At 55.5% G+C, this 120,050-nt stretch overlaps 1 protein-coding gene across 7 annotated transcripts; it reads left to right on the top strand.

The window, feature by feature from the left end:
• Nucleotides 1–35,724: 35,724 nt before the first annotated feature.
• SCN5A (sodium voltage-gated channel alpha subunit 5) lies at nt 35,725–113,335 on the top strand (the record flags this gene model as incomplete). Of its 7 annotated transcripts, none has more annotated exons than XM_079795527.1 (27): nt 35,725–35,997; nt 38,291–38,436; nt 46,569–46,649; nt 48,001–48,129; nt 54,345–54,436; nt 57,886–58,116; nt 59,496–59,559; nt 60,842–60,983; nt 61,492–61,689; nt 62,631–62,810; nt 63,439–63,810; nt 68,846–68,978; nt 69,805–70,043; nt 77,477–77,650; nt 79,386–79,742; nt 83,587–84,024; nt 85,644–85,802; nt 88,392–88,512; nt 89,522–89,676; nt 98,539–98,712; nt 102,449–102,571; nt 103,048–103,329; nt 105,614–105,667; nt 106,238–106,379; nt 107,230–107,330; nt 108,452–108,722; nt 110,236–113,335. In XM_079795527.1, 27 exons carry the CDS (start codon nt 35,725–35,727, stop codon nt 111,474–111,476), a joined length of 6,072 nt encoding a protein of 2,023 aa, XP_079651653.1. In that variant the 3' UTR covers nt 111,477–113,335. The 7 variants fall into 7 exon arrangements, with proteins under 7 accessions (XP_079651653.1, XP_079651652.1, XP_079651657.1 ...); XM_079795526.1 differs by having other exon boundaries at nt 85,641–85,802; XM_079795531.1 differs by lacking the exon at nt 54,345–54,436 and adding an exon at nt 54,120–54,211 and having other exon boundaries at nt 108,452–108,632.
• Nucleotides 113,336–120,050: the final 6,715 nt, after the last annotated feature.

The raw sequence follows: 120,050 nt of genomic DNA, 5'->3' as shown, positions 1-120,050 counted from the left end.
ACCTGTGGTCTATGTCATGAAAGGCCTTTGAGATAGCCATTAAAATTAATATTTTTAAAGGTAGGTCAAGACTAATGTTGTATCTTAAAGCATCATTTTAAAAAAATTATGTGATATTGATATGTCATAAATCACTTCCAGGGTTCCTGATATTCTGCACTTTGAGCTTGAGGCTCAGGTGGGAGGGGGGAGAAGGAGCACTGGCCTGGGAACTGGTTCTAATCCTGACTCCTCCATTGATTGATTGCCTGGCTGACCTGACCAACCTCTTTCACCTCTGAACTTCAACTTCCCCACTTGTAAAATTGGTGGGAGGGGGCACAGACTGGACACTCTCTATAGCCCTCGCATTTTATGTTGTAGAATGCAGTGGTGGCCTGTCAATTTAGATGAGGTAAACGCTCTCTCTTCTGAAGCCGCAATGGCCAGACCTCTCTGCTATATAGCTAAAGAGGCAGCTTTTGGATATATATTCCAGAGCCTGTTCCACATCTCACAGTCAGACTTTAAGGAGGAAGGTTTTCACATTCCCCTTGGGCCAGGACTTCATAATTACTATAATCAAAAGAAAAGAGATGTTTTGAGAAAGATGATCTGGGAGATAAAAGGTACGGCCAATATTTTCTTTAATTCATCCTACAAATGTTACTAAGTACCTATTATATGACAGGCACCGCTCTAAGCACAAGAGATAATGGTGGTTAAGTCCCAAAAGATTAATTGGAATGGAGTAAGGGTCATCGGAGAGAATATTCAGTCCACAGGCATGTGGCAGGTCTTAAGATGAAAGATAGCAAGGAGTTCATATGACAACATAGAACATAAAGGGTCTTTTTTTATTTTAATCAATCTTTATTGTTCAGATTATTACAGTTGTTCCTTTCCCTCCCGCCCCCCATAGCTCCCCTCCACCCGGTTCCTACCCCACCCTCTGCCCTTACCCACACCCCACTGTCTTCATCCATAGGTGTACGATTTTTGTCCAGTCTCTTCCCGCACCCCCCACACCACTCTCCCCCCGAGAATTGTCAGTCCACTCCCTTTCTATGCCCCTGGTTCTATTATATTCACCAGTTTATTCTGTTCATCAGCTTATTTATTCACTTGATTTTTAGATTCACTTGTTGATAGATATGTATTTGTTGTTCATAATTTTTATCTTTACCTTTTCTTCTTCTTCCTCTTCTTAAAGAATACCTTTCAACATTTCATATAATACTGGTTTGGTGTTGATGAACTCCTTTAGCTTTTTCTTATCTGTGAAGTTCTTTATCTGATCTTCAATTCTGAATGATAGCTTTGCTGGGTAGAGTAATCTTGGTTGTAGGTTCTTGCATCACTTTGAATATTTCTTGCCACTCCCGTCTGGCCTGCATAGTTCCTGTTGAGAAATCAGCTGATAATTGTATGGGTGCTCCCTTGTAGGTAACTAACTGTTTTTCTCTTGCTGCTTGTAAAATTCTCTCTTTGTCTTTTGCCCTTGGCATTTTAATTATGATGTGTCTTGGTGTGGTCCTCTTTGGATTCCTTTTGTTTGGGGTTCTGTGCACTTCCTGGACTTGTAAGTCTATTTCTTTCACCAGGTGGGGGAAGTTTTCAGTCATTATTTCTTCAAATAGGTTTTCAGTATCTTGCTCTCTCTCTTCTTCTGGCACCCCCATAATTTTGATGTTGGTATGCTTGAAGTTGTCCCAGAGGCTCCTTACACTATCTTCATATTTTTGGATTCTTTTTTCTTTTTGCTTTTCCAGTTGAGTGTTTTTTGCTTCTTCATATTTCAAATCTTTGATTTGATTCTTGTGATCCTCTAGTCTGCTGTTGGATCTCTGTATATTATTCTTTATTTCAGTCAGTGTGTGCTAATTTCTAGTTGGTCCTTTTTCATATCCTCAAGGGTCTCACTAAATTTATCGGCGGTTTCTAGAAGATTCTTGAAAAACCTTATAACTGTGGTTTTGAATTCTATATCCAGTAGTTTGCTTTCCTCCCATTTCTGTCATTTGTGACCTATTTCTTTGTCTCCGCATTTTGGCTGCTTCCCTGTGTTGATAGAGTGGCTTTGTGTGCTAGGTGTCCTATAGGGCCCAGTGGCTCAGCCTCCCAAATTACCTGAGGTGGACACTCTTGGTGCACCCCTTTGTGGGCTGTGTGCACAGTCTTGTTGTAGTTAAGCCTTGATTATTGTTGGTATCACTGGGAGGAATTGACCTCCAGGCCAATTGGCTGTGGGGATCAGCTGTGTCTATGATGGGAGAACTTCTGTGCTGGAGACACCCTTATGGGGCAAGACTTGCTTCAGTGGGGCTTTGGTGCTCACTGAGTCTGCCCTCTGAGTGTGTACCTTATGGATATGAGGAGTTGTAATCTGGATGGTCCCACTCTGACCACTGGGTACACTGGCTCTTGGATCTCCAAGGAGGTACAAATCTAGCCTCTGCCTGAGGCCACCCAGCAGGAGCTACAGAGAGATCTGCAGATTCCTCTTCTTTGTTTGGGGTTTGGAGGTGCCCAGATGAGAGCCAGCTGTGAAGCAATGCAAGCTGCTGTGGGGCCTTGGGCCTTCTTTTGGATGTTCTGGGGCTCTCTGACCCAGCTGCAGTTTGTTAGGTAATTTAGATTGCAAAGGGCCAGGCCATTCATATGCAAAAGCCTCTGCACACAGCTTGGGTGGGGTGGGGTCTCAGGGAATCAACAGGGGGAGCAAACAGCTATGGCTGATCCTTAGCCCTGCCCTAAGAGGCCCCCGGGTCTCAGTATCCCTCGGTAATCGCTGCAAGCACTTCTGAGAGAAAGCTGCCCTTGAGTTCCGCCCGATGCCAGACAGTCCAGTTTCTCCTCGTATGAGTCTGGATCCCCAGAGTCTCTCCTGGAACTAGAGTTCAGAAAAGTTGGGAGTGTGTCTCCCTCCCGATTGAGAAAGACAACTGCGTACTCAGTTGCCAGTCCTTTCCTCTGCGTGCACCTCCATACCTCCGCACTTTACTTCCGCACATCCTCTGAGTCTCAGTGTGCTTTTCTCTTTCCTTCTAGTTGTAGAATTTCCACTCAGCCAGCCTTCCTGTGGTTCTGGATGATGTCCGTTTTGCCTTTTAGTTGTAGTTTTGAAGTGGTTGTGCAAGGCAGCAATTTCAGATGTTTATCTATGCCGCCATCTTGGTTTCCGAACATAAAGGGTTTTAATGACAGCCATGATCTTTTATTAATTCTTGGGACATTCCCTGCAACAATGACAAGGATCAAATCAATTTGTTGATATACAGTATATTATATTTTATCACTTTGTAAGATTTTCCATTTATACAATTACAAAACTAGAGGCTAGTCCACCTAACATGGTCCACCTTACATCTGAAAAACTCTGAGCATCTAAAAATTATCAAGTGCTGGCAAAGATGTAGAGCAGCAGGAACTCTGGTACAATGCTGGACTGAGTAAACTGGCACAACAGGTTTGGAAAACAGTTTAACCTTTCTAGAATTGTTGAAGACACATACACCCATGACTCAGATTTTCTACTTTTAGGTATGAAACCTAGAGAAATCCATGCATGCATACTCTAGGAGACACGTACAAAGTTTCTTACCAACATTGTTCATAGTGAACCCAAATTAGAACCTAATATCCAACAGCAGTAGGATAGATTAACTTGTGGTACATTTTTTAATGTAATTTGATGTGGCCTATGGAAGTCTATACATCAATCTTAGAAACGTAACATTGAGTGAAAGAATCCAGACATGAGACTTTACATACTATATGATTTTATGAGGTTCAAAGATAGATAAAATTAAATACATTGTTTAGGGCCCTGGCTGGCATGGCTCACTGGTTAGAGCATTGGCCCACACACTAAAGGGTCGTGGGTTTGATCCTGGGTCAGGACACATAGAAGAATCAACCAAAGAATGCGTGGATAGGTGGAACTACAGATAGAAGTTTCTCTCTCAATCAATCAATAAAATGTTTTGTAAAATTTAAAAAGGAAAAAAAAAAGCAGCTCCCTAGGACTCAAATATCTGCAATGCACTGTGTCTCCAGAAAATTACTCAGACGTTCTCTGAAGTGGAAATCCGTTTGAAGTGTGCTCTCCTGAGAAGCCCCAGATGAATCATCAGCCAAGTGAGTTCAGGGGAAGGGAGGCAGGATTTGCCTGTGGGCATCCAATCTGCAGCAAGAAAGTTTATGTCAACTGTTGACCCTTTAAAACACCGGTTCTAATAAAAACCAACAACAACAACAAAACTGGGTCGATACGACTGGTTGCACAAAGATAAAAAATTCTAAAGGAGCATTCATGAAGAGGGCTCTTTTTTTGTTTGTTTTGTTTTGGTTTTTCCCCCTGACCAGAACGGAGTTAACTGATTATTAAAAATGTGGCTGCTCCTGCTTCCAGATTTAATTGTGTTATAAAGCAATATAAAGGCACATGTGCGCGTGCCTGCTGGAGAATGATGCTTCTTGGAGTTAGAACAGGGAGCCCAGAACCGCTTGGAAGCCGAAAATGTCAGTAAATGATCCACACGGAGACACTCAATTCAGAGCCTAAACAATATGCTGCTCCGGACCAAGCTCTGGATGAGAGGGTAGAAGGTTCCATTTGATTCCAGGCCTTCTATCAACTCACCTATCACAACTCCTCTGAACAACTTTCCTTGACTATACAATGAGAATAAAGATCCCAGCCCTGCTGAATTCATCAGGAGGTTGGATGGAGCTAAACATGCTCTCTCTGCCCTCTTAAAGGAGAAAGGTAAAAGGAGAGACAACCCGAGAACCCCTCCTGCCACACTGTGTCCCAGGGCGGTCTTCACAGAGGGCAATGCTGCTGCCCCTCCCCCCTGGAGCACAGAGGTGTCCGGTGATGCACACGGTGCTTCCCGTGCAAAGGAGCATCTAACCACAAAGGAGCCTCCCTGGACGTGGGGGCACTTTGGTAGACAGGACAGAAGGCCGCTCCTCAAAAACCCACTAGGGGCGGCCATGCTTGGGTCCTATGCTTTTGACCCTGTGGCAGACACTGCTGGTGTCTCTTCTGACTTGGAATATAAGGATGCAGCTTTTCTCTCTCACGGTCTTCTCCAAAGCCACTGGGCTCTTCTCCACACAGACACAGCAGCCCAGAAGAGCATGGGGGAGGAGAGATGTTGATACCCTTGAGGCACAAGAGTTAGGAGAGGAATGAATACCCCAGCCTCCCATGCCTTGGAGGAACAATTCTGAGTTAAGGTCTCAGAGCATCCCTACAAAGTCTGAGCCCTAGTTGTAGGGCCAGTTTTTCCCAAACCTGAGAGTAAGTGCCCCTTCACTTTTGTACCTAGGACAGTGATGGCAAACCTATGACACACGTGTCAGCACTGACACGCGTAGCCATTTCTGATGACACGCGGCTGCATGCCGAGGATGAAACATTTGCTGCTCCTGAGGATGAAACATTTGCGACTAGAGTCTTGGAGTTAGTTTTTTCCTCAAAGTGGCACACTACCTGAGTTATGCTCAGATTTTTGGCGAAGTTTGACACACCAAGCTCAAAAGGTTGCCCATCACTGACCTAGGAGACTCTCTCAGCTCCCCCTACGCCCAGTTGCCCAGAGCACTAACCAGCTTTTTTGAGGGGTGGGGGGGAGTTTCTTCCTTCCTTAGCTAACTCTCCCTTCTTCTTCCTTCACTTTCGCCTCCTGGTATCACATTCCAAATAAACTACCTGCCCCAAAGCCTCGTCTCAGCTTCTGATTTAGAACACAAATTAAGATCAACTCCCAGATACCTTTCTGCTCAGAATGAAGAAGCTGTTTTCTTATGCTGTCCACATGCCCATCATCCCAGTCGGAGGCTTGCTATATATGGCTCCTGCATAAAGGTCTGCAAGAAGGGAATCATTTCCCCTGATGTGTGGTGTGCAAAGGGTCCCACCCTGAAGTGGTTGTCATCTCCCGCTCCTAGCTCCCTTCCCATCGCCCACCTGCTGCTGACTGATGAGGCAGGCGAGGCTCATCAAATTATTGAAGAATATTTTATTTTGTTGGCAATTGCCTTGGGACCCAGTGGATCCTTGCCTCCCCCTCAAAACTATTCTGTGATGAGTAGAAGGTTAATTACAAGCTTCTCACTGTATCTTGTAAACTGACAGGATTCCTGACAAGTCTACCACCACCTATGGCCTCCTTTTTCATCAGTGTACTGTATTGAGCTACTTTGGAATTTCCCAGTTTGCAACAAGGTGCTCCAAACTGAGACTTTACCCAGAAGTTGTCATGGTTCCTTTTTCTGGCACACAGGATTATGCTAAGTGGCCACCAGTTACCAAGTAGCTTGGCTTGTGCCACTCTGAGCAGTGGAGGACTATGAGAGAAACCCCTTGGCCTCCCCCTTGTTGTCACCCCATAAAAGAAGTCAATGAGCATCCAAGGCTCTCTCCTGCTCACCAATAAACAAGGGGTCAAACCACCGGTTTCATTCCAGTGGCATCATACGTGTGGACCATGACTTCCACCTGACCCACCCGCTATCTAGTCTTTGGACAGAGCCTGCACCGTATTTTACAAAGTTCTAAATCTCTCTAGACAGAGGACTCCTTGAGGATGATGGAGAGCGCTTCTGGATGTCTTTATCCTGCCAGTTGAAACACTTCCTATTGCAACCAGTTCTCCAAATCCCTCTGTAGATCTGCCCATAGGGAATCTACAGACCAACACAAACCTCCACAATGCCCTGCCATGGTGGGGAGAGGACTGCTGTGTCCATCCTGGTCTTCTAAGAGTGGATGTCAAGTCATACGTAGACGTGCAAGAAATATGCTGGTGGAAACATTTATGAGGAATACAAGGGAGGGAGCAGGAGTCGGCAGGAAGAGCCTCAGGCTGCAATGCAGCTGTGAGAAAGTCTCAGAATAAAAACTGCCCAGTGGAGGACGCTTTGTTGGCCAAGAATGGCTATGTTCTAGTTCTCTCCCTCCCCCCATATCATCTCTAGTCACTGGTGGGAGCAGCACAGGATGACCATGAACATAACCATAGATCCTCAAGGTGCCACGGCTGGAGCTCACCAGAGCAGATACTCAGCAGGATATTGTCTGAGAATCCTTATCCAAAAAAGTTGTTTTCTGGTTGAATTTAGCAACACTTCCCCTCTGAGTGCCCACAGTCATCACGGACTGCCCTCAATACCGTGGAGCCGGGCTTCTGAAGCAGACGCCCCATTCAAGAAGCTCCCACACAATAATTTAGCCCTTTTCCAAATCAGTCCTTGAGGAGAAGGCATACCTCCTCCCTTCTAACAGGGATTGTGCTTTCCTCTCTGGTACTGTCTTCCAGACACAGACAGGAGTGAGGCAAATGAGCTGGGCACAAAATTCAGGGAAGAATTCATTCTCCAGTGCTGATCTTACACTTGCCCAAACCTGAGAGTGAGTGCCTCCTTCAATTTTGCACCCGGGCATATTTCTTAACTCGTCTTAGCTCTGGCCTTGAGAACTACTGCTTTTAATCCACCCACTGAACTCTGGGGTATCATCAGCACTAACAGTATGAGGTTATTCTCCACTATTCATTAGTGCCATGGCCTCTGGCTCTCTGTCCCCACCCCTATTCCTGTCTTCAGTCACAGCGTGATTCATCCAGGACACAGGTTTCTCCAATCCAATGATCATACCCTCTACCCTACATTCACTACCCACTCAGGTGGCCATATCCTGAACCCTGTCAATACTGTTAACAACATCAATCTCATAATTTTGCCAACTATCCAGTACACTTAACGTATGACCTCCACCTAAATAATTCTCCAAATGCTGTAGGTCCCCCATCCTTTGACTTTCCATCACTCCCATTCTCCCCTCGCCCACGTTGATGTCATGGTCTATCTTTATAATCACATGCTTTCAAATACTTTCAGATCTTTTGCCACCTGCTCCCTGCATCCCACATGTCTGGTAAAACCTTGAACTATCCCAGTTAAACCCAAATTTCTACGTTCTCTGCTCCTGCTCCAGACAGGCACTGGTCTCATTCCCATTTCAGGACCACAAACCCTATTCTTTATTATTAAATTTATTGGGGTGACATTAGTTTATAATCATGACCACAAACGTTAGATGAGCTCTAAATGCTGTCCAACGATACAATTGCACTTCTCTAGAAAGTTCATTTTCCTACCCACCAAAATGATATTTTTGTGCCTCTTTCTCTCTTCTCAAATTTCCAAGCCTCCCAACCCTGCCTTCTCCCCTTCCTGCATTCTCAATCTCTGTTCCCAACCCTTACTTTCTTTTCTATTCAATGATGCAACCTCATTTTTGTCATTCATGTCCCTCCAATTTTATTCAGGATAGAACTTGTAACACTTCTGAATGAAATCTTGGATTGTCCGAACTCGTATGTAAGTAAGACTTTAAGACTCAAGACACAGTTGATTTGATCATGAGAACATCACTCCGATGTAGTAGCAGCCAAAGCTTCCAACTTCATTCAGAGGTCTGAGTACTCCCCTCCCTCAAGCTGAGCTGCCAGTGGGCTGCCAGCTCCTGGGAAGGGGGCATCGATTGCTGTCTCACTCACGTGCCTTCTGCCTCTCTCCTAGATGCCTCCCTCTTACTTATGCAGGGTTTGGGGGTTAAAGAGCAAAGGGAACTGGAAAATTCTCCTGCTCTCTGAGCCTGGCCAGCATTTAAAGCTATTATGAGTTCATCCGAAAGCTCTCACTCCTGGAGATCTCTCTCCACAGTTCCTTTATTTGGAGTCATATGCTCTCCTCCAGCTCGACTGCCCACTCACTTCCTTCCACAGCCCTGAGAACCTGAGGTGGTCCACCTCCAGGTTTGTCTGCTGAGGGGCCCTGATAGATGCCTCTCCCTCCCCCACCGCCCACCCCCATATCTCTGTGTCACAGAACCTACATCTGATGCATGACACTCACAGATCTTTTACCTTGACAAATTCTGGGAGGCCATGTGTATCAGTTCCTCTGCTGTTTAATGTCCCAGGCAAGAGTCAAAGACCAGCCACTACATCCCTCATCCACAGAGTCCTAAAGTTAGCCTCTTCAAATCCTCCTCACAAGGTTCAAATGAAAGACAGGCACCCACCCACAGCACTTCCCCAGAGGAGGTAGGGACGGGTCTCTCTCAGAACACTCTAGCACCGCCCATCAAATAGTGAATCTCAAAAATCCTTCCACCTTCTTTCTGATAGCCTTCCTCTGTCCTCAGTGCGCGTGGAGTTTAAGAGTCATATAACTATTCCTTCAAAAATTTGCTTCTTGGTCTAGCACCTCACTATAGCATGTCAGATCTATTGTACTTTGGTGTCTCAATCAACACTTACAATTTAACATCCTGTTACACTCCACTGAAAGAATAAAGTTATCAGACATTCTCCCACCAGCAAAGAAACGGATCTATTTGCTTCTATGAACGTGTTCTCTGTGTTTCCTCCTCTTAAAATGGAAAAGGAGTTTCTGCTCCAATCCAAAGTCAGTCTGCGCCCCAGATCACATCATCCTCATCCCTTCTCCTTCATCATCAGCATCATCATTCCCATCAGCCTTCAAACAGGTTCTATAGTCCCCATCTTAAACACACACACTCCCTTCTCCCTCCTCTCCACGTCTCCCATCCCATCTCCCTGTGCATCTTCACAGCAAAACTTGGCTCAAGATTCATCTAGACTCACTCTCTCCATTCACTTACTCTTCTTTGTTTGTTTGGTTGGTTGATTTGGATGGAATTTCTTTACTTCCAATTTGTATTCTAACTTTAAAATATATCAGAAACTAGAGGCCCGGTGCACGAAATTCCTACAGTGGGGGGGGGGGTCCCTCAGCCCAACCTGAGCCCTTGGGGGATGTCCGACTGATGGCTTAGGCCCACTCCCCACATCTGTGGGACATCCTTCGTGCTGCCATGGAGGTGGGAGAGGCTCGTAACACCGCCGCTGCACTGGTTCTGGCTGAGAGGCACTCCCCCTCTGGGAGCACACTGACCACCAGGGGGCAGCTCCTGCATTGCGTGTCTGCCCTCTGGTGGTCAGTGCGCGTCATAGTGACCGGTCGTTCCGCCGTTTGGTTGACAGAGCAGCTCTGCACTCCCACATGCACATTTGGGAGGCCAGCTCCCCAGACCCCTCTTCCTGGGACCCCGGCAATAGCCACTGTCACTTTCAGGCCCTGGGCAGCTCACTCCTTGTCCCGGGCCTGTCTCCCACACAGGAGCAGTGAGGGGCCGGAGTGGGAGCCGCTCTACCCCACACCCCAGCCGCTCTGAGGCAGGGAGAGTGGGAGGCAGCTCTTCTGTTCCCCTGTCACTGTTCACTTGAGAAGCCTACACTCCAGCCCCTGCCTCTTATCTCTTAGGAGCTGATACACTCGCAGACGAAAGGCAGCTTTTGTCAGTCGCTGCCAGTTCTGAGCATTTCCTGGCCCGAAGCATTGACTCCCAGCGAAGAAACCAATTTCCCTACAGAGTCTTCTAAATTCTCCTGTCAGGGCTGGCACCTGGGCGCATCCCTCCTCTCGGGAGCGTGCAGGTGATGTGGGGCGGGCGGACTGTGTCCATGTTTGGACGCAGAGAGGAGGGAGGCAGCTCTGGGCAGAGGCCCGCCTCGGGGGGCCTGCGGAGCTGTGGGCTTCCTTTGTGCCTGCACATTCTCCAAATGCCACGCGAGGCTTTTCTCCTAGAGATGGGGAAACTGAGGCCCGGAGGAGTCTGCTCACACTAGGGTTTGAGTCTATTGGAGCTGCTGAGCCCACATCCAGTCCCCCTTCTGTACCCCTGAGGATTTCATTTTTAGGAAGCTCTGGGTGCCAGCGTGGGGAGGAGGGCCAGGGGCTGGGGAGGCTCAGAGGTTTCGTGTGTGTGAGCCTGGGGTTCAGCCCCTGCCCCCTCCCCTTCCCTCTCCCACAGCAGCTTGAGGGAGGAGATGTCTCACCAGAAAAACAAAACAGAGCAGAACCAACGAATACACAGTCTCTCGCCTCCAGGTCCACGACCCCTGTTTCTGGGCAACCAGAGCCTCTCGCTGAAGCTCCCGCACAGAGCAGCGCAGAGGCGGTGCCTGGGCCGGGGACTGAGCCCGCTCTCGGGGCTCAGGACAGCGCCCAGCCACCGGCTCTTTGAGAACCACTTGTTTCTCTCCCACCCGCACACCCGCACACCCCGACACCCGCACACCCACACACCCGCACACCCACACACCCGCACACCCACACACCCGCACACCCGCACACCCACACACCCACACACCCGCACACCCGCACACCCCCACACCCGCACACCCCCCACACCCGCACACCCGCACACCCGCACACCCCCACACCCCCACACCCGCACACCCGCACACCCCCCACACCCGCACACCCGCACACCCACACACCCACACACCCGCACACCCGCACACCCGCACACCCCCACACCCGCACACCCCCACACCCACACACCCGCACACCCGCACACCCCCACACCCGCACACCCCCCACACCCGCACACCCGCACACCCGCACACCCCCACACCCCCACACCCGCACACCCGCACACCCCCCACACCCGCACACCCGCACACCCCCCACACCCGCACACCCGCACACCCGCACACCTACACACACACACACACCCGCACACCCCCACACCCGCACACCCGCACACCCGCACACCGGCACATCCTGCACACCCCCACACCCGCACACCCCCACACCCGCACACCCACACACCTGCATACCCCCACACCCCCACACCCGCACACCCCCACACCCGCACACCTGCATACCCCCACACCCCCACACCCGCACACCCGCACACCTGCATACCCCCACACCCACACACCCGCACACCCCCACACCCGCACACCCCCACACCCGCACACCCCCACACCCGCACACCAGCACACCCGCACACCCGCACACCCCCACACCCGCACACCCCCACACCCGCACACCCGCACACCCGCACATCCCTGAAGGAAGTGCCACTTGTGCTCAAAAAGGTAAAGATGCCTTCCTTTTTGTTTTCAAAATGTTCATTTATTTATATTTTAATTTATATTCAGGGAAATGCATCCTTTTTGCTGTACATTTATAGGAGTTTTGACAAATGAGGAGTCACGTAACCACCACTGCGGTCCAGAGGACAGTTCCATCACCCCAAAACCTCGCCTCCCTCACACTGCCCCTTCCTCCTCAGCCGCCCCTCCCTCCACGCCCGTCCCCGATATGTCACCTTCTTTCGCCTAACATAACACATCTGAGATTCCTCCATCCATCTCGTGTGTGTGTGTATATATATATATATGTATATATATATAAATGCTTCTTAGAGGCATAACAATGCAACTGCGGTGGGTACTCCGTGCCCAAGCACAGAGCCCACCTGGCAGGGTCTCCAGCTCCGAGCACAGCTCCCAGCTCCCCTGCAACCAGCATCCTCCTCCCACCAGTTTCCATCCCATTGCTGCCCAGCCTGCCCAGAGCCCAGTGGTCCCAGCCCTCCCATAGCAAGGACCCGCTTGTGATCCTAGCTCACGTGACCACACTGGTGCTCCGGAGGCCTCAGGGGGCTATTGGCCCTAATCCGGGCGAGAAGAACTTAGATGCCTGCAGGGCTGCGCAGGTATTCATAAGCATAAGACAAGGACTGGGGAGACCAGAGGGCTGGAGAGTGCAAGGCCCAGCTAAAGACATTCGCAGTTTATAAACTACTAGATACACCGTTCCTGCCCCTGCACCACCCCTCCCCACCCCTGTGCCACCCTCCCCGCCCCCGTGCCACCCCTCCCTCCAATGAAGACCCATCGCTGGGCTGCACCCAGGTGCCCGGACTCCAGTTGGCAGCCTCCGAATCTCTCGCACTGAACCTCTTCCTCAACCCCACCTCGGCATGGCTATAAAATATGATAGGACACAGGTAACCATGTCGCCATCATCAAGGTGCAGGACTCAGGGTGACCACCTGTCCCCCGTGGGATGCAACCGAGCATGGGAAAACCAGGTTGCCCCGTGTGGAGTTGGGGGACCGCTGTGGAATGTGCTGTGTGCAGGTGAAGGGGTCCGTGGGAGAGATCATGCCAGGGAGACCCCACCCCAGCCGCAGCCGTCTGGTGCTCCTTACTCTGCAAAACCCAAACCCAGGGAGTCCCTCCGTGCGCAGAATCCACCTTTGACTCTTCTTACACCCGCCCTATCATATCCAACAAGAATACACACTCCCCCCACATACACAACCAGGAGTACAGGGGACACCGCGGCGAGCTGCCCAGAGCCCCTCTTAGGATCCACACACTGCTGTTCCTCCAGCTGCCAGGAGTGTGGCTTCTGATGGCTCAGGTGTGGCCCTGTCCGGGCATTCCCCTCGCCCCAAAGGAGCCACCCGGCCCAAGGTTATGCCCACCCCAAAGAGCAGCCCACTGCCAGTGACTGGTCGAAGTGGAGGCAGAAAAGCTTGCTCCCTCGCCTCTGGCCTCAATTTGGCACGCCTCCAGGGGGCCACCCAGCTCCGGAGCTTCCTGTGGGCGTGGCTGAGACCTTCGTCGTCACTGCATGGAAGATCACCCTGTCCCTCCGCCCAAGCCTGCTTCCCTCCCATCCCATCCGCAGGGATGCTGTTCCTGCGTGCACTCCCTGGAAACCTCCCGCATGCAAATCTCCAACTCACAGTCTGTTTCCAGGGAGCCCAAACAAGGCAAAGTGTGGATGGGCTTGAGTTAATACTGCTGCCGGGTTCTGCAAGATATTTCTTCTATCGCAAACCCTTCTCCAGCTGTTATTTCATTTGACCCTCTCCACAGCTCAGTGAGGGGAATATATAGTTATTTCATTTTGTATATGAGTTAAGTAAGGTCCGGAAAGATTCTGTGTCTAATCCAAGGCTACATGAACAATAGTGGTGGATCTGATCTAACCTTCTGACCCTCCACACCCTGCTCCCCAGCTCGCTGCAATGGCCGAGCTGATGGGAGGGGTGGAGGCAGGATCAGGCTGCCCCGTACAGTTCTGCTTCACTTGGGGCCGGCTGCACTTTCCTGGTCATCAGAGATTTATGTCTATTTTCTCTCAGTTCTCCAGCAGATGGCAGTCAAGTGTCTTAAGGACCCAGTGGCTCTTCCTCATTTGCAGGCCAGCATCATTTGGGCTCCCTGGGAGCTGGCGGAGGTGAGGGAGGGGGTGTGTTTGGGACTAAAGCTGAGAGCACATGTAGGAGACAGCAGAGCCATCTGGCAATAGCCCCTCAGGTAAGAGCATTAGCCTGACTATCACCAAGATATAAAGGGGGAATAACTCCCCCCCCCCCCCCCCGCATTGGAAGCAGGTCACGCCCTTGCCCTTCACCATGAATACATTTCTCTTTTTCTCTGCCCCTCATAAGATAGAGGCTCTTGACTGCTCAAGCATTCAAAATAAAGCAAAGTCTCTTCTTAGGAGAACCCTCACCACCCACGAGGGTAACATCGGATTACTTCTCAAAATGATCTGGGGTAGAATCTGAAATGCGGGACTTTCTTCAAAACATAATGAACTTGAAGACATCTCTTGAAGTTTCAGCCGAAGACAGTAAAATAATTTTGAAAGTCATAAACCCTACCAGGACAGAAAAGTATAGAAGAGGAAGCAACAACAGATGTGACGAGAACTTTCTGGAAGTTTGAGCAGTAACTGCCTTAGCAGAGCAGGCAAGACTGGATTCAACATGCCCCGCAGAGGTGCCTCCTCAAAACCCCAGGGATGTCTCCAGGGCTCAGGCTCCAGGTTCCTGAGAGAGAGGGGACGGGGTGCAGCTAAAACAGAAGGGCTGGTCAACAGTTGGTCCTACCAGCACCTGGGCTTGCAGATCCCGCCCCACCCAACACCATCTGGCTGTGAGCACAGGCAGCCGCGTCTCATTTGTTTACAGGAGAGTGGAAGAGAGGATGAAGTGTGGGCTGGATTCACTGTCCTGGGGCCAACATCTGCTGCACATCTGGCCTCACCCTCATGGATGTGCCGTAGCTCCTCAGCTCCAAGCACCTGTCCTTGGGCAGGTTCACAGCAGGAAGGAGAGGGAAGAGAGTCCATCCGACTGCCCCTGTCCTCTTAGACCAGGAGAACGATGCTTTCCCAGCAGCCGCCCTTCCCCTGCAAAGCGTTGCTTATGACTGTGGCCATTATGGAGTCACATGACCAGCACTAAGCACAGGCAGAACTGCAGAGGCAGCTACTTAGCTGGTAGAGCCTCCGTAGGAGAGATGGGCAAGGAGCAAGAGGGTGGGAATGAACGTGGAGTGAGCGGAGCTCCTTGAGCAGCGAGCTTCACAGGGGGGTGGTTGGGTGGTACCCAGGATCCGAGCGCTTTCCTCTTGGGCTGGTCATTTTCTCAATGTGGAATGCCCCAAGCCTTTGCCAGAGTTCTGGCACCTAGCAGAGGACGGGAACCAGGGGTCTCCCTGGACCCCCTCACTCTCAGCAAGGCTCCTCACTCCAGCTAGTTGCCCTCTCCCAGAGCCTGGGGCTGGGGGGGGGGGGGGGAGGGGGAGGAGCATTTCTAGGTCTACGGGCCTTCGTGTGAGCTTTTCCACCAGCTCTTGAGTCCCAACCTGCACTGCCTTCCAAGATGCCTAGTCCCGAGTGTTTATGGGTTCTGAACCCCAAATCAGCTTGCTTCTTCACCTGCCCCTACCTCAGCCATTAACAGCGTGAAGAAAACAAGCATAAGCCAGTTACGACTGGCCCATCCACTCGCCATCTTCAGTCCTCCCTACCACGACCTAGGGGAATGGATAAATAAATGTCGGTGGGCACATACACAGAACACCCTGCAGCTGTCAGAAGCAAAGAACTAGCTGCCTGCCCCACCACATGGACAGAGCTCCAAGGCCGAGTGTTGGGGGAGAAAGATAAGAAAAAGAATGAAAGTAAGAACAACACCCATCTCCATAAATGCAAAGCACCTACACGCAAAAGGCCAATAAACCATGACAGGGTGCTCAGTTCCACCAGTCACCAGGGAGATTGCCAATTAAAGCCACAGTGTGAAACCTCTGCACACCTACTCAAGCGGCTAAAATGAACACGAAAAAAATACCAAGTGCTGGAGGATGCAGACGAACCAGAATTCCCATGCGGTCACTACTGGTGGCGTGTGTGCTGGTAGAACCACTTTGGAAAACTGCTGGGCAGTGCCGACTAAAAGCAAGCACACTCTCTCCCAGGACCCAGCAATTCCACTCCCAGGTGTGTACCTGGCAGAAATGCATATGCACGTTCACCAAAATGCAGGTCGAAGAATGTCCATAGCGGTGCTAGGCCTAGTCACCTCATACTAGAAACTACCAAACACCCCTCAGCAGTAGAATGGATGGGTACACCGTGGTCTATTTGCCCGGAGGAATTCTCCAGAGCAATGCGAACAGAGGAATTAAAACTACAAGCAATATTGATGCATCTCATGAACCTAACGCTGATCCAAAGAAGCCAGATGTGAGAGTTCATACTATGTGTTTCCATTTAAGTAAATACCAAAAAGAGGCAGAACTAACACGGGGAATTCTATGCGAGTATAGTCGTTAACTCTGGGGGATGTGGCGGTGACAGGAAGAGGGCTGAGGAAGGGGGTTTCTGGGGTGCTGGTGATGTTTGGCTTCTTGGCCCGTGTGCTGATTAGTGGGACGTGTTCAACTAGTGGCAACCCTTGAGCTGAACACGTAGGGCCTGTGCACTTTTCCATATGGAGGTTATAATGCAATAGAAGTAAAACAAATAGAAAAGCCTGGGGCAGTGAAAACAGAAAACACAAAGGCACAATCAACATTAGTACACACTTTACAACGATGATGTGTGCAAAGTCAAAGGCCTGCTTTGCCTCTTAGAGGGGGTGCCTGTAGGGGGAGTAGGGGGGACATGGCAGTGAGGTCATGGTAGCAGGGGAAGAAATAAAGTGATACCAGAGAGGCGTGCTGTATGGATGCGCAACAACACTGTGTGTAACGCAGCTTTGAACCTGAGGTAGAGCAAGGGTGGAATAAAGGAAACACCGGTTTGAAAGGCCTTTGATTGCTCTCTGACTGCTGAACGCGTGCCCCCGCTTTAATTAAGTGGGGTCTGGGGAAGAGAGGGGAGTCGTCCAGATCTTGGCAAGAGCTCCTTGTAGGGGGTGCCCCATCTTAGGCCATTGCCCTTCCCTGCCTCCCTGAGGCCTCTCTGACCCCGAGGCTGACTGTCCATGGGGTCAGAACTCTGGTTCCTCCTCATGGGCTTCTCATCTAAACCTCCGGCTGGCACTATCCCAGTGCTCAGCGCTGAAGCCCACCTCTGCTGGCTGAAGATGAAGCAGGGGGCTAACGCCCACCCCCAGCTGACTCCCTTCTACCTCCGTCTCCTGCTTGGCCCAATGTCCGTTGGCAAGTTTGAGTCTTCATCCTGGGGCCCAGAAGCCAGTGGTGGAAGACCTCAGGGAGCACCCCAGTTCTACTCCCCTCTCCTCCCACCTGGGGAGGTGTGAGCTCAGGGAAGACATACCCGCCAGGGTTAAAATTTGACATTGCCTGCACTCCCTGCTTTGGCCGCTAGTGGGAGATGCTGGCCAACCCGAGGCCCGTCACGGGGCTAGGAGCAGGCCACCGGCAGGCGATTCAACTATCCAGCCTCCAGCTACCCCAGACGCCGGGCCAGAGAGGGTTCTGGGTCCTGACCTTTCCTGTGGACGCATTTTCTTCCTGATTCAAGCCTCAGTGTATACGTAAGGCCCCCAGTGGCCCTGGAGCCCCACACAAGGTCCCAAAGGGCGGGTGGCTCCCTGGTGACCTCCAAGATCCCAGCAATGGAGGGCAGGGCAGAGCCTCTGAGCTCCCAAACTCAGCAATGGGCGCCCTCTAGACCTCAATGCCGTTTTACCCTCCAAGAACAACTCTTACTTCCAGGAGCCTTGAAGATGTGTCAGGAGAGAGAGAAATGCTGCTGGGAAAGAGGTGTGTGTGTGTGTGTGTGTGTGTGTGTGTGTGTGTGTGTACACGCGCGTGCACACACACACTCCTGGGACCAGGGTGCAGAGTAATGCATGCCATCCCTTCCGAGGATGTTACTGCTCTGTCAGCAGAAGATGGTGGTGGCCTGTTTTGGTGAGAGAAGGAGCTGTGTTCCCGGGTGTTTCCCTGCCAGTCAGCCTGGGTGTGTGAGCAGTGGTGACTGCCCGTGTCCGGATCGCTGTGTCCCTGTGTGAGAGATGGTGACTGTCCCTCAGGGTCAGCGTGTGAGTGTCTCTCAGGGTTAAGGTGCGGGTTGTATGTAGCTCAACGGGGTGAGTGTGAGTGTGTGTGTGTATGTGTGTGTGTTTCAGTGTGGGTGTCTGTGCGTGTTGGTTGCATCCTTCTTTCTGGTCAGGGTGTGTGTATCCCCCATGCATGTGCACCAGCAGTGTATGTGTCAGCAGAGGTGTCTACCCTTGTGCAGACTGTGCTGTCTGGGGGTGTCTCTCTAGGAGAATGTGGGTCTCTGAGTGTGTGTGTCTGTGTCAGTGTGTCAGTGGATGTGTGTCTCTGAGTCGTGTGGGTGTCCCTGAGTTCGTCAGAGCATCTGCCTCAGTGACACTGTGTCACTGATGTGTCTGCCTGTGTGTCCCTGTGGGTGTCTGTGTCAATGTCAGCGTGCAGGTGTGCCTGTGCCGGGTGTGTCTGCCCCAGTCTGGTTGTCTGTGTGTGTCTGGGTGCCATGTCAGTGTGTGTCCGTGTCTGCGGGGGAGGGTGTCTGGTGTAGGGTCCCCAAGTCAGTGAGGACGTGCGTGTGCGCTCTGGCCAATGTTTGTTGGCGTCCGCGTGGGTGGCTGTCTGTGGCAAAGCGTCACCAGGTCGGTGTGGATGTGCCCCGCTGTGTGTGCCAGTGTCTGCTGTGTCTGTCCGTGTCCGCGTGGGCGGCTGTCTGTGGCAGGGCGCCCCCGGGTCAGTGGGGGTGCGCGCCCCGCCGGGAGCCGCGGTGTTCTCCCTCTGAGCGGGCGGAGCGCCACGTGCGGATCCCCGGGCGCGTCGCTCTGGGGCGGAGCCAGCCCGGGGCCCCGAGCCCCAGGCCGAGCCCGGCGGGGCCCGCCCCCGACCCCGCCCCCAGCCCGAGCCCGCGCCGCCGGCGGAGTCCGGGAGCCCGAGACGAGCGGCGGAGCCGAGACGGCGGCGGCGCCCGTGGGATGCGGGGATCGCGACCCCCACGCCGCTGAGCCTGCGCCCAGTGCCCGGAGCCCCGCACCGAGCCGCGTCCGTGCCGAGCGGCAGCCCCCATCCCGGGGCCCCGGCCGGGGACCCGCAGGTGAGCGAGCGCCCCCGCGCCCGGCAGCCCCGGCCCGGCCCGGGCACCCTTCGCCCGCCGCCACCCAACTTTCCTCCCCGAGGGTCGGAGGCGCCAGCCCTGCGCGCTCCCTGCCCGGCCCCGTCCGCCCGGCGGCTGCCTCCCCCATGCTGCCCCCGAGGGTGGGAAGGGGAGATGGAGGGGCGCAGACCAGCCTGGCCGAAGGGGATCCCCGGGGGGAGGGCGGCTCTGCTCGCCGCGCGCCCCCTCCCCTCCCCTTTCCTTCCGGGTTTCCCGGTGCGCTGTCGGGGGCCGGGGAGGAGGAGCTGCGGCCCCGGCTTCCCTGCCGACCCCGGCGCAGGCTCGGGGAAGGTATGGGATTGGGACCCGGATTCCCGAGGCCGGAGACCCCAAGGTCAGAGCGGCGACTAGGCGCGCAATGAGTGTGCTTCCAGGGAGCGGGGGAGCTGACGGACGGAGCAGGGCTGGGCTGGGGGAGGGGGCCAAGCACCCCCTTTCTCCCGGGGAGTCCACTCTGGGACGAGATCTCCGCCCGGTCTGACCCGGGACGGTTCTCTGTGCGCCCTGAGCGGGGAGAGATATCTGTGTGTGTTCTGTCTCTGCGTGCTGCTACCACGAAGAGATCTCTGTGCCCTCTGGCGCCCTAATGGGGCGGCCGCTGGTCTCCGTGCGCTCTGAAGGCGGAGAGATGTGCGTGTGCTCCCACCAGGGGAGATCTCTGCGCGTGGGGACTGGGGCGCGTCCTCTGCCCTCCTGCCTCTGACCCGGGCAGACCCGCGTGCCCCACGGGAGGCGGCTCCTGTCCTCTGCGTTATTTGACCATCTTGGGTGGCGCCTTGGGAGGAAGCGGAGGTGCCTTGCCTGTGGGGGCTGGAGGTTTGGAGAGCGGTGATGCTGGGGGGGAGTGCTGGGGACAAGGCCCTGGCCCGCGGCCCTGGCCCTAGGCCCGCTGCGTTGAAACACCTGTTGGAGGACAGCGCCGAGCCCAGTCAGGAAGCCATGGCTGAGGTTGTGGTAGGAGCCGATCTTGTCTCCTTACTGCCTTGAGACCAGCCCTGGGTGGTGGGATCCAGCCTCTCCTCTTGGGGTCCCGGGCTGGCATTCCCTTCCCCCAGCGGTCTCCTCGCCTCCTGCTGAGACGCCCAAGCCTCAGGGATCCTAGACAGCACCGTGAAGACAGGCACAACACATGATCCCACCATGCCAGGCACCACAGCCCTCTCCGGAATTCTCCCCATCCCCAATCTCACCATCTAGGGGCCTCGAGTGGCAGGGGTGGGGCCACCGTGGCCCAGGCTCTTGCTGCTGCCTTCAACTCTATCTCCTTGCCCTCAATTCCTCCCAGTTAGCCCAAAGGGGGGAGGGGGGAGGTGTTGGTAATGAAACTAGAAGGTGGAATGAGGGTGGCACAGGCCAGTAGCCCAAGCCAAGCTGCAATCACAGGGGTGTGAGGAGGGGAGGGTCAGCGGACAGCCAGAGTGCGGAACACGGATTTTGTTTTGCTAGAATGTCCAGCCCTGTACTGAAATGAGCTTCAGTGAACTTTTCTTCTAACTCGGTCACCACCCTTTGCGTTGTACAGGGGGACATTGAGGCTGAGAGGGGGTCAAGGACGTATACAAGGTCACCTCGGGAACCAGTGGATTTGGGACACCACTCAAGGTGAAGATTCCTTGAGATCAACTTTCGGGGGCCTAGGACTGACCAAGGGGGGTCTGAGCAGAAGGGAAACTGGCCCCACGGTGCCAAGAACCAGCCTGCAGCCAGCCCAGTTGTGGCATGGGCCGCTGCTGAGCCTCTGGGGTGCTGAGCCCAGTCTCTGTGTGGTGATCAAAGGTCCCCTGGGAAAATTCCAGGATTGACTCTCTCAGCATGAAGACTGAGCTCAGAGGAGAGGCGTGGTAGGAAGCAATAGAGACAGCTGGGAGTGAGGGAGCAGAGGAGGCTGTGTCCAGGCAATGCCAGGAGAAGGGAGCCCTGGGGGCAGCCTGTGGTCGAGGGCATTCTCTGGTCTGTTCACAGGAGGCTAATTCCTGCTGCCCTTGGGAAGGCGATTGGAAACGTGTGCAGTGATAGAAGCGCGTCTCCATGGCCCATTCAAAAGAGGAGTGATTACCTTTGGCCAAGGGAGTCAAGGGTATCTATCTAACAAATATAACCTTTCAACTGGGTTTTGAAGGATGAATAGGAGTTTTCCAGGTGAAGAAGGTACAGTCCACCCGTCAGGACTAGCATGTGCCAGCCGTACACAGAGATGTGAAGCAGCACAGTTGTTAGTTCGGTGACCTGGTAGGTCCCAAGGTAGGAGGGAGAGAAGAGGAGAAGCTAACGCCAAGGTCACAATCCCAGGGGCCTTTGTGAGCTCTGCCCAGGAATTGGGAGTTTATCCTCAGTAATGGTACTAAAAATAGCCAACATTCACCGAGCGCCACTGTCCAACGGCCAGGCGGAGCGGAGCACTGAGCACTCTATGAGGCTCATCTCACTGAACCTTTGCATCAACCCTGGAGGTAGGGACCCTACTATTGGCCATTCTGCAGGTGATGAAACTGAAGGCCCAGGAAGCTTAAGTCACTCGTTCACTGTCGCACATCCCTAAGTAGCAGGGCATGAGTGTGAGCCCAGGTGTCACCATATCTGCTCCGCGGGATCCTCCCTCTCCGGGCAGACCAGCGGTGCCACAAGTCTTACCATTGAAGGAGAGGGACAGGCAGATTTCCACCGCGCTGGAGCCTGCGGTGTCCCAGCTGCCTCCTCTGCTAAGGGATATGCCACCCTCCCACCCCTAACTTAGATTGCTCACTCAGGGAGGCACCTGCCCGCCCTGTCACCCAGGGAAAGGGGGAATGGCCCCGTGGGGTTTGGGTTGGCAAGCCTGATGAAGAATGCTTCAGGGCTCTGATGTGAAGCTGTGGTCCTTCCAGGGGCCATGCCCACACCCAGTGTCAGTTGGAGGGGAGGGCCCAGCATTCAGGAAGGAGACGTGGGCCAGAGGTGGGAACTTGCAGTCATACACAGAGGCTGGTCCTTGGGGCCATGGCAACGAATGAGATTGTCCAGCCAAAGTCAGCTGGTCAGGGCTTCTCAACCCTGGTGACATTAGCATCACCTGGAAAGGTTGAAGAAAACCAAAGCACACCTACGCCTAGGCTCCACCCCGGAGATTCGAATTCATTTGACTCCGGTGAGGGAGGCTTGGGCAGCAGCAGCTTCAAAAGCACCCAGGTGACCCTAATGGGGTGAAGGGGGTGAGAGAGAAGAGGGTGGAGTCCGGAGCCCTCGGGCATTCTAGCCAATGAGGCAGGAGAAGTCGGGCCAGGAGGCTGGCAGGAGCGGTCGGAGGGTGGGAAGAGAGCCAGGAGTGGAGGTGCCGCAGAAAGCAAGGGGGAGCCCGGCCCAGAGGAAGGGTGTCTCGCTCTCTTTCTGCCGAGAGACTAACCAAGTGCGTTCTGTGAGTTCATGGAGAGATGTTTTGTTTTTTTTTAAAGGGAAGGCATAATTTATAAAAGAATGTCCATTAGCAACGGTCATGGTACGGGTGACTTTGACAACAGAAATGTCCCTCTTCACACCCACAAAATGTGGTGCCCAGTACAGATTGTTGAATGAATGAATGAATGAATGAATGAATTGGTGAGAATGGAAGGCAGTTTTGGAGAGGGTTGAGGAGTGAGCGGGAGGTGAGGACGTGGAGACAGCATGTGCAGACAGCTCTTTCAAGGAGTTAGATGGTTGAAGAGGGAGGAGAGAGATAGAGGGGAGCTGGCGCGGGGCGGGGTGGGGGAGTCAGGGAGAGTTGTAGGGAGAGCCTGGAGTGGACCCGGAGGACGTGGGTGCCCATGCAGTGCACCCATGTGCAGGTGTTGGCGGGGAGAATGCCTCTTCCTCACAGCGAGGGGCTGGAGGGCTGGAGGTGGAAGTTGTGCGGGGGGGCGGGGGGTCCCGGTTGCTCTGGTTTGCCCAGGGGGTCGGTCAGGAAGGCCTGGGCTGAACTGGCTCCTGCTGTGAGGCTCTGAGGGAGGTTTTGATGGCAGAGGGTGTTTCCTGCTGGGGTTGGCGGCAGCAAGGGGAGGGAGATCCTGCTCTGAGGGGGAAAAAGTGTCTGGAAAGCGATGTTTGGGGACAAGATGAGGTCGTGGAGAGCAGGTATCCAGGAGTAGGGGGGCTGGGGTCCTGCGGCTAAATCCCCAGCATCAGAGAGAGGAGAAGGCGAAGCCAGCCGGCAGCCTGTGGACAGAGGCCGGACACTGCAGGGAGCATGAGCAGCCTCAGGGGTGGCCGGGGCTGCAGAGGGAGCCTGGGACTGGAAGCCCGCTGCCTCCTTCTGCCAGCCCAGACGGGCCTGAGGCCGAGGTCCGAGGCCGAGTGCAGCCTGGGATGGTGGGGAAGAGCCTGGGTAGGACAGGCAGCACCTACTCTGTGCCATGGAAGGTTCTAGCAGGTTTACACTGCAGATACAATAACTGCTCTCATGAAGTCTCCTAGTCCATACTATTGGGGGAAAGACAGACTGGATACTACTAAACAGGTAGCTACAGAGGTCATTTTAGACAGTGACCCGTGTGATGGAGAGAGGAGGGTCACTCTGGACTGGCTGGCCAAAGGTAGGCCTTCTTGAAGGAGGACAATGAACTGAGACCCAGATAACAAGGAAGAACCAATCCTGAAGAGGCTTGGGGAAAGAATGTCTTGTAGAGCGAGAGCTGCAAGTGCAAAGGCCCTGGGGCAGGGACCAGCTCCCGAGGTAGGGTTGGCTGCTGTAGCCGGAGCAGAGGAGATGGGGGTAGGGATGGCCTGCATTTCCACCCCCACCTCTCGGGCATCTGCCCCTTCAGGCTGCCCCTTTGGTTATTCACACCACTCGACTCAGACTGGCAGCGATTCCTGGGGATGAGACTATATTTAGATACAACCCTCCTCTCTGTGGGCCTAGAACATACCGTGTCTTTTTAGGATGATCAATATGGAATGGGCGCTATTTATAGACACTCCATGTCAATTTCTGGGGCCTGAGACCCTCAGGTGGGGGAGGGAGTCCGGGACCAGGCTTTGCAGGGGTTGGGACAGAAGCTGGCACCATGTTGGAGCCATCTGACTCATGGACTTTTTGAAACTTTTGTCACCTACCCTGCCTGCCTGGCCACCCTCGTCCCTGCAGAGTCCCAGCCCTGGGCTGGGGAGCTGGGTGCCCACAGCCTCCCCACCTCCCACTTCATTTCCTTGAGGGGTATCGGGTGTGCCCCGAGCCCAACAGAAAACTTGGTTGTGATTGTTGAAGCCAGAGCCCAGTGGGACGGTTATCCATCTCTCGTGTTCGGTCCTCGCTCTGTTTACTACTCTGGGTAGGCAGAGAAGGATACCGAGGACCCTCGGGGCCTCTCAGGTTCTCCCCACGCACCAGAGAGAGATCTGCCCAGGACAGAGAAAACGCCAGGTTGGAGTCAAGAGCTCATCCTCCCTGGTGGGAGGTAGTGTGGCCCAGAGCAGCCAGGGGAGGCTGCCTGGAGGAGGTGGGATTGGAGTCCGGACACGGAAAATGCACATAATTTGGAAAGGTGGAAGGGATCAGATGATGTTTGCTATCCTGTTGTGGGAAGTGAATGTTCCTGCGTTGAGGCTAGATTTCTCTCTCTCTCTTGCCTTCGTTTTCTTCTCCTGATTAAATCTCCAGGGAGGCAGTGGAAAGTTGAGTTCCCACAGGGGTAATAACCCCGTGGAAGGACCGAGCTGCTCTCCTGGCATCCGTGTGAAAGTCCCTCACCCACTTGGGGATCCCCCTGTTGTCCTTGATCCCCTCTGACAGCCCTGGGAAGCTGAGGACCAGGGCTGGCCACCCCATAGGCTCAAGGTCACACAAGGATGCAGGTGGCCCTAAACCCAGGGCCCTGTCTGCCTGGCCCCACCCAGGTCCTGCCCAGGCAGCCCCCATGCTTTCTGGGAACGGATTTTGAGCAGTAGAAAGGCTCTTCCTGGCATCGGGAGGGTAGTAAATGCCTTTCTGGCAGGTATCGATTCCTCGAAGGCCTGTTTGAAGGAAGGACCTGGCTCAAGCGGCAGTTTTCAGAGGGACAGCAGGTCAAGGAGGGGTAATGTGGTTGCAGGCACCAAACCAGTTCTCAGGCTACACCCGGGCCAGGCTGGGAGGTGCCCTAAACCGTCTAAGATGAGGGGGAAATCAGACCGTGGGAGGGACCGGCCCAGCTCAATCAATACCTCCTGCGTAGCCATCAACTCCCAGCCTCATGGGCCCGGGCCCATAGCTGGCAAGTGGTCCAAACAAGCCCCTAGGTGCCCAGGGACCCACCCTCTGCTGCCCAGCGCTGCTGCCCGCCGCTCGGCCTATTCCCAGGAAGATCTCAGTCCTGAGTCCATTCCCTCCTGGCCCCGGCCCACCCAAAGGGACACCCAGCTGGTGTGGGGGTGCAGCAGGCCAAGGGACAGAGGCCTGCCCACCGCACCCAGAACTGAGTGGGAGGCAGCCCAGGGCCCACCGGTGCGGGGTCAGACGCAGCACAGACCGCCAGTGAAATAAAGCAGCAGCGAGTGGCTAGCAAAATTGCCAACCCAGGGAAAGCCTCCACTCACTGGCTTGCTGGGCCTGCGTGCCTATTAGCTGTGTAATTGCTGAGCTTCTGTTTCAGGAAATGTCTGAGGGAAGGAGAGAAAAACCTCCCGGAGGATCCCCGGGGGCCGATCATGCCCAGAGATAGCTGGACTTTGGGTCCCTCCCAGCCCTGGGCTCGATGATTGGATTAAGGACTTGGCCCCAGAAGGGTCACTGGTGTCCCCACGGGGCATCGCACAGGGGACTTCGATGGCACTCGCCCACAAACAAGGCACAGCTCTCCAAAGCATTGTGCGGAGCAGGAACAGTTGACACACAAGAGCCCATGCATATGATCCCATGTGTGTGAAGTTCTGGAACAGGCTAGACTAGCCCGTGGTGGTGGGGATCGGAAGAGCTGATTGGAAAGGGACAGCAGGGGGCTTTCTGGGATGATGGGAAGGTTAACCATCTTAATTGGGGTAGGAGTTACATAGGTATACACATGTGTTACAACTCACCCAACGGTACACCTCAAATCTGTACATTTTCTCATATATATATATATATATATATATATATATATATATATCCTACCTAATAAAAATAGTAATATGCAAATTGACCGTACCTTCGCTACGCCCAAGCCATGCCCACCAGCCAAAGCCACGCCCACCAGCCAATCAGGGCGAGTATGCAAATTACCCAACAAAGATGGCGGTTAATGTGCATACGCTGAGGGAGGGAGGAGTGAAGACTGAAGACAACTTAGAAGGAAGAGGGAGGAAAAGTGGAAAGCAAGGTGGCTGCCAGAGGGAAAGCCCGGGTGGGGCGGAGCGGGGCGGGGCGGAGCGGGGCAGGCAGCAGCGGCCCGCAGGTGCAGGCACGGCGGCTGCAATGGCTGCAATGGCAGCGGCCGCTTGCAGGATTCTTCCTGCAAATGGGCTACTAGTATATATATATATATATATATAGAGAGAGAGAGAGAGAGAGAGAGAGAGAGAGACAGAGAGAGAGAGAGAGACAGAGAGAGACAGAGAGAGAGGGAGGGAGTGTTTATATATTGTTAGATTGGCTTATCTCCCTCTGGGGGCAAAGAAACCCTGGAATGTAAGCCTCTCAGGCTTCTCCAGGGGTATTTCTCCCTCTCTCAGTGCACACAGTAGGTGCCCCGTAAACACCTCGGTTGCCATGGCATCAGCACAGTTTCCCTGCGAAGTTTTTTTTCAGCCCAGATATTGAGAAAAGTGAGTTGGAAGAAACTGGGCTAGAGACTCAGGATGCGGATTGCTGTCTCGTGGGCACCCGTGTGCCCGGAAGGGCATTTCCTGAGCCTGCGGTGGGCACCTTTCTGGCCCCACGTGTGTACTGCAGGGGGGGGGGGTTAGATGGCCCGGGGTCCGGAGCAGGAGTGCCCCCGGGTGACTGAGCCGGCTCTCTAACTTTGGGACGTCGTACAGCAGTCCCTCTTATCCACTGTTTCACTCTCTGTGGTTTCAGTTACCTGTGGTCAAACACAGTCTGAAAATATTAAATGGAAAATTCCAGAAATAGGCCATTCATAAGTCTTAAATTGTGCACCAAAATGAGTAGTGTGATGAAACCTCAAGCCGTGCCCTCTGTCCCACCGGGAACGTGCATCAGCCCTTCGGGCAGCCTCTCCACGCTGTGAACGCTGCTCACCCTTCGTCACTTAGCAGCAATCGCCGTGATCAGAGCGAGGGAGTCCACACGGGCATCACTTGTACTGCGGTATATTGTCATAATTGTCCTATTTTAGGATTAGTTCTTGTTGTTAATCTGTTGCTGTGAGTAATTTTTGGGTTAAACTTCATCATAGGTGTGTATGTTTAGGAATAATCATTGTACATACAGGGTTGGGTACTATCTTTGGTTTTAGACACCCACTAGGGGTCTTGGAACGGATCTCCTCTGAGAATAAGGGGGGACTACTGTCCATCACCCGGGCCCACACCCCGGAGACGCAGGGCCCAGGGGCAGTGTTGGGGCTTGACTGACAGCTCAGTGCCGCTCCACATAACATTATAGACCCCCTATGCAGGAAGACTGGAGCTTGGGGAGAAGGGGGTGCTCTGTGCCCTGTGGAGGCCTGGTGAGATGAATGAGTTGCTTTCAAGCCCCCCCACTCCTGTCTTACTGTGGAAAGTGGGGGAGGGGGAATGAGAAAGCAGGGGTTTGGGCTGAATCTGGGGCTCAGGCCAAAGGTGCCCCATTCCACCTTTCTCAACTTTCACTCTGGGGGTGTGGGGGGTCTCAGGGACCCCGTTTCATCCCTGCCTGGGAAATCACTTGGGCAGAGCCAGCAGGCGGGGTTTTCTGTCAGCTGAATTTCCCTGGGCAGCTGGAGTATTGGAATGCATGAGATGCAAATGCATGTATATGAGGGCATTCCCCAGCTTTCCGGGGTGGGCGTGAACCTCGGGCAGGGCTGGGGGTGGGGACAGGGACGAGAGAAGGAAAGCCCCCTCAGGATCCCCCCTTCACGAGGACCCAGCTCCGGCTTGGCTTGCACAGGGTTAATGCCTGTGCCGCCTCAAAGGAGTGGAGCTGCAGGGCGCCGGTTAGCCGAGGCCCCGCACAAGGACGTGCCTTTGATCTGGGAGCAAGGACCTGAATGCACAGGCCACGGGCACCAGCTGGCACCCCCGCCGAGCCTTTGTCCAAACCGTTACCCCGAGAGAGGGCCGGGACTGTGCAGATAATTGCCTGGGCGGGAGGGATGATCTGAAACTTGCTGTCAACCTCAACCCCTTCCCCCACCCCCCACCATCCCAACCTGTGTCTTGAGCCTGCGTGACCATGCACAGCCACTGCCAAAAACCCGGGTGGCCACTTTCTGGTCTGCTGAGGACAAGTCTCCTTCTGCCCATCCCCCGCCCCTCCTCCCCCGGCATTTTTCCGCTCCCTCCCCTGCCCCACCCCCAGGCTAGCCGGCCATCCAGCCACAAAGCAGGTGCAATTTTTTTTTTAATCTTCAGTAGCCATATTTTACAAAGTAAAAAGAACCAGATGAAATGAACTTTAACATATTTTCTTTAATCCAGTATGTCCAAAATATCACCAGTCTAAATGGCAGTCGATATTTAAAAGTTATTCATGAAAGAGTTGACATCCTTTATCATCCTAAGCCTTCAGCGTCCGTGTGGATTTCCAACCACACATCTGGATTGTCTCTAGCCACATCCCAACTGCTCGCCAGCCGCCAGCCATACGTGGACGGGCAGGTCTTCAGCGCCTAAGCTGGAGAGAGAAACTGCTGGGGGATCCCTTCTGTCAGGGAAGCTGCTGACTCTGGGTGCGGGCAGAAATCGGGCACGTCTGTCTCCCTGGGAGCATCTGCCCATTCATGGGCACAGCCAGGCTGCCTAGCGGGAGGACCAGCCTCAGAGGAGGCCCACGGGGCTGCCCCGTAGCTTTGAGCAGGGATCTCAGACACACTTGGTCCAGGTGGGCGGGCCACAGGTAAGCTATGCCCCTCCCTCCCCACTCCGGGTGCCCTCCGAGGTGGAAGGCAGTGTAGTGACTGGTTATTCTCCCAGGCCTGGCTGCAGACCGACGGGGGCTTCCTCCCTTAACCCCTCAGCATCAAACCTGTAAAGTGGGGGTCATAGCACCCCTCCTTCATAGGGTTGTTGCAAGGGTAAAGGAAGTTGATCCACACTTAGTGCAACCCCTGCTGGATCGACCCACCCCCTCGCTCATGGATGAGGAACCTGAGGTCCAGAAAGCGGGGGAGGGGATATGACATTGTCCAAGGTCACAGTGTAGGTTAGTTGGCTGGGCAATCCGGTTAATCTGGCACTCATTCATTCGTTCGTTCATTCCTTAGTTCACCAGTCCCATGTAGGCACTCTGCTTGGTTAGACCATGCTTGGGGAGGTCAGGACACAGCCCAAGGGAGAGGCAGGTGTGGCAGTAAATGACTTGCCCTGTGATGCAGCTTGTGTGGGAATGCAGGGGTGCCAGGAACACCGAGAAGGGAGGGGCCGGCTGGCAGAGAGGGCAGCAAGGAAGGCTCTTCAAAGAAGGGTTCCCCGAGCTGGCTTTCTTAGGAGGAAAATAATGACAATAACCTCAGCAATGATAGCAAGTGGCATTCTTTGAACACTTCCTGTGTGCCCAGCATGTACACGTACTAATACATGTATGCCTCAACACAACCCTGTGAAAGAAGGTCTATTATAAACCGCATTTTACAAATGAGAAAACTGAGGTAGAGAAACATCAATTAACTTGCCCAAGAACGCATGGCAAGCAAGTGGCCAGGAACCGGGTACACAAGCCATCTTGCTTCCAAGCCACAGATCCCACCACTTCCCTATCCCACATAGGAACAGGCATCTTCCAGACAGGGAGCTGTGTGTGAGGGGGCCAGTGGGGGAGGGGGGAGCAGAGCTGGACACAGGGCTGGGCTCTGCGGCCCAGGGCATTTCCTCATGGCCAGTCTCAGCAGACTGAGTGGAAATTTCCTTACAAGCCACACGGAATCCCTTTGCTGATGGCTTTTCCTCATTTCCCTGTCATCACCTGTTGACTCGGGATCCATCACCTGGGGAAGAAAAGTATTCTGTGATGTCATTTGTAAGCACCCTCTCCACAGCGGTGCTGATTACCTGTTGAATGAATCACTCGGTTAATAAGATGAGTCCACAAGTTGAGATGTTAATGAGTTCTAACGTGTTCTCCTCGAGAAAGAAATGAAGTCCCTCCTGGTGCCCTTATGTCCACTTCTGGGGGGTGAGTCCCTGCCTCAAGGGCTCCCGCTCCCTCCTCCCTGAAGGTGAAGTGCAAGGCAGTGCTACAGGGCCAGGCCACAGGCGGGGGGAGTGCCCAGGGTTTTGGGTGCTCCAGCCCGAGGTCACCCCAGACTGCAGGGCAGGAGAGGGGTGCCCACGGAGGAAGCCAGCTGAGATATTCTCGGAAGTCGGCCCAGAGATTTTCTAGGAAGCCTGGGAACCACTTCCACGGGGCGCTTTGCATAAATTTACATGGATTTCCTCTGCGTGCTGTGTTCCTGAGGCTCCGACTCCAAGGAGACCAGAATGCCAGCCGTGACTCAGGATGCAGGCCTTCACCTGCTTTCTGATAGGCAGGAAGGGGCTGCGAGGAGGGGTGAGGCTGGGGTCGCCGTCTCATGCTGAGGACGACCAGGTGTCCTGGTGTGTCCGGGACTGAAGGGTGTCTCTGGAGGCAGGAATTACACTTCCCTTTCCGTGTCAGGGCATGCGACCACCATCGATTGAGCACCAGTCACCAGTGTGCCCCGTGTGTTCTGGAAAATCTCCCTTCAGGAAGAGACAAAAAGAGGAGACAGTATAGGGGAGTCCATTTTCGGGTGTGAACTGTCAACATTCTGCCCCCCCTAGCATCTCTGCCCTGATGGGGATACCCATCCATCCTCAGTGACTCACAGGCTTTCAGGCTGTTTGGGGAGGCCAGACTCACCTGACTACTGTCAGAGGACAGTGGGGACCAGGAAGGGGTCAAGGGCTGCAGGCTGGGCTCAGCCTCCCGGCCCGAGGGCGGGAGGTCAGTGTGGGTGGGCAGTCAGAGAAGGGGTCCCCGAGGCAGTGGGGTACCGTCACACAGGGCAGGGGAAGAGTTTGGGGATGTCTGAGCTGGAGAGTGGTGGGAGGTGCACGGGGTGGGGTTGGGGGGACGGGAGGGAGGAGGAAAGAGGGAGCATGTAGGTAGCAGTGGGATATCCGCATGGTCCCAGCTGGGACCAGGCCTGTCCCTGGGCAGTGGCCCTGGGGGTGGAGACCATGATGTTTGGGGGGGGGGGGGTTGTGGCCAGTGTCAGAGGAAAGGATGGCAGGAGGAACAGTCTGAAAGGGGAGTTCACAGTTTGCTCCTATGGATTCTTGGGAGCCAGCAGAACATAGGGAGAGATGTTCTCGCCAGCCAGAAGCTGAGGAAATTGGGACAGGATGGAGTGGGGGCGGAGGGGGGCAGTCCCTAGAGCAGGGAAGACTGGCCCGGGAGCAGGGGGAGCTGGAAGGAGCTGCCCCAGCCTGGGGAGGAGCTGATGGAGAAGCTGGCCCGGGAGAGAGAGGAGTGTCATGGAGGCTGGTATGGACAAGAGTAGCTGTGGGCTTTGGATCAAATCAGGTCCACGCTCCCCAGCATGTTGGAGCAAGAGGGGCCCCCTGGTCTTCCCCAGCCGGAGGTTGGTCTTACCCCCTCCCCCCCCCCCCCGGAAAGCTGGGGACCTGACTGGCTGGACCTGAGCCTGGAGCGCCCTCAGACCACCTCTGACCTTCGTTGCCCTGGCATCACCGGAAACCTTGCAGCCAGGGCTCAGCCAGGCTCAGCCAGCGCTGGGCGTGGGCCCTGAGCTGCTGGAGGGAGGGCCGGGCCCGAGCCAGGTGCAGGAACAAGGGAGAGAATGGGTCCCGCCCGCCTACCAGGAGCCGCCTGGCCTGCGGGGCCGGAGACAAAGGACACCCCGGCTGGTTTACTTTGGCACCTGAGGCTGCCTGGCTGCTGGGGGGCAGGGAACTTGGTCTGGAATCTGGTTTCAGAAACCACTCAACCCCAAGGGCCGTTCCTGAGACCCAGGGCCCCATCCTCAGGCCTCCTTATTAATGTATCAAACAATACGCTGCAGCAGCGGGTCGATGAGTTTTGTAATTTTGAAGTATCGATGAGCATTAAAGATAGTCGAGATGCCTGCGGTGCCTGTGATGGGGCAGGGACTTAAGCCTCAGTCTCTAGTGGCCGTGGGTACTGCTCAACACTTCCATTTTGCTGTCTGCACACATAAGGGGAGGAAATGCTAAGTTTCAGGGAGAGGCTAATGAGAAGGAGATGCAGTCCCCCCCCCCAACCCCAAATTCTTTCATTCTTTCCCCATCCCTGCCAGAGGTCTGTTAGGAGCTCGTGAACTACACAGACGGACAGACGGATGAGCAAAGCTAATCTGTGCTGTTAGCGGTCAGAACAGTGGTTACCCTTGGTGAAGGAGGGTAGTTAGTTAGTGACGGGAGGGGAACCTCAGTCTGAAGGGCTGGGAGCAATTTATTTCTTGACCTGGATGACAGTTACCAAGAGTTCAGTTTGTGGAAATTCATCCACCTGTACACTTAGAATCCGTTCACCAATCTGCATGAATAGTTGATTTCAATACAAATTTTAAGAACGCCTTCCCTGCCCTGGCCGGGTGGCTCACTTAGTTGGAGTGTTGTCCAGGACACCAAAAAGGTCACAGGTTCAATTCCCGGTCAGGGCACATGCCTACGTTGCAGGTTCGATCCTGGTCAGGCCACGCTCAGGAGGCAACCAATCAGTGTTTCTCTCTAGCATCTCTCTCTCTCTCTCTCTCTCTCTCTCTGCCTTTCTTTCTCTCTCTCAAAAAATCAATTAAGAAAACATCCTTGGGTGAAGATTAAAAAGAACAACAACAAAACCACCTTTACTAGAACAGATGTATATGCAGGTGTGAGCTTGCATGTGTGTGTGTGTGTGTGTGCGCGCGCGCGCGCGCGCACGTGCACGTACACACACACACACACACACACACACACACACACACACCGGTGTGTACCGGTGAGCCTCTGCAGGTCCATGACATATGCGTCTCTCCAGAACCGTTGCAGGCGTGTGAACACAGATGGATACAGTGAGACAGGGGCAGAGACACTATTTTTAGGAAATAATTCCAAGCAAAGAGGAGGTTTCCCGATTTACGGGTCTAGTGGTGGCTCACGGTGGCGAGGACTGCCTTGCGTCCAGGCGGGCTTGCTTTTTATGTATGTATGTATGTATGTATGTATGTATGTGTGTATGTAAAAAGAATACTGACTTTATTGTTCTCCTAAAAATAATACACGATCCCCACCAGTAGTTCAAGCACTGAAGGAAAGCACAAAGATGAATATTTACGATTACCCAGGTTTCCACACGCCGAGAAAAGAAGCCGCCATTCCCATTCAGGGACGAGGTAGACAGACACAGGCTTTCATCCAAGGGAAACCTCCTTCCTCACCTGCGACTCTTAACAAAGAGGCTTCTTCCACTTGACTTGCATGGCAGGAGGCTGGGGATAGGGTGGTTTCAAAGCGGGGGTCCCGGGACCTCCAGGCCCTCCCGCACCGGCCGCACACATTCCGGGTGAGGCCTGCCTGTGCTGGGTCTGCTCGCTGTTGACCTGTCACCTGGCCACGTGCCCCGTTCACAGCCACCCACAGCGCTTGGGGCTGGGCTCCCTATGGGCTGCGGGCAGGGCAGCAGCTCAGTGGGGTCCTGGGTGGCATGGTTCGCAGGAGGAAGAGCAAGGCCACGCCGGCCCTTGGGTGACAGAGAGGGATTCCGCCCTGGCAGCCATCTCCAACAGGTGTCCACCCTGCCCTCGGAGCCGGTGCCTGGCCATTCCCGGGGCTGATGTAATTAGCGCCACCGCTTCCCGGCCGTGTCCTCGTCAGGCGCTGTGCCGGCCACATCCTGTTTTGGTGGGACCGTCGAGGGCGCATTCCTTGGGCGCTGTGTCATGGGCAGAGCATGTTCACACCAGGTCCTGGATCACTGGAGGCCACCTGGGGCCACATTCTCCCGGTTTGGCGTCACGTGCATGTGCCGGCTGGGCGACCTAGTGGCTGAGTGGCCACCGCTTTCCGGTTCTGCTGTCACTTGGGATCAGCCCTGCTTTGTTCAGACTCGGGGGCCGGTGGGGGGAGGGGGTGGCGAGCGGAGCCTGAGGCGCCTGAGGTGCTCTGTCAGCGTTTCCGTCTTCGCGAGGATGCCTCACGCTGGGGATTTCATTGCAATCTTCTCAGCGGGGCTCCTCGGCAGCTGTGTACCCCCGGGTGCCAACATCTGGATGGCACCTCCGCGCTTGTTATCCAGCTGTTCCCAGAAGCCCACGGGATTTGCCTGGGTCTCTTGGCAGACGCAGACGCCCCCGCCTGTTGCCAGATGTTGGCACCTCCAGGCCTCACGAGAAGTCTGGGCCCCCTCCCCCAGGCAGGCCCATGGTGCCGTGGGGAGACCAGACAGAGCGTCCCCCACTCGGCGGCCCACCACCCTGGCCGGAAGAGAAGCCCAGCGTGTGGGCTGTGGTCCAGGAGGCGTCTGAGCACCCTCCCAGGGCCCCAGGGTTTCCTGTGGAGGGGACAGCCTCGAGAGGGGGCTGCCTGGGCCCTCCTGATGCCCTGGCCCCTCACCGGAGTGTTCTCTGTCGCTCCGTCCATCACTCATTGGTTCCGGACCAGCCCCGCCAGACACCTGAGATAAAGGGATGGCAGGCTCGCCCCTGCCCGCTGGGGTGTCCCTCTCAGTCCACAGCGTGTCACACACTTGTGAGAAGTGTCTCAAAGTGCACGTGGGCCCAGCCGCGGTGGCTTGGTGGTTGGACATCGACCTATGAACCAGGTCACATGCCCGGGTTTTGGACTCGATCCCTAGTATGGGGCATGCGGGAAGCAGCCAATCAATGATTCTCTCTCATTGATGTTTCTCTCTCTCTCTCTCTCTCTCTCTCCCTTCCTCTCTGAAATCAATAAAAATATATTTTTTAAAACATTTTTAAAAAGTGCGCCTGGTGCAGGAGCCAACAAGTACCAGTGTTTCCTCTGAGCTGAGGGGGCAGAAAGAGGAGCTTTGATGACGCCACCACTTGCACGCCGACGTGCTCTTTGGGGTGTGAGGGGTGACCGTCCTGTGGGCCCCTGGGCACACCCACAGCCTGCAGGGCCCTGGGCTTACCCAGGCCAGCCACCCGGTGTGCCCGTGGAGAGGCCGGGCCTGGTCTGGGACCTTGCCCCTTTCCCCCCCCCCCCCCCCCCCAGCACAGCCACTCCCCCGCAGGCCCGGCACCCCGCCCTCTGGCCCCGGCGCAGCATCAGGCCTGGCGTCTGTGTCTTCCAGCTTCCCCGCGGGCAGCCGGAGGACCGCCTGGGCCCCAGAAGCAGGATGAGAAGATGGCAGACTTCCTGTTTCCGCGGGGCCCCAGCAGCTTCCACAGGTTCACCCGGGAGTCCCTGGCGGCCATCGAGAAGCGCATGGCGGAGAAGCAGGCCCGGGGCTCGGCCACCCTGCAGGAGAGCCGCGACGGGCTGCCCGAGGAGGAGGCTCTCCAACCCCAGCTGGACCTGCAGGCCTCGAAGAAGCTGCCGGATCTCTACGGCAACCCGCCCCGAGAGCTCCTCGGGGAGCCCCTGGAGGACTTGGACCCCTACTACAGCACCCAAAAGGTGACTGCCGCCCGCCCCTGCTCCCCCTGCCCACGCTTCCCCGCAGCAGTTGGGGACAGGGCCTCGCCGCCACGCTGGGCTCTCTGGGGTGGGCTCCACTGGGCGTTGCGGGAGTGAGTCATCAGGGATCTATATTCCAATCACCTCTCTTTTGGAGTTCCAGAATAAAAGGCCAGAAATATGCAGCCCGAGATTGTTCGGTGTTCGGAAGAAAGAGAGGGCAGCCACAGTGACAGTCTTGCTACCTGGGGGAGCCCCTGCTTTGGGAACTGTCTGGGGTTAGCCTCCACCTCCGAGCTCTGCACCCCATCCCCATGGTGTGAACTGGAGGCGGGCCCTGAGTCCTGCCCTGGGTTGAGTTTGGGCCCCAGAGCATGGCTCCCCGCTCCTAACTGGGACAGGGGGCAGCCTGGAGGACTCACTGGGCCTCGGCTGGCAGTGGGACCACGCTGGCCGGTGGGAAGTCTGAGGGGTGGGGAGGGGCTTGTCCTGCCTTTGTCCCTCCTCAGTGTGGGAAGGGGAGGGTAGCTTTACCCACTGGACAGGGTGCGTCAGGCTCCCTCCTCGTATAGATTTCTATCCAGGAGGTGAACTCCCCCGTCGGGGTCCCCGCCCTGACCTCACCTCTCAGGACTGAATGCCCAGGCACGCAGGGCTCCTGCAGGGGCCTGGTCCCCAGCCCGGCCACCCACACTCCAGCCTCACTGCTGGAGGAAAGTGGGTTTGAACTTGGGCGACAACTTTCCCCAGAAGGCAGGGACGGAGGACGGTGGCTGCTCACAGCACTGCAGGCAGCACAGGGCCAAGGCAGCAGTGAGCGCGGCCGGGACCCGTGCTCCCGGGGCGGGCGCAAGTCCACGGCGGGTGTAAGTGCTGTGTGTCTGTGTCACCAGCACCTGACTGTGCTGAGATGGCGTTCAGGAGGCTAAGGGGCTGAGGGCAGGTGTGGTTCCAGACGGTCCCCACGCGTGAATGCCGGTGTGAGTGGGTGAGGGTGAAGGGAAAGCCACGCAGTGTGTGTGCGCACAGGTGGGCAGAGAGACCTTGAACCTGCCCGCTTCCCCCTGGTTCAGTGACTCAGGCAGGGTTCAGGCTGGTGGCTGGGGTCAGAGTGAGGCTGGAAGCTGGGATTCGTCAGGGTGGGTGGGCGTAGGTCGTGGTTGGTCAGAGCTGGAAGGAAGAATTAGGGTCGGGGCAAGACCGCAGCTGGTGGTAAGTCCCGGGGCGCGTCCGAGGGGCGGTTAGGTTGTAGTTCGCGGGGACAGGCAGCGGTCACGGCACGGGGACCCAGCGGCTGGGCTGAGCTTTGGGGGCTGGTGGCAGCTGAGCCTGGAAGGAGTCAGGGACACTCTCTTCTGTCCCTGTGACCGGGAATACTTGAACCGAGGCCCAGGTCTGACTCTGGTCTCTAACCTCTGTCTCTCCTCTCTGACCCCTGCCACACTGCCCGCAACCCACAGGGCGAGGCGGGCACCACAGCGGCACTCTGGGTCCTGGGATATCTGGTCAACTCGTCTCCCTACCCAGAGTACACAGAGCCTTGTCTCACCAGCTACGGCAGCCTTAGAGAAGCGAGAGCCCAGCGCCGCGCCACCTGGGCCGTGCCACCGCACAGCTGGGCAGGGGCACGCCCGCTGGGCTCCAGGGCCGGCTCCAACACCCGCTTGATGCGCCTGAGGCTCGGCCACAATGCTCGTGCCCCATCGTGCTGTGCAGACAGTGTCTTCTGGAAGCTTGGGGAAGGGTCTACCTTGGGCTGCGCACAACCCCTCCAGGGGAGACACTGTGTCACCGGATGGGGCCGACGTCTGTCCTGGGCTCCGGGAGACAGGGTCACGGGCACGGTGCTCTCTGCTGGGCTAGGGTCTGCCCTTTTCTCACCCCTGCTCTTCACCCCTCAGTCTCCACTCCCCCGTGGTCCAGTGGGGAAGCCACACCAGGCGGGGAGGGGTCCAAGGGAGAAGGAGAAGGAGGGAGCATCAGCTGGGCCGGGATCAGGAGCGTCCCTTCTTGTTGGGATGGCCATTTTGAAAGTGAAGGAAATCCCACCCACCCTTGACATGCTCCTAAACTTGACCTCACCCCCTCCCGGCCGTGGTGACCCAGTGAGAGTCCAGTGACCTTCAGAATATGCTGCTCCCCCATCCCTCACCCCTCCCTCAGGCCCTCTCTTCTTGCCACCCCACCCCTTAGCCACGGCTCTAGGGTTTTTGAGCCAACACTGCTCCCCAAACCTGTCTCCGCAAGGGCCGAGGGGCTGCCACCCCGACCTAAAGCAGCTCTCTGTCCACAGACCTTCATCGTGCTGAATAAAGGCAAGACCATCTTCCGGTTCAGTGCCACCGACGCCTTGTACGTCCTCAGCCCCTTCCACCCCGTCCGGAGAGCGGCCGTGAAGATCCTGGTTCATTCATATCCTTTGCGGGCAGTGCCTGCGCTGTGTGCCCTCTGGGCCCCACGTGGCGGGTGGACAGGGCAGGGCCAATTCCTGACCAGTCCTCAAGCCAGCAGCTCGGTCATCAGCCGGGGGGCCGGTTGGGAATGTAGAGTCTCCCACCCCAGCCCAGACCTGCCAGCCAGCACCTGCGTTTTAACAAGGTCCCAGCGGAGTCCTGGGCCCATGGAAGTTCGGGGAACCCTGCTCTGATTTTTTCAGGGGAGAAATGTCCTAGGAGCTAAGCTACGGAGCGTGCCAGAAGGAAGGAGGCCTGTCAGTGTCCCCTGGCTCTGGTACTGTCCCCAGGTGTCCCCGCCCCCCTGCACCTCCCCGCCCACTCGCAGGGGCCTCCAGCAGGTCACCCCGGCTCAGCCAGGGAGAAACCACTTTCCAAGAAAGAGGCCTCTGGCTCGTCGGCACATGGGCACCGTCTGAGGGGGCAGCGCTCGCTTTCTGATTAGGTGTTGACGCGATGTTTGCACTTTCGGAGTGTCTCAGAGAGCTCGGGTTAGCGTTCAATTATATAAACCGCAGCCTAAAAGAGCTGCGGCCGCCCAGGAGAGCTGTGGAGTATGGGGGACATGTCCTGGTCTTGGACCACCCATGGGACGGGGTGCCAGCATCCAGGCACAGCTGTTCTCCAGACTTCAGAAGAGGGGCCCCAAGACAGCCCCCCGAGGGGGCAGAGCTGGCTGCAGAGTCCCGGGCGTCCATGCTGCTGGGCTCAGCCATGTGAGTAGTTGTGGGTGTGGTGGGCTGGCCGGATGGAGCCCCCCAAGGCCCCTCGTAGTTCCCCACTCTGGAGGACCAAAGGCAGAGATCTCACCCATGAGCCTCTGGGCGGGCAAGAGGCTCAGGAAAACAGCTGCCCAGTGAGGGACGAAGTAACCAAGACCATTGCTGACAGCTCAGGGGTTTTCCTGCCCGGGGAAGGGCTGAGGATTGCTCCCCCGGGGCCTCAAGCCGATCCTCATCCCAGGGGTTAGCAGGAGGGGCTCAGTGCTGCCTCTGTTCTCTGCTTGCAGGCCCTCTCTCTCCCCTCCTCCGCTCGCGCCTGCCTTTCTCAGGAGGTGGCTGAGACACGTGGAAGGCCAGGGAAATCCCACACTTGGGCTGTGGCAGCGGCATCAGCTGGGTGGGCAGACACGTCCGTGGAGAGGGGCCGTGTTCAGGGGGCAGCCTGCCATGCACAGCTACATCTTACTTGGTGGGGCGAGAGTGGTTCTAGATTTAATTTTGGGCCATGCTGCCACTGGTCCCAAGCACCCTGTAGATGCCCGGGACTTTGCTGGGCACCCTGAGGGTATTAAGCTGAATAGGACCCTGTTCTTGCCCCCTCGGGAATGTTATAGTCCCCTAAGAGGGTGAGACAGCTACAGGAATAGCTGTCATTCCTGCAGGTGTGTGGGCACAGCCTGGCAAGAACAGTGGGGCGGGCAGCAGAGAGGAGAGACCGACCGGCCGCCTCTCTTGCTCTGAGCCCGACTGCGGCCTCACTCCAAGGGCGTGGCCTCCCTGGCACCTGCTCGGGATCCCCCCTGGGGTTTCTCCTCCTGGTATCTAACCAACCCAGCACTGCTTGGCAGCGGCAGCAGCCCCCAGAGATGCGGCGGCAGCCTCAGGGCCCCTGCACAGCCCTGGGCGTGGGGGTGGGGCTGATGAGGCCAGGGAGGAGGTGGGCCGGGGAAGCGGTGGGGACACTGAGGTCCCAGCCTAGCCAGAGGGTCCGTTGAACAGTGGTTCTGAGGCTGGGAGGTCCTGGTGCCACCCAGCAGGACTAGCTCGGAGGGCTCTGAGCCAGCCTGTATCTCCCAGGACAGCTGCCCCAGGGAAGTGGCTCAGCATGAGAGAGGCCCTGTGCTGGGCTCCTGGCGGCTGCCTTGGCACTCCACTGCCTGGGGGTGGGGGAGAGCCCATGGCAGGCCCTCAACAGCGCCCCTTAGTGGGCGCAGGGGGCACTGGCAAAGAGGAAGGGGCCTAGATCTGTGAGGTTTGGGAGGAGCCCCGTGCCCTGAGCCTTGCCATTTAGAGTGTGGTACACCCACCAGTGGCATCAGCATCCCGGGGATCTTGTAGGAATTGCCAAGTCTCAGGCCCAACCTGCAAACGTTTTAGCAGGTCCCAAGGATTCCTGAACAATTCCTAGGGCAGTGGTCGGCAAACCGCGCCTCGCGAGCCACAGGCGGCTCTTTGGCCCCTTGAGTGTGGCTCTTCCACAAAAGACCATGGCCTGGGCGAGTCTGTTTTGAGGAAGTGGCGTTAGAAGAAGTTTTTAAGTTTAAAAAATGTGGCTCTCAAAAGAAATTTCAATCGTTGTCCTGTTGATATTTGGCTCTGTGGACTAGTGAGTTTGCCGACCACCGTCCTAGGGCAATTGTTTCCAAAAGCCAGTCTGTGAGGGCCACCTCAGTCTCACCTGGAACACTTGTTAAAATCGCCTATTCCTACCCCTTCCCAGACCTCTGTCACCTGTGTGAGGCCTAGGGCTCTACAGCTTTTCCATGCATTAAAAAATAATAATAATAATAAAGATGTAACTCACGTACCAGAAACGTCACCACCCCAAGCAGCAACCCCCTGCCCATTAGCCGTCACTGAGCATTTCTAATGCTCACCGATGTCGTGTTTTGAATTATGAACTTCCTCTCTGCTTACATTTTTTTATTGTGTTAGAAAACATATAAAATGTACCTCCTTACCCATTTTTAAGTGTGCAGTACAGTGCTGTCACCTATATGCACATTTCCGTGCCACAAATCTCTAGAAGTTCCTCATCTTGCGAAACTGAAACTCTATACCCGTAGCGGGCTTAGCTCTTTCTATCCATTCAAACACCTAAGAGCTGGCTGTGCAGAGGTCCGTGCCAGGCTCTGTGGGAAGGGCGGAGGGGCAAAGACAGGCTCAGGAGGGGGCAGGAATGCAGCCCCTGCTCACTTGCAGCCACCCAGGCGTTCACAGTGCTGTGCTAGGGAGTGCACGCTGATTCAGCTCAGCTGTGCCCTGGGCGCCACGCTGGCAGTGCATGCTGGGAGGGTGCCTCAAAAGTAAATATGGGCACGTTGAATTATGTCTCCCTATGTATTTCTGCTGAAACGCTGCAGGATGTGTTCCTGCTGGGATTAAATAAAAGGAACCAACTGAACTCCCAATCCCGCCGCAGTCACATGGAGAGGCCTCATGTTCACTCCAAGAGGCATTTGCTTCCCGGGTGCCCAGGATCTCTTCACAGATCTTCCCACGTCTCTCTAGCAGATTCAAATGGGCAATCAAGCCGCATGTTTGTGTGTGTGTGTGTGTGTGTGTGTGTGTGTGTGCGCACTTAATAGCACAAATCTATGAAAACAGCCGCACCGTTCCTTCCCTTCCCTTGGGGAGTCGACTCCTTGGGATCCGAAAGCAGGCAGCCCGAGTCTCAGGCATTCCCCACAATCCTTGCAGGCGGTCCTCGCTGGCTTTTTAATCAGGAGGCCGGGCGTGGGTGTTTGGGGACAATGACATGACAGGATGGAAGATGTTCCGCTGGGCTCAGGCCTGGAGAGCTGGCCTGTGCTTCTGCCCACACGCCGGACCAGCTCAGTCATCGGCCCGAAAGAACCAGGCAGTGCAAACAGGTGTGGCCTGGCCAGGAGTGCGCCTGACTCATCTCTCTGGTGCTGGCTCCGGGCTGGGCTCCATGGGGGGCCTGGGGACGCTTTGGGCAGAGCCCCATGGACTTGAGGCTCAGTCTAGGTAGGAAGTGGTTACACACACACACACACACACACACACACACACACACACACGAGTGGCGGAGAGTAGTGGAAGGGTCGTCCTCAAGGCCAGGAGAGCCAGCAGGGTTTTGAGCATCAAGTGGTGGAGACTAGAGTCTGCTGTGCCCAGACAGGCAGCCCGTCACTTCCCTCGGTGGGGCCCAGGCGGCTGCAGGACTCGGGGGCTGTCTGCGCTGGCTCTTCCCTGAGTCTGGCTCTCAGAGTCCAGCTCCCCTCTGTCCGTGTCCAGGCAAGTCCTGTGAGCCAAGGAGGCCTGTCCACCCTGCCGCTCCCTGCCAAGGGGCCTTCTCCACTCTAGTGAGAGCTGCGAGCGGCTCCCCCACAGCCAGGAGAGGCTTGGCTCCCCGGAGGGGGGTCTCCCCCTCCTCAGCCCACCCTGCTTTGCCATGACCGCTGGGCTGACTGATGGCTAGAGGAGGCCTAGCCAGCCTCCGGGGCCTGTCTGAATTCCTCCTCCAGGAAGCCCAGCCGGAGGCAGGGCAGGGCTTGTTTCTTATAACAGCCTATCTCAGAGCAGCCCCGTGGCTCCAGGGCCTCCCTGTCTCCCACAGACGGCCGGCTCAGGTGGCAGTTCTTAAAAATGGCAAATAAGTTCACTCCTGCATGGCAGTCTGCTTACACTTTTTTAAAATACAGATATATATATGTGTGTGTGTGTGTGTGTATATATATGTATGTGTGTGTGTGTGTATATATATATATATATATATATATATATATATAATTGATTTTTTACAGAGAGGAAGGGAGAGGGATAGAGAATTAGAAACATCAATGAGAGAGAAATACCAATCAGCTGCCTCTTGCACACCCCCTACTGGGGATGTGCCCGAAACCAAGGTACATGCCCTTGACTGGAATCGAACCTGGGACCCTTCAGTCCACAGGCTGACGCTCTATCCACTGAGCCAAACCGGTCAGGGCTGGGCTGCTTACACTTTTTAAAAACATATACATATATATGTATTTATTGTTTAGAGAAAGAGAGACATTGACCAGCTGCCTCCTGCATGGCCCCTACTGGGGATGGAGCCCACAACCCAGGCACGTGCCCTGACTGGGAATCGAACCAGTGACCTCTGGGTGCACGGGATGACACTCAACTATTGAGCCACACCGGCCGAGCTGCTTACTCTGAGGTGTGAGCCCTTCGTGTGTTTGGCTTTCATGCTGCTCTGTGGGTGGCAGAGGCCAAGGGTGGGATCACATTCCCCTTGCTGGGTGAGGAGGCAGGGGGTGGCCCAGGTGACTTTTGTTGTCATTGTGCAGGGACGGCGTAGCAGGGGCTCAGGTGGAGGGCAGCTGTGGCTGAGCTGGGCTCTGCCGTGGACCAGCTGTGTACCAACACAGTCATTTTCTGTGGCTGCTGCAACAAATCACCACAAACCTAGCAGCTTAAAGCAACACGAAACTACCCCCTTGCAGTTCCTGGAGTCAGAAATCCACAAAGTTCTCCCAGGGCTAAAATCAAGACATCGGCAGGGCCCTAGCTGGTTTGGCTCAATGGATAGAGCATCGGCCTCTGGACTGAAGGGTCCCAGGTTCGATTCCAGCCAAAGGCACATGCCTGGGTTGTGGGTTCAATCCCCAGTAGGGGGCATGCAGAGGGCAGCCAATCAATGATTCTCTCTCATCATTGATGTTTCTATCTCTCCCTCTCCCTTCCTCTCTAAAATCAATAAAATATATTTAATTTAAAAAAAGGACATCGGCAGGGCTGTCCTTGTGTGGAGGCTCTGGGGAGAATGTTTTCTAGGCTTTTCCAGTCTGTGGCGGCTGCGTGAATTCCCGGCTCTCGACCCATTCCGTCTTTAAGGCCGTGACAGCTGGTGGAGTCTTTCTCACACGCATCCCTCCGAGGCTGGCTCCCTGTCCCCCTCCCCACCCCCCCACCCCTCCCCACCCCACCCCACTCACTTGTAAGGACCCTGTGATGACCCTGGGCCCACCCAGAAAATCCAGGATGATCTCTGCATCTTAAGATCCTTAGTTTAACCACATCTGCAAAGGCCCTTTGCCATATCAACTAACAATCATAGTTTCTGGGGATTAGGATGGTTGTCTTCGGGGGGGCCGTTATTCTACTGGCTACAGTATCCTTCAGCTTAACCTCTTGGTGCCTTGCTCTCCTCTATCTATGAAGTATCTCCTCATGGGTTGTTGGGAGAATCCAATTAGTTCATGGATACAGAGAGCAGAGCCTGGCACCCAGGACCGGCTCCATTAATGCTTGCTCTTAGCATCATTTCAGATTGCAGGACTCATCTGGGATCCTTATAGAGGGCTTAGCAGTCTGTGGGGTGCGTGAAGGCTGGTCCAGGGGCTTGTGAACTGTCTGCCCAATGAGGAAAGACTCGGCATGGAGCCCAAGTGTGGGGAATGTGTGTGTGTGTGTGTGTGTGTGTGTGTGTGTGTGTGTGAGAGAGAGAGAGAGAGAGAGAGAGAGAGAGAGAGTGAGAGAGAGAGAGAGAGAGAGAGAGAGAGAGAAACTGAGATGGGAATCTGATCCCGCCGTTGAAAGCTGGAGAGGGAGGTAGACTTGACACAGAGATTGTCACACAGGCAGGTGGATGCAGACAACAAGCTAGGGGTAAGGGGGGACCCCAGTGCCTGGGGCGGGGGCGGAGGGGGGTTGTCCCCTGCCAGGGAGGAATGCAGGCTCCCTGGGGGGTGTGGCTTTCCAGCTGAGCAGCTCTGGTTTGATTAAGGGGGCTCCAAAGCCTGACCCCTCTCATCCCAGATAAGAAACTGGAGAGTTTATTGTAGCTGGGGGCCGGGGGCCGGGTTTGGCATGCTTCGCCTGGTTCCCTAGTTTCTCTAGGAGGACTGGAGGTGTGGAGAGAGGCCACCCGGATTCCTTGAGGGGCCTCAGCTCTGCCTTCCTCCTCCACTCAGAGGTCAGCTCCCAGCTCAGCCCGATCTCCAGTATGACTGCATTGGTCTCCCCATCTGCCGAGGCCGAGGCCGGGTCGGGCCGTGGAGAAGGTGGAGCTGCGGTAGGAGGAAGGAGGCAGGCCCCTGGAGCTCAATTACTGCAGCTCCTGGCAGCCTGTGGGAATGAGGGGCTGGGGCTGGGGCAGCGTGGGGAACCTGGGGGCAGCCACAGGGAGTAGGAGGCCCAGCCTCTCCTCTCTGGCTGGGGAGGGGATTTGTGAGGGCAGCAGAGTATTCCTGTTCCAGGCCAGGCCTCTTGGGGGTGCCCCAGCCCACAGGGGGCCCAGGGTCTGCCCCTTGCTTCTCTGTAGGCCTTGCAGGAGTAAGGGAGGCCATGGAGATCAGTCCAGCCTGAAGCAGCAGCTGGGACTTCTAGCCCAAGAGTCAGGGCCAGACAAGGCCTGGGGCAGTTCAGTTCAAGGCCAAGGGCCCAGAAGGATGCCCAAGACAGTCCGAGCATTGGAAGAGCTCCCCTCTGGCTGGGGACATTGACAGTCAGAGAGCAACCACATGCTAAGGTGCTCCTGCTGGGGGTGCTCTATTGGGGGTGCTCCGGCTGGGGGTGCTCCTGCTCAGAGGGGGTGGGGGGGGCACGTCTTAGAGGAGGAGAAGGTGTGTATTAGGTGGAAGAGAGGACAAGAGTGAAGTGATGTCAAAGGCTGGAAGCAGCTGGCGAAGCAGGGTCAGTGTGTCCCAACAAGTACAGACGTTGTGTCAGCAGGACACTGCTATGGAGACGTCCTAGGCCCGTGGTCGGCAAACTGCGGCTCGCGAGCCACGTGCGGCTCTTTGGCCCCTTGAGTGTGGCTCTTCCACAAAATACCACGGCCTGGGCGAGTCTATTTTGAAGAAGTGGCGTTAGAAGAAGTTTAAGTTTAAAAAATGTGGCTCTCAAAAGAAATTTCAATCGTTGTGCTGTTGATATTTGGCTCTGTTGACTAATGAGTTTGCCGGCCACTGTCCTAGGCCACAGTTTAGCCTGGGCTGCTCCTTCAGAAGTGTGGGGGGGGGGGGGGGGAGGGGAGAGGAGGACTCGGACCCTGCACCATGGCCTTCCTCTCCAACAGTGGCCCCTGAGGAGGTTTACAAATGCCATCTCCCTCCAAAGAGGCTGCAAAAACCTCTGAGGTCTGGGCGTGCCCTTCCCGCTTGCCTCCAGATGGACCCTTCAGGGCACCTGCTAAAGGTGCAGGTTCCTGTGTCCTGTCCCTCTCAGGGGCTGCCGTGCCGGGGAGGGGACAGAGGCCAGCCTCGGTGGGGAGGTTGGTAAGGCCTGGGCACAGCTCCAGTGTGTCTTCTTGGAGCCTCTGTCTCACGGATGTGGCAGCTCTGGCCTGGGAGCGACGCCCCCCGGGCCTGGCCCCTCTGGCCGCAGTAGCCTCACTGACCCCCGGTGTGGTTTTCCTTGACCCCTGGCCCACGCTCTTCAGCATGCTCATCATGTGCACCATCCTGACCAACTGCGTGTTTATGGCCCAGCACGACCCTCCGCCCTGGACCAAGTATGTCGAGTGAGTATCTTCAGGGCCTCTCCGGCTGGCCCCGACCTCCCTTCCCTTCCCTTCTATTCTACGGCTCCTACAGTCACCCCTGAAGAGGGCTGGGTCCAGGTTCAGGGGCTCACCCACGTAGGGCGTTCTTGGCCCAGCCCCCACCCTCTTTGGCTGCTTTCACTCCCGCCAGCTTCCTGCTCTGAGTTGTGCCCTCCGGGGAGGAAGCTTTCCAGGTTGGCAAAGTAGGGGTTCCTCCCAAAGAGGCCTGAGGACATTGGAGAAGGCTCTGAAGCAACAACAACAATAATAATTGATTGAGCACTTAGCGCATGGCAGACGCTGTCATCGAACAGTAGACATCGTCTCTTTTAACCCTCACGGCAACCCAGGAGGGTAGGCGCAGTCATATCCCAGTTTGACAGAGGAGGAGACAGAGGAGGAGAGAAGTACCTTGCCTGAAACCATGCCGCTGGGCGGTGTGGCCGCCAGGAAGAGGCACAGGGCTCTCCCTGCTTCAACACCACACTCTGCTGCCTTTTCCCTCCAAGTCCTGCCTCTGTCACCATTTGCTCAGTTTTAGAAAACCGCTTCTGGTCCGTCCTTCCCCGGGGACAGTGCCTTACCCGCGGGTGCTGAGCAGACCTGAGAGGCCCGGGGTGCATCTGGCTCCTGATTTCAGAAGATGGAAGCAGCTTGCGGGTGGCAGTCCCTGTTCACACAGGACCCCTCAGTGCTGCCCCCTCCCCGGGGCCTGCATCCAGCTGCTGAGACCTGGGAGGCACGGGGTGTGGCCCTCTCCCATTCCTGGGGGCCACAGTCCCCGCATCCAGACATTTAGGATCCTTCAGCCCACCCCAGGCAGAGAGAACAGTCCCTACCCATCCCCAAGTGTTAGAACATGAACCCCCTTTCCAAGGTCAAGAGAGACATCTGTAGCCACCTACCCAGTAGGTGGTTGAGCGTGGACCATGCTCTCCTCACTAACTGCTGAGGACCCACAAATAAGGTGAGGGGCTATGACTTGGGTGTCCTTACTGTCCCTTGGGGCAGACCCAGTGGCCACCATACGCCTGTGCCCACCATATACCTGTGCCCATGGACTCCCAGGGCTGGGTTAAGGAGGTAGGTGGAGGGTCCTCTTACATCAAGACAACCAAGAGGAGATGGAGGTTCAGGGGGCACAGGGCAGGCACTCTGTGTGAGTAATCACATGGGAAGATGGATTGTTCGCTGGAGGTTGGAGACAAAGCTCAGCCCACAGCGCCAGCCCAGCCTGGGGGCCCTGAGAGGGGGCTGCGCAGGACTCACGCCACCTGGGGAGCCTGGGCCGCAGGCTTCGCCCCCCTGAGAGACCCGTCTTCCCTCCCAGGTACACCTTCACTGCCATTTACACCTTTGAGTCTCTGGTCAAGATACTGGCCCGAGGCTTCTGCCTGCACGCGTTCACCTTCCTTCGGGACCCGTGGAACTGGCTGGACTTCAGCGTGATTATCATGGCGTAAGTACCTCGCTCCCCCTCGGCGTTGTGCGGTGCCACGCCAGGCCACACTGAGGGGCAAGTGCATCTCGCTGCACCCAGCCCTCCCGGCCTCCCTACTGCGGTCCACATTGTGGCTCTGCATGGGGCCGTATAACAGCCCACCTTCCTGCCACGGCGGGAGGGAGTCAGGATGGAGCCCTCAGCTCGTCCTGGTGGGATGGCCGGGCCCAGAGTCGCTCAGGCCACGGTGATCAGGTCCACTGCCCGTCTGTAGCCTCATGGCAGCCCTGTGCTCAAGGGCCACCGCTAACATTCTGGTTGAGCACCGTCTGCCCTGTCCACCAAGGGAACCCCGTGTTACAGCCTGAAATGCCCCAACCACTGTGAGCAGTGACTGTGAATGAAACCACAGTGAAGAGAGAAGGAGTCTGGGGAAGGGGCCGGCCATCCCCAGGAACTCACGCCACGCCCACCAGCATGTCTGCTCTGCCCAGTCGTAGACTCCATGTCTGGCTCGTTTTAAGGCACCTGGTCCCTGCCATGGCCCAGGGGGTCCTCCCACTAGCCAGAGAGGTGGGCTGGGTGGGGATTCCCAACCCTGTTTACAAATGAGAAAACGAATGCCAAGGAGCTCACCAGGAAGTGAGTGTGACCCCTGGCCTGCTGCCGCACAGGCTCAGGCCCCGCCTCCTCGCCTGGGAGGAGACCCTGGCTGAAGGGCTGGGTTGAAGCCCGCCATTCGGTGTCCCTGCCATTTGGTGTCCCAGGCATCGGGTGCTGTGTCCTGGTGGAGACAACCGATCAGGGCGGGCCTCCCAAGCAGGAGCTGTGGTCAGGGGCTCAGTGTAGACTTAGTGTAGCAGACTGATGCTGGGAGAAAGAATTGTGGGGCAGGAGGATGCAGAGTGGTGGGCCTGGGGGCAGGCTCCTCCCAGGCCACAGCAAGAGCCAAGTGCAATGGGAGCCAAAGACCGCTCTGGCTGCTGTGTGGACAGGAGACAGAGGGGAGGGTGGAAGCAACAGAGGGGCGGGGTGGACCAGGGTCCACATGGAGAAGGCGAGTGCCACGGTCAGATTCTGGATATACTGTGAAGATAGGGCTGACCAGAGACCCCAGGCCGGACTTTGGCTTGAGCCGCTGGGTGAATGGTGTTACCACTTGTTGAAATGGAGAATGGAGGGAGGAGCAGGCGGAGGGAGGCAGGGAACGGGCCGGTTGGGAATCTATTAAGTTTGACAACATCCAGGGTGAGATATGGAGTCAGCAGCCGGATATTGCAACCTGGAGCTTAGGCTAGAGATCCGAGCTGGGGATGCACGTTCAGAAGCCATCGGGGTGCAGGTGGTATTTAAAGCCTGGAGACCAGATGAGATCATCCAGGAGGGAGTGTAGCCGGCGCAGGGAAGCCGCCCGGGGGCTGGACCGAGGGATGCGCCACATTCGGGGTCAGGATCGAGGGGGGAAGGCGGGAGGGCTCTGCCAGGGAGGGTGGAGGGAAATCAGGGGAAAGCAGTGTCCCAAAAGCCAACTGCGGGCTGGGACTCAATTTGAAAGATACCACAAGGCGGCGTGAGGAAGGCGAGAACCGAGACTGGACCATCAGCGTCAATATCGCTAATGACCTTGACAAGACAGGTCCATGAGTGGAGGACTTACGCCTGATTATAGAGAGAGGGAGGAGGGGAGGCGGAGCAAGTGGAGACATCGATGTTGTGGGATTTAAACAGGATCAAAAACGGGGTGGTGGCCAGAGGGGAGGATGGGTGCAGGGAGGACGTTTAAAGAAGGGAGGTGTCTTTGCAGGGGGATGGGAAGCATTCGGGAGAGAAGGGAAGTTTGGGGGGAAGGAGGGGGAGTTGCAGGATGGAAGCTTGAGCTGGCCGAGGGGTGGGGATCCAGGGCCAGGCGGAGCGTTGGCGTTGAGTGGGGAAGGCAGAATTTCAGGGGGAGATGGAGGTGGACTCAGAGTGGATGACGAGAGAAGAAGAAATTTCTCTTCTGAGTGCTTCTATTTTCCTCAGTGATAACAAGCAGGATCATCAGCTGAGAACCTGCGGTCTGAGGAGAGTGGGCGCCGTGAGTGTGCACTGACTTGGGAAGGGGGTAGTGTGGCCGCTGTGCCCTGTGGGAGAGGGGCCGTGATCCATGGGCCCCTGAGGCCCCAGTGTCACAGGAAAGGGGTTCGGCAGGAAGGACACGGCGGCTGCCTTCCCACCCTGGAGCCTGGGCAGGACAGTTTCATGAGAACGATGCCCCTGACCCTGGGAAAGACACCGTGCCCTGGGCCTGTCTTCAGCCCATGACCCTGGGAAATGCTCTGCGTGACCTCAGGCCCTTAGCAAGTCCTCCTGTCCCGTCTCAGGAGAGAATCCCAGCCTCCATCCCCGCAGGATCCCACAGGGAACCGCGCCTTCCGCTCGGAATCACAGAGCAGGTGTGCCCTGCCCGCCTTCACCCTGTACCGGAACCGGGGTGACAGAGCAGTGGAAGGCCTCGGAGGCCACCCTCGCCCCACAGAAACAGCAGGCTCCCTGCCCCGGGGACCGCGTGGACCCACTGGCTGTCCGCTCTGTGCTCTGGGCTGGGGTGGCCTGGCCGCTTTGATTGACAGTGGGTCTGTCTTCTGAAAACAATTAATTACCGCCGTGGTAATGCAGTGAGGTGCATTTTGCTCTAGCCAAGTGGTTCGATAACGCCGGGCTCTTAGGATAATCAAAGGAGTCTTAAGTGGCAGCAAAGTTGTATTCGGTGAAACTCCCCAGCCCATCTCTGTGTTACAGAGATGGAGAAACCGAGGCTCAGAGAGAGCCTGCACTGGCCCCAAATTATAGAGTGAATCGACAGCGATGTCTCCTAGCTCATAACCGTGAGAGGCACCCCAAGTCTGGTGATCCCCCCACCCCCACCTCCACCTGATTTCGAGGTGGTGGGAGGGTTGGAGGGGATGCCAGGAAGCCCGCCAGGCTCAGCCTGCAGCCCGCCAGCCAGACCTCTTCCTGAGGCCCCCTCCCAGCTGGGCATTACCTGCTAGTTAGCACAGCCTCCCACCTTCTGGGGTTGTTATGGAAACCAAACCTGGAGGGGAAGGGGGGGGAAAGCAGAGAGGAGAAGGTGGCAATCATGCTAATGTGCTGAGTGTACCCTCTGCCTAGCAGCCCAGGAGGGGCCCTCTGCATTGAATGGGAGGGGGCACAGCAGGGCAGGGCGGGGCAGGGAGAAGGCCCAGGTCTGCCCTTCCTCGTGGTTCCTCAGCCCCCAGAAGGGCTCCCTCTGCACCGGGGCTGGTGTGACGGGGTGGGGTTCTCACCCACACCCTCTGCGCTCTCTGTGCCAGGGCCCACGAGCCCACCCCAGCCCTCTGCCCCTGCCCAGCAGCGTGCCCAGGGCAGGGAAAGGAGAATGGCTTGGAGGAGCATTTTGCCAGCCTGCAGGAGGATTGGGCTCCACCCCCAGCCTCCCACCCACCACGGCTGAAGCTGGTGCTTTGCCAGATCTGGGTCTCTCCTGCCTGGCCCCACACCCAGGCCCCGAGAGAGGCCTCACTAGGAGGCGAAGGCCCCCAACCTGGGAAGCAGCCAGGCCCCAGGCTCTGGGCGGAGTAAAAGAGGCGACAGTCCCCGTGTCCCACACGTGGTCACAGCCACGCCATGCCCTCACCCAGCCCTGTGCCCCGCCCTTCCCCCAGATTGCTCCCCCCGGTCGTGTCCAACATCACAAACACACCACCAGCAGCCCCTCTGCTGTTCTCGGCCACTCGGCTGGCTTTGCAAGCCTGGGGTGCATACACGTCTGGATCCTGGGGTCTTGGCTTCTCTGTGCTCAGAACTAGCTGCTGAGGGGGCAGGGGATGGATGGAGGGCAAGCGCTGTCTGCACTGGGGACCTGAGGGGGTGGGGAAGGCAGGTGCACAGCAGGACAGGGCGGGGCAGGGAGAAGGGGACGGGCAAAGACAGGCAGAGTCACTCACTGGAGACGCAGGACAGACAGGTCTATAAAGGACAGGACGGGAGAAGCCGGGACCGTTGGTTCCCTCTCGGATCTACCCAGTACCCCCCTCTCTCCCTGGACCCGGAAGAAAAAGCCTTGAAGCCAGTGGCCAAGCAAGGAAAGCTCTCCCCCGGCCACCCCGGTTCAGCCAGCCACAGGACACAGGGCCCAGAGCCCCCAGCCGGCCGTGGCTTCCGTGGAGCTCCAGACTGTTTCCCGCTTAACTTGACAGTCCTGGGGCAGCACCGTGTCCGGACAGAGTCCAAGCCTGAGCGAGGAACGTGGAACAGAGGCCTGAAGGTCTGACCCGTCAAAGGGATTGGAATAGCCATCGAAAGTTGAGAGGGAGCTTGGACCAAATCAGTAGGTATACATGGGCCAGAACAAAGGAGGTGACTTCGTTCCCCACCGGAAGATGGGGCTGCATCCGACTGCTGCCCTGAGGAAGATGTTAGCTGAAGCGGGTCCCGGAGGTGGAATGAAAATGGAAACGGTCTGTGGTGTGGCCAGAAGGAAGGTTCCGCGGACTTCCCGTCTCTGCAGGGATGTAGTGAGCAAGGAGGGAGCAGACGTGGTCTGCCGGGCCCCACGGGTGGCCATGGAGGACGCTGGTGCCAGCCAGGGTCAGCGCTGGACCACACTGGACCCTGCTGACCCCAGGACACCGAGTCCCCTGACACAGCCCGCCAAGTCCTTCTCTGTAGACACCCCCAGCCCGAGGGCCGATGTAGAAGTTCCGAGTAGCGTGGAGGGGCCCGGTTCCCCGACTGCCTGGCGGAGTGAGTCCCGCGGCACTGCCAGCCCACCCTGGGCACTGTCCCAGCGTCGCTGGGCTGACGTCCTGGGTCTGACATCACTCCGACACCAAGTCAGACACACTTGGTTAAACATCAGACGTCCCGAGCCCGCTGTTCTTTGTTAAACATCAGACACCTTCGGTTAAATGTCAGACACCCTGCATGCGAAGCCGCTGGTTAAATATCACCAGTCACTTGCCGTTGTCCCGATGGCCCTGGTCACACACTGTCCCTCCGTCTCTCAGACATTCTGGTCATGTGGCCCCTCCACACGTGTCCTCACACTCTGCTTGGGCAGGTCCCTGCCCCCAGAGAACACTCCTTCCTCCTCTGCCCGTGGAGGCCATGGAGGTCCAAGCTGTAGGCAGGAGCCCACGCCCACTCGGCTCCGCTGAGCATCCCTGGGCTCAAGCAAACCCCAATGGCTGTCACCTCCGGAGGTCTCCTACTGTGGAGACCCAGGGCAACCTTGGGGGACAGTGAGGGTCTGGGGTGAGACTGGGGTAAACTCATGGGGGGGCAGAGGGTTGGAGTCTCCCTCAGATCCCTGGTCCTGCTTTTTTCTCTTCTTGTGTTGGCCACTGCCTGTGAGCAGTGGAGGAGCTGAATGATCAGACAACCTCCCTTCTCACCTTCCAAAGCATCATCTTGAGAACCCTGCTTCTCTGGTTGACTCCTGATGGTTGTGGGGAGAAAGTGGGCAGCCCTCAGACACCCAGCCACACTTTGGGGGTGGTCTCAGCCGGGACTTCAGGGTCCCCTGGTTTGGAGCAGCCAGGCAGGCACACGCGGATGATCCAGGCCGCAGAAGATGCAGAGCGAACCCAGGCTCAGAGCCCACCTGCGCCTCTATCACCTGGCCAGGGCCTCCTGGGAGACTGTCCCTCTCCGCCCCGCTGTGTCTCCATCCTCAGACCCTGCCAACGTGTTGCGTCACGGTCCCCAGTGTCACGGAGAATGTGGCCGAGTCCTTGCCTCCTGGCACCGGTGATTCACGGGACCATCACCACGAAAGCCGCCGGGGGCTTGCTCTGTGGAATCCCTCAGGCGCCCTCGCGGAGGTCCCCGAGCAGGAGTGTTCGGATCGGGAAGAAAAATTAAGGGGAGGCCCCTGCCCATCCACACGCCTCCCTGTGGGAGGGGGGGGGGCGGGGGGCGCTGGTCGGGAGGGCAGGCTGAGGTGCTGCTCTGTCAATCCCAATAACTGTGGTTTGATTCTGCAGGTATGTATCAGAAAACATAAAAGTAGGCAATTTGTCGGCTCTTCGAACTTTCAGAGTCCTGAGAGCTCTAAAAACTATTTCGGTTATCCCAGGTAAGACGCCAGGCGAGCCTCGCAGGTCTCAGCGACAAGTGACCCTCTCTCTCTGTCTCCCCCGCCCCCGCCCACCGTGTGTCTCCTCCTGGCGTGTTGTCACTGTCTCGTGTGTGCGTTTCCCTTGTTGCAGATACACAACTGAATTTGTGGACCTGGGCAATGTCTCAGCTTTACGCACCTTCCGAGTCCTCCGGGCCCTGAAAACTATATCGGTCATTTCAGGTGAAAACCAGGTTAAACGCCAAGGCTGGAGGGACTTCCCAGCCGCCTGAGAGCCGAGGGGGGCCCCTCAGGAAGGCCCCTCGCATGTGCCTGTCAGCAGAATACCTTCCCCAGAGCTCGGGTGCGGGAGCGGGCGGCCGTGGGCACGGCTGTCTCCTCGAAGCTTCAGGACGGGCTTCACCCAACCCCAGCCAAACCCACTCGCACAGACACCAGGGAGGGGGGGGGACATGGACACCCCGTGGCAGGGCCTGGATTGAACCCGGATTCTCGGCCAGATAGGAATTCCTTTCCCAAACTGACGGCTGTTTGAGTAGCTGAACGCTTGTATGTGAATTGCTTCTTCCTGAAGCATCGTCCTCCTCCGGGGAGGACACCCCATCCACACCCGGAACCAAAAAGGGAAACTCCGGCCCTGCCCGTCTTTCCTGGCGGGGTGCCCAGCCCCTGCCTGCGTCCGTCCCCTCCGGGGGTCTGTGCAGAGCCGAGCCCCAGCCCCAGCCCCAGCCCCACGTTGTGAAACGAGCGTACTCTGCGGACAGGCGCATCGGCCTTGGCGTCTAACGGCCCTCGCTGCATGGTGCGGTAGAGGTTTAGCAAACCGCGCATGGTAGCCGCAGGGAGAAATTCTCCTTGACAGATGTTGGCAATCGCAGCAGGAAGCCTCCCAGGCCAGACGGCTTCTCTAGAAAGTCCGTCAGCCCCGTCCACTCAGGGAAGCTCCCGAAAGACATACGATTTCGGAGGCCCGAGGGCCCTGCCCAGAGGCTTTCTAGGGCTTGTTCCGAACGCAGCTGCCCTCGGAGCGGAGCTAGAGACTGGCCTGCGGCCGATCTGGAGCGTCGGGGCTGAGGAGAGGATGCCGTGAGCTGGGTGGTTGCACCTGCTCCTGATGTGAGATGCTGGTGGGCCCTGGCCCCTGGGCCTGCATCTGGCTGTTACTGCCCCCACAGAGGCAGGCGCCCTGCTCTGAGCTCCCTGGAGGAGTTCGGACTGCCCCTGGTGGGGTTCATTATCTTATGAGGAGCACCCCTCCCCCCCTTATGCAGTGTTCACGCCCAGCCTCAGAAGGTTCCTCCTGGCCTCTGAGCCCACCATGGGATATGCACAGGGGCCACTTGCCCCCCACAGGTGGCCCAGATTCCTGCTAAGAGCCAGTAGCAAGGGGGACCCGCTGCCCATTGAGACAGGTGTCCTTTGCCTTGACAAGCACGTACATGCTCAGAAGCCTTGGGGTCTGTCTTCTAGGGTCCCAGGGACAACCTCACAGCACCCTGACCATAGCAGTTAAGGACAGCCATGTTCCAGTCTGTTTTGTAAGAAAGGCTGACAAAGGAAACTATTTCTCAGTCCTGGGGGGAAGCAGAAGCCTGTCAACCTGAACCGAGTCCCCTGGGGTCCCTTCAAGGTGCCGGCAACCCAGTGAAGCAGCAGAGAGCAGACCCTGAAAGTGGTCACTAGGAAAATGCTGTGGCCCTATCCTGGAAGACTCCCTAGAGGAGGTGCCCCCTGAGCTGAGTCTTACATATAGCCTTGGCCCTCTCCAGACCTTGGTCTCCTTTCCCATAACATGGGGATGGAAGAGGAATGGTCGGTTTCCGAGGGCTCTTCGCCCGCCTAGCCTGTTAGAACTTCACTGGCCAGAGAATTTTTCATTTGGTCCCCCAGGGTTCAGACCTTCCTGGGTCTTTTCAGAAAGCGTCTTGTTATTGCATTGGAGTTATTCTTGCCAAAAGTGAGCCCTGTCATCAACATGAGAAACATTAAAGCGGTCAGTCTGTGCTCACCAACCGATGACCAAAGACCATGAGGTGCCTGGCTGGGCCTTGAACTGGATGCTTTAGGCCAGTGGTCGGCAAACTGCGGCTCGCGAGCCACATGCGGCTCTTCGGCCCCTTGAGTGTGGCTCTTCCACAAAATACCACGGCCTGGGCGAGTCTATTTTGAAGAAGTGGCGTTAGAAGAAGTTTAAGTTAAAAAAATGTGGCTCTCAAAAGAAATTACAATCGTCGTACTGTTGATATTTGGCTCTGTTGACTAATGAGTTTGCCGACCACTGCCTTAGGCCAAAGAGGCTTCGGCCTAGCAGTTGATACAGCGTCCAATTTGGGTGTGCAAGCTGCTGCCCACCACCCCTCATCGAGCCCCCCGCAGGCCCCCATGCTATGGGCGGGGTCTCTGGGCCCAGTGGGCAGAACCAGAGTGTACCCACTGAAGGGTCCTAGAACCTGCGCTAGAGAAGAGGGGTTCTGGACTCCAAGGGGCTCGTGAATCCCACCACCGCCACCACCGCATGCCCAGACCCCTGCAAGGTCCCCCCACTGCCCAGGCGGTTGCCAGCATCTGCCAGGACGATTTCCACAGAGAGCGCTGAGTGCCTCTGAGCCCTGGGCAGGCAGCAGCGCCGGTGGCACCGCGGCTGAGAATTCCTCTCCCGCGCCTGCCCATCGCTGCCTCCCTGTCTCCGGGCCATGGACACAGCAGCCTCAGGCACAGCCGCCACGGGTGCTCCTAACACATTAACCGGCTGGACAATGGATGGATGGAGCTTAATCTGAGATCTGGCCGCTTGTCGGGGTGGGGTGGGGTGTGGTTGGGGTGGGGAGGTGGACAGGGTCGTGGGGCAGGGCCCTGCTGCTGGCAAAGAAGCTCCCTCACTCCCCATGCTGTGCTCGAACTTGAACTTCTCATAGGGCAGTAGCTCAAGTGTCAGACCGACCGTGTCTACACCGGCTTTTCTGTCACCTCACTGTGTGGCGCTGGTTCTGTAGGGAGCTGGGCTGTGCAACTAACAGATCACGGCCTCTCCGCTTTGGGGAAGGGGATGCGCAGGGTTGGGTCCCAGAGGCACAGGGCAGAGGAGGAAAATGCAATACAGGCCAACCCCTCCCCTGCCCCTGAACCTTTCCCAAAGGTGGGACAGCGAGCCAGAACAGGCCCCGTAGGACATGACCCAGCATGGCCTTGCCAGACCTCCCCCCTGCCCAGCCCCCCAGCACATGCACTAGATCCTCCACTGAGAGTGGCTGTGTCTCTCCCCATCACAGGACCAAGGCTGAGCCCCTCCATTGTCCTTGAATGGGCCTCACCTCCCTCGCCTGTCTGTAGGCTATGTTTAAAGGGGCAGGCCCAGCATACCTTGGGGACAGAGCCAGAGGGGGACAGCTTTGAGTCTTTGCTTCCTCAAGCAAAAGGCATTTTCCACGCCGGATTGATGCACGAGGCTAGTGGAGAGCAAGAGGGACTGGGCGTTCTGAAAATACACCAACAGATGGCTCCTGCCCCGGGGGGATCAGGACAGCATCTCAGCGAAGGAGAGGCCTCCTCCCTCTGCCCCCACCTCATGATGGCCCACGTGGCCCAGCACCCCCTCGGGCCTGTCCCTGCCCAGAGGAGCGGGAGGCCCAGTGCCCGTGGGTGACACCATGCTTGTTGTCACCTCCCCCAAGGCCTGAAGACCATTGTGGGGGCGCTGATCCAGTCCATGAAGAAGCTGGCCGATGTGATGGTCCTCACCGTCTTCTGCCTCAGCGTCTTCGCCCTCATCGGCCTGCAGCTCTTCATGGGCAACCTGAGGCACAAGTGCGTGCGCAACTTCACGGAGCTCAACGGCACCAATGGCTCCGTGGAGGCCGGCGGCCAGGTCTGGGACTCGCTGGACCTCTACCTCAACGATCCAGGTATGGATTCGCCCCGGGGCCCGGGCCAGGCTTTCTGAGGCCTCCAGGGCTGGGCCACCGCCCACTGGGCAGGCCTCCCTGCAGGGCCGTCCAAACCCTGCCTGACCCCCCGGAGATGCAGCTGCAGGCTCAGGGACCCCAGCCCCCTACCCTTTGGACTCAGAGGAAGAAGGGGAGCAGATGTAGGGCTGCTCTCCGAGTTCTCAGGCTAGGTGGGAGATGATGCTTCAAGGTTGGGAAAGAAGGGCTTCGGGCTCGATGGAGAGCCAGACGGGAGCAGCATCTGCAACGTGTTGAGGAGGGACTGACCCTGGAGCGCCGGGAGCCGTGAGGAGACGGTCCTGCCTGCAGAGAGGGGAGTGTCGGCTGGGGAAAGGGTGGGACACGGAGCCAGGGTAGCTTATGAGGCTTCCGAGTGGAGGCCCCACCTGCATGGCACGAGATTTTTCAGTTGACCTCGGGGTTCCTTGCCAGGATGCCAATTCCACACACGTGCGCCCCAGAGCCCCATGAGAGAGATGGGGCCAGCTTAGTGATTGCACAGTCATGTGAGCCCCTGTGGGTTCATTGCCCCATGGGTGGCACTGCCATGCTCCGGGCTGGTGGCCAGCACATCTCGTGGCTCGTGCCATGGGTCTGGGCCACGAGAGACACTGTCCTCGGCCATCTTCCACAAGGACCCTGAGGGCCACTGTGAAGTGAGGGCCTCGCACATACACCAGCAGTCACTTTGGGGGAAGGAAACATGGACAGAACCTCAATGGGGAAGTTTGCATGTGGCTCCGCTGTGGCCGCACAGCACTGGTTCCAAGATTCCATGGGCACCAGTCACCTGGAGGACAGCAGACTGAGGCCCGCCCGGAGCCTCAGTAGACTGGGGGGAGGGGCACCCAGGAAGTGACATTTCTACCCAGTTCTCAGTTGACGCGGCTGGTCCCGGGACCACACGTGGAGAACTGCTGCCTAAGACTAAGGCAGGGAGCAGGGAGTGATGGGGACTGGCGGGCGGCCACAGAGGGGAGAGGGCCTGTGTCTCACCGGGTCCCGCCCCAGCCCTGTCTGAAGAGACCACACTCTGGCCCTAGTGCAGGGCCTCCTTGGCCTGGTGGCCCCTGGTGGCGTGAGGCAAAGTGCAGATGCTCCCTGTGGGGACTGCCTGCATCTCCGAGAGTCCTAGGGACTCTGGCAGCTGGGCATCTGAGGAGGAGGAGGAGGAGGAAGGCCAGGGAAGTAGCCGGACTCGCCTCAGGCCCGGCCGGGCAGAGGGGAGGTGGGAAGACCACCACCTGTGTCTCTACCTCTGCAAAGTCCTGGGTGCAAGGCCGGGGCCCAGGAGGCTGGGCCACCTTGACCCTCACCACTGGATACGTCTCTTCCAGAAAATTACATGCTCAAGAACGGCACCACCGACGTGCTACTGTGTGGGAACAGCTCTGACGCCGGGTATGTGGCACCCGCCCCGCAGGGCCAGCTCGCCCAGCCAGGGGAGTCTCCTGGTGCTTTCTCAACTGCCTGTGCTTTCAGGCTTTGCCCATGACCCCAGGGTCAGCGAGGCCTTCCCCTGCCTCCCTCCCTGCCAGGTCCCTGGCAGCTTCCCCAACCCTCTCCCCCTACAGCGGAGATGGCTGCGAGGGGGTCAAGAAAGGGATGGGGGTACAGATCTGCAGGGAGGGCGAACAGAGCGCTGAAGATGGGGTGGGCCTGAGAGTAGCCTGGGAGCCCTGCGAGGCCCCCTACTAGCTCAGCCCTGGCTCTCTTCCTCCCAGAAGCCCGCCCCGCCCCCCAGGGCTGCTCCTTCCCACTCCCTCCCTGCTGGTCTGTGCATCGGGTCAGGAGTGGGTCTGGGCCCCCCCAGCAGTCTGGACTCTCCTGCGTGGCCTGGACCTGAGTGTGGTACCACAGGCCCAGCGTCATGTGCACACGGGGCCTGGGTAGGTGATGGGCTGTAGGATGTTAGGGGAGGGGACCCACGGGCTCCCCTGGTGGGGAAGGTGTCTGTGGGGCTGTGGTCCCCCATCTCTGAGTATGAAGTCCCAGAGCCCTTGGTGTCACTAAGAGATTGTCTCAGGGTCTGAGGGCATCAGCGAGGCGCAGAGGCCCTCGGCTGACCCTCCCACTTGCTGAGCCCCCCCCCCCTTGCCCCTTCTCTCATGCACGGCAAGCACACGCCAGTCCAGCCCTGTGCTCCGTCTCTGGGAGAGAGGCTGCCCGCCAGCTCGGTGAACTGTGGGTCTGCCTCCTTGCCCCCGGTGCACAGTCCTTCAAATGGGCATGTTCTGTAGACGGGGCCGGGGCCAGCACCCCTCAACCCTGTGGCCCAGCCTTTGCCCTGGGCTCCATCCTGTTCAGCTCAGCCAAGCCTCACTGCTGGCCTGCGTGTTGGCACCGTGCTCACTCCCATGGGGTGGCAGGCAGAGGAAGCGACGTGAGCCAGGCCCCTAGCACTTCCTCTGCGAGGGGAGAGGCGGCTCCGACAGCAGCGGGGATGGTGTGGCTTGTGGGCAGAAGGGGGCTGGATTTGAGCCTAGCAGAATGCAGATGGGTAGAGAAAGGGGGAAGACAGGGTCCCAGGCAGGAGGAGGCACAGCATGGAAAGCCATGGGGGCAGCACCGGGCAGTGGGGCATACGCTGGGCTGCCCAGGAAGACGAGCCAGGCCCAGCAAGGGTCTTGGGGGGCAGAGGACCCCTCACAGCATGAGACAGAGTCTGCGTGTCTGGCTACAGGACGTGTCCCGAGGGCTACCGGTGCCTGAAGGCAGGCGAGAACCCTGACCACGGCTACACCAACTTCGACTCCTTCGCCTGGGCCTTCCTGGCGCTCTTCCGCCTGATGACGCAGGACTGCTGGGAGCGCCTCTACCAGCAGGTGCGTGCGTGCTCGGGCCAAGCAGAGGGACACCGGGGACGGACTCAGGACCCCGCACTGGGGCCCAGGCTGTCCCTGCCAGAAGTGGCCCCAGCAACTGAGGAGGGTCAGGGGACAGGGGACCTTTGCCTTTGAGGGATGGGGGCCCATCAAACAAAGACAACTCTCTCTCTCTGCTGATGACCAAGTACCCACCCCTTTATGTAGGACACTCTGCTCTGTGAGTGGGGCTCTCCTCCACCCTATGTGATGGGATAGTCCCCTCTGTAGGTACATTTTCCCTGCCGACTGTGACAGTCTGCCCCCTCTGAGGGTGGGACACCACGCCCTGTGTGTAGGTCATTCTCTGTAGGGCACGTCCCTCTGTAGGTGGGACGCTCTCTAGGCCCTCCCCAGGTGTGGCCATTTGAACTCCTGGCACATCCAGACTAGGCCACTCTGAAATGCCGTGACCATGACCCAGAAGGGGGCCCAGTGAGGATGACCTCTGCCCCCCCTGCTCCCCCAGACCCTGAGGTCCGCAGGGAAGATCTACATGATCTTCTTCATGCTTGTCATCTTCCTGGGCTCCTTCTACCTGGTGAACCTGATCCTGGCTGTGGTCGCCATGGCCTACGAGGAGCAAAACCAAGCCACCATCGCTGAGACGGAGGAGAAGGAAAAACGATTCCAGGAGGCCATGGAGATGCTCAAGAAAGAGCAGGAGGTGGGTGAGCGGTGCAGCCAACGGGCCTCCAGACCAAGCCCTCACCTGACTGTGGGGGCCTGTAAGCATGGTGCCTGCTGGGTGTGCTGGCGCCTGGAGGTGTGGTGCCTGCTGGGTAAAGGTGGTTCCCGTGAGCACAGTGCATGCTGGATAAAAGAGATCCATGTGTCCATGGACATAGTTATCCTGGTCACTGGATGCCTTCTGGTGGGGCAGTGAGAAGGGTCCAAGGTTGGAGGCCTGAGCCAGCCTAGAAAATAACCACAGAGGCATAGGAGGTTTGGCTCAGTGGATAGAGCGGTGGCCTGTGGACTGAAGGTCCCAGGTTCGATTTCAGTCAAGGGCATGTAACTCAGGTGCAGTCTTGATCCCCAGCCTGGTGGGGGCACATGCGGGAGGCAACCAATCAATGTGTCTTTCTCCCATTGATGTTTCTCTCTCTCCCCCTCCCTTCCACTCTTTCTAAAAAGTCAATGGGAAAATATCCACTGGTGAGGATTAGTAAAACAGAAAAGAAAGAAAAGAAAAAGAAAACCACAGAGCAAGCCTGTTGGAAGCCAGGCTTTCAACTTTCTTCTCACTGCCCCACGCCACCACCCCCAGCACCCATTTTGGCTAGCCACACCCAAAAGACCCTCTGACCTCTAGTTCTTTCACTTCTGCTCATTGACACCCCATCCATCTGTCCCCCACACTCGCCTCTTCCAAAAGCTGCCACGTCAGCCACGACACTCCTCCTCCCTGGACTTTGTCCTTTCATAGAACATTCTGGGTCTGTCTGAGCTCATCTCTCCATGATGCCCTGATTCGGGAGTAAGTGTGCAAGTCCACTTACTGATGGGGAAAACCAAGGCTCCGAGAGTTACCCGGTGGGTGGGTCTCAGCCTGCGGCTGCATGAAGCCTCCATGACCGAGACATCCCTTCCCCCACCCTTTTCCAGGCCCTCACCATCAGGGGTGTGGACAGCGTGTCCCGCAGCTCCTTGGAGATGTCCCCTTTGGCCCCAGTCTCCACCCATGAGAAAAGGAGCAAGAGGAGAAAACGAATGTCTTCGGGGACGGAGGAGTGTGGGGATAACAGGCTCCCCAAGTCGGACTCGGAGGACGGCCCGAGAGCAATGGTAGCCCCCCCGCCGTGGCCCTGCCCCTGTGAGGGTAGATCTGGCATCAGAAGCCCTTCATGTTAGGCCCCTGGTACAGTCACAGACGGCTGCTCCCCCAGGAGGGCATCCGGCAGCCCCTCCCCGCCCTTCCTGTTTCCCATGGCCGTGTTTGGAGTCGAGGAGCCCTGGGCAGCGGGACGGGGTAGGTCTGGGTGTTATGCTATCCCAGATTTCAGCCAGGTCCCCAGCATTGCGCTGGGACTGGGAGACACCCCACAGTGTCAGTTGGTAGGACACCAAGGATATGCCCATATGAGTGAGGGGCATGGCTGCTCGGGCCAGGCTGGTCTGCACGGCAGGAGCCTTCCTGCCCCTCTCCCCCTGCCCAGCCTTAGCCCCACCTTCAGGCCCAGGTGAGCTTCAATCTCACAGGCTCCAGTGAGCAAAGGTCCCAGAAGGTACAAGATTGCTCTAGCCCTGCCCCCCTTCCCTGAACACCCCTCCCCTCGGCTCAGCTCACCCAGACTGTGTGGCCAGCTAAAGCCCTCCGTACTCGGAGAAGCTGAGCTGGACGGATGCCACAAGAGATGGGCTGGGGGCACTGGAAGGGCTATCGTGGTGACGTCCCCTCTGCCTGTGCCCTCAGAACCACCTCGGCATCGCCCAGGGCCTCAACAGGACCTCCGTGAAGTCACGCTCCCGGCGAGGGAGCATTTTCACCTTCCGCCGGCGAGATATGGGGTCAGAGACGGATTTTGCCGATGATGAAAACAGCACGGCTGGGGACAGCGAGAGCCACCGCACGTCACTGCTGGTGCCCTGGTCCCTGCGCCGGCCTAGCGCCCCGGCACAGCCCAGTCCCGGGACCTCGGCTCCCGGCCACGCCCTCAATGGCAAAAGGAACAGCACCATAGATTGCAATGGGGTGGTCTCCTTGCTGGGGGCAGGCGACCCTGAGGCCACCTCCCCGGGGAGCCACCTCCTCCGCCCCATGATGCTGGAGCGCCCCCCAGACACGGTGAGCCAGCCCCGCGATGCAGCGCCAGGACAGAGCTGGTCTCCAACTCATCACCAGGGTCGGGTCGAAATATACTCACCCAGTATTTCCTGAGCACCTCGTGTGTGCTGGGTTCTGGGGGTGCGTGATGCTGATAAACAGGGATGATAGTTAAGTATTTAATAACTAGAGGCCCCGTGCACGACATTCGTGCACTGGGAAGGGGGTGTCCCCTCAGCCTGGCTTGCACCCTCTCTCAGTCTGGGACCCTTTGGGGGATGTCTGCCTGCCAGCTTAGGCCCACTCCCCGGCTTAGACGCTCAACATAGGAGCTTCCCCTGGTGTTCAGTGTGCATCATAGCAACCAGTCATTCTGCTGCTCAGTCGATTTGCATATTAGGGTTTTATTATATAGGATTGGTAAGGCCCGGGCACTGAGATGCCATGGCGGCACAGACCCCGTGTCCTGAGGCCCCGTGTGTGCCAGGGGTTAGCCCTGTAGACCTGCTGGGTCCTTGGCAATCCAGAGGCTCCTGGGAGAAGGGCCGGAATGGCAAGGGGACACTTCCCAGGTTTGGGCCAACAGTTATTCACCAAGTCTGAAAGGTTTCAGTGCATTAGAGCCGGTGACTCGGTATTAGCCCCGTAAGTCGTGTGGAGGATGGAAGCAGAGAAGAGGGGGAAGGAACCCCCATTCACTAGGAGGCATGTAGACAAATGGAAGCAAAGGTGGGAGCCAGGCTGCTCTCTGAAACTCCCAGGGGTGGCATGGAGGAGAGGATGGCAGCCCAGGGTCTGGAGACGAACTGGTTTATAATCCGGCTTAGCTTCGTGGCCATGGGAAAGTTGCTGTGTGTGTCTCTCGTCTATAAAATGGGTTAAAAATGCCCATCTCAGGATTGTTGCGAGAATGAAAGGGCTACTGTGGGTAAAGCAATTAGGATGAGCATACTGATGTGGTGGTAACATCATAATAACGTAGTGTCATTACCTCAGCGGGGAAGCAAGTTCCAGGCCTAGAAGACAGCAGTGCAGAGGCCCTGAGGCAGAAACTAGCCTAGCGAGTGGAGGACATGCATGAGGTCAGTGTGGCTGGAACCCAGGGAACAAAGGGGAGAGGAGTTGGAGATATTGTCAGAAAGGGAACGGGGAGGGGCAGGCTAGGTCATGAGAGACCGGTTAGAGTTTTCATCTCTCAGTCAGCCAATCCCATGACGGACTGATGGCTGCCTGATCGGTCCTTGCTGACCCCTGACCCCCCAACACAGTGCCCAGAACATCCCACCCAGGCAAAGGGCAAACACGTGGCTCAGACCCCCATGCCTGCAGGGAGCTGGAAGAGGGCAGGCTCTCTGAGGAAGCTAGAACAGGTCAGGGAAATGGTCAGGAAGGGGGAGGTGAGGCTGAAGAGGAGCAGCTCACAGCCAAATGGCCTGTTTTGCTCAGACGCTTGCTCTAGCTGCGAGATTCTGCACAGATTCACACAGCTCTCCGTGCCGCCATTCCCTCGTCTATAAAGGGAGTATCCACGCCGGCAGGTTGTGGCGAGGCCTGAGTTAAAACCTACCCCCTGCTCAGCCAGTACTTGTCTCATGTTCCAGTATTATTATAATTATTATTATCTGTGATTGTAATTACTGAGCAGGAAGGAATCAAGACTCCTGTGGCACAATGCAGAGTGCCCGGGGCCCTCACACTCCTCTGGGGAAGTCAAGGAGAGGGTCCTGAGGGTGGGGGGGAGCAGACTGCAGCTTCCGGGTGAGTCCAGGGAGGCCCCAGGCCATCCCCTGCGGGGTGGGGTATCTGACTTCCCAGGAGCACCACATCCCAGTGGCTGCAGACCCCCCCTTCATGCCCAGCCCTGGAGCCTCAGCCCCCTGGAATCGGGTCAGCAGCCTGGAAGCTAATAGAATCTCCTAATCTCGTTAGGGAGAGAATCATCTCGTAGGGCACATGCCGGGAGGAATCCGAGTTCAAACACTTCATTACCGGGAATTCTGACTTCACCATTCTCACTTCGGTAGGGCCCATTTGTAACCTTAAAGGGATTAGCTTGGCCAAGGGGGTCATTGGCGAAGTTAAAGGAATTAGTGGGCCGAGATGGAGACTCTGAAAAGTTAAAGAGATTAGCAGGCTGCAGGCCCCGGGAATGCCTTCCTGGCTTCTTCTGGCCCCCAGTGAGACGTGTCTACCCGTTTCTCATCTGAAAACAAAGCACAGTGTCGGGCACAGAGTGGATGCCGAATCAATGGGAGGGCGGGAGGAAGGGCCACCTCAACAGACAGCTCGTGTTTCATTTATCCAGGTGTTCACTGTCTGCCTGGGACTGCCTGTCCCAGAGGGTCAGGTGGGGCCGGGTGAGGCACAGTGAGCAGCCACTCCTTAGATTTCATCCTCCTCCCTCCCCACCCCCCACCATCTAGCAAGTGAGGGGCAGAGCTAGAGCTCTAACCCCAGCCGCCCCATTCCCAAGGATCCATCCATCCACCAGTATTGATCCAGGGCTAGCTGGCTGCCTTGAGTGCCACGCAGTGTTTGAGACTCCAGGGTTATAGCAATGAACAGAACAGACAAGAGCCCTGCCCGGGTGGAGTTTGCCTTGTAGTCAGGAAGACAGATAGTTAACTGGTCAGTGTTTCCGGGTAGCGATAAGGGTCTTGTTATAGAAAGTTGCCAGGGGGAGGGATGGGGATGGGAGCTATTAGTTAGAATAATTGGGGAAGGCCTTCCAGCAGAGGGGACATTAAAATTGACAGGCAAATGATTTAGGGAGCCAGCCACAAAGACATGGGAGAGTAGTGTTTTAGACAGAAGGAACAGCAATTTGAAAGGCTCTGAAGAGAAATAGGCATGACATGAAAGAGCCGGGCAAGACCCGGGGTGGTGGAACCTGCGGGAAGGGATCTGGAATGAGTTTGATGGGTTAGGATTTGGACTATGCAGAGCCTTGTAGGTCATAGAAAAGTTTGACTTTATCCTGAATAAGATGGGGAGCAGTGGGCTGGGGGGAGCTGTTGATCAGAGGAATATCACGATCTGATTTTTAAGGGACTCCCTTTCTGCTGTGTAGTGGATATAGGGAAGAGAAGAAGAGGCCAGTTAGGAGGCTATTGTGGTAGCTTTAGGAAAGAGGTGATGATAACTTGCACTAGAATGGTGTATCAGTCAGCTGTTGCCACCGTAATGGTGCGTAACAAACTACCCCTAAAGTCAATGGATGACAACCAGTTTTTATCCTCACGCTCGGTCCTCTGCAGGTGGACAGTGGTTCGGCTGGTCTAGGTTGGGCTTGGCTGGGCAGCTCTGCTTCGGACTCCACGTTGGCTTGGCTCCACCCTGGGTCAGACTCAGGGCTGCTCCTGCCTGTGCTGAGGCCCAGGCTGAAGGAGTGGCAGCGACCGAGGGAAGCTCTTTTCTTGGAGGATGACTGGAGCACAAGGGCAAGGCCAATGGTACCGCCTGTTTAAGGCTTCTGCGTGCATCATGTCCACTGACATTGCATTGGCCAAAGTGAGTGTGTCACCAAGAGGACAGGGCAGTTTGTCGATCCACCCTGGGAAGGGGAAAGAGTGCATACTTGCCAAATGATAACTCGAACTCTTACCAACCGCAGAGGAGGAGAGAGGTTGGGAGAATGTAAGACAAACGGGTGAGTTCAGCTGGCCAGGAGTACCTAGGTTCTGTTATTATACCAGCCACCTCAGCCCTGGCAGGTGCCTCTGCTCGAATCATCCAATAACTGGGAGCTCACTACCTCCCTGGGCAACCTTTCAGGGCAGTCCCCCCAGTTGCAAAGGTTGACCTGAACTTGAGCCCAGATGGATTTAGCTCCCACCCCAGGCCCTGGCCCTGCCACCCTGGGTAGCCTAGGCCCATCCTCCCTGTGGCCTATAGAGCTGATAGAACCTTGTTCTTGCACGCTGAACAGCCAGGTGCCTTCAGCAACCCCCAGCACCGGCCCACAGACTTGGCGATGCAGGGCTGCACTGATGGGACGCCTTCGTGGGCCGCCCGTGGTTCGGGGACGGGGGGGGGGGGGGGGGGGGGGGGGAGGCGGGGTGCTGAGTAAGCCTAGAGAAGGCTGCTGCATCCGCCTTCATCAGGACACATCTCCATCTGCAGGCCTGGTTCCTTCGCCTGCAGCAATGATGGGAGCACATTGCCAACAGGCCCAAGGGTGCAGAAGGACAGGGAGCAAAAGGCAACTTCTCCCTCTCCTCCGCCCCCACCCCCAGTCCCATCCCCCAGAGAGGCCCGCTTTACCAGATCAGTGTGTGTCTGCCGGGTCTCGTTCTTGTTTTTCCATCAGAGGGTTTGTCCTGGAGGTGCTCCCAGGGGGGACACGCATGGAACTGCCTCGCCCTCTGCGTTGTCCGTATCAGAGTCCAGCGTCAGATTGTCCCCGCAGATGGTTTTCAGATTCTTCCTATTGATTCGTTGTTTTGTTCCTACGGTACCAGGAACATCGCTGCATGTATATTTTTGGCGCGTGTGTATAATTATTTATGAAGCTGGATTACCAGATGAGTAATTGCTGGGCCAGTTTACAATTCTCTTGGTAGACAGGGCCAAATGGACTCCACAGAAGTCCCCACCAGCCCCGCGGGAGCATCGTGCTTTATGCTCCCATGACTGTCACCAGGGAGCGTGGCAGATGTTCTTTCAGCTTCGTTATGTTCTTGACTCTGGGGAGCTTGTGGTCCGTTAAGACTCCCGGATCGTCTTTGCATGGACTAACATGTACGGCAGCATCTGGTTAATAGAACTGGGTTATGTAGTTCCTGTCCACACTCAAAAACCACCACTGCCTGGAGATGGCGAAGAATAGAGAATGAAGGAGATGATAATTGTTGAGAGGGGTGGGGGGAGGGGTTGTTAACTGGGAGGGAGGTGGGAGCAGAGAAGCCCAGCACCCGCTATCCCATCAAGACCCCCATCCTGTCTCCCTGTGACCTCCCCAACCTGAGTCTGGGCCAGCTGCCCCAGGTCCAGCAGCTGCCCCGGGTCCAGCGGACACCGATCCCCAGGCTGACCCATGTCTCCCGGTTATATGCAGACCACTCCGTCGGAGGAGCCAGGCAGGCCCCAGATGCTGACCCCCTCGACTCCGTGTGTGGATGGCTTCGAGGTGCCAGGAGAGCGGCAGCGGGCCCTCAGCGCAGTCAGTGTCCTCACCAGCGCCCTGGAAGGTCAGCACCCCTCAGCCCTGGTGTCATCCAAACACTCCCACTTCTGGTCTGGGCACCCTCACTGTTACCCGGACCTGAGCCAGGCATCCCCCAGCTGCTAGTCTGCCTTGAACATCCCCCCAGCTGTTCCAGACTTCTCCGTCTGCGTCCCCTGTCCCAGGTGTTTTCTTCGTTTCAGCTTGTTCTTTCCTGGGCATTGTCAGGAGCCATGTCTGTTTCTTTCAAACTTTCCCACAAGTGTCCTGGCCTGTCCCAGGTGCCTATCAATCTCATCTGGTCCTCCAATGAGCATTTCCCAGTCTACGGGGGGCCATCCTGTCCCAAGCATGCCTGCTCTGGCCTCATCCCAGCCAGTCCCACCCTCGGCAACCCACATCCGACCCAGTCTGAACCTGGCACCCCCTCATCTTGTTCCCTCCTGCCCCATATGTGTTCACAGTTTCCCCGGCCTGTCCCAGGCACCACCACGCCCCCTGTCCTAACACGTCCACACCTGTTCCTCTCTATTCACTCCTGAGTGTCCTTAATATCTGAACTCGCCTGTCTCAGATGCTGCCTCCTTTTCAGTCTATCCTGATCTGTCCTGTCCCAGTTTTCCCCACATCCATCCCTGCCCCCTGTCCCTGTGGCCCTCCGCTCCCATCTTTCCAGGGTCAGGAGTCAAGACACAGCCCCCTTCCCTTCGTCTTCCCTGCCCCGTTCGCGGCCCCCCTGCCATGCAGCAGCCCTGTCCTCTCCCCGGCTAAGTCACACCTCTCTCCGGAGCACCCTGAGTTATGTATGAATCGTCCAACAAAAGCAAACCAGCTCCCCGGTCTCCCCCCAGAACTGGAGGAGTCTCACCGCAAGTGCCCGCCGTGCTGGAACCACTTCGCCCAGCGCTACCTGATCTGGGATTGCTGCCCCCTGTGGATGTCCATCAAGCAGAAGGTGAAGGTCATGGTCATGGACCCCTTTGCCGACCTCACCATCACCATGTGCATCGTGCTGAACACGCTCTTCATGGCCCTGGAGCACTACAACATGACGACGGAATTCGAGGACATGCTGCAGGTCGGAAACCTGGTAAGGGCCGCTGGGAGCTGACTCCAGAGGGGGCATCCTGGTGCGCACGGCTCTCGGCCAGCTGGCCCAGCCTTCCTGGCTCAGGGCACAGGGATCCGGAGGGCAGAAGGATTTTTCCGATGGTGGGGTCATCGTGGAAGGCATCTTGAAGTAGGGAGTTTCAGGATCAGCATTTAAGGAACTGAGAGATATAGTTGGGAGGGAGAGGTTGGGGATAAAGGTGAATGAAGATGCTCAGAGGTGAAAAAGCAAAAGGGAGGTGGGGTGAGCCTAAAATGTGTGGGGACGTGAGATTTGGCAGTAGTAGATGGAGGAGGGGAGGGGGTGCAGAAGGAGGCAATTCTCTTATAGTCAGAGTTTCCTAGGTGGACATCAATGTTTGTTGGATGGAGAAAAGGATGGATGGATGGATGGATGGATGGATGGATGGATGGATGGATTGTTGGAGGGAGAGAAGGAGGGAGAGAGGGAGAGAGAGATGGGTGAATGGATGGACAGCTGGGTGCAGCGAGTAAATGACGCAGAGCTAGATCTGAATTCTGACTCAGCTCTTACTAACTATATGTGACCTCAAGCAAATCACTTCGGCTCAGTAATTGCACAAAACATATTTCTTGAATTTAATAAATGTAAAATTAGTATGACAATATCAGCTTCATGGGAAGCTAATGAGGACTGAATAAGATAATATGTGTAATGTCCTTGGCTCAGAGTCTGATAAACAATAAGCGCTAAAGATAAATGATAGCTGTGGTTATTACTGTTGTGGTTATTATTAAAGAGACTGTCCCTGGAAGTCAGGATGTCTGGGTTCTAATTCTGATTTCTTTCCCTTGAGATGAAATCAAGCCCTACCTCTTCACTACAAAGAGGGGAAACTGAGGCCTGAGAGGGGGCCATAGTGGTGACAGAGCTGGGCATGTAGCTTCTGTCTCCTGACTCTGAGCGACAGAGCCCTATTGGCTGTGTCCAGATAAACACAGTCAGCCCTTCCCCAGGGGAGCCCCGGGAAAGGCTGGCAAAGACCCTGTTGGCTTCCAGGAGGAGCTCCTGGGATCATCCCCAAGTTTGGGGAGAGGAAGGGAGTCATTTGATCACACCCCTCTCTTCCTGCAGACCCAGCCCTGTCTTGTCCAGCTGCACAGGTGCCCACCCCCAGCCAGGCAGGCAGGTCTCCCACACTTTGGGGTGTGAGGATTGTCTTCTCTTACTACTTTCCACATCCAGGACGCTGGACAGCTCTCCACAGGATCTAGTCAGCTGTTTTCACAGTTGTGTGCGTTTGCTGTAATTCTAGTTTCATATGCAAACAGAAGGGAAAGCTGTATCCCAGTCTGTAGGTGCCTCATCACCCAGGGTGCCTCCCTTGCATTGGTCTTCAGATGGCGGTGACGTAGGGTTTCCGTTGAACGCGGTTTTAGTGGAAGGTGACCCTTGGTTTGGACCGAGCTCCAAGTCAAGGTGACAGGGAGCTCTGTTGGCTTCGCCGGATCGTTGAGTAGTGACTGAATCGCAGCTGTGCTTAACTTGTGGCTCGATTATGATTAGTAGGTCACGTAGTTGGATTATAGCTATATGTTGTTCTGTTTGGAGGGCTTTATTGCTCGAAAGTAAGGTTTTTATTGTCTTGCAGTTAATATACTTTAAATGGTTTAAATAGTCAATGGAAAGAAACAAGACCATAAAAATAAACATGGGTGAATAATCCTGGTAGGGGAAAAGCATTTCAAAGCATGCCACCAAAGACAAATTCCAGAAAGCAGATTTCTAGATTTGAATAACTTTTAGCCCATCATACACTGAGTGGCCAGATTATTATGATCTCTGAATACATAATAATCTGGCCACTCAGTGTGTGTGTGTGTGTGTGTGTGTGTGTGTGTGTGTGTGTCTGTGCGCGCGCGCGCGCGCGCATTAGAGGCCGGGTGCATGAATTCGTGCATGGGTGGGGTCTGGCCAGCCTGGCCAGGGGGAGGGGACATGGGTGGTTGGCTGGCCTGCCTGCTGGTCAAACTCCTGTTCGAGGGGACAATTTGCATATTAGCCTTTTATTATATAGTATATACACTGAGTGGCCATATTATTATGCGTTCAGAGATCATAATAATCTGGCCACTCAGTATATAATCAAACGTAAAAGGCAATGCTGTAAGGCAAGCCTGAGAAGTCTCTGACTGCGAAACAATTAAAGACATAGCCAACATTCTTTGACGTGCAGAGCCAAGTTCACGAGAAAGTAACACCAATGCCCGCGTGCCAAAAACAAAGAGGGATTTAAAAACCATAGCAGTACACGTGCAGTGGTTCTGTTGTTGCTCTGGATGGGGTGGGGGAGTAGTTGATGATTTGAGTGATCTGGGGGTTTGGATTTCAGTGGCCACGTAGAGACAAGACGTGTCTCTGGGACAGTGTGAGTAGGGGTTGGAGCTAAGTAGCCCATCGATATATGACCCTACATTCAGTAAAACGGTGAGCCAGGAAAACCCACACACAGACACCGGGAAATGATAAAGAAGGAAGCTTATCGGTGTCAGCCAGCAAATGCAGTACTGAGAGGGAAATGTGTAGCCTAAAGTATGCAGGGTGGAACCAAAGTAGGTTTGCCGTTATTCATTTGGAAAATAATACAAAATTAATAAATAATAATACAAGAATAAACTCTGTGTTTCATGTCCTCACAACTGTAAACCCACTCTTGCCCTTCCCTATATACATTAAAAAAGAAAAGTTGGAAATGAATGTGCCAATCCTTTGATTCAAGTAGTTAGTAAAAATGTAAAGAAAATTAAAGATAAAAGCAGAAAATTAATACCTAATTTTAAAAGTGTGCCAGTAATTATGGAGATGGTCTTTTTTTATCAAATGAAATGTTTTATTTTTTTAATAGTTCTTTATTCAAAGTATTACATATGTTCCCTTTCTTTCCCCATTGACCCCCTCTAGCACATCACCCCACCTCCCCAATCCCCCCCCCCATCCCAGGCTCTCACCACCCCATTGTCTGTGCCCATGGGCCATGCATGTATGCATACAAGGTCCTTGGTTGACTACCTCCCACCCACCCACCTTCCCTCCGAGATTCCGCACTCTGTTCCATATATGGAGAAGTTTTTTAAACAAACATATTCTGAAAAGACTAATAGACAAATTTTTTAGCAGGATTAAAATTTAAAAATTGAAGGTACAAATAAATTAAAGATGGAAAAGAGGCATAACTACACCAACAGTAGAGATTAAAACACAATGTAAAACATTATAAACAACTTAATGCTAGTACATTTTGAACAGACTAAGTGAAAATTTTTCTAGAAAAAAATGGAAGTTACCAAGAAGAGATTTAAGACCATAAAGAAAAGAGAGAAAAAATAAACCGAAACAAATCCAGCAGTGTATGATTTAAAAAAATCAAATAAGTAAAGAATAAGCGCCTCGTGATCAAGTTGTGTTTATTCCAGGTACATATGATCTTCCCTTCAGTGTGGAAAAAATCATCTAATAAAATCAAACTCTTTGTGGTAAGAACTCTTAGCAAACTAGAAATAATCCGACCCAAATGATCTAAGGCAGGGGTCCTCAAACTTTTTAAACAGGGGGCCAGTTCACTGTCCCTCAGACCGTTGGAGGGCCGGACTATAGTTTTAAAAAAAAACTATGAACAAATTCCTGTGCACACAGCACATATCTTATTTTGAAGTAAAAAAAACAAAACGGCAAGAACACCCGCATGTGGCCCGCGGGCCGTAGTTTGAGGACGCCTGATCTATAGTATCATTCTTGGCCATGAAACATTAGCAGTCTTTCCGTTAAAAGTCAGGAACAAACATAGATGGGAAGCTGGTGGTAGTCATAGCTAATACATGCTAACCACCTAATTTCTGATAATAGCCGGTAAGGGAGATGCTATTATTATTATCCCTGTTTTACTGGTAAGGGAACAGAGTAATAACTTAACTTAACCAAATAACTTAACCAAGGTCACACAGCCAGGAAGTGGTAGAGCCAGGATCCGCAACCGAGCCGTCTGTATCTAGAGCCCATGTTCATACCTGGGGCACTCCACTGCCATGCTCTAGCTCCAGCTTTGTGCCTACCTCCCTGCTCCCAGTCCAAATTATACTGGAGGTCCTTATCACCATGGTAACAAAAGGAAAAGAAGAAAGAAGAGGACAGATCGAACATTAGTTTTCAGATTATATTGTTATCGATATAAATAATTTAAGAAAATCTATGCAAAGACTATCAGGACTAATAAGAGTGTTTACCAATGTTACTAGGCACAGGCTCAATTTACCCACGTTAATTCTGCTCCTAGCTACCAGGATCATTTGGAGAGAGTCATGTTTAAAAGTTGACACTCTTAAAAATAAATAGCAATAAAAACTATGAGGAATCTAGGAAGAAATGTAGCAAAAGGCCATAATTTTTATATGAAAAAATTTAAACTATTAAAAAGCACAAAAGAAGACTTAGATTAGTGGCGAGATATACCATTTTTGTGAATGAACGTCTCAATATTGTAGAGATAGCAGTTCTTCCCACTTTAGCCTAGATATTTAATGTAATTCCAGTCAAAATCCCAACACATTTTTTATGAGAATTGACAAGGTAATACTAAAATTCATATGGAAAAGTAAAGTCTATCAAGATAAATTAGGAATAAGGTGGGGAATTCACCCTACATGTATTAAGATATATTATAAAGTTATAGTATTGGTGCAAAGATAGAACATTGGATCACTGCTACAGAATTGAGAACTCGGAAATAAAAATGCATATTTGGTGACTTGATAAATAATAAAAATGGCATTATAATTCAGTAGGAAAATGATAGACTATTTAATAATGAATAACGCTGGGCAGAATGGTTATCTATAGAGAAGAAAATACATTTAGATCCCTACCCACACCATACTCATTAATTAGTTGTGGGAAATTGGATCCAACACCTAAATATGATAAAGCAAAATTTTTAAACTTTCAGAATAAAAGTGAGAAAAAAATCTTGGAGTTTGGAAGGCTATCTTCAGCAACATGAAGAGTTTATGCCATGAAAGGAAAGATTGATAAGTTTACTTACATTAAAATTTAAAATACCCATCAAGTAAAGGATACGATAAAACAAAGTAAAGTCACTACGATAAACTAGAAATTGATACTGTGAAAAGTATTCAACTAGAAAGACATGAAATCCAGAATCAATAGTGAACGCTCACGCATCAGTAAGGAAAAGAGGGACAACCCAGTGGCAAAAAGACAGCACAATGGACAGAGGAAAGACAGGCAAACCCCAAAGGGGACACTCGGATGGGTATAAACAAATGAAAAGAAACACAGACGGAGGGAGGCGGGCTAGAATGGGGCGGGGGGTGGGGCGGGGAGGCAGGGGAGGGGACATATGTAATACTTTCAGCAATAGAGATTTAAAAAAAAAAAAGAAATACAGAGGAATGCAAATTAGAGCAACATGGAGATACTATTTCTCACCCCTAAGAGAATCAGAAATAAACTTCCATGTGTTGACAAGGATGTGAAACAGTGAGAAGTCTCACTTTGTAAGAGTCTGGATTTGGTTCAACCATCACAGGGAGCAATTGTACAATCAGGTAAATCACAGATGTGCATACCCTACAACTTAACAATTCCATATATATATATATATATATATATATATATATATATATATATATATATATATACACACACACACACACATATATACACACACACACACACACACACACACACACACATATACATACTAGTCTCTATAAAGTCTGACATGTCCATAGAAAGAGACACATACAAGAAAGTTCTTTGCAGTGTTGTTAGGTGTAGGGAAAATTGGAATCAACATAAATGTCCCTCCATCCATTAAAAAATAGATAAGTCAATTGTGGTATATTTGTACAATGAAATACACTTAGAATGAATACATATACATGTATCGTTATGGATAAATTTCATAAACATGATGTTTAAAGTAAAAAGAACTTGCAAAAAAGAACACATATACTTGATCAAAATGAATTCTGCTTAAAATAAGGCAAAGATACTATACACTGAGTGGCCATATTATTATGATCTCTGAACGCATAATAATCTGGCCACTCAGTGTATATCCTATATAATAAAAGGCTAATATGCAAATTGTCCCCTCGACCAGGAGTTCGACCAGCAGGCAGGCCGGCCAACTGCCCATGTCCCCTCCCCCTGGCCAGGCTGGCCGGACCCCACCCATGCACGAATTCATGCACTGGGCCTCTAATACACACACACACACACACACACACACACACACACACACTGAGTGGCCAGATTATTATGCATTCAGAGATCATCATAATCTGGCCACTCAGTGTATATTGTTATCATATACATTAAAACTATAAAAAGCATGCGTGTTTTTATATAAATGCAGAAGTCCTCAGTGCCTCCCCACTGCCCTCAGGATCACCCCCAGCTCCTCCACGTGGCCAAGAAGGCCTTGTGGACAGGCCCTGCCTTCCCTCCAGCCACACGCCCCTCCTCTTGGGACCATGTCCCCGTGGTAGCAGTTGGCTCACCTCGGAGCAGTTGGCCATGTTCCCGGCTGCCTGACCCACCACAGGATGGGCTCCTTGACCACGGGTCTCTGCTGGCTGAGGCCGGGCATCTCAGGACTCGTGAGTCAGTGAACCAGGCGAGGCCCTGCCTCTGCCTACCTGAGGAACGTTTCTAGAGGGAGAGGCGGTCACTCTAAATCTTGAAGGACAGCACGGAGGTCATCTCTGGTTCCCAAACATACTAGCTACATGACCCGAGCGAAGTTACTTGGCCTCTCCATGCCTCCGTGTCCTTACCTGTAAAACAGGGATAATGATAATTTCATTGTCGGCTTGTTAATGGGAAAAAGACAAACACCATTTGCAAAGCATTCCAGCCCAGCTCTTAGGACAATTAAGAAATAGTGGCTGGTTATTATTCCAGTGAGAAAAGTTCAGCAGGTGGACAAGGAGGGAGCGGGCACGGCGTGACCAAGGTCTTGAGCCAGGAGAGCCATGAGTAGCTATGGGAATGAATGCACGTATCTGGCACGTGTGAAGTGAGGGTGTGTCCTGTGGCAACACGGGCTGGAAGGAGTCTAGGGCTGGGTCCCCGGCCCTCAGGTGCTTCCTGAACTGAATTTCTGCAGAGCCCTCAATGGGCCCGGCTGTTTCTGAGGGACAGGCTGACAGCTCATGCTTGGTGAGCAACAGAGCGGGCTGGAGGCCTCAGGGCCGAGGTATCCCTAAGGGGCTAGGCCGTGGCCAGGCAGGCCCCCACTGGGAGCCTGGGTGCAGGCAGAGGTGGCAGTCCAGAAGGGAGACCCTGTGGGAACAAGGCGCCCCTGACGGCCAGAGGCTCTTTCCAGCCCAATTGTGGGGAACCCCTGTTTCCCTCCCGCGCCCTCCCAGGTCTTCACAGGGATCTTCACCGCAGAGATGACCTTCAAGATCATCGCCCTCGACCCCTACTACTACTTCCAGCAGGGCTGGAACATCTTCGACAGCATCATCGTCATCCTCAGCCTCATGGAGCTGGGCCTGTCCCGCATGGGCAACCTGTCGGTGCTGCGCTCCTTCCGCCTGGTACCTGCTGGGCCTTCTGCAGGGGGGCGGGGCGGGTGCCTGGGGCACCACTCACTCACCCCAACTCTGAGCCATCATGCCTTCACCCAACAGCTATTGGCTAAGTACCCCTGGGTGCCAGGTCCAGTGCTGGTGATGTGTGGGGGGTGGGTAAGACAGAAGGAGATACCCCTCCAGAGGAGCGATTGGGGTGGCCATCGGATGATTTGCAAAGCCCTTTATGATTCACCCTTTAGTGCTCACAGGATCCCAGGAGTGGGGCTGATATTACTGTGTCCCCATTGCACAGATGAGGAGACTGAGACTCAGAGAGGTTGTCACCCTGGGTGGTTGTGGCGGGCGTTCCTGCTGTCCTGTCATGAGGGATCCGGGCCTTGGCTTTCATGGTCACTTGTCTTGTCAAGGGCAAGTGCATCTTGCCTTGTGTCTTTACAATGTGGGGAATCCCAGAATTGAGAGAGCTCAAAATCTACAATGCCAAAGAAGGGTTCTTTGGAAGAGCCATGGTTGAGGCAAGTCAGTGATTCAGAAAGAAGTCGGAAGCAATTTCCCAAAGCCCCATGGCAAGTAACAGGTGGAGCCAGGTCTGCCGACAGCTCTTCCTTGGTCCTGCCTGCTGGTTTCAGAATCCGCATTTTGCAAACAAACGCACACACAAATCGCCTGCGGATCTTGTTAAACTGCGGATGACAGTTCAGTGAGTCTCAGGTGATGCCAGAGCTCCTGGTGGACTATGCTTTAAGGCTAAGATGCCTGAGAGGTCCAGCCACGGGCTGGAGGGAGGTCAGGGAAGGCTTCCCGGGGAAGTCTGAGCGCTGTTGGTGCCCAGGAAGGCAGCATGGTGGGAGCAGGTGAGAAAGCCTAGGCGGGGAGTTCTAAGCCCAACTCCACTGCCAGGAGCCAAGGAACTTAGACAAGTTACTCCACGTTTAAGGGTTGTCGTCTTCATCTGTCAAAGGAGGTAGTAAGAGTGCCAGCCCCATGTGTTATTGGGAGTTCTGTATGCGTTGATGCATCCTAAGCACATGGTCTGACACAGTAGGTTTTTATTTTTTTAAAATATATTTTATTGATTTTTTACAGAGAGGAAGAGAGAGGGATAGAGTTAGAAACATCGATGAGAGAGAAACATTGATCAGCTGCCTCTTGCACACCCCCTACTGGGGATGTGCCTGCAACCAAGGTACATGCCCCTGACCGGAATCGAACCTGGGACCCTTGAGTCCGCAGACCGACGCTCTATCCACTGAGCCAAACTGGTTTCGGCATACACAGTAGGCTTTTCATACATGCTAAGCACTGGCTCCCTTTCTCTGTTATAACTAAGAGGAGAGAGAAATGGAGGTGGTTGGGTAAGTTAGCGATGGCTGAGCTGGCCTGGAAGAGTATCTGAGGAAAGGCCTGGCAGAAAAAGGACATCCCCTGTTGGGAGGATCTAGGAAGTTCCCTGAAGTGAGACCCAGGGGAGTAGGAGGCTAGCGTGAGGACAAAGAGAAGGGCTGTGTGGGGGAAATGAGGCTGGAGCTGCTGACCTGACTCCCAGAGCGGAGTCCACTGAAGCCACCTTCAGGCCGTGGGAAGAAACAGTAGTGTGGGCTCTTGGAGAAGCCGGAGGAACAGGTGTCAGTGACTGTCAAGGGCCCCCTGGGTTTTCGGGCAGGAACTGTGGGAGGGAGATGAGGGTGTCCGTGGGCACTGGGAACCAGAGCCTATCACAGGCCCCCTCCCTCCCCAGCTGCGGGTCTTCAAGCTGGCCAAATCATGGCCCACGCTGAACACACTCATCAAGATCATCGGGAACTCGGTGGGGGCCCTGGGGAACCTGACGCTGGTGCTGGCCATCATCGTGTTCATCTTCGCCGTGGTGGGCATGCAGCTCTTTGGCAAAAACTACTCAGAGCTGAGGCACCGCATCAGCGAGCCGGGCCTGCTGCCCCGCTGGCACATGATGGACTTCTTCCATGCCTTTCTCATCATCTTCCGCATCCTCTGTGGCGAGTGGATCGAGACCATGTGGGACTGCATGGAGGTGTCTGGGCAGTCACTGTGCCTGCTGGTCTTCTTGCTTGTTATGGTCATTGGCAACCTTGTGGTAAGTTGGCCAATGGCCTGGCACACACACATTCACCTACTCATCCATTCATCCACCAGCTACCCATCTGTCCATTCACTTATCCTTCCTTCCATCCATCCATTCATTCACTCAGCCATCTGTCTATCAAACCACCTATCTACCCATCAATTTCTCATCTATCCACCTATTTACACATCCATTCATCCATCTACTCATTTACTCATCTTTCCATCTGTCTTCTCATTCATTCATTCATCTACCCACCAATGTACCCACTTAGGACTTTTCATCAATTCACCCATTCCCTTATCATTTATTCTTCTATCTCTCTACTCATCTATACATCTACCTATCCAGCCAGCCATCCACTCATAAATCACCCACCCACTAACTCGCCCATCCATCTGTCTTCCTCTCCATCAATCTATCTACCTATTTACTTACTGACTGACCCATTCATTCATATCACTCTTTATTTGTTAACTCATTCTTTAATTCACCCACTTACTTGCCTGCTTATTTATTATTTCCTCATTTTACCTTCATTAATTTACTAACTTATCTACCTAATATTTTATTAGTCATTCACTGGCAATGATTTTATCGCATGGTTTTTCGATTCAACTTAACAAACATTTGCTGAACCCCTGTTGCATGCAAAATATTTTGCCAGAGGCTATTGGATATACAGAGGTGAATGTGGCCCTGACATTACTCATAAACTTGGGGAGGTGGGGAGTTCAAAAAGGCATGAAATTAGAATTTTTAAGTTAGTCAGAATGATCAGAGCCATTAAGGGGGAGCTTATCGGTGCTGATCCCCTCCAGCTGGAAATCAAGGAAGGCTTCCTGGAGGAGTGTTTAGAGCTGACCTGATAGACATGTAATGCTAGAGAGGAAAGGGGCAGGGTGAGCAAAACACAGGTGCCAGCAGGTGGTGGTCCAGGTGAGGTGGGCCCGTGGGAGCCTTGTATGTCTCCCTGGGTAGCTGTGGTGGGAGTTCCTGCTGTCCTATCATGAGGGATCCAGACCTTTGCTCCCGTGACCACCTGTCTGTCAAGGGCAAGTGCATCCTGCCTTGTGTGTTTGCAGTATGGGGAACCCCGGAGTTGAGAGAGATCAGAATCTAAATGCCAAAGAAGGGGCCTTTGGAAGAGTCAGGGCTGAGGCAGGTCAGTCGTTCAGTGTCCTCCGTGGGCATGGAGCCCCCTTCCTGGTACACAGGTGGCCCACACATGCTCAGACATCACACCCGCGTGGCCTGGCTCCCGAGGGCATGGGCAGCCCACGCTCACGTCCGTTCATAGAGAGGTTTTAGGGGGCGGGAGTACTGTGAGGGGCAGATTCTAGTGCCCTTCCTCAGACTGGCCTGTTGTCTCCTCCCATGTGCCTTCACGGGGCCCGGGCAGGCCCAGGCTGAGATGGGGTCAGCCTCCTGCAGGCCCCACAGCTGGAGGAGCGCAGAGAGGAAGAGGGCTTTGGTGCACAGAGCCCCTGGGACCCAGCCCTTTGGCCGGCCTCACAACCCTCCTCCCATCTCCTCAAACCGGTGGACTCCATGTGTTCCAAGGAGGGCGCGAGCACAGAGCTCTCCGAAAAGGGCCAGTCTGAACTGCCCTCAGACACACGGCCCTGCCATTTCCAAGCGCATCTGTCTGGGGATGAGAAGATTGGAGGCTGCTGGGGAGGGAAGCTAACAGCCCACGCAGGCCCCCCCCCCCCCCGCCCTGGCTGCCTCAGGAATCGGGCTGCTGCCGGGCGTGGGAGGAAGCAATTGCCATTAGAATGGGAAGTGATGATCAGGCAGGGGCTGGGGAGCAGCAGCGAGATTGACAGGGAAAGCACGGGAAGGAGACAAACTTCTGAAGCTGCCGACAAGGGAGGCCCCCGTGTCCTGTGTGGGTGGGCGAACGAGGCTACCCAGGCGCCCCCTGCCTGCCCTGCCCCCAGCCTGGGCCCCAGAGCCCTGGAGGTCAGGGGCGGTGGGCCGGGCGTGAGTTAGGGCCGTGAGAGAGGGTCCAGGGTGGGCCACAGGAACGGAGCAGGCCAGGCCAGAGGTCTGCGTAGACAGCAGCTCTGAGTCACATCCCATGCCCCGCCCCCCAAAGGCTACAGGAGTCCAAAGTGATCATTTCTCCATAGAGTTAGGATCCGGAAGTCCTCCTTCTTAACCCTCCCATGCTGTCCATGGGAGTGTGTGTGGCTCTTTTTTTAAAAAAAAGGCCAGTCTCTGAGGGCTGGCGCTCGAACCTTCCGTCAGAGTCTCATTCCCAGCTTGCTGACAGGTGTGTCTGCGGGGCTTGTGAGAAGCCAGAGCAGGGGCTCAGCGTGAGAACTGTGCACCCGCCTTCACACAACACCCTGCTGTGGGGGCCCCCATCCAACTGAACTCCCTTCTGGGGGGTCACCAAGCCCAGCGTGGGGAGGGGTGTGGCCTGAAACAAGAATGCTATTTTTTCAATTTTTGTTTTTAAAAGATGGCTTAGAGAGGCCAAAGAGCATACTCAAGGTTAAACACTAAGTAACATAGTCTAGATTCAAACTCTGGTCTAGATATAAAGCCTAAGCTCTTAATTGTCATGCTACACTGCTTTAATGCAGAGGCAACACCCAATTCTACCTGAGTCAGGAAGTTTATCTAAAGTGGTAATAATACTTGGAGCCGGGTCTGGCCTACGAGGGGAAGGAGCCCAGCACCAGCGTCATTTAACTTTCAGGAAACTGGGAATGGGCCCGTGCCCAGCCCCTGGTCGCTCAGCAAACGTTTTCTTTTGTAGCAAAAGCTAAAAATTGACATTTGCAAGATAATGTCTCAATTGCAGGATGGTTTACCACCAAGCAGTCATCCAGATCATGCAAACACAGAGGACCATGCCAACCTCCCTTAGGGGTCAAGTCCTTAATCCCTAAATTTTAAATTTTACCTTTACTGTTAAAAGTATAACGGATGTCCCCCTTTTTCCCCATTGACCCCCTCCACCCCGCTAATACATGATTTAAGGAGCGTGCCTTCGAGCACCTCTGAAACCTTGGCCCCTTCCCTGACTCCCCGCAGCACCATGGGCCTTGGAGGCAGGGCTGGCCCCCGGCACCAACCCCAGGTCCCTTCACCCCATCCCATTGTCTGGTCCCGCACACAGCACCCATCCAAGGACCCCTCACCGCCTAGACACAACCCGTCTCAGTAGCCTGACCCCGCAGGTGGTCCCAGACGCCTGAGGGCTGCCACCTGGGCTCTTGTCCTGCCATTGCCCCCTTCTCTACTCAGTGCCCCCGGGGCCTCCCCTGGGAAGCGTAGTCAGACCTGGGGACACAGGTGGGGAGGGTGCTCCACAGCAGGAGCCCCAGGTGTCTGAGTGGTGAGTGGCCTGGGGGGAGGGGGCGAGGGGGAAACGCGGAGACACGTCACTACCCCTCCCTCCTTCACCAACGGAACGCCCCACCCTCTCTGGGTGGGATTCTGTCTTGTTCCCGGTGGCCCCAGATTGGACCCCACTTCCCAGAAGCAGGCCTATGCTCCCCGGAGGCAGCTGCCGACAGGGAGGCCTGGGCTTTGACCCGGACCCCTGCTTCGCCCATGGAACCTCGGCCAAGACACAAGAGACCTAGGGCTGTGCAACCTCAGCTCCCACGTATCTGAGACCTTGGGAGGGAGGATTAGGATGTGTCTTTCCTCTCATAGCCAAACTATGTTCGAGAGAATGGGGGTGAGGATCAGGGCCCGGGACCCAGGCTTTGACCTAGAGCTGTTGGCCTTTGGCGGTCCCTAAGGTCCCTGGGCCTCAGTTTCCCCATCATGGACCCCAAGGCGGAGCACCTGGCCCGGCGCCCGCCTCACTGAGCCCGGCGTATTGTCTCCCCAGGTCCTGAACCTCTTCCTGGCGCTGCTGCTCAGCTCCTTCAGCGCAGACAACCTCACGGCCCCGGACGAGGACGGGGAGATGAACAACCTGCAGCTGGCGCTGGCCCGGATCCAGCGGGGCCTGCGCTTCCTCAAGCGGACCACCTGGGACTTCTGCTGTGGGCTCCGGCAGCGGCGGCCCCCGAAGCCTGCCCTGGCCCCCCGGGGCCCGCTGCCCAGCTGCATGGCCGCCTCCAGCTCCCCGCCACCCGCAGAGCTAGAGAAGGCGCCCCCGGCCCGCAAGGAGACACGGTTTGAGGAAGGCAAGCGGCCAGGCCAGGGCACCCCGGGGGATCCGGAGCCCGTGTGCGTGCCCATTGCCGTGGCTGAGTCAGACACGGATGACCAAGAGGAGGACGAGGAGAATAGCCTGGGCACCGAGGAGGAGTCCAGCAAGCAGGTGAGCCCCCACCCGACCGCCTCCCCCCGGCCCAGATGCAGCACCTACTTACATAGGGCGCCGGGCTCTGCTGCCAGGGCAACCGGCCTCACTCAGAGCCGCTGCCGCTGCCCCTGCCAGCCTGCCCCAACCGGGCTGGGCGGTGGTGGGAGACAGGGTGTCCCCCAACAGCATGCCCCGTAGAGGGGAGCTGAGACCAGCTCTCCACCCTCTCCCCAGCCCAGCCCAGCAGGGGATCTTGGGAGGGGTTGCTGTCCATGGTTTATCCCCTGGCTGGTCATGGGCAGCTGTTTGTACGGGAAGGGAAACTGAGGCACGGCACGAGAGAGAGAGAGAGACCAGCTAGGAGTTCCTCCTGCCTCTGGACAGAGCCAGGACCCCGGGCCCTGCCCCCACTCTCACCACTGTCCCCCTCGGGGACTCCCCAGGCCAATGTCTTGCTGAGAAAAGAGTGCATCTGACCTCCCCCTGCCCCTTCCCCTCCTCCCAGGCCCGGGGCGGATTCTGAGATTTAAAAATACGCATCCCGAAGATGGCAGGTGTCAGAGACGGCACTATCTTATCTCCCAACCTGTTATTTTTAACACTTAGGGCCAGAGTCTGGACAAAAGAGCAGTGCCCCCCACTGCTCCCTCGGCTTTCCCGTGGCCCGGGCCAGGCTCACATGGCTTCGTCTTGTGTTGGGTCTTTAGGTCCCCAAAGCGGACGGGCTCTCTCTGTTTAAAAATATATTTTATTGATTTTTTACAGAGAGGAAGGGAGAGGGATAGAGAGTCAGAAACATCAATGGGAGAGAAACATCGATCAGCTGCCTCTTGCACACCCCCTACTGGGGATGTGCCCGCAACCAAGGTACATGCCCTTGACCGGAATCGAACCTGGGACCCTTCAGTCCGCAGGCCAACGCTCTATCCACTGAGCCAAACCGGTCAGGGCCGGGCTCTCTCTGTTCAGTTGGGCCCATCCTGGCCGCTGCCTCTGGGCCTGCGCCGGGTGGGTTGGCCTGGAGAGCAGCGGCTTTCCCGCGTGGAGTTTAATCTGAGGCTTCACACGTGGTCCCACAGCCCCCTGCCTCCCTGTGGCCCACGGCCAGCTCCAGCCCGTCCAGTCAGGCCCAGAGGGACGGTGTCCGCGGGGGGAGGGGTGCTCACAGCCTCCAGTGATCTCCGGGATGCTCCCAGGCACTGCCCGCCCCTCCGTTTCCCTCTCCTTTGCTTCTCTTGAGCCCGTGGGGTCTGGCTCCCTGGGGCGTGTGCGTGTGTGTGTGCGTGTGTGTGTGTGTGTGTGTGTGTGTGTATGTATGCAAGCTGGGGTGCCATAGGAACTCACAGGAAAAGTCATCGTGTCCTTCCAAAGTGGAGTTGCCACGTATGGGAGCTGGGCATGGCGACCCAGCTGCACCCTGCCAGGGAGGGGGAGAGGGCTACCTACCGGCCCTTTACCTGGACCTAACGGGAGCCCCCAGCCACCCGCTCAGGGCTTCGAGGGAGGGTCCTCCTCAGTGCGATGAGGCCCCTGAGGAGGGCAGGAGGCATGGGTGGGGCCTGAGGCAGAGTCGGGGGGGGGGGGGGGCCTGGAGCTTAGGGCCGGGAGCTCATGGGCGGAGGTCTCTTCAGCAGGAACCCCAGCCTGTGTTCAGCGGCCCAGAGGCCCCTCCGGAGCCCGGGGCCTGGAGCCAGGTGTCAGAGACCGCCTCCTCCGAGGCCGAGGCCAGTGCGGCCCAGGCGGACGGGCGGCAGCAGCGGAAAGCGGAGCCCCGGGCCCCAGGGTGCCGCGAGGTAACGCATACCCGTGCCCCCGAAGCCCGTGGGGTGCGGCCTCTCGGGCTGGAGCCTGCATGGGCTGGTGGGACCCACAGCAGCCGTCACGGGCCGCGTGGGAGACCATCTGCAGAGGGGACCACGGGCAGCCCTGTCCACGCAGGGGCGGGTGGGATGGCGTGGGGCCCGGAGCCACGGGCAAGTTCTAGAAGCTGCCATCCCAGGACCGCGAGGCAGGACTAACCCCGAACCTCCGTGTGTTCACCCCTCCTCACCCGGTCCCTGTGCTTCGGTCCCATTTGGCAGCCACGTGTCCTGTGAGGGGCCCCACCCCAGGGGACTTGGGGGAGCTCTGAAAACGAGTGCCTGGCTCCTTGGTGCGCCGGCCACCAGCTGCTTCTCACGGGGCTAATGCGGAGGCCGCAAATGGGAGGCCTCCTGGAGGGTTTTGTTCCGACCACAAAAAGGGTTTTAATCTGAATTGGCCACCAACATTTAAAACCCGGGAGCTTTTATGTAAAAAATCTGCACTTCTGGCTTCTCTTGAAAAATCGTTGGCAGCGCCGCCCTGCTGGAGGCAGGCGGTCACTGCGCCCGGGGTGGAGCCCTGGTTCGCTTCAGAGCCCGCCTGCCTGGCTCCCTTTAATTGCCTGCCTGGCCCCCATGCGCATCTGCACTAACAGACTGTGGCCCTGCTAACCAACCCCCCACCCTCTCCCACTCATGCCAAACTCCATGGAAGGGGGAGGTCACGTGTGGAGAGACCCTGCTGGGGGGCCATGTCCTGCAGCCTGACCTCAGGCCTCAGGCCAGCCGTTGAGACCTGCTCCAAGGGGACGTTTCTCCTCTGCCATGTCCGTGGCATGGGGTGGGCCTATGGGAAGCTTTGCCATCAAGGCCAGTTTGGGAGCGAGAGGGCCTGGTGGGGCCGTCACCCTGACAGCAGCAGGCGGCACCCGGGAACCGGAAGACACGGAGGGACAGACAGTCATGGGGAGTAGGGCTTTCCTACTGGACTGGGGACCTGGAACAGGTTTCGTGGCTTCTTCCTCTCTCTAAATCAGTTCGTATTGGACCCCATAAAGGGGAGGGTGAGGTGGGCAGGGGCTTTCCTGGGAGAAGGACCCCGTCATCTCACTGGATCTTGAGAACTCGGCCTCCCTGGTGACAAGCCCGCATCCTTTGGGGCAGCTCCCGTGCGTGAAAGGAAAAGCAGGGGGAGACCTCCGGCCGTGCCTTTCCCAGCTCAGTGTCCAACACAGAGCTGGGAGGAGAGGGATGGCCCTCCTGGCAGTGGGGGAGGGGGGGGGAGGCCATAAAGGCGCCACCCCGCCCCGAGGAGCGGCTCTCCGTTCCCACCAGCGCTCGCCCGTCACAGCCTAAAAGTGAAAGCTAAAAGTTAAGGCTGAGGACTTGAAGACACCAGGAGTCAGTCCCGGGAGGAAGGGACGGGAAGGCAGTGGGAGGAGCAGAGGCACCAGATCTCGGACCAGCACATCTCTACGTGGGGCCTGGGCCTGAGCAACAAGGCGGCCACCTGAGCGGAGGATTTAGACGGGATCTGAAGCCCGTGGAGGCTCCCCTTCCTTCCAGAAGCCCTGCCCGGCCCCCCCTGTCCTCAGGGTGGGCTCCTGGAGGCAGAGCCTGCCACAGGCCTTCCAGTGCCAAGGACCTCCTGAGGGAGCGCTCAGGAGACACCCGCAGGAAGAGAGAAGCAGGCTGAGGCAGCGGCGTGGTGGGGCGCGGTCGCTGGATGCTGGCCTCCGCGTGGTTCCCTCCGTATCAGTCCATCACACTGGCTTTCGTGGCAACCCCCCGAGCAATTTCCAGAGAGGGCAGCTCCCGGGTGAAGACGGCTTTCTGGAGCTGGAGCCAGGCAGCAGCCAGTGCTCACAGGGGCTGGCATGGGTGCCCTGGCCTAGAGGAGGGGAACCGGGCAGGGCGCCACAGAGGCCCCTACAGCCGGCACCCACACGTGACACACGCAGACACGCACAGGGCACACCGCGTGCGCACCCCTCTCTCTCATCAGGTTAAGCGAGGTCAAGGCATGCCAGGCAGGGCATGGCCCAGCACCTTCCCGCTCTTACTCCAGACTCGGCGCCTCACACCAGCACCCACATGAATTGGGGGGGAGCAGGGGTGGGTGGCCGGCCTGTTCTCTGCATGTCTGACCTTGTGCTTACGTGTGCCCAGGATGCTGGTTCTGACTCGGTTCTGGGTGTGGCATGCCTGTTTCCTCTGTGTGTGCCCATGTGCCAGTGTGTTTCCGTGTTGCCACCCCATGTCTGTTTTGTTCCCAGCTGGACTGATGCTTTATCCCCATATTTTCCCAGATGCCTTCGCATCCCCACAGCCCTGCCCTAGACCCAGCAGACCAGAACCACAGACCCAGAAGCCCCGAGGTCCAGCCAGCCTCAGCTGGCCCTAGGTGACCTCTGGGGCAGGTTCTCATCATCCCGGGCTCAGGTTCCCCGGGAGGGCAATGGATAGTAGTGTGGGCACCTCCCCTCCGGGAGCCCCAGACTCCCCAGGCTCTGGGCTGGAGGCTGCGACATGGCCCACACTCATGTCCTTGCCCACCCTGCCCCACGCTCCTGCCCACAGACCCACGAGGACAGTTACTCCGAGGGGAGCACAGCGGACATGACCAACACCGCTGACCTCCTGGAGCAGATCCCTGACCTCGGCGAGGACGACAAGGACCCGGAGGACTGCTTCACTGAAGGTCCTGCCCTGGGTGGCCCTTTGCCCCAGCCTCAGCCCTGCCGGGAGGGGCAGAAGGACCTGCAGCTCCTTGGGGCCCGGGGCCATATTACACCCCACCCTGGCCCGGCTGCCCCCCTCCCTGCCCCATTCATCATGGCTGCACCAAGGACTGGTGCCCCTGCGTTTGTGGGGTGGTAGCATGCCTGTACGCTCCCACAGCGGCAGGGGCTGGGTCTGGTTCACCGCTGTCCCCTCAGGCCTTGGCATAATGACTGGCATCTGTAGCTTTCTTTTTTTTTAAATATATTTTATTGATTTTTTACAGAGAGGAAGGGAGAGGGATAGAGAGCTAGAAACATCGATGAGAGAGAAACATCCATCAGCTGCCTCCTGCACACCCCCCACTGGGGATGTGCCCACATCCAAGGTACATGCCCCTGACCGGAATCGAACCCGGGACCTTTCAGTCCTCAGGCCGACGCTCTATCCACTGAGCCAAACCGGTTTCGGCATCTGTAGCTTTTATAGTGAATGGGTGGTGTATTTGGAGGGCAGCTGGGGATACAATGAGGGATTGTCCTCCACATGGCACGTCATTTGGGGCTGCCAGTCAAGGGCCCATTCTTCCCAAGGCTCAGAAATTGCCAACATGGAGAAGGCCCAAGGACAGAGCAGCCCAGGAAATTCTGGAACATTCTGGCAGGAGGAGGGTTTCCCAGATGAGCAGAGGACAAGATGGAGGCCACCCAGCCCCAGCCTTGCCCCTGCCCACACCTGCCAGGCCCTTCCTCCGCTCCCTGGGTGCCTGGTCCATATGGCCTTGCCACAGAGTGCCTGCTGCGTGTGGGCTGTGGCCGACAGCACCCACAGCCCTCCCGCCCCCCACGGCCCCGCCCACCCCATTGCCCTGCTCCTCACCCACCATGGTAATCTGTCTCTCAGTCATTCCTTCAACCACCGAACTCTGCCATCAGCCATGGGCATTCACAGCCGCTGGCCTGGGCCTGACCCCTCTCCCTCCCCCGCAGGCTGTGTCCGGCGCTGTCCCTGCTGCACCGTGGACACCACGCAGGCCCCAGGGAAGGTCTGGTGGCGACTGCGCAAGACCTGCTACCGCATCGTGGAGCACAGCTGGTTCGAGACCTTCATCATCTTCATGATCCTGCTCAGCAGTGGAGCTCTGGTACCCTCCATGGGGAGGGGGATGCAGGGCTGGGCAGGGCGGGGTGGCGGAGGAGGGGAGGGTGGGAAAGGAAGTCGCCAGCTGGAAAGCTGGGTCAGGAATGGGGGGCAGAACCTCTGCTGAAAATGTCCTCTCCCAGGGCCCCAGGTCAGGAATCAGCTGGCAAACTCTCACCACCTGGGAGCTCAGGTGCCGGTCCGGGCAGGAAGGGCTCAGCAGCGGGCATCGGTCCAGGCCCCCTTGTTTCATGAAAGGGCAGTGATTTGCCCCAGATCACAGGGCATAGCTGGTATTGGTCACAGGTCCCTGGCCTCACACACCTGAGCTCTGGTGACACTCCCCCCCCTCCCCCCCACCATCACCACTGTGCACGGCTTCAGGCGGGTCCAATGCAACTCATGATTCTGGCTGAGACCACAGTGGTGGCTCCACTTACACCAGGTTTCCCAGGGCTGGAGGCCACGCGGTGTAGTTCACACACGTTTATATTTCATCCCACACCAAGCTTTTGCAGAAGCATTAAGTAGCTCGCCCAAGTCCCCACCACCCACAAGCAGCAGGTGTGGCATTTGAACCCAGACAGTCAGATTCCAGACTGACCTTCCATTGGTTCCACAGGTCTTTTCCAAGCTCTCCTCTGTCTGCTTCTGTGAGCCAGGGAGAGCCTCAGGGGATTCCCTATCTAATTGGGGAAACCAGACTGAGCAGGTTTGAGAGAGTCAGAGATCAGTTCAAGAAAGTTGAGCAAGATTGAGTAGATGACTCCGGGTGATGGGAGGTCAAGGGGAACTGGAGCAATCAGGAAGGGCTTCCTGGAGGAAGCAGATGGAACTGGACTGTGGAGGGCAGGGCGGTTTATTGAGCCCTAGAGAAGCAGAGAGGCCTTCCAGGGATACCCTCATCTGGCCCCCAAGCACCCAACTCTGATCTCTCAGATCCCTTACTAGAAGAAAGGGAACAGCCCTAGAGAGGGCTCTAGAAGGTGCTGTTGAGCAGGGAGAGGGATGATCAAGACGGCAGAAGAACAGAACCTTTCCTGACCCAGAGGGAGCAGGCACCTGATAGTGTTGGGGGTGAGCAACTAACAGGGAATGCTTGGGACTACAGAGTGGGAAGGGGTCACTCTGATCCAAGACTCTGTGCCTCCAGTCTGTGATGCCCCTGGGGGCAGGCCATGAATGAGGAGGCACTGTGGCTGTCTAACCTCTGAGCCTCCCCCTCCACCCTGACTGCCCCCCTCCTGTTCTGGAGTTGGCCCAGACCCAGGACTTGCAGACTCTGCTGTTTTACCTTTGGCAGCTAGAGCGAAATCTCTGCAGACTTCAGAGAAGGATGACTTGACAATATGTTAACAAGTTTTGTTTTTAAACAACCACAAACAAGGGCAGCCAGAGCCACTTAGTCTGGGCTGTGGAGGAAAAACTCAGCCTGGCATAAGTGAGGAGGAGTTTTGGCAAGCAAAGATGCATCTAATCAGGGTAGACAGCCAAGCAGTGTTAAAAAAAAAAATGTCAATGATACATTGAGAAAAGAAGTCTCAGTGTGTTATTTAAAGTTATAAACTTGTTTAACAGAAAGCAGACTATATATCCCTTCCAAATTGCTGAAAGAAAACATAGATCTTGCAGTAAAAGATAGAAAAAAAATAAGCAACAAGGAAGCTTTAAATCAGAAAACAGAAAGTACTATGGCAGAGGCAAGATCAAACATGTGTTTTAATAATAAATGTAACTGGATAAAATTCATCTTTAAAAGAAAAGGACTCTGAATGGACTTTTTAAAAAGCTTCAGCTATTACTCTCAAATGACAATCCTGGAACACTGTGACTCAGAAATATTAAAAGTGAAATAATAAGATATTTCAGGCAAATGAAAACAATGACAACAAAAACCAGAGTGCTTTTGTTAATATTAAACAAGGTTGAGTTCAAGGGCTTGAGATATAAAACAAAGAGGGTCCCCACCTATATTAAAAATACAACTATTATGAATATACTAGAGGCCCGGTGCACGAAATTCGTGCACGGAGGGGGGTTGTCCCTCAACCCAGCCTGTACCCTCTCCAATATGGGACCCCTTGAGGGATGTCCGACTGCCTGTTTAGGCCCAATCCCGGTGGGCAGTCGGATCCCTAAACGGGCAGTCGGACATCCCTCTCACAATCCAGGACTGCTGGCTCCCAACTGCTTGCCTGCCTGCCTTCCTGATTGCCCCTAACCACTTCTGCCTGCCAGCCTGATCACCCCCTAACCACTCTGCTGCCAGCCTGTTTGCCCCCAACTTCCCTCCTCTGCCGGCCTGGTCACCCCTAACTGCCCTCTCCTGCAGGGTTGATCACCTCCAACTGCCCTCCCTTGCAGGCTTGGTCCCTCTCAACTGCCCTCCCTTGCAGGCCGGGTGCCTCCCAACTGCCCTCTCCTGCTGGCCATCTTGTGGTGGCCATCCTGTGTCCACATGGGGGCAGGATCTTTAACCACATGGGGGCAACTATATTGTGTGTTGCAGTGATGATCAATCTGCATATTACTCTTTTATTAAATAGGATAGAGGCCTGGTACAGGGGTGGGGGCCAGCTGGTTTGCCCTGAAGGGCATCCCAGGATCAGGTGGGGGTTCCCTTGGGGTGTGCGGCGGCCCGAGCGAGGGGCCTGTGGTGGTTTGCAGGCCGGCCACGCCCCCTGGCAACCCAAGCGGAGGCCCTGGTATCTGGAATTTATTTTCCTTCTACAATTGAAACTTTGTAGCCTGGAGCGGAGCCAAGCCTGGGGCTCCCTCCGAGGCCGGCAGCCATTTCTGTTGGGGTTATAATTGAAACTTTGTAGCCTTAAGCGGGTGGGCCCGGCCAGGGTGTGTGGAAAGCTTTGCTTCCCCTGTTGCCGGTGGCAACCCTGGCCTGCTCTCTCAAGCTCCATTCTGCCGCCATTTGTTTGAATTTGTTTACCTTCTATAATTGAAACTTTGTAGCTTGAGTGGAGGCTTAGGCCTGGCAAGGGCAGGCGGAAAGCTTGGCTTCCTCTGTTACCTAGAAAACCTTGCTCTCTGTGGCTGTAGCCATCTTGGTTTGGGTTAATTTGCATACTCGCTCTGATTGGATGGTGGGCGTGGCTTGTGGGCATGGCTTGTGGTGTGTCGGAGGTGTGGTCAATTTGCATATTTGTCTATTATTAGATAGGATTTTCTTGGGATTGTATAGCACTTAATATAAAGCAAAATCATTGGGGAAGGGGGTCGAAATGGCAATAGTGCAATAGCACAGGGAGATTTCGCCACATTGCTATTTTATTTTTTTAAGGGAGCCCAAGGTGAATGATGAGAAAGTAAGAGAGAACTTCACATTTTTAGATTTTTTATTAATTTTTAGAGAGAGGAAGGGAGAGGGGAAGAGAAACATCAACGTGAGAGTGAAACATCAATTGGCTGCCTCCTACACTCCTCCTCCTGGGGATCCAGCCTGTAACCCAGGCATGTGCCCTGACCAGGAATCGAACCATCACCCTTTGGTGAACAGGACAACACCCAACCAACTGAGCCGCACCAGCCAGGGCTCCTATTATTGACAAATCAAAGAGAAAGAACAAGACAATAGGAAATCTAATGTGTGTGTGTGTGTGTGTGTGTGTGTGTGTGTGTGTGTGTGTAATTACTAAATTTGATCTAACCCAGTGGTCGGCAAACTCATTAGTCAACAGAGCCAAATATCAACAGTACAACGATTGAAATTTCTTTTGAGAGCCAAATTTTTTAAACTTAAACTTCTTCTAACGCCACTTCTTCAAAATAGACTTGCCCAGGCCGTGGTATTTTGTGGAAGAGCCACACGCAAGGGGCCAAAGACCCGCATGTGGCTCGTGAGCCTCAGTTTGCCGACCACTGATCTAACCTAATAATAATAGCTAACACTTAAATAGTGAGTCAGACTCTGTTGTAAACATGTTACAAACATTAATTCATTTAATTCTCACAATAGGTATTATTAAGCCCATCTTACAGATAAGGAAACTTCTAGATACAGCAAACATAGAAAGATTAAAAACAAACCCTTAGAAATGTAAAGGTCATTTTAAAATAAACCTTGGGGTAAACAAAAACTATTTTGCTGGTAGATTCAGGGGTGTTAATTACATTAAAAACGAGGCAAATAAATAAAATAAAGAGAATATACATGGGCCAGAGATGACAGTGTTCTATAAAATAACACATTGTGACTCCACCAGTTATGTCCACCTGAAATCTAGAAAAATAAGAAATGAAAAATAGAGGAAGAAAAAAAACTGTGACTGGGGGGTGGGGAGGAAGACGACAAAATAAGAACATTGATAATATTGCACGTGAGATTCAGCCAAAGCTGTAATACGAATAAAATTCAGAGACTTAAATAGTTTTGTTATTCAATAGAAAGAAAGTAAACTAATTACTTAACTCAATAAATTAGAAATATAATAACAAAGTAATCTTAAGAAAAGCAAAGGAAGTAATTAATAAAATAAAGACATAAATTAATGAATTAGCAAATAAATAAATAAATAGTAAAACTGATAAAATTTCAGAGTAAAACAAATAAGAAACCTCACATCTCCAAGAGTGGACTCTTTCACATTCTCAAGGAAGAAAACAATTCCAGTCCTACTTAAAATATGCTAGTATATGAAAACAAATGGAAAGTCTACAGATTCTTTTTATGAAATCTAAATAATGCTGATTTTTAACAGCATACCAAAAGGAAAATTATAGACCAATTTTCATATTCCATACTTATAGAGATGCAAAAGTCTTAAAATATATGCAAATAGGACCCAGCAGTATATTTAAAAGATTAAGTATATCATAGTTAGATATATATCAAGATGATGCCACATTAGAAAATCTATTTGTACAATTAGGACAAAGATAAATTATCTCAACAAACTCCTGGTTTTTAAAACTGTCAAGCACAGAAATAAAATATATTTCCTTAATTTAGTGAAAAACACTCTCAAATTAACTTCTGTCATCCTCATTAGTAGTAAAACACTTGAATATTTTTATTAAAGTCAGAAATAAGAAAAATGATGATTTAATTACTGTTTGGTTGTTGTTCATTACTCAATAGTAATCTTGAAGTACTAACCAGTGCAAATAGTGAGGAAAATTAAGCATACAGTAAAAATAAATAGTAATATATCATTGCTTTTATATAATGATTGCCTAGAAAAATGTTAAAACTTATTAAAACCATTATATGGCCAATCATAAAATATATAAAGAATTGTTGCTATTGTCGTTTTATACTAACAGAAACCTTTTAGTCACAGGTAAAATTTCTCAAATATTCCTAACATGCCAGGCATTGTAAACAAAATAACTTGGAATAAACATAACATAATATGTATACTAGTAAGAGGCACATGAAGAAAACTTCCAAACTTTGCTAAGGATTGTAGAAGGAGACAAATAGGTAAAAATGCTATAAATATATGCTAGTGTTGGGTAGGAAGGCTGTGTATTAGTTCTTAAAACAGTTAATAAACTTAATGCAATAACAATAAATTTCCAACATCTTTAAGAGAATTTGCAAAAATGTTGCCAAATTTTATCTTGAAAATTACTAAAAATGACCAGGAAAATTTATATAATACTAATTCAAGTACAGGTAGAGAATAGAATCACATAGAGAGGTCTGAAATTAAGGGTAGTATATGATAAAGGTGACTTCTGTGGATTTTGAAGTGAATTCTTAAAGTATTGGGGCAGTTGACCAATCACTCCAAAAAATATATTAAAATGTTTGCTCTTTACCAGAATTAGATTTTTTAAATTGTACTATAATAAACCCTCGATTTTGCAGACCTCGATTTAACAGACTTTCGATTTAACGAAAAAAATTTCCAGTCCATATGTCATGTGTGAAAATTAATACCCTGTTCATTTTTAAATGCTTTTAACCAATATTTGTTTATAATTAAGTTAACAGGTTATTTTGTTGTTGTTATTAATTCACTGCTATTTTTAACAAATTTTAGTGACTAGGCCATATGTTGGAAAAAACACTGTAGTAATTTCACCAACATAAATAAATATTACATATCGACAACTATAGTCTACATATTTAAAGCCAAGAGTCACCCACCGCACGAATGACTAGCACGTGGTCAAACCACCTGGCGCACGGGGGATCGGTTCTGTGGTCACGTGATATGACTTCCTGCAGCAGTTCTAACTGTGCCGCGTGCTAAGCCACGCCCCAGCCGTGTGCATTTGTTTACTCTTGGTGACCGGGGAATGCAGGCATTTACTAGACCTATTCTGTACACATTTTAAATTACTGTAATAAATATAGAACACTTTCCTGTGAAATTTAACTTTTCACGTGTACTTAATTTAAAGTACACAAACGTGTCTACGTAAGTAAAAACAGGCAAACCAACTAATTTGTCAATTTTTTAACATATGCATTCAGAAAACCTACTTTATTCTATAAAGGACTTCCGGCTTTAATGGACACCCCTTCATCCAAATTAGTCTGTTATGTCGAGGTTTATTGTATAAAACCATGAAGCCAGAAAGTTTTTCTAAAAAAAAAAAAAAAGGGGGGGGGGGAGAAGGGTCATTTTTTTTTCTAGCCTTGGAATAGGCAAGGGCTTTCTTAACATGCTAAAGGTGTTACTAAATGAAAATCATAATAGATGATCTAATTATATTAAAGGCTTTAATAAATGAAGATGAAGTATAGAACTTCAGTATGGTAAACAAAACGAGATGAGATTAAAAGGCACACAAGTAGGATAAAGTGTATCAAATGAAGAGTTAATGTCCCCCAATAAACCAGACACTCAACGAAAAAGGAAAAGAAGCAAAGGAGATGAACACTGCAAACACATACTAGTATCCAAGGAAATTATGTTGGCATCACGAGTACTAAGTAAAAATGGGAAAAAGTACAGTTTTGTTCATGAGTTTGGGAGGAGTGACAAAGGAGACACCCCACTAAATGGTTTGACCAGGTGCTAGTCATTTGTTTACCGGCGGTGGCTCTTGGCTTTAACTATGTAGACCATAGTTGTCAATATGTAATATTCATTTATGTTGGTGAAATTACTACAGTAGTGTTTTTTCCAGCATATGACCTATTCGCTACTTGGTGCATGGGAGGACACTCAAGCATCTTCATTTATTATATCCTTTAATATAATTAGATCACCTAGTATGATTTTCATTTAGTGGTGTGTGGGTGGAGTGGCGAGGAAAGAGCCACCTTCGTGCATGTGGAGGGGGTCTCACTAGGTGTCCCCTTCTGAGGCCCTAGTCCCAATCTGTACCAAAGTACACCTTTGACCTTCACCCCAATTCTAGAAAGTTACCCTCAATCAATAAGCAGACATGTTCATTGCAGTGTTGTTTCTACTGGGAATAAATTGGAAACAATGGAAATGTTCCTTCTTGACTAAACAGTAGTATATGCAAGTAATGAAATATTATGCAGCCTTTTAAAAGAATGATATTGTACGTATTCACCTCATTGAGTTGATAAGTGTTCACAGAAGACTGTTTAGTGGAAAAAGACGTTTCAAAGCAAAGACATTTAGTATATCTTATAGTAAAATTGTGCACTTACACACACACACGCACACACACACACACACACATACACAAATAGTGCCTAAAAGAATGTTCGCCTAAATGTTAGCAGTGGCTACTCTAGTGTCATGAGATTGGAGGTGCCTTTTATTTTCTTCTTTATAATTTCTAGATTATTTTTAAATAATATGTTTTTATTGATTTTAGGGAGGAAGGGAGAGGGAGAGAGACAGAAACATCGATGTGAGAGGGGCACACATCCGCTGCCTCCCGCACACCCGCTCCTGGGGATCCAGCCTGCAGCCCAGGCATGTGCCCTGACCGGGAATCGAACCAGCGACCTTTTGGTGCATGGGAGGACGCTCAAGCAGTGAGCCACACCGGCCAGGGCTCTATGTTATTTGTTTTATAAAAAGCATACCGTTTTATAATCAGAGAAAACTCTTTCTTGGACAACTCCCCAAATCCATATTGGGACCTGAATTTCCTGTTGTCCTGTGTACACGGGCCGGATTAGCCACGTGTAGGGCTCAGCAGCGCAGGCTCGGGCACTGCGGACAGCGCTGGCCCCTGGACCACGGCCGCTCCCGGTGGCCCTGCAGTCGGCCAGGGCGGCCCCGAGCCACAGGTTTGGCTGTATCTGGTCCTGTGTTTCCTAACTTGGTAGTTACAAACTGCCTCTGCCATCATTTACTTAAAGGTTCCCTTAGATCAACTCGCAGCGTTTTTGTTCGGTTTAATGTATTTATTCTAAAGGGACACTTCTAATGATTGTTGCAACCAGAAACCAATATTATTTCCTATGGAAAGTAGGTAACGGCATAAAGGAGAGTGAAAACAAAACCAGTTTCATGTTGTTTCCTGCAGAGGGCTGTGAGCTGAGCCGGCACGCCCTCCCTCGTTAAAATGGGAGCAAGTTCTAGAAAGGTCTTTAAAATGCCCTAAATGAATTAATTAGTTAATTAATTAAATTAAAATGAATTAATTAGTTAATTAATTAAACAAAATGCCCTGGCCCGGGACTGAGACTTGCTCTGTAATGTGAGGGAAGGAGTCTTCTCACTCCACGCTGCCCTGCTGTCCGCTCACCATGTCAGGTCATTTCCTGGCCCGCCAACGGCCCACGCTCCTGGGAGAGCTTGCTGGCCTGTCTGCAGCCGACCCTGGAGGAGTCCCCCTCAGCTGTGCCCCCACCCCCACCCCCCGCCTGCCCTCCTGGGTGGCAGTTACTGTGAGAGTTGATGCCTCGGGCAGGGTGGGATTGGCCGTGGTCGGGACGCCATGTCCCCTTGTCCCCCCTGGGCTGCAGGCCTTCGAGGACATCTACCTGGAGGAGCGGAAGACCATCAAGGTTCTGCTCGAATATGCCGACAAGATGTTCACCTACGTCTTCGTGCTGGAGATGCTGCTCAAGTGGGTGGCCTACGGCTTCAAGAAGTACTTCACCAACGCCTGGTGCTGGCTCGACTTCCTCATCGTGGACGTGAGTGTGGCCCTGGAGGGAAGGCGGGGGGGGGGGGAGGGGGAGACCATCGCCAGTGCAGCAGGAGCTGAGACAGAGCCGAGCGACAGAATGACCGGGCTGCCGGGAGTCAGGCTAAAGTGGAGGCACTTGGCTGTGCCCTGGCGCGGGCAGAGGGCAAGGAGGCTGGGGTCCCGGAGAGAGACCCAGGCCCTGCGGTCTGGGAGGAAGAAGAGAAGTAGGAGACCTGGGCCCTGCCACAAGAACCCCTAATTTGGGGAGACCTAGGCCCGGTCCTCAGGAGCCCCCTGGCTTCGGGGGGAGGCTAGCCTCGCCATAGGAATCGGTGAAGAGCATTGCAGGCCGGGGTGTGAGCCGGGGCAGGGGTGGGGGCTCCCCCTCTCGGCATGGCCGGAGGGCGGAGCGGACAAGCCTGTGCTGAGAGGGACCACGGAGTGCTGTGAGGGCCTGTCAGGCCCACTAGTCTCGGGGCCGGTTAAGAGTGTCTGTGCCCGCACGCGGAGGAGGCCGTCTGCCCTGGGGATAGAGTGAGCCAAAGGCCAGAGGGGGCAGGGTTGGTGCAGAGGTGCTGGCCAGGCAGGCAGGAGCGGGCCTCCTGGCTCAGGGAGATCGGACCACCTGGGGAGCAGGAGCTGGGGGAGGGGTGGTGGGAGGAGGTCACCTGTGAGGAGGAAAGCCATGAACGCTGACCCAGGGGTTCTGGGTGGCTGCCCCGGCCCATCAGGTAGCTGGCAGGGCTTGCCTGCCCAGGCTGTGTCCGGGGAGGGCCTGGAGCAGGAGGCTGCACCCAGTTGGCAGAGGAGTAGGAGGCGCCTACCCCACAGCTACCCAGGCCCAGGACACTGCTGGCTGCCACGCAGGGTGCGTGCAGTGTCCCACGGGGGGTCCTGAGCACCGTCAAGCGGGGGAGTGGCCAGAGGCGGGAACTGAGCCGGGTGTGGAGAGCTTGGGTCTGCGCTCCGAGGGCAGAGGGAGCCGGGGGAGGCCAAGGGCTCGGGCGAGGGCTCACCATGGGCTTGGCAGGACCTGCAGGCTGGGAAGCGCTCTCCAGAAGTGGCCCGCGGCTTCTGCGGTTGGCCTGGGGCCCTGCCCACCAGCGGGGGCTGCCCTTCCTGTGGTTGCCGAAGAGGCTCAGGCCTGTGCTCCGGCCCACACCCTCTCAGAGGCCCCAGTAGGTCGGGCCCAGGCTGGGCGGAGGTCAAGCCTTGAGTGGCTGTGGCGGGAGAGGCTGCGTGGGTTAGAGTGCATGTGGAGATAAGATGGGGTCGCTGGACCTGCAGTCCAGGCCTCTTTCTGTCACCCTGTCTGTGGCTGAGAGGGTGCTGATGCTGGGGTGAGGGGAGCTCCGGGGAGAGCGAGGGGGGTGGGGGAGGCAGCTCTAGGTGCCCTTGCAGCCTGGAGCCCTCAGAGCCTCTGAGGTGAAGGCGAGGACCCTGAGGCCTCCCTGCCCGAGACCTGGGCAGCTCTGCCTGGAGGCCCGTCACCCAGCCCCTCACCCGTCCCCGGGCAGCCCGAGGAGTCTGCAGACTTCTGGAGGGGCCCACCCGCTCCCCACCACCTGCCACCTTGGGGAACTCAGCTGAGGCCCGGCAAAGGGCCTGTCAGTGCTTTGGGCCCAGTCCCAAGACTGGCCAGGCAGCTGGTAGAGAAGGAAGCCGGGGCTCACCGCAGGGAGGGGCTTGCCCAAGGTCGGGCAGAAGGTCGTGAGGGTTGGAATCCAGCTTTCCTGACATGGGCCCCGCTGTCCCCACCCCACACCCCCACAGCTGGAGGGAAAGGCGGGCTCCAGGCCTCAGGGTCAGGAGAAGGATGTTTTCAGGGCAACTCATGCATTTTTTCAATAAACACTATTGAGCATCTGTGGGCAAGGGCTAGTGTAGGCGCTGGGGATCTCGGGGAAGAAAACAGACAAAAACCCTGCCTTACTTACTAATAAGTGAGTCAGTTTTATGTTTTGTCAGAAGGTGATGTGGACCATGAAGAAACAGGAAGTAGGGAAGGGGTTGGGTAGACACGGGGGTGGGGGGCGGGGGGGAGGAGGGTACATCACAACTTTAAATAGGCTGGCAGGAGTGGGCCCACTGAGGGGACATTGGAGCAGATTTGAAGGAAGTTGGGGTGAGCCAGGCAGATGTCCCCAGAACATCCCAAGCACAGGTTGGAATGGCAGTGCCAAGGTCCTGTGGTCAGTGCCTCCCTAGCACACTTGAGGAGCTACAGGGATGCCCGGCCGGCGTGGCTCAGTGGTTGAGCGTCTACCTATGAACCAGGAGGTCACGGTTCGATTCCCGGTCAGGGCACATGCCCGGGTTGTGGGCGCAATCCCCAGTGTGGGGCGGGCAGGAGGCAGCCAATCAGTGGTTCTCTCTCATCACTGATGTTTCCATCTCTCTCTCCCTCTCCCTTCCTCTCTGAAATCAATACAAATATTTTTGAAAAAATAAAAAAGAGGAGCTGCAGGGAGGCCAGAGCAACTGGAGCAGAGTGAGTGGGGGAGGGGGTGCAGGAGATGAGGCAGGGGCGGGAAGGAGCGCCTTTGGGAGACAGGGGCTTTTATTGGGAATGAAACGGGGAGACCTTGCAGGGCTCTGACCTGACTCATGTTATACAAAGGTCACCCTGTGGGCGGGGGGAGGGGGCCCGAGTGGAAGCAGGGAGAAGACTTGGGAGGCCGTGGCAGTCACCCAGGGGAGAGGTGACGGCGGCCCGGCCGCCCTGGTGGAGTGAGAGTGGTGAGAAATAGCTGAACTTCTGATGCATTTTGAAGACAGAGCCAACAGGAAATCCTGATGGGCTGGAAGTGAGGTGTGAGACACAGAGAGGAGGCAGGGATGGCGCCAAGGCTGTGGCCCGAGCAGCTGGAAGGATGCAGTTGCCATCATCCGACTTGGGGGTGGGGGTGGGGGGACCATGGGTGGGGCAGGTGGGGCAAGAACAGACGTCAGGGGTGGCCTGCTGGGAAGGAGGCAGGCCGGCTGGCCCCGGGGCCCTGCCCGCAGGAGGCGGTTCCTGGAAGATGCCCCTCTGCCTCTCCAGGCGTGCCCACCTAAAGCTGGGCATCCTCAATGCTGTGGCAGTCAGGCCCTTGCCCGCGGCTCCTCTCCACCCCCAGGCTGCCCTGAATGCCAAGGTGCTATTACTGGTGATTGCATGCGAGGTCAGGCAGCAGGCCATTCCTAAGCTGTGTTCCAGGCCAGCGGCGAAGTAAGAGGAACTGGATGCCCGTGGAGCTTTAGAAGGATGAAGTCCACGGGAAGGAAAAGCTGTGGTGGGGGCGGGGCGGAGGGGACAGAGCTGGGGCTCTCATTGCCCCCAATCTCCACGTGAGCCTCCCTTCTTTGAAGATGTCAGAATGCTGCCAAGTCTGGCTTTAGGGAAAGGCCCCAGGAGAGTGTCTGCTCATACTCAACCCAGGGCAGTCCTTCCTTCTCCAAAAGGATTTGACTTCAAGGAGAACACACAGGGACCCAACGCCCGGGCTTTGTGTCCCTGCTCCTCCACACCGACGGGTGGCTTCGGAGGCTCTCAGTAAAGGGGTGTCTCAGCCAGGACACGCTTGGGCTTTGCCCCCAGCCTCTGGGGCCCCAGGAAGGCTCGCCCTGTGCCTGAGACGTCGAGCCAGTCGGGAATAATCAAGACTGGGCCTCTGACGCCCAGCCCTGTTTTCGGGGGGCCGGGAGCGCTCCCCCTGCCTGTCGCTAGGGCTGTCTCCACGTCTCCCGCCGTGCCTCCACAGGTCTCGCTGATCAGCCTGGTGGCCAACACCCTGGGCTTCTCGGAGATGGGCCCCATCAAGTCGCTGCGGACACTGCGGGCGCTGCGGCCCCTGCGGGCCCTGTCCCGATTCGAGGGCATGAGGGTAAGAGGAGTGGCTGCCTTCCCGGGACACACTTAGGGGAGAACACCCCCCAACCCAGGAGCAGCAACCCCCCAATAAACCAGAAACTTAGCTCAGAGAGCGTGTCTCCAGAGGCCCTCTCCCATCGGTCTGTGGCATCGTCAGCTCCCCTGTTGAAAAGTCAGTTTCCAGGTCATGGATTTGGGAAGGGAGAGGCAGGTGTTGTGGCGTTGCATCAGACTTTAGGGTGCAGAGGAAAGTGTGTGTGTTCTTTCCCACCCCCCTCCCTCCCCACCTGGGCTTCCAGCTATGGGTTGCCCTTCCTTGGGGACAGGAAATGTTCTGTGCCCCCCTCCCCCCCCCCACCACAGGGACCTGTGGCCAGGGCGCTCAGTGGGTTGCGGGTGGAGGGAAGGGATCTTGAACATTCCCAAGCCTCTCCGGACAGGCGAGGGCCTCATGGCATCAGGGGCTGAGTCTCTCCTCTGTCCCCCCAGGTGGTGGTCAATGCCCTGGTGGGCGCCATCCCGTCCATCATGAACGTCCTCCTCGTCTGCCTCATCTTCTGGCTCATCTTCAGCATCATGGGCGTGAACCTCTTCGCGGGGAAGTTTGGGAGGTGCATCAACCAGACCGAGGGGGACACGCCTCTAAACTACACCCTCGTGAACAACAAGAGTGACTGTGAGTCGTTCAACATGACCGGCGAGTTGTACTGGACCAAGGTGAAAGTCAACTTTGACAACGTGGGGGCCGGCTACCTGGCCCTGCTGCAGGTGGTGAGTCTCCGGGAGGCGCCGTCACGCGTGGTGTGGGCAGGAGGGGGACAGAGGAGCCCCCCTGAATCCTCACAGTCGGCTCACATTGCCCAAAGGAGGCCAAGGTTCCCCAGCGACTTCTGGGCTCCGTGGGGAGTCCCCCGACTTTCCTTTCCAGAGCAGATGCCACATCCTCCAAGATCTGTGGCATGGGGTTGGGCACTAAGGCAGAACCACCTTCCCAGCCAGGAGCCAGTCTGGCAGTGGGATGGCACAGGTTGAAAATGAAAGACCACATGCCCTGGCTGGTTTGGCTCCGTGGATGGAGCGTCAGCCTGTGGACTGAAGGGTCCCGGGTTCGATTCCAGCCAGGGGCACATGCCTGAGTTGTGGGCTCAGTCCCCAGTGGGGGGCGTGCGGGAGGCAGCCGATCGATGATTCTCTCTCATCATTGATGTTTCTATCTCTCTCCCTCTTCCTACTTCTCTAAAATCAATAAAATATATTCTTTAAATATTTTTTTAAAAAAGACCACAGACACCCAGGGCTGAACGGTTAGCAACACTGTGGCTCTGGCCACCCCCCGTTACAAAAAGTAGTGATATCTCCTGCGTTGCTTGAAAGAATAGATCTACTGCCGTCTCCGATGTTCAAGATGCGTGAGGTTTAAACACACACAGCTCTGCCCAGTCTTTCCAGAGTTTTCATTGGCATGCCATAAAATTAACCTGCGCATTGCCTTAACAACGGAAATGCAAACAGAACCATGACTCATGAAACGGCAGCTTGCTTTTCTTGCGATCCCAGTCTTACTCAGACACCTGCCTCTAACCCCCAAAGCAGAGGAAAACTCAGCGGGACTCCCACCTGGAAGCAAACCTCCACGCACCTCTTAAGTCCAAGTAGAAGTGCTCGCCAAGGACTCCCCTGGAAATACCTCACGGAGAGCAGGCTGAGAGCCTCCGATCCCACGACCGTCCCTCTGAATGCCAGAACTTGGCAGGGCAGGCCCCTGGTGTAGGCTGAGAACCGCCTACCATGCCAGGCAGAACCACTCAGTGGTGGGAAAGCATTTAGTTGCGGGCAGCTCCTCACCTGGGGTGCTTCTCAGCAGTTTCCAAAGCATTCCCAGGCTTCTCCGGACAGGTGAGGGCCTCGTGGCATAAGGGCCTGAAATAGCTTGCCTTCCGTGGAGCGGCCTCAGTTTCCCCATCTGCCCTGCCTGCCTCATAAAAACTCTCAGACATGCACCATTTGTGTGGACAAACTCGTACCCCGAAAGGAGGCTTGGGGCGGGATTGCGTTTTGCCAGGGACGCGCGTGAGACCCTCTGGGCGGTTGGTCTCGCCACCAAGCCCGTCTTTCGGATTCTTTCTGAACCTTCCTAGCAGCCTAGACTGGGGCGGACAGTGCACCGGCACCACACCCCGTCTTATTGCCATGGTGTGCTCCAGCCAGATGCTTGCAAGCTGTTGTTTAAAATTGTATTCTTACAAACTTAAAGCTCACTAAACGATATTAAAGCAAAACGAAACCTCACCATCACCACGGAGTATCGTCTGTGCTCTGCTCTTGAGGTGAATACCTCGGTTATATCCCGGCAGTGGGAATCCTGCAATGCACTGTTCTGTGCATGTCTTCGCGACTCTGTTCACCCCTCGGCAACTTGCAGTCAGCCATGGTGGGAGGATTTTCACAGGGAAATTGACAAACCATCAGGGCTTTTTGGTTCCTTCCAGAAAGTCATTTGTTAGCCATTTACCCACACGCCACTGGCAGAGGAACCCCCCTTAAGCACGAGGGAAGGTTGGGATTCTTTAGGGACATCCTTTGAACGGCCACGGAGCGGAAGCCACAAGGTTCTCTGAGGTGCATGAACAAGGGGACCAGGTCAGCACTGGGGTCCACCGTAAGGCAGACAGAGAGCCCAAGCCCCGCCTCTCTGTCCCTGACACCTGCTGCAGGACTCGGTGTCGTTTTAGAATCTGGAACGAATGGGGATCTGAATGAAGGGCCACCCTCCCTCAGGCCTCATTTGTCTCTTGGCCAACATCAAGAAGCTTATTTCCCCGCGGTGTGGCCTTCGTGGGGGTGTCTGCTCAGCTGGCTTCCCCTCCACAACCAGCTCTGAACTACAAGTTCTTTGCCTGACCACCTAGCCATTTGGACACGGCTGCAGGGGTGGAGTGGGCTGCGAGCTTCTTGCAGGAGGCTACTTCCTGGCCTTGCCTATCCAGTCAGGAGCCCTCGGAGCTCAGTCGATGCAGAGTTAAATGATTTTCTTACTCTTGTCTTTTCCTTTCAGGCAACATTTAAAGGCTGGATGGACATTATGTATGCGGCTGTGGACTCCAGGGGGGTAGGTTGGCCTCTCCCACAAAGTCAGGCACGTAAGGCTCCCAGCTGCTTGGCCACCGGAGAATCAGGGTCCACGTCTGAAAGCCCACCCCCCTATAAGGGCCAGATCTCATGCATCAACCCACCCTTGAACCTCTCTGGAATGCCCAAGCCTGGCCCTGGGGCAATGGTCTCCCAAGGAGTCCCACAATTCCCAAATACCTTCCAAATTGAATTCACTGTAGTTTACTTGAATCTTAAAGTCTTACCCCAGGAAGATCAAGCTTCTCCTTTGTCCTTGGACCCACCCCTTCACACTGACAGGTCACAGGAGACTAAGAGATGCCCCATATTCTCCAACCTCCCAATGGCCTAGGGACAGAAGCCATGCAGTGACACTGTGCCAGCCCTGGGCCCGGCATGCCTGCTCTCCTCACCTGCCACCATCGGCTTCTCGGCCCCACCCCTCCACCCCCACCCACACCTATGCTGGTGACCTTCCTCGGGACAGCCCTCTCTCCCACAGAGTGGACACCCCCAGCCAGCCCACCTCCTGCCTGTCTGATCTCCCTGTCTGACTTCTCCCCCTTAGTATGAAGAGCAGCCCCAGTGGGAATACAACCTCTACATGTACATCTACTTTGTCGTGTTCATCATCTTCGGGTCCTTCTTCACCCTGAACCTCTTCATCGGCGTCATCATTGACAACTTCAACCAACAGAAGAAAAAGATACGTAGAGCACAGGCTTCCCCCCTGGGCTGGCAGGGCTGGGTGCCAAGGGTCCTGGCTGCTGGCCCCATTTGAGCTTTCTGTTGAGGATGGTCCTCTTTTTGCTCCTGCTGGATGGAGTGGGATGACAGGGATCTGTGTCCATGAGGTCATATGCCTAGGCCAGTGGTCGGCAAACTCATTAGTCAACAGAGCCAAATATCAACAGTACAACGATTGAAATTTCTTTGGAGAGCCAAATTTTTGAAACTTAAACTTCTTCTAACGCCACTTCTTCAAAATAGACTCGCCCAGGCCGTGGTATTTTGTGGAAGAGCCACACTCAAGGGGCCAAAGAGCTGCATGTGGCTCGCGAGCCGCAGTTTGCCGACCACTGGCCTAGGCCTACAAGAGTGTAACAAGGGGCCCCAGGCCTGCCCTAGTCTACCTGAGAGATGAGGCACCTCAAAGAAGCTGGGTGAGGCTCCATGATCAGTGATAATGGGTGGGGCCTGTGCAGAGGGCCAGGATCTGCCTGGAGCTCCATCAGAGGGCCATGATTGGTTTACAGGTAAACCAAGTGAGCAGAGAGAACCTCCAACCTGGCTGTGTTGGGCAGGTGAGAGGGTGGGGGTAGGGACAGGATTTGCAGGTCACAAAGCCAGAGAAATCTCAAGGTGAATGGGGACAGGCCCCTGGAAAAGCAACTTCAGGGAGGAATCTGTGGTGCAGGATAGGGACATACTTTAGAGGGACAGGAAGTGAGGGGGAGACTGGCCCTGGCACCTCATTATTGAAGCAAGATCCCTGTGCTGTCCATGCTGGACCCTCTGCGAACCCCAAAATGAGTCCTGTGCTTGTCTCTCTGCACTTAGGGGGCCAGGACATCTTCATGACAGAGGAGCAGAAGAAGTACTACAATGCCATGAAGAAGCTGGGCTCCAAGAAGCCCCAGAAGCCCATCCCCCGGCCCCTGGTGAGCCTGCTCTCAATTTGGCAAGAGTGGGAAGGATCTTCTGGGGAGGAGGGAGCCTGGGAGCTCCCATACCACACCACCAACTATCACGGCCTCTTCACAGTCTTTGGCCCAGCCTGGGGCCCTCAGCCAGTCCAGTGTAGTCAGGTGTCTGACTACACACAGAGGTCTCAGTCTCATAGAGGTAGTAAGGCAGGCATCAGAAGGCTGTGGCAACCAGGGGACACTCCCCTCCTATAGAAGCTCATCTGCCTCTGAGTGAGCCCCTCCTCCCCTGCAAGGGCTCAAGCTTTCCCCCGGGGAGAGCAGGGCAGTCATTGCAGCCTCCACTGCATTCATCGCCTCATTATTACAACCCCTGAATGGTAGATCCCCTGGTGCATGGGGCCAGGAGGCGTGTTGGGTCCTCCATAGGCTGACTCCCTTGCCTGACGAAGCCATTCTCCAAAAAAGTGTGTGTATGTTGGAGCAGGGTTGCGGGGCAGTACTCAAAGTAATGAGGTGGCATAGCCTAAATCACCAGCTGGTAAGTGACAGCCCCAATTTTTTTATCTAATTCATCCATTTCATCTGATTCTTTTCACCATACTCTGTTGTGCATTTGTGTGTGTGTGTGTGTGTGTGTGTGTGTGTGTGTGTGTGTGTGAGAGAGAGAGAGAGAGATCTGGAGTGACTTACAAATAAAGACACACATAAATGTAGTAGAAGAGTAAATAAAATCAATTCCTTAAAAAGAGTGGAGAATATTAACCTGAGAGTGAATAAAATTACTAGGATTGACCTTTAAATTTGACCTTGAGCTTTCAGACAGTGGGAACAAAAGGAGAAGCTCAAAGAATGTCTGCTAAGGAAACTCGGAGTAGGAGAAATCCCTTCCTGAAGACCCATCAGAGAAGGGAGAGGGAGCCTCAGGGCTGGGCCTTGGAGCCCAGGTAGCGCTTCAGCAGGAGGGCCAGGCTGTTCCAGAACTCCTGACTCCTTCCTCTCACCGTGACGGTCTGGTGGGGTGTTGGCCTCACCAGACAGGAGACTAAGAGTGTGGGTGATCTGGGCAAAGTCAGCAACGGGGCCTGCTGGCCTGCAAAATCCCTGCTGAGCCCATCCTTTGCCCCTCCTTTCAGAACAAGTACCAGGGCTTCGTATTCGACATTGTGACCAAGCAGGCCTTTGATGTCACCATCATGTTTCTCATCTGCTTGAACATGGTGACTATGATGGTGGAGACAGATGACCAGAGCTTGGAGAAGATCAACATCTTGGGCAAGGTCAACCTGCTCTTCGTAGTCATCTTCACGAGCGAGTGTATCATCAAGATGGGTGCCTTGCGGCACTATTACTTCACCAACAGCTGGAACATCTTCGACTTTGTGGTTGTCATCCTCTCCATTGTGGGTGGGTATACCAGTTGTCTGGACAGAGATGCCCTCCCCAGGCCAGGTCTCTCCTCCAGTCTGAGGTCTGTACTTAAAGCCAAGTACACTTAGGCTCCTTCATTCTTTTCTCTCTGCATTCCTCACCTCTCCCCCATCACTCACTCACACACACACACACACACACACACACACACACACACTTAAACTCTTGACCCTGCCCCCACGGAACTCTGCCTTGGAGTGACTGACTTTCATCTTTCTGCTGTGGACAGTCCCAGCATTTGGTGAACTTGGAGGGAAATGCAGGGGCTAAGGCAGCTGTGGTGATGGGCAGATGGTTAGAAGCTGGGAGAAGGGTCAGTAAATGCTCAGGGAGGTCCCAGGCAGGGGTGAGGGCTAGAGTGTGCCAAGGGGGGCTAGACTATGTAGGACATTGGCAGTAGGAATAGAGCTGATGATGGGCAGTCTCAGAGTCTTCAGGAGGTGCAGCATGTACCTCGGAACACCTCCTGGTCTCAGTGCTTGGCCATACCGGAGAGGCACGGCTAACAGGTCAACTTGGAGCCAGAGTGTCTGAGTCAAATTCCAGCTTCTCACTGACTAGGTGGCCAGTTGGGTAAGTTACCTCACCTCTCAGCTTCCTCTTCTGGAAAATGAGGATGAGGGTATCAGCTTACTTCCTAGGGTGACTGGAAGGGCTTAATGGATGATATAAAGTGCTCAGTTCAGTGCTTGATTGACAGTAAACACTGGACACATGTCAACCAGTGACATCATTGTTATATGAGGACTTGGGAAAAATCACTTGGGCCAATATGAGGCAAGTCAGTTTCACTCTTTCTCCCATAAGTTATACCCCTGCTCTTAAAAATCCCAGGCCAGAGCAGTCAATAGAAACCAAGGGCTGGGTAAACCCTGGAAGCTAGAAGAGTTGTGAGGATGCTAGGAACCATCTCAGGGAGCCTGCGATGTAACTGGTGTGGCATCGAGTGACATGGAGTGGCATGGCATGGCATGGCATAGGGGAGAGTGCTGACTTCCAGGCTAGTGCCTCTTGCTCTCCTGGGCTTGTGCACATGCAGTGGGCCTGGGGCAGAGCTGAGGTCCTGCATTTGTGATACGTGCCCAGGAGATCCCAAGGCTGCTGGTCCTCAGACCACACTTTGAGTAAAAGGCCCGAGTTCTGGTCCAAGTTAGGCCACCAGAACGCTGAGCAAGTCCCCTCAGGACTCAGAGCCCATGATCTAGATGATAGGCCCAGGATAGCTCTACTTTGTAGTGTTCTCAGAAGACTAAGAAACAAAGGGGCTGAGACGGCACTTTGCAAAAGTCGTGAGTCCTCATTTTCTGGATCCTATGCAGAAATGGAGATTCATGGAGGCAGGGGGGAGCAGGGCCTTGCAGTTAACCCAATCCTCCTGGAAGGGCCTCCTCTTCCTGGATCCTTGCTGTAGAGATCCCACCCAGCAACACTGGGCTGGAGGGAAGACAGAGGTGCCATGGGTGGCCACAGTCTCTGCTGTTTCCCACAGGCACTGTGCTCTCGGACATCATCCAGCAGTACTTCTTCTCCCCAACACTCTTCCGAGTCATCCGTCTGGCCCGAATCGGCCGCATCCTCAGGCTGATCCGCGGGGCCAAGGGGATCCGCACGCTGCTCTTTGCCCTCATGATGTCCCTGCCTGCCCTCTTCAACATCGGGCTGCTGCTCTTCCTCGTCATGTTCATCTACTCCATCTTCGGCATGGCCAACTTCGCTTATGTCAAGTGGGAGGCTGGCATCGACGACATGTTCAACTTCCAGACCTTCGCCAACAGCATGCTGTGCCTCTTCCAGATCACCACGTCGGCTGGCTGGGATGGTCTCCTCAACCCCATCCTCAACACGGGGCCCCCCTTCTGCGACCCCAATCTGCCCAACAGCAATGGCTCCCGGGGGAACTGTGGGAGCCCAGCCGTGGGCATCATCTTCTTCACCACCTACATCATCATCTCCTTCCTCATCGTGGTCAACATGTACATCGCCATCATCCTGGAGAACTTCAGCGTGGCCACCGAGGAGAGCACCGAGCCCCTGAGCGAGGACGACTTTGACATGTTCTATGAGATCTGGGAGAAGTTCGACCCGGAGGCCACCCAGTTCATTGAGTACACAGCCCTGTCCGACTTCGCCGACGCCCTGTCTGAGCCGCTGCGTATCGCCAAGCCCAACCAGATCAGCCTCATCAATATGGACCTGCCCATGGTGAGCGGGGACCGTATCCACTGCATGGACATCCTCTTTGCCTTCACTAAGAGGGTCCTGGGGGAGTCCGGGGAGATGGACGCCCTGAAGATCCAGATGGAGGAGAAGTTTATGGCGGCCAACCCGTCCAAGATCTCCTACGAGCCCATCACCACCACGCTCCGGCGCAAGCACGAGGAGGTGTCGGCCACCGTCATCCAGCGGGCCTTCCGGAGGCACCTGCTGCAGCGCTCCATGAAGCACGCCTCCTTCCTCTTCCGCCAGCAGGCGGGCAGCAGCGGCCTCTCGGAGGAGGATGCCCCTGAGCAAGAGGGCCTCCTCGCCTACAAGATGAATGAGAACTTCTCCCAGCGCCTGGGCCCACCCTCCAGCTCCTCCATCTCTTCCACATCCTTCCCCCCTTCCTATGACAGTGTCACCAGGGCCACCAGTGACAACCTCCAGGTGCGGGTGTCTGACTACAGCCGCAGTGAAGATCTCGCGGACTTGCCCGCATCCTCCGACAGGGACCGAGAGTCTATCGTGTGAGCCTCGCCCAGGCTGGCCAAGACACCCCGAAAGGCAGCCTGTTGCCTCGAGGCAAACCCGTGTGCAGCCACAAGCCAGCACCTGCTGGGCCTTCCTTGCTTGGGGCTTCAGGAGTGAGAGATGAGCCTCAGCCCCGTGGGTCGACAAGGCAGCGTTCGATGGCACCCGCGTTGATGGCCGGGAGCAGTTGGCCACGCCAACCACTCGGGGCGGCCTGTCCCTGGAGACCCCCACTCATACCAGTGGCCTGGTCTGGTCAGGCAACACCCTGGGGCTCTGTAAAGCAACCCCACCCCAGCTGCTGCGGCAAAAGAGAAAACAAAGACTCCGTATGTTGTGAATGGCTTTCATAAATTTATTATATTTGATATTTTTTTACTTGAGCAAAGAACTAACGTTGTTTCCGTGGACCTGGGCAGCAACTCACACTGCTCTCCCAAACTCTGAGCAGGTGTGTGCGGCTGCCGGGACTCTGTTCTCAACGCAGAAGTGGGATCGGTGTGGCTCCCACGGGCCTTCACGGCAGCAAGGGGGGTCCCCTGCCGCTCGGGCTGCAGAACCAGGAGGGCTGAACCCCTCTTCTCACACACATGTGCACACACAGGCCACACACCAGCTGCTCTCAGACGAGGGCCAGGGAGGCACCCCTGGCCCAGCCCAAAGGAGACAGACCTTTCCTCCCAGCCCCACGGTGGGCGTCTTGTCAGCGGGGACTCGCTCTGGCCTTCCATTGTCCCCAAGGTCCCGTTTTCCCCTGTTTTTAGGCAGGACCTAGTAGGACGCACGGAAAAGCAGCCTACAAGGGTCAGTTCTACAAAAGCAAAAGGCTTCCGGAAGGGAGTTGCCTGGGTCCCAGGGCTGGTCCTGGGGGCTGAAGCGTGGCCTCTGTAAGAGTATTAACATAAAACTGACCAGCCTGAGGGAGCCGGCCCCCCCTCGGCCTGGCACCCAGCTGTTCTTGCTCCCGAGCCTGGCAGACCCTGCCCACAGGCTGGGTACAGAGGCTGAGCCCCGTGGGGTTGGGGCTAAGAAGCTCAACAGCCCTTCGCCCACGTGAAGAGGGGAACCTGTTATCATGGCCAGAGTTCCCTTTCCGGACGTCCTCCCTCTATCCATGGGGTTGAGGTGATGCCTGTGTGGTCCCAGCCCCTCTCCAAACGCAGCCCAGCCGCGTGGGAATGGGGAGGGCAGCCTGGGTCCTGTGCAGGGGTGAGCAGGCCTGTTCCCGTGCCCTGGGAGGGGAATGAACCAGGGGACCCCTTGGGAAGGGAACAGTGTGGCCTTGGCCCAGCCCCTCCGGCTCAGCTTGGGGTCCTGGTGGCACCTGCACACAGGACCTCCTGGGGGAGGGTCCAGGCTGTCCCACAGGTCTTGTCCGAAGGCTTTTTCAGGGAAAAACACTTTTTCTAACCCAGTAACCCCCCGGGGGGCCTCTTCAGCTGCTGACAATCCTATTTAGCATATGCAAATCTTTTCCTGTAGGGAGCTGTCACCCTGAGAGTGACAGCGTTGACGGGTGGGCGGAGCCTGAGCGGGCAGGAGCTCGGCCGCCCCCTTCCAGCTCTCCAGCAAGGCCGCCCACCCTCCGCGGGGCATCCAACCTCACAGGCCACCTCTCGGCCGCCCGGGAAGCCGGACACGGGCTGCTCCCAACCTACCTCTCCGAGCTGTCAGAGGGCTGGACGTTCTGAGCTCATGGCCCTGCCGGTGGCGTTGCCAGGGAGTCAAGTATTACAATTCCCCGGTTCACCCCAGCCCCAGCCCCACTCCCCTCCAGTGGTTTCTCTCCTCCCCGTTCCCTTTGCGTCCAGCGCGGGACCAGGTTTGAACTGTCCCAGCGGCACTCCTCCGGGTGGAAATCTTATTTTTGTAGATCTCTGTGCTTGGCTCTCAGCCTTGGAGAGGGAGGTCCCGCCCTGCACTCCGCACCCTGCACGGGCGGGAATGCGGCTGGGGCGGCGCCGGCTGCCAGCCCAGCTGCCGGAAGGAGCCTGTGGTGTTGGGTGGCCAGCCCGGAGCCTGAGACAGGTGCCTGGTGCCCGGGGCTGGCCGCGGGCAGCGCCAGGAGCCGCGGACGGTGTGGTCACGGGCAGGGACGGGCGAGGCCTGACTCCTTAGCTTTTAGTGTGGCTCTTTTTTTTTTTTTTTTTTTTTCTAGAACTGCACGATGGCTGGCGGGAGGGGAGAAGAGGGTAGGAAAAGGGAGGGAGGGACGAGCGTCGGGTGCCAGCTGTTGTCTGAACTAACCGAGCACTTCTCACCAAACTTTGTGTGTAAATAAGATACATATTTTTAAAACAAACCAATAAATGGCTTCCATGACCTGGTCTGGCTCTGTTCTTGCGCAGGGATTTGATGAGGCCCCAGGAGCCTGTGAGGAGGCTGGTCCTGAACCCCACCCCAACCCCCACCCCCACCCCACACCCCCACACACACACCGGACACAGAGGTGTTTGGGGAGAGCGGGCAGGGTCCGAGAACCATGCAGGACTCCCAGGTGTCTCCCTGGGAAGGAGGCTGGGGAAAGTGTGCAGTGGGCGGAGCAGTCTGCCCCACCAGGGGACCCCGGGCCAGGCCGGGCCTCCCAGGATTCTGGGCTGGGGCCTGGCAGAGCGGGAGGACCGGGATTGGGGGCTCACACCATAGGAAGGATCTGGAAAGATGGATGTAGGAAGGGGGCAGCCAGATGGTGGCACCTGTGCCTCAAGCCAGGCTTGGACCCTGGCTTCCTCTCCGCCCCTCCGCCCCCCTCCTCTCTGCTGCCCCCCAGCACCCCACCAAAAGCAGGGCCTCCTTGTGGCTGGATGCAGCAGAGCCTTCTCCGTCCTCCATCCTCCTCTGTGGGTCCCGTCCATCCCAGCATTGAACTCGGGGGACAGCAGCTGTTTCTGGAAATCCTCAGTGCTTCAGGCACCCGAGGCGCCACCCCCTCCAGGGTTCCCTCCAGTCCTTGGATTGCCTCTCCTGGGGGCATATTTTCCAGTGTCTGGCTGAATGAGCAAGATCTTTAGGCCCTGGGCCCTCTTGCAGGAAGAGCGGGAAACCCCTCACCCCCTGCCATGCTTTAAGGAAGCCCAACCCGCCCAGCCCTGAGCTCCTCCATCTCGCCCCTATGCCTGTTGGTGAAGGTACCCCCTCAGAGGCCCCCTACCACTGCAGGCTTTCCCGCGCCCACTCGCCCAGTCCACGCCCTGTTGGCACTACCTTCTCGGCGTCTTTAAAACCCCACCCCGGTCTGCCTTGCTGCTGCTTCCCCGGTGGAGGCCAGCACCTCCCTCATGGCTTCCCTTCCTCTGACCTCCGCCATTCCAAACGACTCGGCTACCAGAATATTTTAATCCCAGATCATCGCCTCCTGGATAAAACCCTCCAGTGGCTTCCTGTTGCTTCGGGATCAAGGCACACCCCTCCCAGAGCCTCCGGCCCTGCCAACTCGTAACCACATTTCTCTCCTCGGCCTCTCCCTCTCCAGCTCCCGCAGGCTGCTGCCCGGGGTTTGTTTCTGTGCTTTAGGGGGAGCTGCTAGGTCTCCTGGAGTTGGGAGAGGGGCCTGGTGTCCCGTAGGGCCCAGCGGCTCAGCCTCCCAGTCCCCAAACACTATTCTCCTTTCCACACAGCCTTCAGGCCTCATGGGTTTTGTTTTGTTTTTTAAACTTTATTGTTGAGAGTAACAAAGATGTCCCTCTTCCCCGAATTGCTTCCCTCCATCTGGTTCCTGCCCCACTGAAGGCCTTCACCGCCCTATGGTCTGTGTCCATAGGTGAGATCTTTGTTCATCTCTTCCCACCCCCTTCCCCTCTTCCCTCTGAGATTCCTCAGTCTGTTCCACGCTTCCATGCTCCTGATTCTGTTTTATTCACCAGTTTATTTTGTTCGTTAGATTGCTTGTTCATTTATTTTGATTTTTAGATCCGATTGCTGATAGATATGGATTTGAATGCTTAATTTCTGATTGGTCCTTCTTCGTGTCTTTGACATTCTCACTCAGATCTTTGAAAGCCTCCTGAAGATCCTTGAGTAACCTTATAACCATGGTTTTGAGCATGTACCCAGTAGTTTGCTTGCTTCCATTTCTTTCATTTGTAACATGTTTCCTCGTCTTGGCATTTTGGCGGCTTCCCTGTGTTTGTTTCTATGTATTGGGTAGAGCTGCTTTGTCTCCTGGTAGAGTGGCCTTGTGTAGTAGGTGTCCTGTAGGGCCCAGAGGCTCAGCCCCCTCCCCCACCCCCACCCCCACCCCCGTCACCTGAGCTGGGCCCTCTAGGTGTGCCCCTGTGTGGGCCGTGTGCACAGTCTTGTAGTTGAGCCTTGATTGCTGTTGGCGTCTCTGGGAGGAGTTGACCTCCAGGCCGATTGGCTGTGAGGCCCAGCTGTGAAGCAAGGCCCGCTGGTGCTGGAGCCGGGTCTCGGGCCTTTTATTGATAGGTTTGGGGCACGTGATCACCAGCTGCAGCTTGTTTGAGAGATTGAATTGGGAAGATGGCGGCGCAGGTAAACGCCTGTACTCACCGCCTCCCGCAACCACATCAAAATTATAACTAAAATACAGAACAACCATCATTCAGAACCGCCTGAAAGCTGGCTGAATGGAAGTCCTGCAACTAGAGAAGTGAAGAAGAAAGCACCTTGAGAATAGTAGGAGGGCAGAGGCACAAAACGGGCGGAGCACAGAGTCCCAGCAAAAACCTGCGGGATTTGGGCTGAGCGACACGGAGGCTGCCGGAATCCCAGGTGTTCCTCTTAAAGGGCCCGTGCACAAACTTACACGGTCCCGCTTCTTCAGAGCTTCAGCGCCGGGGACCCAGACACAGTGAGGTGAGGAACTGGATTGTCTGGCATCGGGGCAGGAACTCGGGGGCGGCTTTCTTCCAGACAGGGGTGCTCTCAAGAGTCATTGTTCCTGTGCAGGGGGGCCTCCCCTGTTGCAGGGCTGACTGGCAGCCAGGTCTGAGTGTGCATTACCCCGGGCACACTGTTTGCTCCGCCCTGGGGATTCCAAGACCCCTGCCTCACCCAATTTGCAGCCACCGCCCGCCCCCCCCAAGCTGTTGGCAGCAGCTTTTCTCCTACGAATGGCCTGCCCTGGCTCAGGCTTCGAATTTTGCTAAAATCTCTCAAAAAGGCCTCATTTTAATGTCTCCTCGGGGAGCCCTCCCTCCGTGACCAGCACCCAACCCCCGCCCCCATCACTCGCCCCCACTCCTGGTACTGCCCCGGTCACAGCTCTCTCCCTTCCCCTGGCGAACGCCTGCGAAGCCCACAGTAAGCAAGCATGAGCCCCAGCGTCCTGGAACCCAGCCCTTGCTTCTGTCCCTCGGTCCCTCTGGGTTTGATTCGCGCAGGTCATCTTCCTGGCCCTGGATGAGCCGGGCTGGTCCTGTGGCCCTTGGCTCCGTCTTGGGTAAAAGAACAGCAGCCCACACGCCCCGGGCCTTGTAACTAGCCTCAGCCTCTTCCTGAGGGCGTCCAGTCCCTGCGCAGTCCCGGCTAGGGGCCAGGCAGGGGCGTCTTCGGGGCACTCTCTTCGGGGTGACCCCCCCCCCGCACGTCTCTCAGCCCAGGAGATGCACTCCTTTCCGGGGGCCCCTGTGACCCCTTCCTTTGCCCCTGGGCACCTGAGGGCCCATCCCCAGCCTCTTCCTGCCAAGGCCCCAACCCTCTCAGTGGCCCTCTCTCCACCTGCCACCTCTGCCCACAGGAAGCACCCGGAGCGCCTGCCCCGGCCGCAGCGTGCTCCACGCACCCCCAGAGCAGCTGGCCGAGACCCTCTCTGCAGGACCCCGGCTCCTATCCACTTGAGCTCCTTCTCGGCCGCGCGAGGCCCGGTCCTCCACGTCTCCGACAAGTCCAAGTGCTCCCAGAAGGCCCCGGAAGGCCCTCGCAGGCCTGGGTTCAAAGGTAACATCCTCCCCACCCTCACCCCCGGCTCTTCCCCAAGGGGAGGCCACAGGGTCCTGGAATCCCTGGACAGTTTTCTCCAAAGAAACCAGCCAGCAGATTTCCAGGCCTTGGCCCCCTTTTGACACGGGACCTGATGTGACTGCGGGCCCGTGTCTGGCCCCACTTCCCTTATTCACAAGCCCCAAAGGACAGACTCGTCGTGTGGCACCCCGAAACCCTTTGGGTTTCAGTTCTTGGGTCAAAACCGGGGCAGGGACAGTCCATTGCAACCCCCTGTGGCGCTGTCTAGTCATCGTTTCCCAACGACGGGGGCCTTCCAAAGGGCAGGCCACGTCCTGGGTCGTGGGCCAAGCCCAGCTCTTCATTGTTTTACTTGTTAAATCTTTATTGTTTTTGTTTTTTTTTAATATATTTTATTGATTTTTTACAGAGAGGAAGGGAGAGGGATAGAGAGCTAGAAACATCGACCAGCTGCCTCCTGCACACCCCCTACCGGGGATGTGCCCGCAACCAAGGTACATGCCCTTGACCGGAATCGAACCTGGGACCTTTCAGTCCGCAGGCCGATGCTCTATCCACTGAGCCAAACCGGTTTTGGCTAAATCTTTATTGTTGAAAGTGTTGTAGAGGTCCTCCTTTTCAAGCCCCGCTCTTTACAAAGAATATCGGACTTGTCAGTAGCGGTGTCTCCATGTGGCCAGGAGGAGGCTGTTTTGTGAAACTGTTGCTTCGGCTGCACATAAACCTTGGGGAGTGCCTGTGTGTGCCTGGATGGTGATGGGAAATCTATTTCTTACTAGAAATCCCGGTGAAAGAGCGAAAGCAACATGAGGACAGGGGCGTGTCTGTTTCGCTCCCGTTGCAGCCGGGACTCAGGAGCTCTGCGGGGAGCGTTGAGGGGGGCGGGAAGGAAGTTGCGCCCACCATGAGCTGTGAGGGGGGGTCAGGCCTCTTCTCTCACAAGCTCCCAGACGTGACGGCCCTGGTCAGGGTCAGCGCGGTGGCTTCCCGATCGTTCTGGGAACCGAGGGTTGAAGTCTGGGGTTCTCTGTGTTCTGTGGGGTCTGCCCCTGGCCTGGGGTGTGGCGGGCTCATCTGGAGGGAGGCAGGAGCGGGGCCTTGTGCTGGGAGCAATGCCACAGCTGTCGCCGGCCGCTCCGGGGTGAGGCCGGGGTCCAGGCGGCGGGCAGCTCTGAGGGGTGGACGTGGGTCCTGTGTCAGCGGGAAGGCATGCGGCCAGGCCGCTCAGCCCTTGGCAGGGAGATAGGTGCTCCTGGACAGACGTCAGCTGTCACCCTGGGGCCGCGGCACTGGCAGCTCCCTAACCCCGTGCCAGCAGCTCGTCCGCCCGCCAGCCCTGAGCCACGAGACTCAGCGGAGGCCAGGAGGGGCAGGGGGAGGGCACAGGCCTCCTACAGGCGGGCATGGGACGGGCAGCCACAGAGAGCAAAGCCCTGCTGCTGGCTCAGGGAGCCCAGGCCTGGGGCCGATGCCCCAGCCACCTCCTGGAGCATCTGTGCCAGCAGCGCCTCCACGCCTAAGGGCTCTGAGCCCACGGCATTGCATGGGGGTCCCCAAATCTGAGAGCTGGGCCAGGCCTGGCCAGACGGGCCCCTGGACTCCAGGCTCTCCAACCCACCCCAGTGCGTAGCACAGATCAGGAGAAGAGACAACCCAGTCAAGTTCACAGTCTCTGCACCGAATTCACCTGGATCCTTCCTGTCCTCCGAGGCCCCGCCCCTTTTCTCACCAGCCCTCCCACCTCCCACACTTCTTTCTTCTGGAAGGAGGTCAGACACAGGGCTACTTGAGATCCTCACTACATACATGGAGACATGCTCGGATTCACGTGCGTGTACACACTCTTGGTAAGGGGGGAGGGGCGTGCCTGGAACCCCAGGCATGTACCTCAAGCTTTCTGTCCCAACCCCCCCACCCCCACCCCCGTGGATCAGGGTCCTCAGGACATTCCCAGGGACAGGGGCAGGCAGACAGGCCAGAGGGGACTTTATTCAGAAATGACACTCAGAGGCTGGCAGCTGCCCAGCTCTGGGGCGAGGGGCATCTCTATCAGTGGGAGCCTGGGAGCCCCGCGGGGGGCACCACTCCCCTGCCGTGTCCCAAGGCAGAGGTGGGGCCGGGCCAGCTTGAGCCCAGCACGTGTAATGACCACCCTGACAAGCACTTCCTCCCGTGCCAGCTCACAGAGCTGGCATCCCTGGGCAGCTGCCAGGCACCTGCTGCCGGAGAGAAAAGCCCCGTCATCCCCGCCTTGTGGAGAGACAGGCCGGCGGCGAGGATTCCAGACATGCGTGGTACGGGTCCAAGCAGAGCCCCTCGCCCTGATGTGGGCTGACCGGCAGGCGGTACGTCCCGGCTCCCTCCCTGCTCGGTGCCCGGCCTCTGGGGCCAGCGCCTCGGAGAGCAGGTGCCGGGGTTTTCGGTGTGCCCGGCCGGGGGGCTGAGCCGGCCTCCAGTAGTTATCCTTGGAGCTGTGTCTCCCAGGGCACCAGCTGTCTGCCACTCACCCTCTCAGGTTGCACTCGCTCTTCCTGGAAGGCCAGGGACGGGGCTGCTACTATGTGCAGGGCTGGGGGAGGGGCGCGGGGACGGTGGAGTGATGGGAGGCTTGACCAAGAAGAGAGGCCGGCTTAACAGCAATAATTGGGCCTC

This window comes from Cnephaeus nilssonii, assembly GCF_951640355.1.
Source record: "Cnephaeus nilssonii genome assembly, chromosome: 17".
Classification (NCBI taxonomy): Eukaryota; Metazoa; Chordata; class Mammalia; order Chiroptera; family Vespertilionidae; genus Cnephaeus; species Cnephaeus nilssonii.
This window is presented reverse-complemented; position numbering and strand designations above follow the sequence as displayed.